Below are 144,179 nucleotides of genomic sequence, written 5' to 3'. Positions count from 1 at the left end.
GATATCTTTGTAACCAATGAATTGACCAACGATTACATTTTGACATTTTTATCAGTTCAGAGTTGTAGTACAGCACGCCTCAAAAGACTTCAAAGAGAAAGAGGAAAAGATTCAGGCTCCGATTATCTCCCACCTACCATGAAATCCTTGCCCACATCAAGCGCAGAATCATTTCCTACTCGCAAGGGGGATTAATCTTTTCACCTCGTCACTTTTCCCGATGCGATCGTCTCAAGTACTAGCCGACCAAGACCCTCAGGCCAGACCAATCCGTCCCGTGACCAATCCGAACTATGACAAACCGGTCCGCTGTTGGGTGTGCGTTCGCCAACCCCTCGACTACTGGCTATCGTAGGACGTGCAGCACCCAGGTGCGGGTCGTTTGGTGCTGCGAACACAAATGTTCCCATTCAAAAGGAACTCTTTTCATACCTATACACATTAAATATTCCTTTATGCTTTTTAAACCAGGTCGACAGTCTGGACGTCTGACTGCAGGTCACGCCAGAAGGGATCTTATCCTTTATTCAATTTGACGACAGGCGAGTGCAGACAACTGAATCGTCATTTTAGGGGTACATCAAATTTGTGTGCGAGCTTCTGAACTCTGATGAGCACAATTCATTAATATCATGCATCGATGATACCCATGACGGAGTTTTGCATGGAATAATAAATCAAAGGACGGATGGAAAGATAAATAAATCTTATTGGTAAAGTTTTAGTTGCTGTTGAGTAGATGATTTAGCATATTAGTCTTCTTCTACGTTAGAGTATATTTGACTGTTATGTTGGTATTCGACTCTCATTTACATCTATGGGAGCAAAATAATTTTTTTAACAGGTCTACTTTACAGTAATCAGAATAGATAGCCCAAAGGTCGAGTCATGCATCGAAGTTATATAGTTACTGACTGAGTTATGACGAGAACATATTCACACCACTAAATGGTGGCTTGTATGGTCCTACGTAGGTGTGGATGATATGTAAACCATTACAAAGAAACAAAGAATCATTTGCGCCGAGTCCAGGGTAAATATTCATTCAATTGCGTGAGCTCTCGTGGAGACTTTTAGCCCCTCTCCCCGGATCGGTCGTGATAACACTTTTTTAAAAATAAAATCTGGCGCTGGGCAATATCCAACCTGGGACGAATGAAAAGTGGAAATAATTCAGATATTTTGTCTAAAAATTTCGAGCCCACAAAAATCTACGAATTGGACGATGCTTTGCCTTGTACCTTAGTTAATGGTATCGCGACTGGATTCCATCTTGACCTCCTCTCAAAAATTCCTTCCATGCCCTCTTCCCAAAACGACGAACCAGTGTCCACTGCCCACCGCCCACGCCGTTACGGTAGACTTATAAAGCCTCGTCTTGACCAGAAAGAAATACCAGGGAAAACATTCCATCGGTGTGTGAAGGAATGGCGGTATACGACGACTGAGGACCGCCTTGTCCTCCACGTGTTTTTAATGGAGTCGCACGTAAAGTCGACAGTAATGAGAACATGCGGGGAAAGAAAATCTGTATCTCTTTCTCTCTCCTCCGGCGTAGGATACGATGCATTAATGACTGAAAAAGTAGCACATCCTCCGTGTGGCCTAATTAAAATAAATATAGCTACATTAAGTCCGCAAGCATTACAATTCTAGTGGTTAAATTCAACCCCAAACAAATGAACATTACTGAATACAGTCAAACTTACGTGTCGCACGTAACTTTTAGATAAATTCAATATAGCAGCGGTAATTATAATATAAAATAAGCACGTAAGTGATTATTCATCAGTTGAGGTAAGGAATGTATACTCGTATAATGACATATACGTATAAGGGGAATTGATGATTCGTGAGTAGGTATGCTGATGCCAACAAGGAATGGTGTACACGAACTACAAATAAAAGAAAGGAATAATTTGCATTTGATGAAGACTCCACTGAAAATTAAAGCAGAAGGTGGTGTGTGTGAGTATACACATATGAAAACACACGCGCGCGCACGAACACACACACACACATATATACCTGTAAATGTATGTATATATATATACGTATATAAATATATATTATTTATATATATAAATTATTAAAATATATATACATATATATATATTTTATTAAAAAAAACTATGAACGCAGTAATCAACCCTAAGGTCGGTCGGTTTGGTAGGTGATGATAAAGTTCATCCAGTACTAAGCCCGACGGCGTGTGAAATTCACCTTGCAATGCAGTTGTAAACCTGTAAACACGTAAGAAATATGTCGGAGAGAATTTATAGTCACAAAGCCAAGGAATAAAGTGATTTAACGGAAACCCAAATATAATATTAAGAGTAAGAAAAAAAGGTTGACCGGGCGTCTTGGAAGTGAAGGTTTTTTGGCAACTACCGGAAGAGGATTTTAAACAAGGTTGAGGGGTTACAATGTAAGTCTTGGAGAAGGAAATATCGGTAAAGATATTTCAGAATAAAAAAATCGAAATTGATTTACTTATAATGTTGCAACATTTTTACAGAATCACAGTTAAATAGCCACAATCGGGTTTCAAATGCATTAGGATTATCTTAGAGTGAGTATTTATGAGGAGGGAATCTGGCCGGAAGACTTTGTGAGATCAGTTTTAGTTCCTATTCCGAAAAAGGTAAAGGCCACGTCACGTGAGGACTATAGGACAATTAGTTTGATATCCCACGCAGCTAAAGTTGTTCTCAGGATCATAAACAAAAGGATAGAGAGTAGGGCAAATGATTACTTAGGGGATGATCAGTTTGGGTTTAGGGAGGGAAGAGGTACGCGTGATGCCATTGCAGTAATGAGATTATTAATCGAGAGGAATATAGAGTACAACCAGGAGATATTTGCCTGTTTCGTAGATTTTGAAAAAGCATTTGATAGAGTGCATTGGAAAAATGTAACGAGTATTTTGAAGAAAATAGGGATAGATTGGAGGGAAAGGAGGCTAATCCGCAACCTGTACATGTCTCAGACTGCTCAGGTGCGGGTGGGAAACGGGGAGTCAGAATGGGCAGTGTTAGGAAGGGGTGTAAGGCAGGGTTGCCCATTATCACCGTTGCTGTTCCACCTGTGTGCAGAGGAAATGATCAAAGAGGCATGGGAAGAACTCGAGGTAGGAATGAAAGTGGGCGGGGAATTCGTAAAATCAACACACTGATGATGTAGTAACATTGAAACCGGTCGCATTAAATTTTATTTTTGTGGAAAATTGCTAATTTTAATTAATCATGATATTCCACCATATCACGCCTGAAACGTCTCTTTTTATTCGTAAAATCAGTTAGGTTTGCTGATGACCAAGCTTTAGTTTGTCAGTCAGCCAAGGGGCTGCAAGCATTGCTGAGTAAATTGGAAATTCAGTGCGACAGGTATGGGATGAGAATCAATATTTATAAAACAAAGGTTATGCGATTTTCTAGAAAGAAAAAGGCCAAGCTTAACATTAAAATAGGAGGGCAAAAACTAGAGCAGGTAGAACAGTTTACGTATCTCGGTAGTGTTTTGGACCAACACGGTCAAAGTAGTAGGGACGTAAGGAGAAGAATTGCGCTAGTCAAAGAGGCTTTCACAAGGAGGAGGGAGTTGATGACAGGGACTTTGAGTAAGGATGTTAAGAAAAGACTCGTAAAAACTTTGATATGGAGCGTAGCTATGTACGGTGCGGAAACGTGGTCATTGAAGCAGGAGGATAGACGTAGATTGGAGGCTTTTGAAATGTGGGTGTGGAGAAGAATGGAGAAGGTGAAATGGAGAGAGAAGAAAACAAATGAGGAAGTACTTGGTATGGTGGGTGAAGAGAGGGGTTTGTTGGGAGAAATCCTATGGAGGCAGGAAAAGTGGATGAAGGGGGTGTTGACCGGCAATGGGATGTTGAAGACTGTGATAGAGGGTAGAATGTTGGGCAAAAGAGGAAAGGGAAGGAACAGGATAGGGATGTTGGACGGGATGAAGGGAGGAAGAAAGTACTCAAGAGATGAAGAGGGACCTGATATAGAGTAGGATGATGGATTTTGTGTTTTGTTAGGAGTAATAAAATATTTGTTTGGTAGTCGTGTCCATCCAAAAACCTACCTTAACCGGTAGATTACCTTAAAAAATTATGAGTGACTCTAGATGATGCCGAAAATGCACTGAATCTGAGATCGTGTGACTAATTATAACTATGGTCCCGTAAACATTTTCAAATAATGAAATATAATGCAATATAAGTTAATGTCAAATAAGCGAGTATTAATCAATTTAAATTGGATTGAAAACTTGGTCGACGATAACCTTTCCCCCAAAACATGAAAGATCATTTGGATTTACCTCAATTATGAGTTAAGCCGAATTAAAGGAAAACTTAAGAGACTTAGGAATGATATTTTTTCTGATTAATGATTCTGCGGCAGGTGATTAAGGTCCAGTCAAGAACTGTAATCATGATTGCCAGGCACAAGAACTCGCAATAAATACGTCGATAAAAAGAATGTATTTTTGGGGTTGCAGCCGTAAAAAAATTATGCTATCTTCTTTTAAGATGGATGGTTAAGGAGAGCATTCGGGTTTAATGGTTTACAGGACTAAATGGATTATAGGGAATGGAAGATTTAAAGGAATAATTAGTTGGGATATACGTAATGTCCTCAGTACTCGCGAGGAAGTCTTCTTGAAGTAAATATAGGTAAAACGTGGGAGTTTTGGGGGCATAATTACTCGTTCTAATCAAAATTTTTACGACAGGAAAATATTATTGGTAAATGAATAGGTATATTGTGGTAAATATTTCTGCACTTCACTGACCGGTAGATGACTAGTTTAGGGGATAATGGAGTTAGGAAAAATAACGTGGTTGCAGCCTGAGTTATATGAGGTTCAAATATAATAACCTGGGAAGAGAACTCTTGAACAAAAGAAAGAATAATTTTGCTGCTTTGGAAGCGGGATCTTCACAGAAGGGAAGGAATAGGAGGAAGAACAGGTGGAATCACTAACGCTGGCGGAGAACGTTTCCTATCAAGACATTATTACTAACAGCAAAAAATCACGACCATGGACAAGAGGAAACCGTTCATTAAAACTCGTGTACAGTCTCCTTTTCTGTGAATTCGAGGCTTGCATTGTAGAGGCAACCGTTGAAGGCTTGGGAAGCGATAAAAAGGTAGTGATATAGAAGATGTATAAAGAATATATCGACAGACCGCCATGTGATTAATACAGACGCCATTCGAAAAATGTGTGAAGAGATGGGCTTAAGATAAATAGCAATGGGCAGAAGAAAGCCAGTGAGATATTCACAGGTTACCATCTGGTTGGCACCTATGGATACACTCCGCAGAACACAGATGAAATATTCTGGGCATTTGCAGAATTCACCGGGGATACCATATCCGGATAATGGTAAACAAATCACCCCATCAGTCACGCATGCGCAATTTCACGTTACCTTGGATTGTGCACAGTTTTACATTTGCCACTAAATCCCGAAAGGAAAGTTGATGGTGACCAGATGAATGTGGCATCATAAAACTCTTTAAAATAAGTTTGTGGCGGCATGGCGTTTCAAATAAGCATTTTTTAACGTCCACGTGGGCAGAAAGTATATCAGTTAATGTGAGAGAAGCAAGAGTGACGAGGTTGTTTTCAACCGTGGTGTTACACAGATAACTATCTTTAGGGAAGGAACAATTAAAACGAGTTAGAGAGGAATTCGATGTAGGAATGTTCCACAGCCAAATGTTACACGAACGGTGATTCACAAAGTACCTTAAATCTCTTATATAAATTGACGGAAATTAAACCGGAAAAATTCTCCACGTGACTCTCAGGCTGGGAAGTGGAAACTTTTCCCGACCCACGGAATGAAATCAGGGTTCTTGGCGTAGAAAGGCAGTGCGCGGTTCATTGCGCCGAACCCTTTGCTTCGACAAATTCCATGATTGAGTCATCTATCATGAATGATTGTAATAACTATAAAAAAAAGGAACGCTGAAATGTGTACCTTTCACGGGACAAAAGTCGTACTGATGAACGAGCAAACATATTTTTTCCAAGCTGGTCCAAGCAGTTACTTCCGTGCCGTAATACTCTGAACCCGTCGGGTGAAAGCAAATATTGTCAGGAAGTCAAGGTCTACAGCGACAGGTGATCCTCTTCGCCCGCAGTATTTGACAAAAGAATACATTAAATACGTGAATGCAGCTTTCCCTGAAACGGGAGATGCGCAAGCGGTCTGTGTTTGCTCAAAAAAATATTTCCGCAACGGACGTTTGTCGCAGAACGTTGCACGTCATACATCCAACGTTTGTCCTCGTATTTTTAAAATGGGAGATTTTTAATTTTTTCTAAAACTCATTGAAATTAAAGCTGTTAACTATGGATAAATTTCCGTAACTATTTGATTACCTAGACCATATTCAACTGAATGCCCCACATAAGCGAGAAATTAACCTCTATAGCGTGCTTGCAAATCGTTTTCATTCATACTGCATGGCTATTTTTGTACCTTATGCTTCTTATAGATTACAGAATTGTAATAAAAATATTGATTCATAAATCTTTATGGAAACTGCAATGAAATCAATCGATTGCAATGTATAACATAATGGCGATTAAGAAATAGGGTTGGGAGATGGCATGAGAAAAATATATAGCACCAAAATAAGAATTGGTTTCATTAGATGATAACAACAAACTAACTGGATTTGAGGATATCATCATTTTAAGATATTTTTAAGAAGAACATCTAAGTCCCGAGAGATATCGAACGGAAAAGAGGCTGACTATATAACTGAGGAAATTTTATTGGACACCGGAATATGTAAATTGTAAAATTCAAAATGACACCGAACAACTACAGTACGACGAAACTTTCTTTGAATCTTTATGAAAAATCTTTAGTATATGATGTGGTAGACATGTATCTGTGCAAATTAAAATGCTATAGTAACTAGTTGATACGCTGATGCATAAGTTGTGATGACATTAATGCAGCAATGGATTATACACATAATAGTAGACAATCAGTTATGAAAAGATGAAGACAATTTCGCAACAGAAACCCACAGAGTTTTAAAGGAGGAAAAATCAAATTATGCATCTCATATATGCACTTTTGAGAGCAAAATGTATTTTGAATATTTAGCGGAGATCTCAAAATTATTCCGGTTAGACGTTGAAGATATATTACAGCGCGGCATGCTATAGACGTTTTAATTGAAAAAAAAACAATGAAATCGCTATCAAAAAGCGTTAAAAAGAGTTGAATGTCTAAACCAAGTTTTCAAAGCGTCCGCAAAAAAATTCGTTCGCCAAACGAAACCTATTAAATATTTGAAGTGTCCCTGGGCGACACGAAAACTTCATAAAAAGGGATATCGAAGTACCTACAAAACATCAAAATCCTCAGTTCCGGAAGGAATAACCTGCTTGGTTGCCTAAGGATCTTCTTGCAGACATTGAACCTCAATTCGGAATCGCATTCCTCCAGTTCACAGAAGGCTCATTACCCCGCGGTTGGAAGGTAGTTCATACCGATTCCACAGACGTAACGTTCATAAAGACCTGGGATTAATTGAGAAATTAATTTTTTCTTCGACATCTTGTAAAATTGTTGCGATTGCAGTGATATAACGCCTTTTCTCTACATTAATAAAAAATTCTAGGGAGGCGTGGATGGAGAAAGTAGATCACGTGAAACAGCGCTTTTTCAAGCCACCATTCCATTCTCATACCTTAAAACGAAATTATATCAGAACTTAATATTATGGAACACAAAGGAATGTTTTTCCCTAAATTAAGGTATTCATATCTCACGGTTAACAGAAACTAATCAGTGCTACGCAATAGAGGTAGAAATGGCTAACTGCGAGTCACAAGAAGCTCTGAAGAACATCTTCTACAGCTCATGTACATTGAAGACTGCCTAGAAAGCAGTTGCTTCAGAGCCTGGCATCGACGCGAAAATACACAAATAAATAACGTTTTGCACGTGGCGGTTTGTTGCTCCCGCGAGATACACCTGTAGATATACTGGGCTTAAGAATGGGGATTAGAATGAAATGTTAACAAATGCAAAGCAGTGAAACTTGGGGTTGAAAAAATGGAAACACGATATTAATCTAAAATAGATGGGTTTGAACTATGTTAGCAACAGCAATTCGGAACAAATAAAAACTTACAAGTTAATTTTAAGTCCAACCTTCCATGGGGAGCAACACATTTTTATCAATATGTAGGTCAGCTCTTAAAAAACTCGACTTTTTTGCAGGCGAATACAATGACAAAGTAAGGAGGGCTGTTATTTCACATTCGCACGGCACTTCAGGATAGGCGTGAAACATTTGGTAGCCAATGGACTAAGTGTTTATCCAATACTTTAAGGAATCAGCTACTAGAATTCAAATGTGATTAATCAAAACTTGGTAAAAGATGGCAAAAGTTTTTACAAGAAGCTTCAGTCGTCTATTGCTCCTAGAGTACCTAACAATCACAAGCTACGTCCCTAATTTAGACTGTGACCGACTAAGGTTTCCTCAAAGGTACTTTCTGAAAGCTAACAAGACTTTCTAGTTTACTTCTGAAGACACACTACGAGCACTAAGAACACAACAATACTCGTATTTCACCAAATTAGACGATTCCTGTATAATACGAGGAATCAGGTCTAAAATGTATTCGTTGAATTTTACTGAATTCGCTCTTACGCTGGCTACCAACCTGTTGACTCGCAGGGCGTGATGCAGAAACGACAATGCTGCACCAAAATGCACACCGGTGCTGTTTCTGAAGGAATTGCTGGAAATCGAACGCAACTCAAACGATGGTTCGATCGTGGGAGCCAATGAATGTTTAACTTCAGGGAATATTGAACCTACACGCTAAATCGTACAGCCGTCTAGACCTCGGTACAAAGGAAATACATAGGCGAATATAAGAATAATAAAATCTAGTTGAATCCGCCCTCATATATAATTGATAATTAACGTTGGTTGTCATTTTATTTTCAGCAACTTCGACTTATCGCACGTGATATTTTTAATTGCTATGGTCACAAGTGTGCGAGGGAAAAGGGATTACTTACATCGGTCAGCAGTCAATTAATTTCTCTGACATCCTCGCAGCGATCTCGTCTGCCGAACCAATGCGAGACTAAACTTGATCTCACCTCAAACCTAAATTATTTGCATCCGCCCGATAGTTTCAGCCGTGGATTTTATTATTGCATTTCCAAAGGCCCCCTAACTAGAATAAAAAAGGATGATTATTTGTTTTAGTTTCGTTCGTATAGGGCGGTCGTTATCAAGATATTACAAAAATTATCTACTTTTTCCAGGTTTAATAAGCTGTTCTATTGTTGGCACAAAAATTTTCAGAATGTAAGCCCCGATTGCATGACCGCACTATGACAAGTACAGAGAGTATTGAAGAGTTAACTGCAAATTACAGCATTCAAACATCCCAGCTCATTATAATTCTGCTAAATCGATTTTGATTCTGTTTGTATAGTTACGATATGGTTCCCTTCCCTTCGCTCGAAGGATTGGATTCCGTACTGTTTAGAGCTAGTGTGAGGGTTTGAAAGAAGGAATTTAAAAGCGCTAGTCTTTTCCAAATTGCTGGTTACCCTTTCGCCCTTATCATTTTAGAGCGAATTAACTGTTGACTTATTTACCTGAACCTCTCTGGCGTACGACCAAAATTCTTTCGAAATTTCTTACAAATGTCTTGCTGATCTTTTCCTTTTGAATCCGCTTAACGCTTTCCGGAATTCCCTCTAGGGGTTCACACTATATACCTTGTCACCATTAGTGATTACTTTTGTCGCTAAGGATATCATCCCTAATATTTTGTATCTTGGCTTGACAGAGCCTTTGACATCGCAATGCTTTTCTTACTTCCGCGTTATACCATCTAAATTCCGAGTTATCTTTTTTGAATTTACTGGGAATGAACTTGTTGACTGCTGAGCGCTTGATCTCAAGGAAGTGATTCCACGTATCCTCAGTATTTCGGTGATTACTATATTTCTTAAAATCAGCAAATTGATACTAAAGCACTCACTTTAGATCATTATGCTGCCCTTATTTAAATAAGTAAATGAGTTTTAGGCTTCTTATTTCTTTCGAGTTTGTCAGTCAGCCAAGGGGTTGCAAGCATTGCTGAGTGAATCGGAAAATCATAGCGAGAGGTATGGGATGAGAATCAATATTTATAAAACAAAGGTTATGCGATTTTCTAGAAAGAAAAAGGCTAAGCTAAACATTAAAATAGGAGGGCAAAAAATAGAGCAGGTAGAACAGTTTACGTATCTCGGTAGTGTTTTGGACCAACACGGTCAAAGTAGTAGGGACGTAAGGAGAAGAATTGAGCTAGGCCAAGAGGCTTTCACAAGGAGGCGGGAGTTGATGACAGGGACGCTGAGTAAGGATATTAAGAAAAGACTCGTAAAAACTTGTATATGGAGCGTAGCTATGCACGGCGCGGAAACGTGGGCATTGGAGGCTTTTGAAATGTAGGCTGGAGGCTTTTGAAATGTGGGTGCGGAGAAGAATGGAGAAGGTGAAATGGACAGAGAAGAAAACAAATGAGAAAGTACTTGGTATGGTGGGCGAAGAGAGGGGTTTGTTGGGAGAAATCCTATGGAGGCAGGAAAATTGGATGAAGGGGGTATTGACCGGCAGTGGGATGTTGAAGACTGTGATAGAGGGGAGAATGTTAGGCAAACGAGGAAAGGGAAGGAACAGGATAGGGATGTTGGACGGGATTAAGGGAGGAAAGAAGTAGTCAAAGATGAAGAGGGACTTGATATAGAGTAGGATGCTGGATTTTGTATTTCGTTAGGAGTCACAAAATGTTTTATTTAATAGCTGTGTCCATCCATAAACCTACCTTAACCGGTAGATTACCTAATAATAATTTCTTTCGAAAACTTAGAATTTACTGGCCTGTGGTCCCTAAGTCCTTTTTAAAGTTTCTATAGTTAAGACTTTTTCGGGAATATACGTTGCTAACAAATGAAGAATATTATCGTCCCTAGTTGGTGAAGTGACGAGTTGATGCAAGGAGTTAGACGTAAAAGAATCAAATATCGAATCGCTGATATCTTTGTCTTTACCACCCGTTTTAAAACTACATGCGCTCCCGTCAATAGATGGGACATTGAAATCGCCACCTCATCATTAAGAAACCTTTGTTTTGCTGATCAAATTCTATTATTGAATTATCTTTGTCGTCCGGCGGTCTGTAAAATGCGCACACATAAATTCTTTTGGATTCAGGACTTTTTACTGAGCACCATGCGCTTTCCAAATAATTACTCGGAATTACGAGGGTAGTCCCAGAAGTACCCGGTCTGACCTAGAGATGGCGGTAGTTGTTTGAAAAATATCACTGTATTAGGAAGTACACAATCTATATAGCATATATTTCAAGTTTGAACACGCCACGTTATTAAGTATTTGTTGGGCCGCCGTCAATAGCCAACGTTTTCAGGGAATTTGTGAAAATGGAGAAAATTGGTCATCGTTATGTGATACAGTACTTTCATTGGAAAGGCCTCAGCCCAACCAATATAAAAGCTGAACTGGATTCTTCTCTGGGTGAGTCTGCTCCTTCGTTTACAACAGTAAAATAATGGGTAGCAGTTTAAACGAGGCCGTGCGAGCCCTGCTGACGTAATTTTTTAAAATTGCAATTAAGACACCTACACCGATTCTATTTGTTCTGCAACTTCATAGCATATTTTTGAATTTTTTATGAGGATCGTTTTTTTATTAATATTAAACCCTTATAAAATTTTCCGTCTGATTATATCTGTTTGAGGTTAAATATTGTGTGAGTAATTTCTAGCACTGACTCTCACCTCACTAGAACACTAACCAAAAATGTTTGAGTTTTTACTCAGTTATCCAGAAGAGCGATATGTCCTGAGTGTTCCTGGTTGGTGGGCACCTTTCTCACATCGAATTTTTCTACGAAACGTCCAAGCACTCTTATTTATCCTGCTTAGTTTCAAAATGAAATCCTCATGTGCAGGGCACTACGTATTTGATACTTATCTAAGGAGAGTTCAAACTAACTTATTGAAAACACCAATCTCCCTAACTATTTCACTGGAATTTTGCCTCACTATTCGTTTGGCGAAACCAAGTTTTATACCCAGGTGTTCCGGCCGTGTTTCCCGTTTTGGATACGACGGTACTGTGTCACCCGAGGATGCAAGTTACTTGATCCGCTACGCTTATCCACTCGGAGTTGTGAGGGAGAATGGGATTTATCCCGGAAATACAAGGCAATCGCCCAACACGGGAATTCTTGTACACAGCTAAGAATCGAGTAAAAAAGGTCCTGCTGAGCGGTAACTTTTAAATAATCATAACCTTTTATTTATATTAATAAAGTGAATAAAGGAAACAGTTCGAATAGAAGCGAGTCAATGTGAGAGAGATGACATTAATTAATGAAAAAGTGCATAAGAAACCGAGAAATTAATGAAATAGGGAGAGTTGGAGAAGAGGGCATTGGGTCGAATAAGTAAGGATTGATTCGTTCTCCCAGCTGCAATATTTCGGGGACCATTTTACCTTTCTGTTGCTGAGTGAGATATTGAAAATCGATTACGATCGGGAGGGATTTTCCGTGTCGATATAAAATGTTTGATATCCATGGAGGGAGGATAGTACATTGCCATGAACTCGGAGCTAAGCAAAACGCAAGCACACATATAACGGTGGAAGTTGTAACATAGCAAGTATCCCCTTGCTACAAGACCACGTGACCGTTACAGAGAGCAAACTCTCCATGTGGGATCAATGGATCATGACATTTAGAGCAAGATGAAGTTAACCAAAATTTATAATTTTCATCAAGGTAAAAACTTAATTACGACCTAAAGGGTTTCGATTCATTGCATTGAGCTCAACTGATGCTGAAGTTCCTAATCTCAGACTTAACTTTGTGAAAATTCACGATTATTAAAACGCGAAAACTCTATATTTTCATGGTATTTTATTTAGGGAGGACCTGTTCCATCGTTGAGGCAAAATCATCAGGATACCGGATAATGTCGCCTCAGCGATGAAACCAGTCGTCTGCTAATAAAATACCGCGAAAATATACAAAGCTATAGTGTTTTAATGATGATAACTTACTAAATTGAAACATCTGCCATGATTAAAAATCTCTCAAATGGAAAATTGTTTTATTTGTTGTTAATTACGTTTACGTTACAACTCGTCTGACCCTTCCTCCTCCACGGTAGGTGAAACAACGAATTTCATTGTCTGCAGCTAGATAGTCACCGTGAGTATTTAAAGGTAAGGATATTCAAATGCTTTTAATGGAATAAGGGTAATAGATATCGTATCGATCTTAGTTAAATCTTAAGTGGTGAATTTACAAAGCTGAAGACGAATTTGTTTCCTATTGTGGGCTACACTCAGTAATCAGTGGGACGAAGACCACAAAGAGGCAACTCAGTTGGAAGATAAATTTATTTGAGCAGAAACTTAACGCAGCCGCGATTGGTAATTGAGAGTCTTCAATGGACTACATTATATCTGAATTTGGCGCAATTTACATTTTGATTTGTTCTCTCGCTTATGCAACAGCGTAATAAAAGATCTGACTTCTCAAATCGCACCAAATTGCCTAACGTAGTTTATGGACAGCCGTGTATAGCTCATTATATTCACATTCTTCCCGCAATAGCCCGAATGTGCGCAATAAAACTATATTCAGTCAATATTTACACTTCATTATGTTTGTAAAAATAAAACAATAATGTAAACGAACAAAATCTCGAGTTCGTTAGGACTCCATTGTAAAATTGAAATTCAAGTACAATTATATATTTTTATCCGCGCCATAAATGTGATATAATGCTAAATGGAGCATATATTCTCGAAATCAGCAGCATCAGGGAAGTATAATAGGGCCGCTTCTATTCTTATTATACATTAAGGACTATATTCACTCGTTAGTATCAATCTCAGGTTAATTGCTGATGACACGGTGGTATACAGGGGAATAAGCAGTCAACTAGATCGCGAGCTACTCTCTAGAGACCTAGACAATATCTCGGAATGGTGCAATAAATGGGGATTAACACTTAATAAAAATAAATGCGCAGTTTTGAAATTTTGGAATAAAGGAAGCGACGAACAGGATATAAACTACAAAATAGAGGGTTCAGTATTGACTACGGCCAATCAAGTTAAATATTTGGGGGTTGTTCTAACACCACATCTTTCATGGGGAGCACATATCAGGACAATATGCGGATCAGCTTTAAAGAAACTTGGCTTCATTAAACGGGTGGTGGGGAAATGTAATGAAAAAGTTAAAGAGAGGTGTTATTTTGCTCTAGTTAGACCTCATTTGGAATATGCCGCAAGTATTTGGGATCCGTGGGAGAAAATTTGGCAAAAAGAATTAGATAAAGTCCAGAGAAAAACCGCTAGATTCGTTAAAAATTGTTATGATAAGAACACAAGTGTGATAGGTCTCTTAGGGGATTTAGGCTGGGAACCACTTGAAGTGCGGAGAGAACAAGCGAGGCTGAGACTTTTAGAAAGGTTCAGAACAATCGACTTTAACTATGACACCGAAGGAATAAAAATGGCCCCACACTATTTAGGTAGATCAGACCACAAAGATAAAATAAGGGAGATAGACTCCAGTACAGATAGGTTCAAATACTCATTCTCTCCCCGAACAATCAGGAGTCATAATAGTAAGAAACCGAAGTCATTTCAGAAACATTAAAAGCATCGAATTTACAAGTCGGAACACAATTAAACATTACAAAGACCTCAGGTATATTTGGGTGCATGTGTATGTTTGTTGATAGTGTGTTTGCATATGTTGGGGTGTAAGGGTTCTTGCATGAATACCTACAATTTTTTGTACATGGATTGTATGCGATTTTATTTTTCTATTTATGGGTGGTGCCCTAACACCCCCGGCCTTTCACCCTTGCGGCGGCTGGCGTGGTATTAAGTAGATGTAGATGTATCTTCAAGGCCAATACCAATTCCTGGCCAACACTATAATTTCACATTAGGTAAGAGTTGTAATTAAAAATTACGCAAGAATGAGTAAAATAATTCAATTCACAAAAACGCGCACACAATTTAGGGATCTCAATGTTCAACAAAAGTGGGCATTCTGAAATACTATACACCTTGGAAGACCTTTGACGTAATAAATCACTGAAATTTACTTTGAAAAGCTTGAACTAATGCATCTAAAAGACTCAGACTCAAATTAATCACCTCTTAAGTTGTCGAGAATCTTCATATAAAAGCAGTAAGTCTTAACATTTCCAAAGGATCATTTAGCCCGACAGAAAAAAATTGCTGTTTTCTCAGCGGTGGAAGAGTCACTTTAGGAGTTCAAATCTGCGATGGCAAGGTTAACAAGCATATGATAATAGATAATACCGCAATATAGATTGCGGTATATATGACTACGAAGATACAAAAGAGGAAACATTAAGAAGAACCTGTAAGAAGAACCATTTTTGAGTAGTGAAAAATATGATATATCCCCGACAAAAATTTCCATCAGATTAAAATAACAAAGCAGTTCCGGTTGCTTGACGGACAGGAACGCTTTCACCCCCGCAAAATATTTTGAGGAAACGCACTTCCTCGGTCCATTGGCATTTTTTAATCCCTTACTTCCCTTTGACCCCACCGCCAAAACAAAAGCTGACACGTGTATTGTCGTTAATTTGCAAGTCTCCGAATATGCGTCATTTTCGATGTCATTCAATTCTTAAAACTGAATAATAAGAGATCGCAGTCTATCGAGTACAGCAGTTTTGATAACCGCGAGTTGGGGAATAAGAGGAAGCTTGAGTGAAGGTCACCACATCGCTGACCATATTTCCGAGGCGATGGATCCTTCACTCTCGCATTAAAAATGATAGAACATAAAAATGTTTTAAAGGTTTGTTACTCATACCACCCACATTCGTGGCAGAGTGAATATATTCGTAGATTCTGAAATCTGCATGCATGAACTAAATGGACAGTATTAAATTATTCATGTAAGTTTTACAATAATTTCTTGAAAGAAGAAAAAAACGCGGAAAACGGCCGTAAATGCGGGTTTGGTCAACTACCGCCTTCGCCCAACCAAATTTTGTCTTTTAATTTTACATGAACGTCGAAAATCATTTTAGAAAACACATTACCGGAGAGAAAATTGCATGAGAGTGTCTAAAACCTTAATTTTTATTGTTTTTAAATATTCCGCAGCGCACCAAAAACGGTAGCCTTTCATCAAGACCAGGTTAATAAGACCATTCGACTGCGACCGAGAGTGAACACGAAATATGTGCCATGAATTGGCCAGTAGTCAGCCACAGTCAAATGTTCCTATTCTCCTCGCCTCCTTAAAGGGGTGTCGTTTTTTTTACCGTGATGCGCAATATCCCCCAGCAAGTGCGTATTCGGTGCTGCCTTCAGAATCTTTACAATACTTTCGCTCGACGATAAAAGTGACCATATTACGTACCACCTTTTCAAACCCGACTGCTCTCTCATTTTGAACCCGAAAGGGAGTTACAGAACCCTGGAACTTGAGGGTCCAGGTCATAGAATTCGGTCAATGCCGTTGGATATAACTAATTTTTATCTAAGTGGTGCGACTTTCTAAATGCCATAACGTTATGGTCATTCGACTAATTTGCAGACGGGAAGGAACTGCGCCCTGAATTCGTGGATTTCACATGGCATTAGGATTAGTTCGAGACGAGCTGATGTACCCTCAGTTGAAGGAACTAGTTTATAGTTGACTACTGTCTTTTTAATAACTAATTTTTATTTAGTTAGTCAACCGACTAAAAGATGAAGTGTACAACAAAATTATGCATTCAAATGAGGACATACTCCGGTTTTGCCGCAATTAACAGCAAGAAATCGACCCTTTGTGGCGATTCATCAGTGAAAATAAATACTGTTTTCTCGTTATTTGTTTCGCTTTAAATTATCCTGCGGAAGAAGGATCCTCACCAAGCAGCAAAAACGAAAATCCCGCGACAAAAACTGTTAGTTTTAGGGTCTTAATTGAAAACCACATTCTTATCCTTTTATGGCATACAGAAAAATTTCATTTGCGTTACAAGCAGGTCATTAAACAGCCTACGGAAGTTATGAATGACTACACGATATATATATAGATCATGACTTCCAGGTCTTGAAGATAACCCAACACGGAATTTGAAGGTCTTGCTGCCAGGTAGCCAAGGGACCTTAACGAGACGGACACCGATCGGCATACCCGGAAATTAAAACTTTTTTTCTGGCTGCTCCAACCGGGAAAACATAGGATGAGCTCATGCTTGAAACCCTAACATTCGCTAAGGGATAGAAACCCACGGGTTGCTCCATCTCAACCCTCCCTCCTCTCAGTTCCTTCCAGAACCATTTCCGCCCCTTTCTACCCCTCCACTCATCCCCCTCCCACAGTCATCGCAAGCCACTGCAGGTAATTTTTTTTGGCGATTTCGGCGTTCACTTTTCCGATCCCAATTTGAAGATCGAAGGTGAGGAGGAATAGATGAAAACCAAACAGAAAGGAAATGAACGACAATGAGCAAAAATCAAACGTCGCTTCCCGAATACCTTTCGCCAATCCCGATCTTTCCGCTAACCGCTCCATTACGTCACGGGATTCGAGACGTTAGCCTCAAGACAGCGCCATGCGGAAAACTTCGAACTGACCAATCGGAGTCTCCCGGCGGGCAGAAGTGGAGGAATTTATAAGAGGTGGCGCGCGTGCGAGGGCTTCGGCAGTTGGGTCGTCGGCGGCGACGAGGGAAGAAGGAGATTGAGGTGGGGCGAGGACATCGAGGAGGAGAGAGGGAGAGAGCATGGCTGAGCTGGAGGAGAAGAAGAAGGGGGGGATCCCAAGGGAAGAGGAGGAGGATATTCAGTTCGGTGTTTGGTTGCTTGTGTGGTGTGTGGAACTCAGAGGCGGTCCAGCGAAAATGGAGAGAGGAGCTGCTGCGGGATTTTTGGCGCGCCGAGGAAAAGAAGCATGAGCGTGGAACCTCCTTCCATGGGGTCAACGAGTATTGACCTCACTAGGTAGGTGTTGAACAAAAGGTTGGGGGGGGGGGGGGGAGGTGGTTGTAAGAGTGCAACGCCTGCGCCTTCCATGTCCCGCCATTGGTGAAATGTGCCGTGCGAGGGCAGGAGGCCACGTGGAAGGAAAAGTTGAAGGGAGGAAAAAATCACGTACGTGAAAACCTCATTCATCAACCTGATTGCCTTATTGTTTGTCTCACCCATTCAGGTGTTTTCAGCAATTTTTTTCCTTTAACACGGCCATAGTTCCCCCACGATCTTCAGATCCCTCAACCTGCGGCGTTTCGTTTTATAGTTTGCCGATGTGTGGTGACTGTTGCATTGGAGATTCTTTCCTTGCTTTCCTTCGCGGTTTGAAGGTCGAGTCGTGTGCTTTGTTGAATTAAGAAAAAAAATTCTGATTGGTTCCTTCGGACTTTCAATAGAAGACATCCCGCCGTTAGGTTTCTGCCAATGGCGTATGGTTACATTTTCGTTGAATCATTCCCATGAGCTCGGCCAAATGTTTCTCTTTATTCTCGTGTGATAGAGACAGTTGCGACTTTTAACTTCTCACAGGTGGTGACGCGCTTAAATCGTAGGTCCCAATTATAGACAATGATTCGAGAGTGTGGAAATTCCGCGTCCAAGTCGTTGCCGTCCCCCCCATTGTGGAGAGAGTTGGTAATGGGACATCGATGAACGATGAGAACGTCACACTTCAGGCTTCATACTTGACGATGCGGGATCGTCGCTCTATTAGATGTCACGTGACACATTGTGTGCACATCATAGGGCATGAATGGCAGAGAGACCGCGTGAACACGGTTATGATTCGAACACGTGGTTACGTTTTCGTGGAGAAATCAAATTTATTTGACCGCGGGAAATGTTTTATTTGACCATACAAAACAATGCACTTGCTCTTTGGTGCTAAACGCCAATTTTGTTTGGCGCCATATTTCATCAGTTCCGCCGGCATAGAATGAATGTATGTAGCCAAGTAAAAGTAAGCCATATTTCATTGCAACTCTGGACCTTCCATTAGCTTTCGGAGAGCGCTATATTTTTAATGGATTGATTTACACATCATTGCCTTTTCTCATTTTTGTTAAGAGTCAACAAGATTGAAATGCACAAGGAAGAGGACGCGAACGACATAATTTCTCTACGCATCTTTTAAAAGCAATACAATCAAATTATCAATCTCTCAAATTGCATCTTCATGAACAGTCCAAAGAATCGTCGTAGATAATTTTCTAGAGTGAAATTGTTAATCTCCAGCCGGAGCCTAGGGCTTGGCCAGGCGTGGTGCGTGTCTTGGAGCTTGAAGAATAAGTGTTTATGACCTCTTCGAACTTCCCTTGAGGGTAATGAGTAATGGATAATTTTTTCCGCGGTATAGTGGACGGCATATCAAGGCATTAATCTCCCATTCTTACTGGTGAAAGATGAATTGAGATTTCAGTGTAGATATCAGCGTTAGGTAATGATGAAATTTATTTTTCATCAAATTATACTGTAAAAAAAATGCCCGGTTTCATTTTTGAGTATCAGATAACCGCTGGCCTGAATTTAAATGTTCGAAATTTTTCATGTGTAGATAAAATTCGTGTTCGACCATATTCTTTTATGTTCAACCTTGGGTACGGAATCGGTTAATTTCTTTATGGGTGTTGCCCTGGGTTATTTATTCAACGCATTAATACATTTTAAGTTTTCACAATATGACTCAAAAGCAATATGCTTAGTAATTCCAGCCATAAGTTTTCAAATTCAGTTTTAGCTCGTATATTAACGACTACTACGTCAATCATGACGGAAAATGAAAACATTGCATTTGTGGGCAATAACCCGGATCCAGCGTCGTCTCCTATAGCAATTCACTTGGTCTTATTTAATGCATACAACTGTGCCTGATACCATAGGGTATCTGTTTCAGGTTCTTGCATCCTACAAATTTTAACGGAGCAACTTGAAACGAAAAATTGTCAGGCTCTATAAGTTTGAAATGTTAATATTTCAACATGGAATAATTTCTCAATATCTTGTAAAATATTTAAACCAGGATTGTTCATTTTCGAAGTGTTCCTAGGATTCTGGTTAACGTTATCTAGTTGTAGTTCTCTGGTCATTAGCCTTATGAAATCGGAGGACATTTGTACAGGATATTCCTCCTATCCTGACTCGACCTTAATTTCAAAACTATAAATAACCCCAATTTTCTAATTGGGACCACGTTTTTATACAGGCCCTTGGTTCACTGAGCCAATTTTCCGTACGTAAAGGGTATGAATTTATTTGTATATTTTAAGTATATCCCCAAACGCCCGAAACTTTCCCACTAAATTAATACACCGAAAAATGCATGGGAGTTCACACGCCTGGATTTCGGTGACCGCCAAAATTATTTTTCTTGGTATTTGGTTGGCCGTTTTTTATCATGAATATTAATCGCAAGGACATCTGCACTTGGGAATCTACATATTAGTATATGTTCGTGAAAGAGCGCATATGAATTTCCTCTTGGGTTAACGCGTTTTAATCCGTAATGGTCCTACGGGGGAGGAGTCAAAATACCACTTTTTTACCATTCAGAGCCATTTTTCTCCAATTTAAGATCTAAATTTAGATTTCAATGTGGAAGATAAATTTCTTTTGTCTGGTAATATCGGCCGTCGTTTGTTAGCTACATCGTTGTGTGGAATGCTTCTATTCACACAGACTCGGTGAGCACCCGAATCGAAGCCGCGTTTCCCACGTAGAGAGCGGAGGCAGAAATGCTTCGCAGGCCATTGCCCTTCGATGACGCACCTACGACATCGTGGTCGACACCTTGCTTTGTGCTAAGGCGTCAGTTACTGTTGTCGCACCGGGAAGTGAATTACCGCCCAGCTTCCCATTCGGGTCGTTCTGGCGTAGGACCGCGGCCGAAAACGTATCGCGCCGTCTCCCTCTGAGACAGTTGGCAATTCATTTCTCGGCTCGGGAAGTTCGAGACTTAAATAAAATCTGCAAATCTAGATTAGATTGTCAATAGGGATGTCGATGAGAGACAGGGCACTCGCCTCGCAAGGATGTTCCGCCTTCTTATTGCTCTCCCGAACCGCAAAAACTGCCTCGCCTCGTGGCATGGTGTGTAACCCCCCGCCACACGCCCTTGCGGCGGCTTGCGGGGTATTATGTAGATGTAGATGTAACCAAACTAACAATTTATTCCACCGAGGGATGTTGTGCTCATTTCATTTATCATCCGATCTTAAATGAGGCGAAAAAGAGACCTGTGCCCCCAACTTTGAAGTTAGTCACGAAAACCGCTCTCTAGAGAATAATTTTAGGCGAGTCAAATGTCATCTCAATTCTGAGCACCACGAAAATAGCTGCCCACGGATGACTGTCAAGTTCACCCCAGTTTGAACCTGCAGCTTCATTTAAGTGTGAGGTGATTAAGTTTAATATGCTGGAAGTCTTTCTCTTAACTCATCAAATAGATCTTCTAGGGTTTTCCACTTCTGGGATTCAAGACTGGCAGATTCGTAATTTAAAGGGATGTTAATTAACAGGTGGATCATAGTAAGGGTGAAAATAGAGAGAAAATTAAATCGGGGAACAGTTAGCTTGTTTTTTTAAATTCCCGGTTTAAAAAAAGGCGACTGATTAGCATCAGGTTTCTGAGGACAGCCCTGATCATCGTCATGAAATAAATTCACCTCCTAACCTCGGCCATGGCGCCGGGTGTGAGAAATCTCGATGGCGCAGGAGAGGGTTCGACGACCTGTCCGCATGTCAGGGGCCGCGGGATAATGGAGAGGGACATCCACGACCGCTCATCCCCTCCCCCGCGATAACCATCCCTTGGCCGCCGGGAGGCTGCGGCCAACTTCCGACATAATCCCATCGGCGTCTCACGTGGAGAACGAGAGAGGAAAAGGGACGCATTTCGGCCAACGATTGGCTTTCACCCGCGGAGGAGGGTAGAAGCAGTGGGGGGGGGAGAGAGAGAGATGGCGTAGAGGAGAGGGGTATTCGGGAGGGGGTGGTGGTGAGGGAAGAGACGAAAAAATAAAAACTAGTTTTGCACGCATGCCAGACTGCCCCGTACAAAATACGGTGGTGGCCTCGCTCACGCGAGAAAGCGCCAGACTCGTTCGCCGACCCTACTCCCCCTCCCTCCTCCCACCATAACGAAAAGAGACCCCTCCCCTTTCTCCAGCACCGCCCTGCACCCCAAAGGCGTTCGGTGGGGAGAGGTGATTTGCCCGCCACGCTCGCCACCAACGCCAGAGCAGTGCGCGGTCGCGGGGACCCACCGCACCCCCTCGTGGGTACCGATGCTCACCTTCTACCCCCTCCCCATCAGCTACCCCCGCCGGTTCGGGTGGAGACGGCGGTCGGAAAGCCGGGAAAAGAGAGAGAGAGAGAGGCGACGGGGGAAGAGCGGACAATAAAAGCGGGCAGACCGCTCCTTGTCTCCGGGGAAAAAAACCTGTTCCTCCCGCTCCCCCTCGGGAACTAAGAAATGGGACTTTCTCTAAACCTTTCTGTCGGCTTTACACCACAACCCTCCCCGTCTTTCTTCTTCTTCCCCCCTCGATTTCCCGAATTCTCGCTCTGCCGCGCCCACAAAGGTGTAAGAGGGGATGGCTGGGGGGGGGGGGGGTCGAGGGAACCTTTCCTCGTCCGTCCGCAGCGAACCCGGGCTCACCGGCGTCCCTTCCCTCTTCCCCTTCCCGTTCTTCCGATCTCCTCCCCCTGGGGAATTCTGCAAGAGCCTTTCTTCTCTCTCATCCCGACACACACCCCCTCCCCCCCCCCCCTCCCCCGACCCGCCCTTCCTCAATCTCTCCTCAACCTCCTCCTCTGGTTTTTGCATCCCTCCCGTTCCAACCCCTCCGGTCGCCCCGACTAAAAAAAATCGCAACTCTCCGAACGAGCGCATCCAGGTCCCACGATGCTGCTTCTTCCCACCTCTCACTCCTCCTCCCCCTTCTTCGCCTTGCTAGGGGAGTTCGGGCCGGCACACGTGGTGTCGGGTCCCGATTCGGACGTCGCCGCCGCTTCGGTTGGGGAAAAATTGAATAAAACACGCCGACGCCGAAAACGAGATCAGGGACTCACGAAGATGCGTGATTCGAGACTGTTTCGAATCAGGTCAGGTCGTTCGTTGATTCGCAGTCTCAATCCTACTTCTTTTTTTGTAGTTGAACCCCGGATTTCCCCGAATGGGGGATCGAGGCACAGAATACTTCCCTCTGGCTCATCGGTTTTTGCTTTGGGTATGGGGTTCAGTGTTGAGGTGTTGCCTTAGCACGTTCGACCATGTTGCCCCGCTGTGAGTTTAGGCGGTACGAATATCACAGCCGCTGCGCACGTATGTTCCCTTATGCCGACTTTGCGACTTCTGCCGGTATTTGGCGAAGAGTGGCAGTTATTCTTTGTGAATCCTCTGGTTGTTTATCCCTATGAATCAATATATCGTCGGAGTGAGGGGATCACCTTTGATAGATTTTCCTCATTAATTACCAAGAGTCTAACACTTAACGATGATTATAACTTTTTTGTTGCTGGAATGAGTGCATGGACGTCCACAAACGCCTTACTTTCACCATCAGAGGAATGGAGATAACCCCAATATTTAGTCTGAAATTAAATAGAAACTTGAATCGATGCTGATCCCTTTAAAGTTAATTTGGTTGTTAGGTACTCGAAAGTTTATAGATATTACAATTCTGGTAATATCTCGGCACATTCTCAAAAATTTTCAATGCTCAGTTTTTCGCAAAAAGGGGTTAAATTCTTACATTTTATATCGCATATGGATAGTTAGTTAGGTTCTGATCTTAGGATATGCAGAATTAGTTTACCGACCTTTATAAATGCCCATTTTAGAAAGGTTTTCCCGTTTCACAGTTGTTCGCCATATGTAAATGAAAGCTTGTATCAATTTAACTAGATATAGTCTGCAAAATACATTTGTGAAGATAAGTGATAAGATGGATATTTTATGGAACGTAAACCAAAGTGTTTTTGGATGACATCGTGAGAAGTCTAATGGGATAAATGCATTTTATCACGTTAAATGGTTCAATGAAAAAGCATTCGTACAGCAAATGTATTACCTGTGCCATTTTTTGAATATTTGATGGGAATGAGGAGTACGAGTAAATGGGATAATAATGGTGTGGAATGAGAAAAGAGGACTTGACAGGGTCGTGGATGACTTCGATGAAACCTCTTGCTGGTAAGCGAAGCTTTGGTTATATCACACAGTACAACGGGTATGGTGTTAACGCCATCTGAATCGCTCGGTAACAAGAACTCGAATAGAATAAATTTACGCAAATAAGGATGAAATGTGAAGGAAGAAGTACGATATATACATAATATAATATGGGCTGCAGAAAAACCATATATCCTCATGCTTGTATGAACTTGTAAATCTCCTGGGCTGGCGCCCTCCATAGCCAGACGCCCTTGCGCTAATGTAGTTTGGTTGTGTAGATAGGTTTGGGTAAGATGTAAATTTTCCTCAAGTTTCGAAATGGGTAAAACCTGGAGGATATTGGGGTCATAAACCAGGAAATTGTGAATAATATTTCATAATTGTTGTCGCATTTTGTCATGGTCTCGAAGTAAATAACGAAAGAAAAACGTCATCCCTGCCAAAAATAAAAATAATTGTATTCGGTGTATCTGGAGACGAGATGAAGAGGATATAAACATTAAATAGTGTGTTCAACGAACAAAACCTGTTTCAAGGGTGATATAACTTTTTAATTCGCCTTACGTGTTAATATCATTTACAGGTGTAATACTGTGGAGATCCCACGATATATCTCCTGCGATGTGAATTCCGGGCTCTTACGGAGGTAGCTTAAAAGATCTTGGGAATCCTAAGGAATTATTTCGGTTTTATTCCTTCTTCACACCAATAGATGTGTTTAATACATTAACTTGGGACAGTGAGGCTATTATGAACGTAACAGGTAAGCAACATAGAAGTTATGCCAGTGTACATGAAATTTAGATAATGCTTGTTATTCCACTCTCCGTAGTTGTTGATATGTCACAATGCATTTAACAAAATAAGGGTTTCGTAAACGTTTTTAAGATAGCAACAACGTCCCCCCGCCCCGCAACAAGCTATCGCGATTGTTTGAGGGTTATTATGTAGCTGGAGGATATGTACCGCAGAAAATAGCAGTAAGATCCTACTCTTATAATAAACATCAAATACGAAACAGCAGTCGCGAGTAAGCGAACGTTCAGCGTACATCAAGATACATTATATATACAAGATATATTACACGATATGCTAAAAGTTGACTTAACATCTATACTTAAATCAGCTGGACACTCGGCTTGAGGCAAGATTATTATCCAAGTGGAAGATCTCGACGACCGAGCCAGGTGAGGCAGTTTGTTCTCCTGCGCTCGTGGAGAAAACTGTTAATGTTAGGTTTTCGGTCCCTCGGCCCACTACACCATCCCACGAACTAAAGCTGTTAATTACGACCATTTTTGTCATTCCGCTGACATCCCACGTGTTTAGACGTAATCTCGGCGCGTGAAGCGTTAATGCCAGGCAGTTGACTCCTCACGCACCTCCCTCTGGGACACGATACGCGTTGAGAACTTGCATGGAGGTTATGATCGCCGCTTACGTCACAGCGCGTAATATATGCTAATGTGCGATGCTCCGAGTAGCGGGGGAGGGGGCCTGCACCTCGTCGTGTGACCGCAAGCCGGGGGGCGGGGAGATTTTGTTTCCACGTGCTAATGAAAATATATATAATTTTCCACCTTGGCGTCCGTCGCGAAAAGGCGTTCAGTCGTCTGTTCAATTCGCGTTAGCAACGCAATATTTAAAGCCACGCGAACGCACCAATTGGAGCCGGCGGTGTTTCTTAGCCAGACGTTTTTGTGAAAGTTGACGAGAGTTGAATGAGTGGAGGCGGTGTGAGGCGTGTTTGGGGGGGGGGATGAGGATGGCGTCGGTAGATTGTGCACGAACAGGCGATTGGGGGGATGGGGGTGGTGGCGGTGAAAATTTCGCCTCTGGGACACCCGTTTTGCCGTTCGAAAAGTGGACGCGTTTTGTCAGATTTAACTCGTGGAATTAATCCTCGCTGTGTCTTAAGATATCGTTTTCACGGGTTGTGATCAAGGGCGTCTCGCCGAAAGAGTAATAAACTCCTCCCCCGAGGGGAAAAGTGGTTTTTCCGTCCGTCGGGGATTTTGTTGTGGTCACGAGAAGACTCAATTCGTTTAATTTGACGACGAAAATCACTTGAGACTTCGTAATAATCAAAACGGTGATTTTACAACGTATTTGATGGTCGGATTTTCATTCTAGTATTTGAATAAAGCAGTTGGGAGTGCAGAATCGAAAATCTTGGGCACGAGACGTGTGCTCGTTCGACAGTTTTGCTTGTAAAAAGACAATAGTGCCGATTGCGAGATGTTGATTGAATAACACTAAACTAATAGTTGACAGGTGTCGAGGAGAGTTTCTCCGCGTGTGAAGCAGTTTTTGTTGCCGTTGGCTACCAAAAATCGCCCGCCAAGGCACTGCAAATAAAGTAGCAATCGCAAAATGCTTCACACGCTGCGGAACTCAAAAGTTCATCTCTGCATCAATACATCGCTGGGGGAAAGTCAGAGAGTAGCGATCATCGGGGTTTTTTTTTTTAGTCCATTGCATCCCGGCATGTGCAAACCCTCCCGTTTCTGATTCCTTCGTCAGGAGTTGCTCATGCCATGTGACAGTTTTCGCGACCGCTGCTGAACTGTTATGCGAAATCTTCGCAGCCGCCCTCGTCTGCAATCCTGATTAGATTCAGTATTTTTTTTAGGTAATCCCTATATGATTTACGTGTTGTGTGGAGGACACTACTCCTCGAACCACTTGTTCGGCTAGACGTGGTGTTAAATCGCGGATCATTTAGTGCCTGCCAGTATGGACCATGCTGTATTTCCGTACGCTCGTCCTCTTTTTATTTGCGTGTCGCGAAAATCCTTGGGATTTGTCCTTAGTCTTGTATTAGTTTGCAGAAAACCGATGAATCTGCCTTTGTTTTCTGCGGTGAGAGTGCAAGGTGCATCCTTCGCGTATCCCAAAACTTTGATAATTATTTAACCGCAAGTTCAAGCATGGGCAGGTAGAAAAAAAAATTTGCATGGACGATGATTAATTTTAAAATAAAATGTTGATTGATCAGGACTCCATATTAAAAGCGTTTCTGAATAGTTTTTTCTGCTTATAGTGTAATAGCTCTTAAATATTTACCCAATTATCGTCAGGGTCAAGAAAGTTGTTAAACTGAAGGGGAAAACACACGTGACCACCCGCGTCTGTAATGAAGAGGCAATAATAGGTTTATACGTGGGAGTTATAAAAAGTAGGTACTCTTTTTTGCAGTCAAAATACGGGTTTTTCACGATTCAAAGGTGAGGTCTCTCTTAACCTCCCAGCTTTCTTGAGGTATATTTGGTTGTGGTTTAACGTGAACATAAATGGCAGACGAGAAGATATAGGGGAACAAAAATATTTTACTCGGCGGTTAAAATGTGCTATAAAACATAATGGTTGTTTTCGATTTTAAGTATACGACGAAAAGGGTTTCCAAGAAATTCGTTTTTAGGGCTCCTACTTGGTTCGTTGTGAGTAATAAAAGTTAGTATGACAAACAATTCTCGGCCAAGTTCAAAGTTTTCGGGCCCGGTGACTAAAATGACTAATTACAGTTCTCACCGGCTGATAAACTCTTGTAATTCCAGTTGGCGACTGGAAATAAGTAAAAATGTTGTCGACGTTGACGGTACTCTTTCAATTAGAATAGGGTGGCCATTTTGTATGCACTCTTAGCTGCAGAAGTGTTTTATGCACGTCTCCATTCTGAGGAAAGCGAAAGGTTTGTTATGAATAAGTAATATTTCTATTTTATTTCACAACTTCCATGTAGACTTGACGGACAGTTCCGTAAATCCTTCAGTGGGAACGGTGAATTATAAATATGGGTGGGTTGGTTGGTGGCTGTGATGATGCAATCTTCCCACTATAATATTCATTTTTATTGTTCTCTATGGTCGGAGCCCTTAACCTTCGCGCGGAAATTAGTTCACTCATTTGAATTTTATTTAGGGGGTGTTTGTATATTTTTTAAGATAACTTACTGCTCATTTGGCCTGGCACGGGAAATAAATCCCACACTTTAACGGATTCGAATGTCAACAGCGACGTAGCTAGATCGTGGTCCTACTTTTGGTATTGGACCTCTAAAACTATAGTAACTAACTACCTGCCGGTTCTAAAGGCATGGAGATAGGGGGCAGGATCATTGCCCCGGGACTGTTGACAGAGCTCTCTCTCTCTCGCTGTGCGATGGTTGTCGTTGCGTCTACGAGATGTATTAGCGTTTAAAGAGTCATTTGATGGATGGCAGTAATGTGCTCTCAAAGACAAATGTTTTTCCATTTTTAAATCTTTCACTAAAATTAAGAAATTTGCACGAGGTTAACACTTATCTTGGAGTACTCAACACGTCACTCCACGGTCGCTCCGTGGTTTCTCTCGAAGGGCATCGGCGTTGCGCAGAGACGGAACATCATGTTGATTTAATAGATCATTGCACGAGCAGCAGATGCTGAGTTACGCTGATTTCATTGCTGAAAAAGTCTTGAAAACATATGATATAACGTGATTTCAGTGGTGAAATTGTTTTCTAAGTTTTTCTAAAACTGTACTTATGAATAGTGTAGTTAAATGCAATAATTGATCTTATATTCATCCAAAATCGACCGCATCCAAGAAGAACGGGCGACAGCCTAAATTATATCACGTTTAGAATAATTTGATTATAGTCAAATAAAGTAGACAGCCTTCACACTGATAGTACGAGAAAGTGTCGCGGTACTGCGGCGACGTTAGTCGACGTGGCCAATCCATTGTCTTGAATGCTGGAGACGTTTCAAAGATTTCCTCAAATTTTTTGTACCCGGATTATATACTTATTGCTTTATTTGTGCTGGGTTACATGATAGAGAAAGTTTTTAGTTCGCTGGGTTAGAGCACAGTACGTCCCGATTTATCGCGTTTGAATTATTTGACTTGTCCACTCTTGAATTCGATCCGTAACTTTACATATGCCCGCGCAGGGAGTTTCTAAGGTAGTATTATCTATCGCAATTGCGTGCAGCAACCCGGCAGGCATTTCTAAGCTGGAAGTAGTTCATATAGTATAATGTCTTCGGACAACCCTGCGCAACGCGTTTGGAGCTCGCCTAAGTTCTGCGGAGCGTGTAATTGCGAACTTGGGGGAAGAGCTGTTTTCCGTGGCTGCCTATTGTTTTCTGGATAAAACTGATTATCATGAGTTCGCAGTCTTGGCATGACTAGTGTGTCTGAAGGTAACAGTAGCTAAGTATTCCCTCACGAGGCGATGACCGTCGGTTGATTTTTTTCCAATTTGTAGATACCTGAAGGGAAACGATATTTCAGTGAATGGAACAGGATTATTAATTACCTACCATTAGTATTTTTAACAGTGTGGAAATGCAGTTCTGGAATTTCCTGTTGTGCAAGTTACCAACGTCATAGCATTCAATCTTTTAAGCATCTTGGACAAATACTTAAAAATAACCACGGACTCCAGCACAAGGGTCTTCCCGATAATAGGATCGTGTTTCACATGCACACGAGTTGTTTACACAGTAATTTTTCGATTTATTTAATCCACATGCAATATAGTAATTTTCGAGTTACGCCAGGTTAATTCGCCGCTGAAAAACAAATATTCATTCCATAATGCCGTTAATGTGAATGACTGCCGTTAAAGTAAATGATGAATGTTCAACGAAGTTTCTTCTTCGATTGATTCTGAACTACTTAAAGAGTAAATGGTTTTACTACCGTGCCTTTCAACGCAGCAAATTAGTGAAATAAATCATGATTGGGTACTTTTTATTATGATATGCATAGAATTAAAAACGCTCTGTTTCAGAATATGGTATTCGTATATAAATGATAACGAAATCTTACTTTGCGTTCTCTGAACTAGGTTTTTGGGCGTTCTGTTCTCTCTTCCATTGCACTTATCAGAGTGAATGCCAACAAGCTGCGACTGCATCCTACCCCTTTTAATAATCCCATGATAGGAGAAAATGTAAGCGTAAATTTATCTTGAATCCAGCAATTTGTAACGCGAGACCGACTGGTTTATTTTTTAATACTTTGCCAGCTATGGAAAATGTAGCCTCTTTTAGGGGTCCGCAACGTAAAGAGTTGACGTTCACATTTTGAACCGCATTACATTACCTATCCTCATGCGCTTACGTCGAATTACGCTGATGCCTCTTAATAATACGTCGAAAATTGCGATAACCCCATCACACCGTTTAAAAAGTTCTTTTCATACCTGTCCAATCTTTTTCGGGGAAAAATTATCGGGATTCTTCTCTTCCCACTCAAATTTAGTGGCGGATTTGGAGACCACGGGTCATTATTTAATAATGTGATGTAATCGGTGAGAAAACCGAGCTAAGTTCAACACCTGAGAGTTCTTCGTTTGAGCCCGAAATTATTAAAAATGTTCTTTTAAATGCCTAAAGGAAGTGTAGAAAAAACCCTCAGATTCCTGTACCCTACTAATTAAAGTTTTCATTGTCGGAAGTAAAGAGGCCCCTCGGTCTTTCTCGATCTTCTCTTCCGCCCGTCTTCATGGGCAAATCTTCCCGTTTATTGTATTCATTTTTGGGGAAGTCCCTAATTTGAAATTACCCGCCGCATGAAAGGTTACGTTAACGTGGGTAGTGAATTCTTCGGCTTTAATTCTCCGGATGTAGACTGACATTCATTTACAGGCCTTGAATTAAAGCCACCATGATTAATACAAAAACCTATGTTGCCCACAAATTATGACTAAGCGGCCGCATTTTTACCCCCCCCCCATTCCAATCCTGCGACAGCAAGCCATTTTTTTCGCCACCATTTAATGATGAACAGTATCCCTCAAAAGTAGTTCTGCATGCATGTTGTAGAGAACATAGCCCCACAGCTGGGACCCCTGTACTTGTCCCCAACCGAAACGAATTAAGAAAAACTAAACTGCCAAATAGCTCTCGGGCCATCTCACCTACAACAGATTGCCGAAAAGCTAGTTGGAAATCAAGATAAAACAATAGTGATAGAAGCAAGGAGGAGGAGAGGACCCATGATTTAGATCGTAGTGGGTGCATGGAAATGAAATTATTTGGGAATGAACAAGGTTAATACTCTCTATACGAAATCCCAAAAACTCTTTTCATATTAAACACGTGATCAGACGACTGAATTCGTAAATGTATCAATTTTGCAGGTATTTCCTTAAACTAAATTCATAGTCGCACTATTAAACGTGAAGCTCCTGTGTAATGTATGGATATTTGAATTGAGCATCCCTGATTTCATGAAGCTTCATGAACTAGTCTTGTTTGATCTAAATCCTTTTTCCAGGGGTGTTATTCCATCTGAAAACTGTCTCATCACACACATCATCTGGCAGGAAGAGTTTAAAAAAAACTCAAGCCCTTATTGGGACTTATTTAGGTTGGATAGTTGGTTAATTTATTTTTGAAATACCTGCTCCGGTAAGATGTTAGCTAGGTAACCAATTAGGTTGTGCCAAAAGGCTTTTGAGTTTTGGAAGCACCACTTTTTAAATAGATTTCAATGAGCTATTTGGTTAGATTGTTACAGAGATTTTTTGCAGCCATATTATGTATGTAATTTCAAGATGAAATTTTGTGTGTTAGGTGGATTCAAGTGATAGGTACCTTTTTCCCCTATGAAAGTTCACTCATGCACCACTTAATTTACATAATAACCTTAAGTTTTGTGACAAAATTCATCTCTGAAATTAAACATTGCTCTGGCTTGTGAAACATTTGTATAACATCTTAGAAAACTGAATTGTGGTCAGATCATGGAAACTGGAGAGAGTAGGATTACCTGATTAAACTATTTTAGGCTCATTTGCTGGGCAGCACTAGCTGGGTAGCAAAAAGAGGATACAGCAGTTATATAACAAGATTGTTTGTAGGAGTGTTTGGCTTGCTTGTCTAATGCACAAGACACGTGCTAAGCCTGGGGTGTTCAATTTTCCATTGAGAATGAATGCTGTGCAAGTTGCATGATAATACTTTTTCATTGGACTTAAAAAAATTCAGTTTTTAAGTTCCCATAATGTAACTTCAACCTGTCAACTTGAAGGTGTAATACTTAAAAAGGTATAATAATAAATTGCCCCTACTTTCAAGAACTGAGTTAGCTTCAGGAAATGGAATGGATGCATGAAATTTAAATGCATTTCATCCTTTTTTTTTTAAAGATATATTGATATATATTATGTGAAGAAGAATGTATTTTTACTTGCATGTTTTTACATATCCATGTGAAAGCTGTGGGATTTTAAGTAATATCTTTCAGAAAGATCCCTCATGTTTCCTATGCAACAGATGCCTTTTACCTGATCTCACTCAGCCAATAATTTCAGCTGTTAAATAAGTAATACTTGACTCTGAACTTCATAGATACAATGTTTGTGGCTTATCACACCACACCAACCTGAATCCCAAGATTGAATTTCTGTGAAATTCAAGTGACTACATGATTTAAAAAAATTTTCACCGCAACTCCTCAGCTTCGAATTAAAACACATCCTTGGCTAGGTGGTCTGTTTCACTTAAAATGACATTTGTAACCAGTTCCATGTATTTGCAATATTGAATTCTAATGGAATCAGCCAAATATTTGTGATTTTTGTCTCCAGTTTTATGAATAAAGTGAAATAATTATTTGAAGAATGAATTATTTAGATATAAATAACAAGTTAATATCAACTGCAGGCACCAACTTGGCATTAGGGTGTGTTCAATTTGGTATTAGCCTTGAAAATATCTGCTGCCAATCTCATACCTGCCTACAGTAATCTATACATTCAGTACATATACCATTTGTGTGTAAGCAAATCAAAGACCATGGGTTTTCTGATTCACAATTAAAACAAAAAGATTGTATGAAATTAATTTAAATGTTTGCAGAGCGATAGCAATCAATTGATATATCAATAAAAAGTTTCATACCCATTTAATTTAATAATGAATTAACCTAAATTTGCCAGCCGCACATGGAATTTTAAAATCCAAACATTTTGTCACAAAGCTATTTCTTCTAATGTTCAAAGCTTTCAGTGAGCTGAAAAGATATGGAGTTCCTTATCCACGCACACAGATGCACTGAAGTTGAATCAAAGTGAAAGTTCATTAATCATGCATACGGCCGATGTGTTAAACCAGAGAAACCGAATAAGCTACCCTTAATAATGAAGTTAATTGATTGAAATTCACTATTTCAGATGGAAAAGTACACCTAACCGAGGAACTTTCTCAAATTAAATCTTGAATTAATAATTGACTTAATTTCTTACAGAATCGCAAATATATTTGATTAGAACACATTTGGCGAATGTAATTTTAAAAAAACATCAATTTCTAAGCTTTTATCAGGGAATCACTTAGCATGTAAATATATTGCAAATATAAAAATCATTACAAACTGATTGTCTATTTTCTCATAATTTAAAATTATTTTCTAGGATCTGGATTTTGTGCTACTGGAGAATGCAGTTCCCAACCAACAGCTGGTAGAAGATTTATTGAACCTGAATGACTTTGGAAATGGCGCTGATTTTTTCTTTGGTTATCTAGCTGTATGAGTGAAAATGACATCATAAAGCTAGGTTACCGAAGTTAATAACAGCACCCCATCATCATACAATGAATGAAATTAATGCTAAAACAATTCCAAATTGTGCAAGAAATAAAACTTTCTTCTGCATTCTGTAAAATGTTGATGCTTAACGACTGCCGTTGAAAATACCACCATGTGAAATTGTTTCCAGACGAAATGTTTGGATAGAAGAGGACTTATTCATCCTAAATCCCCAAATATTATAATATTACAAAATATTATCACAATGAAGATGGTGATTTTATGTAATATTATGACAGGGAATGATGGAAATGCTCTAGATGGGATAGTTGTGAATGCTGGAGTATTTTTTATGGTTCCCATGGCTTTCTTCAGGTGCTGAAGTCCATCCCTAAAGGACATTCTGCATAATTGAGAAATATTTTGTCACCACTTAATTTTAATATAATGTATGTACAACCATGTATGGACAGATGTTTAATGCTAGGGTGTTTGTAATCGTGTCCATTGTTATCACTCTTAATAGTCTGATGTAAAAGGCCAAAAAGTGCTGTTTTCGGATAAAGGCTAAATAAATGAATGAAAACTGATGGGCATAAGACTGAGAAGAAGTAGCAAGATGGGAATTAAGGGAGGAAAGAAAGGTCAAGTATCATTTTGGTGTGCCTTCTGCAAACTCAAGTTGGTATTCCTAACCCACATGAGACATGTGTTATCCAAACAATAACTTTTCCTCTATGTTTTCTAAGTTTGGCGGGAATATTAGGTCTTTTACAACTGAAGCAGCTTTGAAAAGAATTCTTGTGTATGTCTAGACTAAATATAGCAATATTTGGGCAGAAAATAATTGGTGGATATCGATCTGGTGGAGATATGGAGCCTACCCAGTGATTTTTCCAGGAAATGTAGGCCTTACAAGATCCATAAAATTGTAACATTAAATCATAAAAGCATCCATAAACACAGTAATCAACCCAAAGGTTGGTTTGGTAGGTGATGGTAGAGATCACCCAGTACTAAGCCCATGTGAAATTCACACATCAAGGTAGGTAGGCCAGTTCCTTTCCATGTGCCGCTTATGGTTTCCCAGTAAGATCTGGTAACCAAAAAATGACAAAGCTTGGTTGGAACTGCAGGTGCCCAGAGAGGCTTACCCGGCAATCGAACCTGGGCCCTCTGGTCAGTAGCCCAATGCTCTACCCCTGGACTGCAGTGACCCACCATAAAAGCTTAGTGATTGAAAATTAATAGAAGGAACAGGTCACTGAAATAATCAAGTGTTCCATATCTTTAATCAAACACACATGGTTACCAGAGAAATGTACTGATAGATTCCAAAATAGGTAAGTACATCATGTAACTCTAACTGAAATTTTTAAATTTCAGAATGGGTTGTATAAACTTGTCTTTAGTGCCTATTTACCTTGTATAAGCAATAAACTCAAAGTGAAAAATACGAATTAACTCAACCTGCTAATTTCCTAATTTATAGATTCAGAGAATTCTAGGTAAAACCCCTGACCAACTAAAAGAGGTTTTTTTGTATTTCATCAATTATTGGTTGCCATAATATTAGTTAACTCTCCAAGTGGAGAAACAAAATTTGAAGTAGGGATTACATTTATAATGGGAGTTCATCATAGATTCATGCGATTATTTACATGCTCATGCATGGCTAGAGAACCAGGGTTAACACTATGATTGCCTAAAATTGTGTTACTTTCAAAGCCAACAATCCTCATGCATGCCTGTTGAATTTACACTAGGGTCATTGTAACTCATATCCACTCTCACAACTTGGTGTAGGACCAGTATAGGAGGGCCTGCTAGTGACGGGCCAATTTAACAAAATTACAACTCTTACATGGCCAACATGCAATGCAATGCATGCCTCTTTGCGTACCAACTTAGAATGTGACTAAAGCAAGAGCGGCAAATAATCTTCATAACATGCAAACACTGATAATCAATAACTTAATTTCACATGCATAATCATATAAATATTAATGGGAAAATCTCCATTGATTAGATAGATAAATAGCACTGATAAGTAATATAATAGTACCTCTAGGTAATAGGATCATTGCATGTACTAAGCCATCTGCACTTCATGCATTCCAGTGTTTAAAACAGCCTTGAGTGATGCCAAAATTTGAAATGACAAAATTTCCCGAGCTTGAAGCAGCCGTATTGAGAACTGGAAAAGAAAGTCCTCATTAATTTTAGAAATGAACGACTACCCTACATACTTGTCGAAATTAAACAACATATATGAAGTGATCTGAAAATCATCTGGCCATGCAGTCACCAACGAAACTAGTTCTGCCATTTTACTGCATGCAATTAAATATTAGAAGTTTTAAATACAAGAATTTCTGGCCAACTACCATTATATTGAAAATGTCATTTCTCAAAACATTCATTACAAATAGCATGTGCAATAATAGAGCCTGTTTACCCACAGTTAAATTAATCATTATTATAGAAATCTCGTTGCAATTAGGCAATTGTCCGTATCCGTAATTGAACCTACTCTTCAATTTAATATACTGTTCAAAATCAGGCCCCGCTCTAACACATTGTTCAGTTTTGCAATAAAACTCCTCATGCCATCCACATCACAGAAACAATATTTTAGTAAGAAAAATAGTGTACTAATCACAGATCAACGAAGTTTATCACTTAGTGGCTGCTAGACACTTATTTTTTCCTAAAAAACTCCTAAAATTGGATGACAAGGGCTCAAACAAACCTCCAGGCAGCTAGTTCCATTCAACAATAGTTCTATTTAAAAGATTTTGCTTATTTGTTTCTTGTGCTCTAATTTTTATTTTAAAACTGTGGTCATTTTTTCCCTTAAAGTTTGGTTTTACTATCTCTCCTTAAACCTTCCCATGCTTCGTCCATTTTTAATAATTCCATGCATAGTGCCTAGCCTATGCCCTTATGTTCTATTTTTCAAACTCTCCCATTTCCAACTGTATCAACACTTTGTGACACTATCTGGTCTTTTGTACCTTAGGAGTACCTCTCTCGCTGCCTTTCTTTGAACTTTTTCTATACTGTGGATGAGTAATCTAGGATTGGGCTAACCAGCACTTTACATGCTTTTTCTTTTGTGGCTACAGTTCTTCCTTTTGAATTTCAAAGGAATTTACACTTCAATTCGTGGAAATTAATTTTCCCAATGCAATTAGGAACTTAAGCACAATTGGTTTACCTATATGATTATAATATTTCAAGATGCTGTTGCAATTTCAAATAGTTTTTCATTACAAATTTGCTGATGACATAGTTTCAAGGAAATAAGTTAATCCAGAGAGGGACACCATCTTGCTCTTCTTTCCCACTATGCACCCCGACAGAGCTCTGATAAGTGATGGTTGGATTAGTCCACCATAAACGTTAATAATAACCTGTCTATTACAATAATTTAAATTTCATCCCTTACTTAAAATTAGACATTATGTAGTACAATTAAGAGAATTAACATAATTAAGAGAAAGCATGTTATTTGCTGCAGAAATAATGACAAAACAACTTTTAGAATGCCATTGGTTAGTAAATAACTATAAAAAAATGTCTTGTGGTTATAAGTAAAGTTGACAATGACCTAAAGAAATTTTATGATTGTAGTTAGTAAAAATGAATTCAGTGCCAGCAGAGGGGATGATAATGTAATGCAGGAAGCAGGTTTAACACTTATGTAAGGGGCAGTAACATTTGGCCTACATAGGAATAAGCTTGGATCATGGTACATTCTGAGAAAATTTATAACAATTTTACAAAATTGATTGCATATTTTTCAGAAGCATTTTCCATTTGCTAATTGTCTAGTTGCAAAATATATCTTTAATTTGGCCAATGAGATCTTATCTATTACTAACTATGGCAACTAGTTATGAAGTGTGGTAGTCATAAGCTCGAACTAAGATAAATTATGAAAAATATGAGGGAGATTTTCAATAATGAAAGATGGTACATGTTGAAATAAAGTAATAACTGGATTTGTTTAATCATTAATATATTTAAAGTGTTAAAAGTGCATGCAACTAAATGTGAAGTAAATGAAATAACCAAATCGCAGCAAAAAATGGGGCTAGGTTTGGGTGGGTTGCAGTGAAGCTAGTCTTTCAGTAAAATATAAAACATCTCATTCACACAAAAATGTCATTTCCCTGTGGTTTCCCAATAAAATCTTAAATACAATTGTGTAAGTTGCAAGTATATAGACAACCAGATCTCCCAGTTGGTGGATACCCAAATGTTCTTAATACAAGGCAATTCTTGAACAAAAAATTAAGATTTAACAACGTCAAGTGCAATCACTATGCATAGATCTTTGCTAGATATACTATACGAAGGCCTACAACTCTGATAATAAAGACAATGGTGACAATATAATTTGCCTTGATGGCTAATGAAATGCTTTGACTAAATGAGAGGCAGGGCCTAAAGATAGGGGGGCATGAATAATTTTAGTAAGCTTTATTTGTCCCGCATCATACTGCTTTTGGCATCTCAGTATATCTGATGAACTAGTATTGATTATTGGGTTGGCTTTGCACGTAAGCCAGAAATACATCCGTGATATCCTAAAAGATAAATTGCCAGAAATTAAGGGGTACAGGCTTGAAAACCAATCTAGGCAAATTGCTTTTGCTAGGTGAATTTCTTTAGCCAGATGGCTGGAAACAATTTATACAGAATATTTTGAGGCATATCTGAAGATTCTCACAATTTCCTCGAGAGGCAATAAGGACACTGAACAATTTGACCATCCAATAACAACAAGTTGAATGCTTTTCATAATAATTTATCAAGTAGCCTTTATGCCGATGTTATGGTTTAAAATTATTTCTAGAAACTGTTTCCAAAAAGTAAATACTACATTATTAAATGCAAAAAATAATTGCCATTATGAATAAGCATTATGCCATGCATGTCCCAATCAATAGAGTAAAACCAATGGAAAATATATAGTAATGCAATCAAGTAAATAATTATAGACTTTACCATCACTAAAATTTACATGCTATATTTACTACAGTAAAACTCTCAATAGAAAATACCTCATAACAACTATCTTAGTGGTGCTTGAATTACATATGATAGCTTAACAAAGTTGAATTTCATGATGTTTGTTTCACTTGTGATAGAGGAAAGGGAATAGACACCTAAGAAGTCAACCTTTGATCACATCAACTCATTCAATCATAATACCAATCAAATATTTATTCTATAAATACTGCATCAACTTTACTCTGAAATACAGAGAACTGCTTCAACTGAGACCAATTAATGATTTATTATCATACAATGATTCTCAGGAATCTGGATATAACAACGAATATAAGGTTAGCAGTAGATATAGATGATTAACATGTGCAACAAATAATTGGACTTGGCCACTACATTATGAAGCCAAGACCCAAAATCGTCAATAAATGCACTTAAAAAATTAATATGTACATATACACCTAATAACAACTTCCAGCGATGCTTTAAATAACATTCACATGTACTGAGATATGAAACCCTGCTTTTCGAAGGAGAAAACCAGAATATCATGTCTCCTCTGGGTCACTTAAGCCTGCTATTTCATCTTCTTCCCCACCAAGGGCTCTCCAAAATGCCATTACCACTTTCTCAGCAGCAGCCTTTCTCTCTTCTGCAGGAAGGCCCTGAGCTCTCTCTTTCATATCATGAAGGTTTACCAAAAGCTCTCCATAACTGTCAGGAAGTTCATCACCTGAGATTTCCAAAGATTCGCAGACCATCCTATCTGTAAGTATTGAGAAAGAAATGGGATATGTACTGCATATGCATAACTGTATTTATTTCCGATTCCTTGTAGAAAAGAGTAATGCCCAAGTTCACCAAACTTTTTTGGACCCTCACCTTTCATTAATTAAATTAATTTTTATAGTTACCAGCACTCTTTGACTGCTGACTTAATGGATATTTATATAAATGTCACCAGTAAATCAGAGTTTCTTTGCATTAGTGAAAATCACAGACGATCATGAACAGGCTCTAATTATTGTTCATGAAACTGAACCAGAGGGTAACCTAAGGAATGGGCAACGGGCCACCATTATTTTCTGAATATCATGCTTTCTTATTTCCATTAAAATTATAAAAAGGTTGGGGTATGTATGTAACAAATGTGAATTGTTTTTCATGAGGTAATAGTACATACATATGGGAATGTTATATCTATCAGGAAAAAAGGAGAAATAGGACCATTCAAGTGGGGTGGTTGGTTTCCATTCCTGGAATGGTTTCAAATTGGAAAAGACAGCCAAGAGTTATGCCTAGTGATTCCACTTCCTTAGATAAGAAAATAAATTAGCAATTCAGAACATAAATGAGTATAGTCAACAGTACAAAGTCTGAAATAGAATGACCATCGGCAACTCTCTCTCTCTTGGATATGAGATTACATTAGGACTTTACTGGCCAAAAAAGCTTGAATACCAATTGAAGATGATACTAAAACATTGGCAACTGGGAAATTTACCTCTAAAGGCTAGGTTTATTTGTTAGATGAAAGATGACGACTAATAATAATATTATTGATCATATATACAATATTAATGAAAAGGGAATAATAAATCGTCTGAATGATAAGAAACGCATGCTCGCTAATCTTGTTGCGTTATTTTATGGGTAAACATCAGCTACCCTCATAAGGTTTCCTCTTCTAAATAATAGGTATCACATCTGCTCATGAGCAGCCACATAATTAAACTAATATCTTTTACCAGATTTAAATAAATTGAAATTACAAAACATAAATGTCTTCTGCCAGAGAGATCCTTGTGTTTCTCATTATTCTGCATTGTCAAACAAGATGGCCACATATGACATTTTACTGTTAGGTAAAATATGTATAAATTACTCCAATTACGACCTATCATGGGACCAGTCTAAGCTCTGGCTTTTCCATGAAACAACTGGCAGAGAAATCCTTTAAGCCTTGGGTATACAGCCTAACTTTTGACTATTCATTTTAATTAACTCTTATTAGCATACATCAATCCCTAACTCTTTATATGAAAGATAAAACAGCAGGAGAATCATGTCTGATGTTAAATTCACTGTATTGCCTAAAAATATTTCAAATGCATACAATATTATCAGCCATCAAACCCAATATATCACCATTTTAAGCCCAAAAATTAAAAAAAAATACGTTCAATAACAACTTAACAAGCATTTTTCTCAACTACTAATGAGATTAAAATGGCAATATCAACTTAAACTGTTGGTGTAATGTTTCTACAAACATAGCTATTAAATTTAATTTACACACAGAGTGGATGAACTACAAAGAGTGATGGCCAAAAAATAAAAAGCTAATGAGAAAAATGTCTACATTAAGAGCATGTTAGATCACAGAAATAATATCTAAGAACCAAAATAATACAGTGGAAAATACTTAACACAAAATAGGTTAGCATAAAGTATCACATAACATAAAATGGAGGCATGATCTATTCTGACTCCTTTAGTTTGCTGTGCATATCTATTTGTTTTAAATAAAACAATAGTTATAACTTAAAATACTTTCGGTTTTTCGATAGCAAATCTTTTTAAAATTCTTTCAAAAACATGCAATGGAAATTGTGGCTGTATTTTCTTATGCACCTGTTTCTCATTGGCAGGTTCCTTCAGGACCTAACAAGAAAATACCAGCATGAGGATTTTCTACTTGCACTTGCAGGAATTATCTCTGGATTTCACTCCCCCTTAAGTAAACATGGTCATTAGCAAGGCAGGGACCCCCAACTTGGTTTATTTCCTCACATGAAGAAATGTGCGCCCACATTCCTGTCCCCCCTCGGAAAGAAGGCCATGCAGATCCCTCGAGTTTACATATTTTCACTAAGCAAAAAGATTTGAAAGAGAAGAATGTTGCTGTTTGTTCGAGGGTTATCCAAATACCTCCTGACCCCTAGGTGTTGAAACCCCAATCACTCAGTTGATTTCAATCTTCAAACTGATAAGTTCTTCGGTATCAACATTACAATTATCTGCAAGCAAGGTGGTGATCATTTTTAGTGGTGAATCAGAAACTTTCTGGAAAAACAACAGTTCATCAGACAATGGGTAATAAACTATGTAAGCAATGTGCTATTCCACTAAAAGTGGAAATTTAGCTCTTGTACATGCACATGTACAAGAGCTAAATATTCCGCTAAGTATTCCGCTGCTCTTGCACAAGATAAAGATGAGGTTCCGACTGTCTGGATTCAACTAGCACAAATGCTCCAGTCATGTGCCCTTGGCAAAGGTAAGCACTTCTGGATTTAAGTTGAAAAGTGATTTCTAGTCTAACTCTTGTTGGCTTGAGTGGTTCAAGATGAGGAATGGAATTTCATTCAACTATGTTCATGGTGAGTCAGGTAATGTTTCCAGGATATGACATCAGGGTCAGGAACTTCAACTTTGCCTAAATTACTAATGGGTTTTTTGGTTTTTTCAGTAAAGGCCATTTTTAATGCTGATGAAATTGGCATTTTTTTTATCCCTGTCTCTCAAAAAAGACTTCATCATTTAAAAGTGAGCAGTGTTCTGGTGTAAAAAAACTAAAGAGCACATAACTGTTATGGCAGTTTGCAGAGCCGATGGCTAGAAAGTTTCTGCAATCAGTATATTTCTTAGTCCTAGATGCTTCTAAAATGTAAAGAAATTGCCGGTAGAATAAAAATCAAATAAGAAGGCTTTAATGATGGGAAGCATTTTTATGGACTGGGTTAAGGCATTGGACAGATATTTTCCACAGCAGAACCGCAAAATTGCTTTATTTGTGGACAATAGCCCAGCAAATAAAAATCTTAAGCGCCACTATTGAAAGTGGATAAACCAGCCGTGTCCATCCAAATTTGAAACAAATTATGAAAACAGGCCCATAACTCTTTCCGAATCCTCGCATTTGCTGTACGTTGCTTGAAGATCAGTAACCACAGACACAACAGAAAATTGTTTTTGCTACCCTGGATTTCTCCTCTGACAGTGAATGGCTATGAAAAAACTGTGAGTATTGGGAGGGTACACAGGAATATTTATATTGAAGATTAATGTCATTTAGTCAGTTGCGAGTCTGATGAGATGAAACTGATGGCAGAAATCATGCTCAGTGATTTTATCAACGTAGAAGATCACACTGTTACATTAATGTGAGAATGGAGATAATGGTGATGACTGGGATGCCATACCGCTGACCTACCCTTTTGCTATGGTAGGTCAGGGGAATGTTAGAAAGTGTACGCCAGTTTTCAGAAACTCAGGTCAATGGAGATCATTTGTATGAAATGGTTGATGATTTGGAACATTTCATGGGTTATTAATTAATTACAAATATCATTCAGAAAAAAATGATTGACTGAAAAATTACAGAATGACCCTTTTCAAAATGGAAATGCATTGAAATTTTAAATAAAAGTCGTCATAATTGATTTCACACTGTGACTTTGGCTAGTCATCTAGCTCATGAAAATGTTGTTCTGTCAAATAAAAGAGATATCTATTTGCCAAGGAAAAATGACATCCATTTTTACTCAGTATATTTCATTCAAATGGGCATAAAAAATTGGGATGGAACTCTGATAGCATGAAGTTCACTCAACATGTAACTCTTGGGTTGGTCCATAAGTTTTGTGCGAATCAGTGTCTACTGCATGTGATCAATCAAGTTTGCACTTCTTATTAAAAAAAATGATTTTTAAGTTTATGTGCAAAAATGAAAAAATAAACACTAAGTGGCATGATATCAATTTTATGTCATCAATAACATTCATGGTTGGATAAGTTTCAGCTATCTTACCCTAACTATAAAACAAATGAAAATCCTTGATGGTACATCCAATTAACTTGCATAGATAATAAAAAATGAAGTGAGTAGTTTTAGGGCAATAAACACCTCAAATGTTAAGAGTGATTAACACTCCATACCAATTATTTCCTGAGGAATGGGCTGGTGGCCATTTGCAGAGTTTGTCTCTGTGGATGCTCCACCGGTTCCCACTAAAGACTCTTCTTCCACCATATTTTCATGAGATGGCTCTCCAATTAGAAGACTTTGCATCTTTTTAGATAGCTGTTGTGATCCCTCTGAAATATTCAGGTTAAAAAAGAAAAACATAATCATCAATATGGGAAAAAAATCCAGGAAGGTTTCTTTCTAAGGTTTAATGATAGTTAAGTGACATTAACGTTGAAAGTCATCACCCCTTTTATTTTTTAGTGCACTCATCAATGAAATAGCAATCATATGTCTAAACAGTATATCATGATCTCTATTATCTCTTGGACAGTGCATTAGGATCTCTCATTAACTCAGGTCAGATTGGAATTACTACACTTGATTGTGGGGGTAAAAAGAAACTTAACCCTTACACAATAAAGATTTGATATTTCACGACCATGGTTTCGATGCTGCACCTCCTGATGATGATGCGCAGCATCGAAACCATGGTAATGAAATATTAAATTTTTATTGTGTAAGGGTTAAGTTTATTTTTTGCCCTCATAATGTTGGAATTCCACAAAGTTAAACCTGAAACTTTTATGCTTACTACACTTTAAATGAATGTAAAACAATACATTTAAAAATATTAAATATAAATTTCTGTTTAATCAGTTCAACCCCCCTTCTCCTCCCAAAGGATCCTGATGCCGTTCGTACTGCCTATATGTGATAGGCAAATCACCCAATTGGACCTATTAGACTTTGTGCATCTTTTTTCAACATGTTCCAAACTTTGTATTTCTTATCCTAATGGTTGGTTGGCCAACCTTCCCCTCTCCCCTGTCCCTCCTTTCCTCCCTCATCTAACCCTCCCCTGGAATGCAAAAATACATACAAGATGGCATTTGAATTCATTTTGTTACCTGAACATGATGTAATACATTGAAACACGGTCGTACAATCAAATATATCTAGTGGAAAATAGCTACTATCTGTTTTTTATTAAAACTGGTGGTGTCATAGTTATTTCAGAATTTTGCTGATGAGGTATAATTGTGTGCTAATCAGATTTTAAGTGAAGACTTTTTGAAGAAATATGCACATCCATAGAAGATAAATGAAATGTGGAAATGTGAAATTTCTGCATAAAAAAATAGGATGCACGGAAAACAGAGGGTCATAGCAGTCCAGGGGTGGAGCGATAGACTATTGACCAGAGGACCCAGTTTCGATTCCTGGACAAGTCTGTCTGGACACCCTCAGCTTTACCCAAGCTGTGTGATTTTTTGAGTACCAGAGATCTTCCTGTGAAACCAGAGAGAAAGGGGAAGGAACTGGCCCCCCTAACCTGATGTGTGAATTTCACATGAAGTTGGGTTTAGTATTGGGTGAACTCTACCATCACCGACCAAACCAACCTTCAGGCTGATTACGGTTTTCTTTATGATTTAACAAAAACAGAAATATAAAGTGGGCAGGACAGGAATTCTAAGGGTTAATAATGTTTAGGGGCTGGAAATAAAAGACTTCTAAAGATACAAAAAGAAATTTATACTTGGAGTTGAAAACAAATCAACTACATCTGACATCTTGAAAAAAGAAAAGCTAAATGTGTAGGATGATAGAAGAATCCAAATAATCAAATTAGGGAGATTTCTGCACATAGTCAGCACATATTGTGTGTGCTGACTGTAAGTTATATAAACCTCTTTTGATTACAGTGAAGAAGAATTGGCTGGAAACATGATTAAAGTTCCCAACAGATAACTTTGAAACTCAAAAAACGACAACCTTAACACTAAGTGCAGCTGGATTATGGTGGTAACAGAAAGCATTGAAGAAAGCACACTGTAATTTTTTAATTGGAAAAAGATATTCCAACGGAGAATTTTAAACAGTTGTGCAACAAGAGGAACATGGCAACAGCTAATCATATTTTGGTCTGTGCTTGCAAAGAATATGTGTAAATATGTTAGATGCATGGCAAAAATAAGGGAAATACCACATTTTTTTTTCCTTAGCATCAATTCATTTTGTGATTAACATGGCTTAATGTCATTATTGATGTTTGCAAGTAAACTGCTAACTTTGCTAAACAAAGAATACATATTATTAGGCAGTACGATCACATCATACAAAGAAAACAAGACAAACCTTTAAGCACCAGGTTGGGCCACATATGTGCATGCAGTGCCTGTATAACTCTCTTGATCCCAGTTGTTTCTTGAAAATCCATTTCATATTCCTCATCCTCAGATGCCACATGAGGATCTAATTCCACCAATTCAAACCCATTCTTCACACACCATTCCTGTGCTACAAGTAAATGAACGTAATTATTAACATCTTCATTCATCATTAAGTTTTCTGGTTTTGGATCATTTTGGTAATAGCACTATTAGAATGGATATTTATGAGGGGCACTCAAATGAAAAAGTAGCACCTGCCATAAAACAGTCTGCACGAAAGGTGGCAACACCATTGTTATGTATTGATACTGCCATTGCTGTAGTATCAGTACTGCATGGTGACAACACAGGCGTACGCACTTGTTGGGTTATGTATTTGTGTATGTGAAGACTGGTCTAGCATGTTTGTCCAGCTGTAGAAATGGAGGCAAGCAAAGAAGAGCAGAGAGGTGTGGTTCGTTTTCAGGTGGCTGAGAGTATTGGAGCATGTGAAATTGATCGTTGCATGCCTACTGTGCATGGTGAACACTGCATATCCCTGACAAATGTGCATGAGTGGCATAGGAGATTCCAAGAAGGTCTGAGCCCGAGAGCAAATGTAACAGCCCACTATGGAAACATCCTAATTCTTCCCCACCAAAGAAATCCAAAGCTGTTGTCACAAGTTCTGGGTAATTCATGATGACCTTCTTCTTTGACTGTATGGGCCCTCTGCTTGATGACTTCTTCAAGCATGGAACCACAATAAATTCATGGTGCTAAGAAGGCACTTTGCAGAAACTGTGACACACAATTAAGTCAAACCACCCCAGAATGCTGTTGGGCGAAATCATCCTGTTTCAGGGTAATGCTCGCCCCCTTACAACCAATATGACAAAGTCTATGCTTCAGCGATTTGGTTGGGAAACACTTCAACACCCTCTGTACAGCCTGGATCTTTCACGTTGTGATTTTCAAATCTTTGGCGACCTAAAGAAAGACTTATTCCAAGGAACTGCAAGAGATGCCGTGACAGTAACTTTTAATGGAGCCATTCGCTAAATGTACATCAAAATGCAACAATTGTAAATCATTCCCTTGCCAATGATTTTTACACTCAGAAATGGTTGCATTCTAATGGAAGACATTTGTAGACTTTGGTTTCATTCAAACAGAGCGCAGGAGTGGGTGTGGATCTGTCAGCAATCTACCTCTTGCTACAAAACTGGAATTGATCGTACAGTCTACCAGGGGTATTAATGTATCAACACTTTTGGTCATTACTTTTGAATTGAATTATTCCACAGTCACGTTTTAGCAGGTGTTCGATTTTCATTTGACTATCCCTCATAAATTAAAATAGTGGACACCCATAGAGAGGTAGAGGTCTTTATTTGGACAAAATTGAGACCAAATGGTCCCTGCTTCCATTTACCCATAAAGGGTAATTCACAACATACAGGCTAAACTAAGTGCATTTGAAAGTTGAATAAGATACCCTTATACCTGGTCACTAATGCTAAAGAAGTTGTGAGTATTATTGCAGATGCACACAAGGGTTGCAATTAACCCTATATATATTTCAAAGATTTGACTCCATTCATTTACTTTGAAAACAATTAATTATTATAAGTCAACAACTATGGAGGCACAGTCCCTTTAAATAATGAATGTGGTACTTCAGAACTTTAAAAAAAAATAAGGTTATTTGTGGTTGATGCCACAATTCTCTACAGATAGAAACTGTTTACGGATTTTTTCTAGCACATAAGGTTGTTTTATTAAAATCAACATTGTCAGAATCACGAGAACTTCAACCTTATTTTAATACCTCCACTTCAATCATATTTTAATACCTCCACTCTCATTACTTTAGTCAAATTTCCTCTTAAAACAACAATGAAATTCCACCTATGCATGCTTTAACAGAAAACTAACAGGATATGATGAATGTGACATTTTTCTTATTCGACACCTCTATATTAGTTTTCAATACAAGAACTCTGCAATGGATTCTCATTGACATGAATCAGATATGAATCATCACTACTTAATTACACATTGCATTCGTGAGGTAAAATCTTTCAAGGCATGCAAGTAGTATCATATTTTATGCACAGCCTCAAGAGTATATCACAATGCTTCACTACCTTTGACTTTGCTGATTCCTTGTGAAGTCTCTTCTTCACACCGTTCACATAATAGAATATTTATCTCCGATTCAAAAGTATTGGTAAATGGCATCCAGCTCTCTACTACTTCAAGGCCATTTGCCTACATTGGATAAACAATAAGACATTGAAAATTTTAATTACTTTAGTAATGAGAGATAATGTTACATATCAATTGAAGAATAAGATGCAATTGCCAATATCATTCTATCAACATATAAGGAATGCAGAACACTATCTAGATGTGTTGAGAGAGAGTGCTGAATTTATTATTTGGTGGAATGATTGTTTATTGATTAAGGAAACAAGACTAGTTTTCAAGTTCTTTTGATAGATTAGAGGATAACAAAAGTTTTAGACATGGAATATAAACCTGATTTGAAACATTTTACCTATTGGACAATTATAGAATGCACAACAGAATGTTATATTAAGCACCTAATGATGAGTACTTAAAATGATAGGAAAATTATAATATTACTAAAACAATTTGAATTTACCAGATTTTGAATCCTGTTACTTGCTATACAGAGGGTCAAACAATATACATCATGGAAGGTTATCACTCAAATTTGTGAAAACCATTAATTTTCAGCTCAAGTAACACAACAGAATTATATTCCATCAATCTGCATAAATAAGTGGAAGAGTTTCACTCTTTCGAGAGCATGATCACCAAATATTGGAGAAGCAATAGAGAAATAGCAATTAGAACATAATAGGCAAAGGAGGTTTCCTAGCATAAGAAAAACTAAATAATAAAACAGTACTAGCAGTAGTACTACATAAATAAATATTTGACTAGCCAGCCATTTACAGCGGACACACCGCACACATTTTGGGAAAGAACAAAGGAATATAAAATGAGTTCCCAAGGAGCTAATGACACTTCTGTATTTTACAGACATATCACCCTGAAACAAAGCACAAAGTAATTTTTGTCCATATATTTGACACCAAGAAGATTAGGGTTCATGCTTGCCTGTTTATTACAATACGAAATTAAAAAAATCCCTAGCGAAGAAGAAAATGGTACTTAATGAGGGTCCATACTCCTCCCACTCTCCATCCACAACGTTGGCATACAAATAGACCTCACGCAAGTCACCCACCACCTGTGGCCTCCCCTTCCCTTCATCTCCCATACACGCAGATTTATTCCACAAATCACTTTATTCCCTTGCATACAGATCCCCTTAAAATATATTACAAAATCAGATTAAATTTCAATACTATGAGGAGAAATGGATTATACGGTTGACGCCCATCAAAATCATGGATTAGGGATTTCAATCCTAAACATATCTAAAATTTTGGTCATGTGGATCTTTTCTTGTAATGCCTCTGATTTCGACATTCATTTTGTGGTTTTTCAGAAAATTAAACTTCTCTTTTACTGAGTGAAGAACTAAAAGAATGCTCTCGGAAGTTCAAAGAACTGCAGGAGAAGCCACGACAGTAAATTTTAGTGGAGTCATCCACTAATATGCATTAAAATGCAATTAACAGGATCCAGATTCGAATCCCGGTCAAGGCAAATGATTGTTACACTTTGAAATTTCTGCATTTATCAGAAGTTACTAGGTAGAACCACAGAATATTAAAGAGAACATTTTATAGCATTCCGCACAGATTTTAATTGTAGTGAAACAAGTTTCACCAATTACAGCATCACGAGGAAACATTTTAAAATGGAAAACAAACATATGAGAAAATCATCATTAATAGAGTATAAAAATCAACATTTTGCTAAGAGTCGACTCATTTACCAGTACACACACATACCCCAGGCTAAGTAAATTGATACACCAAATTTGAAGTTAAACGCAGCAGTAGACTTCAGGAAAAACTACAGGAAAAAGTACTAACGAATGCATCTCTGGCATAGGAATGGCATATATACATTAAATACTTCCAAGTATGATAAACTTGAACAATTAAGACTAGCTTCAATTATTGGAGCATACCAATTATTGGAGTTTTGTAAAAAGAAAATTTTATTCAAGAAAAACTTCTTGTTGCTGTAAGACTAGACATGAATGACTTCAAATGGCTGAACAGACTGTTTCAAGGTTGAATAGATTAGTCTACAAAACTATGCCTGATGATATGGATGAGACATTTTTAAAAATATACTGCCTCGCATGGTCCTTGATTCCAAAGGGGCTCCTTGTCATGAAGAAAACACAACAAACCTCACCTCAATGTTTCGTTATGAGCTAATGCAGATGGCAGAGGGAGAATGAACCCTGTTGTTGTTGGAAAATCCAGTAATTCATGTTGTTTTAAAAACATTTAAGACCTTGCCTACAACCTATGGAGCCAATGCAAAGGCATGGGTGACAACTGTGTTTGAAGGACAAATGCATTTGCTTGATTTTAGCCTGGGGATCAAAATAAAAAAAATGTCTTGTCATTGAATCAGTCCACGTAAACCCAGTTAAATTAAAAGTAAGGAAAATTAAGTTAGTATTAATGGAAGTCACTTAGACAAACCAGCTGCAGCCACTACATTTAGGTATCATTAATGCCTTTAAGACAAACTATCAACAGTCTTGTCAGAAAAGTATTTTTCATTGACAGTATGAGTGATCCAAAGGCTTATGAAATTGGTGTTTTATGAAATTTTATAACAACATCCTGGATGGATAAAATGAAATTAACTGATTCAAATTTTTTCTTTAATCTGGGTAATGGCAACAATGGTGATAGAAAGAAAAAGAGGAAGAGCAGGAGCATGAGGAACATAATTGTGAATAGGAGGAAACCAAATGGCAGCTTTGCCATTTGGACTCCACCTGGGAGAAAAAGTGAACTTAGGTGCTTTTGTTACCTTTTAATCATTTGATAATGAAGATACAGGTTGAAATGAGGATGGTGAAGGAGAAGTACCGACCCTATCAAGTCTTCAAACTATGTCAGCCTTAAATACTTTGTGAAATTTCTTTTTTACGAATGAATAAATTGAAAGTAATTATTATGTTCTCTTAAGACTGGAAAAGCATGCACAAAATACCATTCATTTAAGTCCATTCAAACCTATTACATTTTTTTCAACAAAGACAGTAAAACTAATGTGTGAGTGATGTAATATCAAAATTTTCCACAATTATAACTGTGGTGATGATCAAAACAGGGCTGGTTATTTTTACAACCTTGAAGTACATGGGTAACAAAATCAAGTAGTACATAGAATTTATTTTATTTAAAGAAATACAAATATCTTCTTTTAATTTGTGTGATAAGGACCTCTTTTTAAGTTGACTGGGTTGCTATAAGAGAACCCTTTTAGTTTTGCAATTAAATAGTTCACCATTTCCATGTGACCATGGAATAACTTTTAATGTCTGCAGCTTCCTGTTTTTGATGCTCGTATTTTATTCACTGAACTTAACATAACTATGTAATGAGATTATGATATATACTTATGTATTATACTTATATATTATGATACTTACTTATATATCCTATACGAATTAAACTTTCTCATTACGGCCCTAAGTTTATTACTTATCAGTTAAGCTAAAGAATCTATTTCTTCTGTCAAGAGTTGGTTTTCTACTAGGAACAATATTGCCTGTATTTATTCTTGAGCTATGGATGTGCCCATCTTTCTTATACTTTTCTTTCCACAATAATTTCATACGATGTATGAAAACTCATGTGTATCAAATGCACTTGCACAAATAGAAATATGGTGAATAATATGGAGCATGGATTTATTATGGTGTCTAATGTTAATTATGTTTCCTCCTTGATTTCTGTGACCCATCACTTGTCAGGTAAATAAAATTATGACGCCAGGCTATTTTTTTCCGCTTTCTGCAAATTATAGCTTCTCTTGATTTACATTGAATTTTTTTCCTTTGTCTCCCTTAAATGTATAAGAGGGGTTTCCCTGAATTATAACAAAATAAAACTTTCTTTGGATTCAACACAAACACTCGCCAAATTAATAAGAAGTGAAAGTGGGAATTTACTTCAAAGAATACCCTAAGAACAATTTTACCATCCAATTATTACAAGTTAGTATTTGATGATAATATGGGAGAAAATCATACGAGTAAACAGAGAAGGAATATATCAACCAAGGCTAACGAAAATGTGAATAATGAGATATTTATTGTGAACCTATTTATTTGAAATTAGAAAGTTTACCAGACAAAACAAGCATTACCATAATTTAATGCATTTCATAAGAGAACAAATATATTCTAGAGTAAAAATAATATACTAATTTACAACTAATAACCTGCCCTTTGAGAATAAAATGAAATTCCATATAAGTAATGAATCTTCCACTGGGTGCCATACTTACTGCACAGCTAACAACCAAAGTAGGGGCTACAAATTTGGCAATCTTTATGCGTCTGTTTAAAACAATCTTTAATAACGCCTCTTAAATGAGCCGTTATTAACGATTGTCAAGATATCAGTCAAAATTTCCTCAAACACGGTAAAACTCTTTCATCTCGCGGCGCATTTTATCCTAAAGGGATGAGGAAATGGTGTCAACTTATAGGAGGCCTTTATTGTAGAATGAATTTACTAACATAATTACCGAACATGAGTCGAAGTTAATAATGACCGCTTCAACGCTGGCTGCAAATTCTTGACTTTCAAGAGCCTTTCGTAGCATAGAACATAAATAAATATCGGTACTATAATACTTTGTATCAATGCTCCATTTGAAAGCCTTTATGTTGTCGCCTACCAGCTGAGGCCCTGGCATTTCATCTTCATTCAAAATCACTGTAAGATATCATCAAATTTGGATTATACACTACTCAGCTCTTCTCCTAACAGATGGGAAAATTTTTAATAGTTAAAACGATGTGGTATAGTAAAATTTCAAAAATTCAATTGCCTCTAAATTACATTTTATAATGTCATCAGGGTTCTTTCTTGTACAGCTAACGACAACAGCGGCAGGGAGGGTATCCATCTGAGCTACAAAATCTCAATACCTCGATTGATAAAAGTATTTCTATACAATTAGGCTAGTTCCGCGCTAACATATTAACCACCATTGTCCAAGCAACAAATAAAACGATACCTTCTCAGAGCCCCAACAACTGAACATACATTATTCATGCGCATTGGTTCATTCAGTTGTTTCCCTTAATCGCGGTAGATTATCGAGACAGCCATAATCGCAACAGTTGATCGAATTACTTATCGCATTATATTTCTTCTGGAAAATTCATGTCTAATCAAAACAAGCAGCATTGATTTTATAGGAATTTTGTAATCAAACCATAAAAGCGTCTCAGCGATGATGTAACTGTATCTCCACTTTTATCTGTGTTATTATTTTTTTAAAGAATTTCTGGTTATCAAAATTTCGCCCGTCCCGTCGTGGCTAAGGGCTTTTCATTGTTGTGTTGTGTCAATAAGTATGAATTGGATAAGGTTAATAATACCGCTTGACTTGTGAGCGGCAATATCGGTTGAAACACCTACTTTAATAATTGACAGGATTGAAAAAGATTTTTGTTTCATGTAGGTGTCGAAATAAGGTAATCGTATTTTACTGTTATTTTGAACTCGAATACTGAGTATCTATCATGTTGTAAATCTCGGTTGACTTAATAATTTTATTATCCCTAATTTTTAAGAGTGGCATTTCGTAGTTAATTAATCCACTGTTGTACTCGCGCGCATTTGTATTTAAGGTTGTGTGTTTATTCTTGTCATATAATAGCATGTAGCCCTAACAGTTAACAATGTAATCGCACTTACCTTTGCAACCAACCTGAATTTGAAAATAGTAATTTTTGTGAGGCATTGTTCTATTTGAAAATGTGATGATCAAAGTTCACATTCCTCAGTATCGTTTAGTGGAGAAATTAAGTAGAAAACCATTTTATGTGTACGTTGTCGAGATTGTGGATGGTGGTGACGTTTACCGGGTTGAGAAAAGATACAGTGCCTTCCACAGTCTTCATCGAGAAGTGAGTTTTCTCTGTGTTACAACTTAAATTTATTTATTTCAATATGGGCTCATCAAATCTTATTCGATTTTCCATGATTGTGACCGCAAATATTCTTTTCAGCTGCGTAAACAGTATGAAACGGCAGCTTTTCCTCCGAAACGGGTGCGCAATTCTAATCACAAGGTGTTAGAACAAAGAAAACAGGCGTTGGAATCATACCTCCAAGCCATGCTTAAGTACACCCCAACTCGAAGCAAAGTATTGTCTTTCCTTGGTATTCAGAAACCTTCACCTAGCGTGGAGTAAGTCTCATTAGTGGAAAGTTTCTGCACTCTTTCGAATACGTAAAATGTGTTCAGTTTTCGAGTAGGATTCTTACTCTACGTCACAGTGCCTTTATCTTTTAATTTCTTACTTCCAGATCCCTCAATGCTGTAGAAGAAGACTACACAATTGAGCATCAACCTATTTATGTGTACAAAAAGGATCCGTTCATTGACGCCGATAGAAATTGGCGGCTATCAAATTCTGCCGTAGAGGGAACATTTATGGCTATGTTTGGTGATTTTTACTGTGGAAGTTAATTTTTGTATTACGAGAAGTAAATTACTAAAATGTTGTCTCCTGCATCGAGGAAATTGAAACTATGCCAAACCACCATTGCCCTAATGGTTTGGATAACATATGCATCTACATATCTGAGTAGAAAACCACTAGGCGTTATTAAAAGTAGCATTAAAAATGAGCTCAAGTTTACTAACATGCAGCTTGGTTGGTTGGACAGTGCAATTCTTTTGCCCTATTCGGTTTTTCAAATTGTACTTGGACCTGTTGCGGACAGACTCGGACCAAAGATAACCATAAGCTCATGCCTGTTCCTGTCGGGTTCAGCCATGGTAACCTTTGGTTCTTGGAGCAATTATTACATGCTTTTCTTCCTTTTGTTTTTGAGTGGAACTGCCCAGGGTCCATGTTGGCCATCTTGCAGCAAGTTTCTCAGCTCATGGTTTGCAGATGCAAATTTGCACTCCATTTTTGGTGCAGTGTCCACTAGTGCTTTTGGTGGCAGTATAGTCGCTTCAGGTGTTGCAGTCTATCTAATGAAGAATTATGGCTGGAGGTTTGTTTATTTCCCAACTTCTCTTTACCTTTTGCTTTTGTCGTTTGTGGCGTTTTTTTCTTTTAAAACCCCCATGGAATATGGCATGGTAGTGCCGGGCAAAGAGATTTTGCCTGAGAAATCAAGAACTGGATCGAGCAGGCAACACCAACTGCGTGAACTTTGGCAAATACCAACAGTGGCCGAGTTGTCAGTAGCCATGGCCTGCATGAAATTAGTGCGTTACACTATGTACCTCTGGCTGCCAGTTTACCTTGTTCAATCCCTAAATTATTCTACAGCTGATGCTGGCATGTATTCAATAGTATTTGATATTGGTGGTGTGTTAGGGAGCATTATCCTTGGCATTGCAGCTGATCGTGTGGCAAGTACTGAATCTTATCGAGCTCTACTTCATATTTGGATGGCATCTGTTTCGGCAACCATCAGTTTCATCCTCTTTAGTTTGACAGCATCTTGGGGTGTTTCCTACAACACTATGTTTATGATGGCTGCAGGAGCTTTTATATGTGGCCCAGATGGGTTATTAGGTGGTTCAGTTGCGATATCTGTAGGAGAATCAGGTGGTAGAAATGCAGGAGCTGCTGTCACTGGGTTGATCAATGGATTTGGCTCATTTGGTGCTGTTATTGAGGGACCTTTGGTGGCATTTATTGCTGAAAAATTCAGTTGGGATGCTGTTTTCCTGTTGATGATCTTCTTATCATCTCTTGGCTCATTTGCAATAATGAGAGCATTTGCTATGCAGAGGAGAACGTCTCGTATAAATGCATTACTCGTAGAAGACTCTGTGTAAATATTTCAGGTGTTTAAACCATATCATTTTTCAAATGTTAAAATGTCTCCTATGATGTTAACTGTTTTTAGCATGTCAATAAATGTTTAAATCAAGAGTTAGTTTAATTGGCTCTGTTTATATGTACTATAAGTGTGTAGCCTTATATCTATTAAAATTCCAAGCCCATATACCGATACATTTGAACTAGTAACACATCTGTGAATGTTCATGCATATACCCATTAAATATCTCCAAGTTTACTGGATTTAATAAAGCTACCCCAATAAAAAAACATATAATTCAATGTGATTGGCAATTTTTTTTGTAGAAATGGGCTACCCTCAAAGCCATTATTCCTGAAATTATTGTTCATATGCGAATGTGTACTAAGATCTATCTTACATCTGTTCAGAAAGTCATTATCTAAATAAAGCTCAATGGTGACCTCCATAAAATTGCTGTTACTACTTGTACCTGATTTTTATAGGTTTTGTGACCTCAACATCCAACACCATGGCTGTATTAAAGTTCTAATGGATTTTCTTTATTTAATGCCATTTCTATATAATTGAAGAAGAAAAAAATCAGCACTGAATGTGAAGTAACAAATTGTAATGATTAAATCCTATGAAAATTATAATTAACCAGTTTCGTTGATGTGTACTTCTATAGAATAATGCCATCATATTCTTCCTGTTTTGGTCTTGTGAGTGGAACATATTTCCTTGTATGAACATATTCACATAAAATCTAATCTTCCCTAATAGTCACAAATGTTATAAGGGCTTTCAGTGATTACCACAGTATAATACAATCAAATTATTCTTATTTTACAGAAGGTTTCAAACAGTTTTCTGTGCTGAGAAATGCCGAAGTATGATTTTTATAATTATCTTTTGACTTATCATGTAACTTCTATGGCTGTGGGGAATATGTTCTGAAGTAAGTGATAACTAGGTAATCATATCATAATCCCATGCATTTTTAATAAATTAAATAGAATTTAGGTACTAGCAGTGAATTATCAGTACTCTCAGGGGAAATGAATAGCTATGAACCAGGCGAGATTGAGAGCAACCATTAAGTCTGTCATTTTTTATTTTAACATTCAAATAAAATTACCCCGTTATAATTTGCTAGATATCATTTATAACGGTAAACTTCATGTTATTTATTTTTATTTATTGTTTGAAGTTTGTGAGCATTCACCTAACAAAATTATTATGTTGACTTTCTTGAATTGGATGATATTGCGTCTACATATGTACTCAATTCTTTTCCATATCTTCAGGATGACTTGAATAAATAAAACTGATATTTCTTTGGGTCTTTTATGTTTCCTGAACCCACATTAATTTTGTTGTAATGCAGGCTATAAATACACTGCATAGTTTTTTGTTGCTGGTTTTAATTGGCTGCTGATCCGAAGATTAAAAAAACAATAAATACAGTAATTAACCGAAAGGTCGGTTTGGTAGGTGATGATAGTACTAAGCCCGACAGCATGTGAAATCCACATATCAGGGTAGGGGGGCCAGTTCCTTTCCCTGTGCCGGTTATGGTTTCCCAGGAAGATCTGGTACCCGAAAAATCACGTAGCTTGGGTGGAGCTGCAGGTGCCCGGGAATCGAACACAGGACCCTCAGGTCAGTAGTCCAATGCTCTACCCCCTGGACTACCGCGACCCTCACATATATATATATTCACATGATTTTTTTCCTTTGCCATAACATATAAACCATAAACATGGTAATCAACCCGAAGGTCAGTTTGGTAGGTGATGATAGAGTTCACCCATTACTACGCCCGATGGCTTGGGAAATTCACACATTAGGGTAGTAGGGCCAGTTCCCTTCCCTATGCCGGTAATGGTTTCCCAGAGAGATCTGGTACCCAAAAAATAACAGCTAGGGTGGAGCTGCAGGTGCCCAGAGAGGCTTGCCCGGGCCCTATGGTTAGTTGTCCAACACTCTAACCCTAGACTACCCCGATCCTCAATCTGAAGATACTGGGTCCAAACCTACTCTATATAACCTCAAGTTAAACCTACAGGATTTTTGGGGTAGCAGAATTTATTGGGAAAATACACTGGCTCAGGACCTGAATGTAGATCGAATATGTGAATTTATTTTGTACAGAAGTTAGTGTGAAATCAGCAGTCTCATCTGTCTCACCAAGCTTTGAGTTGCTGTCTGCCATTTTTATTATTACTAATAGTTCAAACGTTTTCTAATCACATACCAATGCTTACAGATAGACTAGTTCAATGTGCTTCTCAGAGTAGTGCAATGTCTAATGCCATTCTTTTCTGTGCCCTTGGCTGGTATTTCTTTTGGGACTGGAAATTATTTAAGTTATTTAATGGAATGTAGTTCCTCAGTTGTTGCTTGAATTATTATTGATAATATCCATTAATAATGGGAAGTCTCTCAAATTATTACTCATATCAACATCTCAGACTTAGTGGGTACTCTTCTTGAGAAAGAATATAATGGGGCAAAATATTTCAGTGCGAAAATCATTTGGGTAGTAGTAGTAGTTTTTAGGGGAGGCGACCGACAGCTAAGGTCATTTGCCATAGGGGATGGACAGGAAAGGATGAAGGGTGGAGAGAAACCCGGCGTCGGCATTAGCCTACTCTTTACGAAAGGCGCCAAGGGGTCCGCGGCTTAACGTCCCATCCGACGGACGCCGTACTCACTCAAAGTGCCCTCCACAAAGCACCTCAAGTAGGGATCGAGATACCTCTGAAAAATATTCAACACCACCGGGATTTGAACCCGCGCCCTCAGGGTGGGAAAAATCATTTGGTTTATTAGGGTTTGAACCTTGATTCTTTGATATGCCTTTGATGAGTTAAGTGCTTTAAGCAGTTACTCGACGGCATTTCTTTGAATTTACATTTTTAATGCCAATCATAGAAATCTGGTAAAGAGCCAGTATTTTTTTAAGACAATTGCTACAGTCCAGGACAAATCTATGATGATATTATTTTTGGATTGCTAAAAAATAATCTTAAGCATATTAATTTTCCAGATTTATTAGCATACATGTATACAACGCTTGCATAGAACTACTCAATTCCATGTATATGGATATCAGTGACTTCAACAATCTATGATCACTAAAATGGTGCCATTTCTATAAGCATCTACTTCATAATGGTGTTCATCTAAAAGTTCTGACTAACTTGAAGTGGGTCACCTAATTACTTTAATGTTGGAATAGAAAGGGTCATATTTGACAGCCATAAATTAAATATTGAAAGTAGAAACAATTGTAAATACGAACCTAATGACCATTGTTTATTGCAAGGGAACATTTTAGAGAGCTTTCATAAAAGGGTCTAGTCTTTGGAAAAATATGGTCGAGGTTATTCTGCAACACTACTTTGCAAAATTCAACAGGGTTGTTACAGTTAATTCACAACTCTTTGACTTTTTCAGGGAGAATCGAGATTTTTTGGTAAAATTCATCCTGAATTATATGTAAAAAATTAAACTATGTACTAATTGAACAGGGGTGGTAAACACCATCATAGTCTCCCAGCGATCTTGGGCATAAAAGTAACATACATCATCTGGTATGGGAAAATTAAAATCAGATGTTGGCAAAAGTATATTTTTTACCAGCGCAATCGGAGAAAAAAATAATTGGTAAGACATAACTGTAGACTGACTATTCTACAATAATTGAACAGGAGCTACGATATACAAGATTAATTTTTCAGACAACCCTGCTAAATGGGATTTGACAGCGGTACAATTTCCTTCAATGAAATTTGATTCATAATATTTATTAATTTTAACTGAGGCAATAGATTCAAGACCTTATCCCCTAATATCCCCCCAGGTTATCAGTCTGGTAACAACCCTGTTCAATCAATATGTACAACAAGAGTTCACTATTAACAAAGAAATACAAATTGCTACAGCACTGTGAGTTTATTTGCAGAGATAATACATACAATTGCCAGGGTGATACATTTCCAAGAACTAATGCCATTTATGCATTCAAACCTACTTCTTCCTTTTGACTGGTGCTTGTACAGCAGGTTGAGGAGCCGCATATTTTGCTTGAGAGATCCGAGTTATGTAGTACAGAGCAACCATGGAGAAAACTAGGCTGCATAAAGAAATATGATTTTCATATTAGAAGTTAGCAAAACTAAAGGCACAACACTTTTCAATTTAGAATAGACACATTAAACTCATGAGTGGAGAAAATCAAAAATGGACATGCAACGTGAGTCAAGTTTTTTTTAATTAAAATAATTATGTAGTTATTGAAATTTTACGGGTGCAAATAGAAGAAAGTTCTGAGAAACTTCACCATGCATTTTAAAATAATTAACTTTGCCAAATTTGTAGTGGTATTAAAAATGCCAACATATTACATTTAATCATTTCAATTTTATGCAGGATCAATGCTATGCAGCACTGATTTATTTTATACATTATTTAATAATTTAGTAGCATTGTTAATAATTGGAAAACCCTCAAATAATTTAAGCTCTCCTTGGTACAGAAAGTGACAATTGAGTGATAGCTACGTTAAATATTTAGGCTGAGTTTTTCCTTAGGCTGTTTCATATTAAGGTATATTCTGCAGCACTTTTATACAATTGATGAAATTAAAATAGACATTACTTAATCAACAATATTGGAACAAAATAATTCTCAGCTGGCCAATGTCTATTTCTTCCAAAATCTTCATGCACATAATAATCACAGTGTTTCAGTCATTATGTGCATGACTTAAGATTCTACTACTAAGATTTCTTATTAATTACTGATGATTATTCATGCTACCTATGATTTCTAGATGTTAGAAGATTTCCCTTACCATGTTGTACTACTAACACGGTGCACCATTCCTGCAGCCAACAGGGACAGGATAAGACAAACTACAACTGGAAAATAGAAAATAACAAAATAATGAAGCAGGTAGCAATTAATGTGAGTAAATAAAACCATAAACACAGTAATCAACCTGAATGTTGGTTTAGTAGGTGATGGTAGAGTTCACCCAGTACTAAGCCCAAGGGCATGTGAAATTCACACACTTAGGGTAAGGGGGGCGAGTTCCTTTCCCTGTGCCGTTAGAGTTTCCCAGAAAGATCAGGCATCCAAAAAATCACACAGCTTAGGTGGAGCTTAATAGATGCTCAGAGATGCATGCCAAGGAAATGAACCCAGGCCCTCTGATCAGTAGTTCACTGCTCTATCCCTGGCCTACCCACCCATGTTCCCTCACCCCACCATCATTGTCCCAGTCAAGGAAATATTTTTCCACTTGTGATTTGCTCAATTCCGCCTTTCCCACCTCTCCTGTTTGTCCTTAACAAAGAATCGGGGCACTTGATTGCATAAAACCCCCAGCAGATTTCAGTGTAAATTACGTTTCCTTGATAGCTCAAGAGGTAACAGCATCAAGGTTACAGCAACAAGTTGAAAGATCTATGGTTCAAATATCGGTCAGGGAAATATTTTTGTACATGTGATCTGCTTGAAAATTTGAAAACATGTTAGTTTCTTTTCTTTTTTGTGTGTTTCTGTGTTTTCGTTTGCTAGTGCTAACTTCATGTACATTATCAACATATATAAATATACTCAGGCCGATACTTTGCCATTTTAGCTATCGATGAAATGTAATTAGTATTGAAAAAATATACATGTGTATATACAAACACACATATATGATTTCAACGCACTGGGATAAATTGAACACATTGTTTACCCATTGTAATTACACAGTTTTCATTACAAATCGAAACTGAAGGAACCAAAATGCCTTTAATAGGCCGATAAGTTGATGTGCACAATCTCAACTACTTGGGAGAAAGAAAACCAGCCCTTCACATCTACTCTTCTCTTTCCTATTTGGATTGCTGTTTTTGCGTGTCCCCTTAGATCTGATTGGGATTGTTTTATGTCCATATCAAATGAGTTGGTAATTTTCCACAGAATTTTTGCAAGTTGGTGAAATGCATAATGTACCGTAAAATAGTCTGTAGAAAATTATTAACTCATTTAATATGGATATCACATAGGTATCACAAACATAAGGCTGAACAGGTGTTGAAGAAAGAAAGCAGTGTTCTGAACAGATGAAACACACATGAGAGGTACTCATGTTTACTTTAACTACTTAACGAAATACAACAGAGGTCTATAGTCTAACTAAAATACCTCTAAATAGCATAAAAGTTTTATAAGTGAGATGAGAAGTAAGGGGTTCAAAAATGGAAAAATGAGTCAACTATTAATGAACAATCCATAACTCTTTTTAATTAATCCTCTGAATAACACATTTTTTAGCATTTCAATCTGAAAATAGCCAAGAGAAGAAAAACTTTGAGAGAGGGTTGAATTTTTCTTCCTGTTAAATTAAACAGTGTCAGTGAATAAGAACAATTGAAACTTACCTTCAGGGAAAAGCTTAGTCTGAAAGCCTTTTCCAAAAAGTGCAGCCTCCATATTTCCTACAGCCTGTATTTGATACTGGTTAAGGATACTAACTGCATCACAAAACTAAATTACATATTTAAAAAAATATAGACTAAAGGAGTAGAAATATAGCTGCTAATGAATTCAAGCAAGCTTATGTAAAATATTAGCTCTTTACTTGATATTAATATGCAACAATAAAAGCTTCCAGCATGCAGCCACTGTGATATGAGCAAAACAATAGAGGGGAAAAATAATGAAGAATGTTCCTTGTCCCCAAGGAAGGTGCAAAAAGTGACCATGCACAAACAGGTGAGGAGTTCCTCAGTTGGGATGAAAGTTTCAAAACTTTGATTGGTTACTTATCTAAGTATTATACATTTATAATAATTAGTCAAATTGTGTAATAAGGATACAGTTAAAAACAGTATGAAGAGAACAGATCCAAGGTAACCACCAACTATGGTAAGTAGCTGAGTAGACGCCAACCACTGACGATACATTTGCATCCCGGAGAAGAGTAGGATGGTGAGGATGGATGACAGTATGAATGAAGTCCCACTGGATACAGCTGAAAATTTATATTAAATTCAGCATTAGTATAGATGCAACATAAGTAGGGTGTCAAGGGCAGTTTTATCATCCCTATTTTTCTTTGCAAAAAATAAATGTGATTAACCAGATTTTAATTACCCCATTCATGAAAACAATTTCCCAACCACTTATACCAAGCTGAGCAATTTTTAAAGACTGCACTGTCACATTCTTTGGTATTCATACATGAATTCCAAACATATTGGTAATTAATTTCTTCTGCATACAAGCTGTTGTATTTGTGAAGGAAAATAATAAACTTCCCATTACTTCTCTTACAATTCCAATTTTTAACTAGCATTATTCATATTTAATAATTGCTTTCATTGGGGTGAGATTGAGATGGAAATATTTACCCCATTCTTCCGCCTAACCAACATAGAAACCATCCTATTAATATTGTTACTGTTTATCAAAAGAACATTGTTGTTAACAGAGTGAGCTAAATGCAAGTGTCATGCTATAAAATGGTTTTCAATTCCGTTAATGTGGGCATTTGGGGAAAAGATGCATACTTGGCATAAATACATGGACGCTATGTACACATGCTGCAGCCATGTGTTTGACGTTGTGAAGAGGATGATGTTGGCATACCAATGTAGAACAATAAAATATAATGCAACCAGTTCCAAGAAACTACAGGAGATGCCTCAACAGTAACTTTTGACAGAGTCATCCACTAATATACATACAATGCAACAATTTCAGAGAGTAAAAATCATTCGCCTAGCCCAGGATCCCGGTCAAGCCGAATGATTTCTACACTCTGAAATTGTTGCATTGAAATGTAACCAGTATTTTACTGATTCTACTAATATTTTCCATTCAATTCTCCATTGATTTTCAAATTCCACACTTTCCCCTGTTTTCACACAAATTATGCAAATATCAACTACATTTCTGCAAGAAATGATTACAGGCATCATAAAAATAATTTAGTTTAGAATGCAAGATACCCAAAAAAAATAAATTAAATAGATGGAGTAAACCAAGGATAACTGTTGGGAGGAAATTAAAGGTGCTATTTATCATATCGTGTTATGTGTATCTACTGCTCACCTAACAATAAGACTACAGACATTAATGATTTTATTCTTGCCATGTCCAAAGCATTGGTAGCAGTTACTCCTAGAAATTGCTCGTGCATCATTGTTTTTTGGAAATCTAATTTAGACTTTCTGAAGTCCACAAAACTGGAACATAGGGCTTTATTAACCAGCTTACTTCTTTTAGTCTCACTGTGATGAATGATAAAAACTATAATATTTCCTCATTCCTCCACCCTGCTTACCGAAGTCATTACTGATACAGCTGTAAACATTATTTTTTTGCGTAAAGCAATATACTCGGGTTTGTTGATTCATTCTCCTTGAGTGCCAAATTTAAATAAAATCCCCCTTGCCTTAATTCATCCAATATACTTTCTCCAGCATGCCTGGACAGTCCATCTCTGCCCTTGAGTACTTCTGCCAATCACTATCTATATAATCTTGACATGATGTTCTTGACTCATTTCCTGTTGACTCGGCCTATGAATCTTTCATGAATTCTTTCATTCGAGATTTCAATTCTGCCTTTCCAACAAATCAAGTCTAATGGAAGGCAAAATTGTCAGAGTCAATACTTTTCTGAGGAGTTGATAAATGCAAAAAAAAATGTATGTACACCATGAATTATCAGTCTAAATGAAATTTGAAACCTATGTCCTCACAGAAGACTGAGGAGTTCAAAATGGAAGTCTCTTGCGAATGAACACAGATGTAAGATAATATTCCCAAACCATCCATACATACTGTGACAGTTGCCTGGAGCTCATTAAACTTCAATATATGAAAGCTGGCAAGGCCACCAAAGAGTGGGAGACATAACTTTTAATTGTCTTTCCATTTCTCATCTTGTATGCTAACAATTTCAATGATCAGTGCAACTCTTCCAATGTCTGTATTGATCTGTCTTCTCTTTGATTTTTGAGACTGCAGTAGACTGCATGATCACAAATTTTCCTGAACATAAACAGTTAATTCAACACACTCAACATGACTTCAGAAAACTCAGATCCACTACCACTGCACTCTTCCAACTTGTTAATGAGCTGAAATTATGTTTCAACGAGAAACGGCATTCACTATAGGTATATTCTGTGACCTTACAAAAGCTTTTGACAGCAACGAACACAGCATTTTGCTGGACAAACTCATAAGCCTGGGTATTTAAGAAAACCCTTTAACCAGATTATGTTCTACTTCACTTGTATAAAATAGATGGTAAAATATCTTCATCATCCCATAATTGGTGTTATCTAAACAGACTGCTTCTTCGGAAATCATACGTGGAGCCCCAAAAGGGTCATTTCTATGTCCTTCACTTTTTTTTACTTTCATGAATGATCGATGCTTTTCTATGGTTAACTGTAAACCACTTCTCTATGTTGATGACATTTTCTATCTAGTATTTACTATTAACTTACACTCATGAAATCACCTTACTCCATAGTTGAGGACATAAGCACCAATAATTTACATTTAACTAGTAATCAAACTACATATCTGATTTTTCACCCAAAAAAGCCTCAGCCAACTTCTAGCTCTTTGCAAACTTTAAATGGAATTGGTATAAAATTTTTAAAAACAACTTTTTTCATGGGTTTCATCACCAGTGATAATATCTTACGGAAAGAGCTCAATAATTATGTTGGCAGTAAAGGGCAACTGGTCTTTTTATTCCGTTATAGAAGGCTCACTTCAGTGATTTCTCTGGAGAAGCTTAAGTTTTTGTAATTTGCCAAAATTCATTCCTTTGCAACAGTTCATGAAAGTGTAAAATGCTTTGGCACTTTGAAAAACGATTGCATTGCAATGTGCATTCAGCGAATGACTCCGTTAAAAGTTATTGTAGTGGCATCCCCCACAGTTTACCAGAATTCATTCCTTTCTCATGTATAGCATTATCACCTGGGGCAACTCTTCCTAAGGTAAAAGAGTATCTCTGCAGAAACAAGCTGTCAATGCATTTGCATGGGGTTTCAATATGAAAACTTGGCAAACCCTTTTTTAGATATTTACTTTAACCTGCATCTATATTTTGCAATACTTCTCCTTTGCCTAGGAAAATCCTAATATCTTCCCACCTAGCAGCTCTTTCCACTCCCATTACACTCCAGATAATAGCGATGTACACCTCAAAATGTTTTGCTTCAGTCTCTCCAAAAATGGCTCACCCTTTACTTAGGTTCATAGTTACCAACAGCTTCCACCATAACTGAAAGACATTTATGTTGCCAAGAAATTCAAAAGACAATTGAAGGTTTTCCTTCTTGAGAATGCCTTTTACAGTGCCTCAGAATATCTTAACCCTAAATTTTAGGCATGACTGTTTTATGAGTTTAATTTATTTCACAAATTCCATTGTATGCATGACCTGATGGAATAAATAATATATTATCATTGAAAAAGGTAGAAAATAATTGGCAGGGAGTCAGGAAAGCAGTGTGTGGTTGAAACTGAATGGCTAAGAAATGGGAAAAGATATGACAGAGAAACAGAGAATGAATTGTGCATAAGGATATCTTACCCCGGAATTAAAAAAGTGAAGAGGGAAATTAAAACAACAAAGCATTTGGAATTAATATTTAGCATGTAGAATAATTTCAAGGGAGTGGAAAATATAAAGTATTTTTATGTAGGTGGCACAAGAAGATTAATAAGAAGTGTTTGGCTGCAGTTACAGGGTTAAAATTGGGCCATTCTTATATTCTGCTCTGAAATAAATCAAAAGTTGAATGTGAGGACTACAAGATCATAAGTTTATTTTCAAACAAGACAGTGATTATGAGAATGACATAAATCACTAATCAACGGTACTATGACGATCACCTGGTTTTGAGGAATGGGGAGGCAATGCGTAATGTAAGTATAAAAAAATGGAATAGCATTTTTGCTTTGAGAAATTAGAGTTCTTCTACCTAACAGCATGGACAACATTAGTACATAAGACTGAAGAATATAGACGTACATGGCGCCAGGCGCGTTGTTAAAAACCTGAACGTGAATCATATTGCCCGAATCAATGCAGGCTTAATGAGAACTTGGATGGAGAGATGGTCGCGCCCAGGTCTAGGTAATCTTGTCAGTCCCATTCTAAAGCGAAGGATGGCTATAAACAGAATGGAAAATTGATAACTGTTTCGCAGAGTATAGACATAAGCTTCTGGGGTTTTGTTAACAACCTGAACGTGAATCATAGAGCACAAATTAACGAGGGCTTAAGTTGAATTGGGATGGGGGGACGGACGCGCCCATCTCTGGGAAAATCTGGCCAGTACCCTTACCTCGCAAGGGAAGGCACAATTAATACATGCAATACAAATATATAGACATATATCAGCATTTGGTGAATTGTTAAATTCCTGAACGTGAATCATAGAGCACGAATTAATGGGAAGTATGGAGAATTGGGCTCCCTATCGCTGAGACAGAGAAAAATTCCGTCTGTTCCCTTGCAATTTTGCAAAATTAAGACGGTGACGTATATCATATCGACTATGCGATTCTCTAAGATACATTACAAAGACGGTGATGTTGATCATATCGATCCTGCGATTCCCTAAGATGTGGATTCTTACAAAACCCAACCAAAACTTCTACCTAATAACTTCGAATTCCAAATATGCATTTGAGAATAAAAGGAAACGACCATTCACATGCCTCGACAAATCATAAAAAATTACATTCTTTATACTCATTTTCGATATGAGCTGACATATTACTCTCATATTCAAGTAAAGCGCACGGAAAGCACGAAGGAAAACAAATACAATGGGAATGGACACCTGTGGAACTTATTTATGGTTGTAATTTGAAGTTTGTATCTTCACAAACGGTTAGAGGCACGGTCTAGGGTGTCATTGTAACAGACATTTGCAAAAGAGGATGTAAATCACTCTTGAATAATACCTAAAACAAATTTTAATGTTCGTAATTAGAAATATTGAGGTTTTACTTACACATTATTGTAGGAATGTAGCCTCTCTTCACGAAAGAGAATCACGCCAAATATTGTTGCGTCCTTATTGATTGGTCTGCCTGCAAGTGAACCAAATTACAGCTTATCAGGCTCAAGATGACTTTTTCTATTTTCCTAACTCCACGCCGGGCAGACGAATTTGTCAATAACTTCCAACCCTTCCAACGCTCCGATTTGGCGAGTCTGCGTATTCTGCATACGTGTTGAAGTCAAAGGACGCCATATTTCTTCCGACTCTTCGGTAAATTCTATAAGAATTTAAATCAGTACATAGATCGGGATATATACGGGTTACAACAGCAGAAAAATGTTCATTTTGACATTAATATTTCCTTATAACCAATTTATTAGCTACCGATCAAATTAAAACAGTGCCCACTATTTTAACAAAAGTTGCATTCGCGGGATCGTAAAAATATTTACTGTTATTTCATCTGAAGATACGTGGATATGATAGATTCTGAAACAAATAATTTACCAAAAGCGTGTACAAATAAATTAGTTCATACCATTCTTGAAGTCAGCAATTGTTTCTGTAATGCATAATACGCACTAGCCGGTACACATTAACCCTCAGAACAGTCCAACTTATGCGGCGTATTAAGGACTTGAGAGACTATTCCATATAATTATTCACACTGGTCATAAAAATAGATTCCCAGAGGTATCTTTTGTTAGAATTTGCCTGCTCACATCATCACTGCTATTTATCCCCAAAGTGGGTACTGACTACATTTCAACACGGTAATAATTTGCAGAATCATTACCAATTAAAACTGGCACTCGTATGTTAGGGTGATACATAACAGCGTGGGGAAATAAGTAACCTAGGGCATAGGGAAAACTAAGTACCGATGGCATATCAGGCATTGTCAGTCAGTGGACACATTCCTTTCTAACCGGCAGATCCATCCATAAAATATCCATCTACTCGTCAATTACTCGTTCCTTTGTGGCTGTTACCCCTTTCTCAGCTACTAAATTTCCCGTCTGGATCCCTTTCTTTTGCTTTATACATTAACTACCTTCCCTCTTACTTCAATAGTGGAACCCTGTTCATGTATGCAGATGATGTAACACCTTAATTTCGCTAGTCTTTAAAACAACGAAGGTTAAGGAAATATTGACTCCATGGTTACATGGTACAATGAAAACCTGATTTTCATGGACATCAATAAAGTAATTTTTGTACAGTGCTTCATGACTCATCACTGACAACAGCTAAGAACATTCATAAGTACCCACCTAAGCCCAGATACATTAATACCAAGTAACTGATTTTGTTTCCATATGTTAGGCTTATTCCATAATACCTAAGAAAATATATTTCATGCCTGTACTTTGCTTTTAATCCCTAGTCCCTGATGCGCAGTTATCCATTTTTACTCCTTCAGTACCAACTTCTTTGGAATATACTTTCTGTTCTATTTCTAATATTATCTCCTTCAAGCATCGAACTATAAGTATATCCTGATAGCGCTTCTCTTAAGAATTTGCATTTGTATCGGAAGACAACCCTAATTTTATCTCATCAGTTTCTGGGATCAGTATCTCATCGAAACAGACCAAAATGTAAAGTTTCTTCTTAGCCACACGTTTGCATATACATAAAGCATTTCTTGAGAAGTTCTTTCAGCATTACTACCATTTTAACTCCAGTTTTCAGATGCCTTTAGACCATGTACAGACTAAGGTAACAAGTTTGAGCACCTAATTTTCCATCTACTTTCATTCCTTCAATTTCTTTGATGCTGACAAGAAGGAAATTCCTTTTTACACTTAATGGGTACCTAGACATCTTTGATTTATGACCAACAGCCAAAAAAATCTTGACAGAGTGACAAGTTTACCTGCTTTAAATCGATGAGATAGATTATCCTCGACACGTGACCAACTTGGACGACCCATTGTCTTCTCAATGAATAGTCCAATGTTTCATAATCTGTGCAATCCAAAACCAAACCACGATAATTATCCTAAAGGTTGGTTTCATAGGTGTGGGTAAAGTTCTCATCTAGTACCTAGCCCAACTTCTTATTGAATTCACACATCAGGACAGTGAGGGTCAGTTCCTTTCCCTGTGCTGCTTGTAGTTTCCCAAGAAGATCTGGTACCTGACAAATCACTGAGCTTGGCTGAAGCTCAGGGTGCTAAGAAATTGAAAATGGGCCCTCCAGTCAGTGGCCCAGCGCTCCAAACATTTAACTACCATGTCCCCTTAATCTAGCAATAAATTAGGTATATTTCTGGAGGTTAGCATATTCCATGCAAAAATGTTACATTCTAGCACAGCATTAGCTTAAAAATAGTCATTCTTGAGTTACTTACCATCTCACTTTGGACACTAAGATTTATTTATTTAACGACTAAGATGGATGATATGAAAATATAATTAGCAATTGAGATCATGTGAAACAATTTATTATATTACTATAGATATGAATTGGCAATGATTCACAGAAAAATTATGTCATAAATTTAGGCATAATAATTGAGATTAGCTTTCTTCTTTGCTTGCACTTCCATTATGGCATCCATAAAATCTTCATGAGTTACAGCTGCTGCTCCTCTTCGAAGTGCTATCATACCCTGAAAAATAAAACAAGCAGTATTCCTATATAAGCAGTGGAAAACACCAAATGAACTGAACAATGAAACATGACAATGAAGACAAAATATTTATGAATAGGTACAGATAAGCTTTAGGTAAACGAGCAGTCATTAAATTACAACTTATACAACATTTAATAGAACATTAGTAGAAAGAGCCTGAAACAAACTTTTTTACATCCTTAAACATTTAAGTCCCTTTTCAGGGTATGTCCACATAGAACAATGCCTATACTACTGTAGGCAATACAAATTATGAATAAACTTACTGATTCTACACAGACAGCTTTGCACTGTGCTCCATTGAAGTCATCTGTGGACCTAGACAACTCTTCGAAATTAACATCTGGGCTGATGTTCATCTTTCTTGAATGAATTTGCATAATTCTTGCCCTAGCTTCTTCATTTGGATGTGGAAACTCAATTTTACGATCTAACCGACCAGATCTAAGAAGGGCTGGATCAAGAATATCTACTCTGTTAGTTGCTGCAATCACCTATGTAAACAATATTAATCACCATTAGATACATGAATAAATAAAAGAAATCCTAAAAAGAATACTATGGACAGGCTTCTATTTTCAATTTTTCCACTGAAATGTTATTTAAAATCAATGTAATAAGAATTATAGCTAAAAAAAATAAATCTTGTTACAAGAACAAAAAATTGAACCATTTATTATTTTGAAATGCTTTGGAGATAATTCTCTATAAAAAGGGACTTTTTATTAATTCAATGCCCCTAATTTTGTGGGTAACTCATTTCCATATCATTAATAAAGTATAATGGGCTTTAAAAGACATTTGTTCTTAAATTTTAAAACAATTCTGCTCCTAAAATTACGTACTCTTGAGGATAATTTGTTTAACCTCTGTGGGTTTAAAAAATAGAACTTCTCAATTGTTAAGAATTGAAATAGTGTAAATCCAATGAGAGACCTTTGGACAATGCTCAATAGTAATTTGGCAAAACATTAAAAGCCAATAGAGCACCTGACAATCGATGAGCAACTTTTTGCATACCGAAGTCGAACTAAATTCACTTAATATACTACATCAAAGCCAGCCTAGTATGGAATCAAAGTATGGTGGATATAGGATGCTGAAAATTAGTATCCCCTTGCTGTACAGGTTTACACAGGAAAATCTAGTGCCGGGCGTGAGAAAAACGTTGATGAGGAAATTATCAAAGACTTGGTGGCAGCGTACAAAGGATTTGATAGGAATATTACAATGGATAATTACTTCAGTACTCAGCCATTGGCAAAATTTTTACTATCATGGGATTCAACAATTGTTGGCACTTTGAAGAAAGATAAGCCGTGTATTCCACCGGCACTTAGAGAAGGAGAATTAGAATGAACATGGAGATAAATGAACTACTAGAAGGGAAGGACATAGTTAGATTTGCCAAGTCACTGCAGCTGGCATGGTTGGGCCAAGTAGGAAGGATAGCAAATGACAGAATGCCCAAATTGATGCTTAATGGCAAGGTAGGCAAACCTGTAGGTACACACACAATATTTATTTATTTATTTTATTTATTTAGTAAAAAATTGTGCACATACAGCAGGATTGCCAATTTACAGTGACACATATAACAGGAACATATAAGGACACAAACATATGTGGGCATCATTTCAAGATGAGGAATGATTTCCAGAGGAAATGGGTAGGTGAATATTGTCCTTCCTTCTGCTATTCTACACCTTCACCAGCCAAATATTTGATATCTATTTAATATCACAACTTCCCTCTTAACCAAAGGTTTATTCTGGTTTTGTTGAAACGTTTTCACATTTATAAGGATTATTTACTGCAGGCCTTTGGGGTAGCAACAACTACAGCTTACCTTGATGTCTGAATTTGAACTGAATCCATCCAACTGATTTAGCAATTCCAACATAGTTCTCTGAACTTCTCGATCTCCTGCCTTTTCTGAGTCAAATCTCTTTGTGCCTGAAAGGGAATACTTGTTCAGTGCATTGGACCTGATGTACAATTATAAGTACGTTACCACATAATCAGTGTAGGAATGCATTTTATCAACAACAGACAGGAAGCTGAAACTCCTATGTCAACATTTTATCTACCTAATTGACCAATAAGTCTTAATTTCCCTGTTTATTTTCGGATAGAAGACCTTTCTATAATTATTAACAGTGACCCAGCTCAATTCATTACTACAAAAGAAAGCAAGCGAGAAGTACATATATGATTATGCGATTTACTTAAAACTTTATAAACACAATACAATAAGAATTTCTACAGTACTTTGGAATGCTTCCAATGATGAAATGTGCTTCGTGGACATTACCATAAACCCAAGATTAATTTAAGTTTGTGATTTTTTTGTGAAAGCGAATAAATGCTTCTAGTTTAATTATAGTTAACTAAAAAAGCTAATTTGAATATAATGTATAAATACATTGTTTTTAATGATATAAAAATCATAATACAGTAATCAACCCCAAAGTTTGGTTTGGTAGGCGATGGTAGAGTTCACCTAGTAATAAGCTCGACAGCATGTGAAATTTGCACATCATGGTAGGGGGGGCAGTTCCTTTCCCTGTGGTATTTACGGTTTCTCAGGAAGATCCGGTACACGAAAAATAACATAGCTTGGGTGGAGCTACAGGTACCCAGAAAGGCTTGCCCGGGAATCGAACCCGGGCCCGGCGGTCTGTAATCCAATGCTCTACTCATGGACTACTGCCACCCACCTTTAATGATATATGGTAATTATTCTGGAGAAGCTGTAAATTTTGCCTAAAGTATTCCTCAAATTCAATCATCCATTGTGAAAAATGTTCAAATTGTATTACATACTAAGAGCAGTAAGTTGAGAAGAATTAGGAAAAAAAGCTGACAACTATCTAAAATATCTAATCAAAAATGCAGTTTACAGGAATTATAACAGTAACACTGGTAATACATTCTGTGCTGTTAGATATTATTTAGATTAAATTCCCCCCCCATTCACTAATTCATGATAACACTTTTGCTTTTGCATGAGATGTCACTTTTAGAATTCTTTCCGAATGATTCTTGAAAATAGCACGTAAATTGATAACAAATTATGCAGTGAAATGAGATGGGCATATTTTTAGTTCACTGTTTTATTCATACTAAATTCGATCCCAACAGCCTTCTATCCAAGATAACACAGTTAAAAAAATACTGAATTGGGGTAATGAGCAAAATTCCTATCTATTAAAAAAATTCACAACTTTTAAAAATGTAATTATTCTTATATTTCAATGTATATACCAACCAATTGCATCCAGTTCATCAATGAATATGATGGCAGGGGCCTTTTCTTTTGCAAGTGCAAAAGCATCACGGACTAATTTTGCACCATCACCAATGAACATCTGTACTAACTGAGGACCAGCAAGTTTCAAAAATGTCGACTTTGTCTGGGCAGCACATGCTCTGGCCAATAATGTTTTACCTGATAATAAAGAAAATGAATTACATGAAAGAAGAGCTTGAAAAATGTGGCAGGATGATTGATTGGATATCTCAAGATTTGATTTTATAGACAACACAAAGAGAAAAATAATTATCTAAAGCGTAAAAGCTTCACAAAGATAAACATATTAGATCATTCTATGAAATGCATAATCGAAAAATTAAACAAAACTTACCAGTACCAGGAGGGCCATACAAAAGGACTCCCTTCGGAGGTTGGATCCCAAGATTTTCAAACTTTTCCTTATGAGTCATTGGAAGGACAACTGCTTCAATCAACTAAAATGCAATTGAGATAAAAATAATGACATGTGCACAATGTATGGCTTACAAAGTTGATTAAAAAGAGTGATATTATCGTAAACATGAACATTCTTTTGATCTAATTACTTCCTTAACTCATCCCAACCTGGAAAATTATGAACTTTCCTTAATAACCTCAATATGAAATGAGCTTCCAACTACATTTTATTGGTTATCTCTGAGTCTTGCATTTTCACTGAAATGGGTATTTTCTATCTGCTCTGTATAACCATCTCCTTTTCTATTCTATTTATGTAGTTGAACACAAAAATTATACATTGCAAATGAACCAAACAATCCTTTAAACTAATGCCAACATCTCTTAACTATATTCTGTTTGATCCAATCAGTGCTTAACCATAAACACCGGGCCGACCCCGGTGGCGGCGGGGTAACGTCCTCGTCTGCCATTCCAAGGGTCGCGGGTTCGATTCCCGCCTGGGTGAGTTTTTCTCCACCTAGGGCTTGGGTGTTTGTAAATGTTATAATTGTTATCGTTGTTAATAGTTCAATGTAAAGGCCAGAATGCGCTGTTTTCGGACTTATACTGAATAAATAAATAAATAAATAAAATAAATTAATAAATAAGATATGATATGAAAACAACTGAGAGAAATGAATGGTGATTACGAGGCAAGAAGGACATCAAGCCTGTTCTATATGCATCATACACTAAGTATTTTCCATGATATTTATTCATATACTAATTATGCCAGCTGAATGCAACTAATGCTGCTTCCAATTATACTTACTTACTTATCCAATTGTACTTTTTACAAACACTCAAGAGATCATCTTAAGGTTATTTTAGTTTTCCCAATTTCCTCTCTTAGCAAATGTGGTTTCAAATCAATCTGCCACTAAGCCAGTGAATTTTCCTCTTCCTCCCTGGCTGCAGTCAACATACTTGGTGCTTCCACCATGCACTTTTTCTGCTATAACTCTCAGGTGATATTCAAATAAATCCAGTTCTCAATAACATGTTTTTTCAACTGTAAAACACTCTACAGTTTAAAAAACAAGTTTTGTTATTGACTTGTTTATAAAAAAACTGTAATGTTAAAATGTGTAACCCTTCACAGAGATGTGACTAAATGACAATGCAGGTACGTGATTGTGTGAAATATCAATTTCAAAATCTACAGAAATATTTAGATGAACTGATTGGAAAAACATTGTGTTGCTGTATTTTCAGCAGCATCCATACTCATCTGACAAAGAAAAATTACTGCAAACAAGAAGTAAGCTTTCTTAATTCTTCAAACTCCAATGAAAAAGTGTTTGCTGGTTTAAAACAATTCAACATGCTCAAAACTTGATTTTGTTTCATGCTTATTAGAGGTGGATACCCCCACATAAGTGACCTTTCGTACTCAGACCATCCATCCTTGGACATTTCTGACAAGCCCAGCAGCAAATGGTCATCCACCACTCCCCAGCCAAAATCCCTTCCTACCTCAAGTCCACCAACTCCCGCTTGGAATAGGATTGACTTGGGCCACATTAATGACACTATCAACTGTCTCCTATGGGAGTCTTTTAGGAGAGGATTATGTGGAAAATGCAATCAATCTCCTTCATGGCTGAGTATTGACTCGTGTAATGGACTACCTTCCTCATCACAAGCCCCGATAGAGACAGTAACTCCTCTAGGAAGCATGAGATATTATTAGTTCTAAAAACATTCAAAATTCCTGGAGTTTGTACAAATACTTTCCTTAACCCTGACATTTGAAGCTTGCTGACACCAGGCAAAACAACTCCACCAAATTGAATTTCAGCAAAATGTAGCAAGAATTTACCCTTAATGGGTTACTAACTCCCAAATACTTCTGGCTTTTGATTAATTCCCAAAACTCAGACAATAAAAAAAAATTTCCGCTTTAAATAAATTGGCAGAGCTAGAAGGAAAGGCCCCAAAAAGAAGACCAAGGGATAAATACATAAACTAAGAGGTATACAGTACAAAAGATCAAGGCAAAAGGGAATTTTCAATGGACAGATTGAATAGATGGCATGAAGTCAAGTTTTGAATTAGAAAATTAAAGAATTGATGAATGAATCTTTGCCATGCTCCATTAGAATACGGAAACCATTTTCAATATGCTTACATCTAGCATTTTAATCATTCAAGTATGATGCATTGAAAGTTGAAAATATAATAAATTAAAGCGGGGCACTATTCACACAGGACAAAATGAAACTAATTGTGTCACCTCCCAATTAGCTAAAACAATATATATGAACAAAAGGAAAACTCAAATTCTCATGTTATAATTAATTGATTAACTGCTTATAGATTTCAAAATTCAACACTTAGGGTTCAAAAATAAAGCATTAATGGACTTAAACATAGGTACCTGATACTTTTCATTAAGGGATATGCTTTCCTAATGTACACAGATATTATTGAAAATGGAGTGTGAGGGCAACAAGGTATAAGACAACAGGGTTATCTATCCATAACTCTGCACCATGAATAGTGTGGATTTCACATGTGTCAGAGTTCAAGTTGTCATTGCTTCAACAGCATGCAATGTAGGCAATTTAGGATAAACACATATACTTTTGGGTATCAACCAACAACTCATACACATAAGAATAAATTTAATTGTGATCAAAACCTTTTATAAGGTACTAGTATGGGTATTAATGTCACTTGAGCATAAATTATTCACTCATGCAGTTTTAAAACCAAACAATATTAAGTTTAATGCACTAAAAAAACGCTTGATTACTTACTTCCTGAATCTGCTTGTCTAACCCTCCTATATCTGAATACTGCTCAGTAGGCCTTTCATCAACTTCCATAGCTTTTACACGAGCATCATATTCTGCAGGTAATGTTTCCAGAATTAGATATGAATCTTTATTTACTCCAACTAAATCACCAGCCTTCAAACGTTCAGGATCAACCAGACCAATAACAGGTAAGAAATAAGTCTGAAAAAAAACAAACGAAGACAAATAACGCAATAATTAAACCACTGTTTCACTCCTGTCTATCTTCCACAAAATCATCACCCCCCCCCCCCCCCATTTAAATCCTCTTGCACCCCTTTCTTTTTCTTATGATTATTTCTAAAAGACTTCAAAATTTTCAGGTATCATACCTGGATTGTGTATCTATATACATTTATATTCTTTGACACATCCTATTCATTATGAATACGTTGATGCAGGACAATTAAATACTGCTATTATTATAATATCTTTCATAAAGAGAGAAATTAGCATTTTTGGAAATTATCATTGTTACTCTTTCATATATCTGCACTTTTTTACCCCAAGGTCAAGGGGATGGCGCAGTGGCAAATATTTCCATTTATCTAGGTAATGCCAGCTTATAATTGCACTGATTAATTAATAGCATTTTGGGAATATGTACCTGTCGAGTAGATGTTTTGATAACAGCACACTTTCCTTTCCTTTGTGAGTCTAAATCAACAACAGCACCATCCTCTTCACCAGTATCTTGAGGGTCCACATCTAATAGCTTTGAAAAAACACAAAGAAAGAATGTCATTAGCGGATTATGTGAGAAATTTTGATGACCACCACAGATATATTACAGACAATGCATTGCCAGGATAGTCATTATGAATATAGATATCATTCATGTGTGCCCATAATCCACTCTAAAATTTTCGTATATCACAAAATACTGATACACTCGGCAAAAGAGCAGACTACATTTTTTACATGTTGCTAGGATTATCACACAGCTGTGCCTCAGTTTACAGCATTTACAATTACATTTAGAAAATAAAATAATAAAAATTATGGTAAAAATATTCCGATGTTGACTATGTTACATGAAGACATAATTAACCAATCTATGGTTATGTCATCGTCGACTTTCAATGAAATTTGATAATGTCATACCAATAAAACACTACTGTGAAATTTTCCTGTCATAATAAAACCACACACGCACTTGATAAGGAATTATACAGTCAAGGCCTCTACAATCAACTGTAGGACTTGTATAATTAGTAATTTTTATCAGAAGACGGAATAAATCCTGTAGGATTAAAATCATAATATTGGATTAAATATCAAGCAGAAACACATTCTAAGTGGTGGTCTCCTGTCACGTCTGGGGTTTCCCAGGGCAGTGTCCTTGGGCCATATCTTTTCAATTTATTCGTTAATGATCTTCCTTCCCAACTCCTTTCCTCCCAGTTCCATACACTTCTCTACGCTGATGATTGCAAAATCTACAAGCAAATTAATAACATTTCTGACTGTACTCACCTTCAACTTGCCTTACATAAAATTTCCCTATGGTGTGATACCTGGAGGCTTAACTTAAACCCTGGAAAATGCAACATCATGACTCTTGCTCTGAAAAAAAACCCCTTAATGTTTAAATACTCAATTAATTCAACTCCCTTAAATCGAGTAATAACCATTAAAGACCTTGGCGTTTTAATTGACCAGAAACTAAATTACTCCGGCCACATACAGACTTTAAAAAATAAAGCAATGTCCCTACTAGGCCTTCTTTACCGCTTCACAGAAATTAAAGATCCAATTGCACTCCATTCGTACTTCTCATTAATTGTCCTTCCCATCATATTGCTCCCCCATTTGGTCCACATCATCCCCAACTAACCTTAAATCCCTTGATTGCATCTCTCACTTCTTTACCAAAATAGTCAAACACCGAGTCCCACATTACCGCAATATGTCCTCAAATGCTGTTCTGTCTTCCCTATCCATTTCTAGTCCCCAAAGCTGCAGACTTAAAGCTGATTTAAAACTCCTCTACAAGACCCTAAACTCGGCTATTGATTGCCCTGAACTGCTATCTTTCTTTAACTTCAGAATACCTACCCGATCCACCCGCACCCACTCCCTACTCCATCTTCCTATTCCTAGATATATCTCTCTATATATTATCATCTTCATATTCCTAGATATATCTATCTATAATAACTCTCACCAAGCGCTCACTGTTATTTCGCCTCTCCTCCCTTCTAAATTCACTCCCTCACACTGTCGACCCCTTTAAACTATCATGCAAAAACTTCACCACCCAAGCTTTATCCCACCTTTCAGTAAATTAAAATTTTCCCCGGTCCATGCTTGGTTCTCGTTGTTATTGTTATACTGTTATTGTCTTTTGTCCTCTTTTATGTTTGTTATATTTTTCACTGTAAATTGGCGCCACTGCTGTATGTGAACAATGTTTTAAAATAAAATAAAATAAATACTACTAAACCAGGAAAACTGCGCAATACGATCTATTATTCCCACAGGAGCATTTATCCAAGAGGTGAAAATGTCAAACCAAAAAAGAATCCGAAGTTAGCATTGGATTTTATTTGATTGATGACTTCGAGTATTTTATATCTTGCCATATATGGCAAAAAATATCAATATACGATTTCTCTCCAGGTTTTGAACCACTGAGTACAAGAACAAGTATTTTCTTCTAAATATTTGTCACAATCTTTACGAAGCGCACATTTGTGGCTCTGCATGGCTTGATAATAACAAATCCATAAAGAGTATGGTCTTTTTTAATGCACAGTGGAGTAAAACGCACGCAAATCGTTTCGTTGAGAAGAGCTGCACATTTCAATAATTGCACATTATCTTATATGCTGGGAGGGTTTCAAATATTTCCGAATAGATTTATGGGAATCGGGTCGCCACGAAAATTTGGTATTACACATCATGTCACGACATACGCTGACGAGTTATTTAAAAAAAATATATACATCCATTAAGTGCCCTCGAAATTTCAATTCATTTGCCATGCATTTTCTCTTAGCCATAAATATGAATTTTTTTTAGAAAAACAGGCTTTCAAAATCCTAGTTTATGTAGAAAATGAAGAATGTAAACAAATGCAAATGAAGCCAATCACGTAGAGTAAATAAGATTGGTGAAAACGTCCATTTACTCACACTAAAATCAATACTTGTATAAGTGATGAGAAAAATTCTGAAATACCTCTATGACATTAGAAACCAAATACGGCAGTGTTTGATTGACTTTGATTTTTTCATTATTTTCTTTAATTTTTTCACTTTGTGCCTGCAGCTCGTGCGAAATCCTCATTACTTCACTTTTCATTATTTTTATTTCGTTATCTAGCAGCCTCGTACGGCTAACAATTTCATCTGTTGACATTCGGAGCACTTCTTCTCCAAGGGCCTCCTGGAAGAAAAATACACCAAAATTGGTAACAATGTATGAATTCCAGAATTTTACCACTATAAGTAATAAACGTAAAACAAAAACACTTACTTCAGCATCCTCCCAAATAGATTTGTCCTCTAAAGTCCCCAGAGCCATGGCTAAACAAAAATATTCAAGTTCTATTACAGTACCTAGTGAATATGCAAATTTGAACGATTTATGAAGATTGAGAGATCCAATCTCTCTTAGACGGCCCACATTCACTATATTTAACAAGCTTTAAACAGATGATTGAAATCTTCAATCGTAAGTAGACAACTCAAGGTAATGACAACAGACGATGACTATCCAAATACGAATTTTCTATACACCCACTAATAAGCACCGATGAAATTGATCAAGGCACCATCTCACGGGAGAATAGATGAAGAACGGAAAGTTATTAGGGATTCAACTGCTTTACTGAACCGGTCTTAATATTCATGGTGATCTGATTAGTTGGGCAACTTCCTGTGGGACTATGTAATTTAGCAGTTGATATCGTGATTATGTACTGATCTAGATTGTAAGATGTTATTGGAATTGGCGAAAACTAACCTAACCTTTACTGTCTCAGTATCTATTTGTATTTTTACTGAAAATAGCTTTGTTTGTCAATGGGCGGTTTTCTGTTTCGAATGCTAATCCGATGCAACATAACACCATCATTTCTAGCAAATATGCCTATTTACGTGTAGCGAGTAAAAATCACATCAATATCAAATGAAAATAATTTAATATTTTGCAAATGATATTATTTGATTCCTTTGGGATATGAATTCATGTAACGTTTCATTTCCTCCCTACTCGATTTCCTCAGTGATTAGAACAATGAAGTTACTCATTTAGAGAACGAATCATTTTTTACTGATCTCTGTCCTTAATCTGGCCCATACCATCTGGTCATACCATCTAGCCTTAAGATCTACCACCTCTGAAAGAGTTTTAAAACTAGGAGAAGCCGTACTTCCAATTTCAACTTCGATAAATAGTGGGATCCAAAGTGAATTTTGGAAGCATTTTAATTTTCTGCGGATAAAATCGTGAAATTTGTGGGTATCTAGACAATTTTACGTGTTAAACGGTGAAACAGTTTTAATTTCCGATGGGAGTCAAGGGGTTAATAAACTACCTAATTAAATTAATACGCACTTATTGCCAATAAATTACTCTTTTGGCTTTGATTAACAAGAATGTGATTCGTAGGTGAATGCCGATTAATGAAAAATAGTTTCTACTTGCCTCGTTACTGGTGGCTCCGAAATTTTTGTGATGTGTACAAAAATATTGTAGTGTCATTGCACCTGAATATATAATTTATTGATAATTAATTGATTTTTTTACGGTTGAAATTTTTAAAATATATTTTGAAGGCCAAGCAGGTGTATGGCAGTCAATACGTCCCCAGAAAAAGTATTTCGCATTTTGAATGCCTGAAATTCCGACTTTGGTGTTAATATTATTGTTAGGCCTTAATATTGATCATAACTTTATCTATATTAACTGGCATATGTACCTACATACATTCTCCCTTTAAGTCCGTTTTTCGGTAAGTAATTTCGGCATGTTAGTAATGTGTCAATTTCTGCGATAATCATCCGGCATGTATTCTGGTGTATTGTAAATATATAACCAACAATAATCGTTCTCTAATAATTCGCAACTATTTCTAAATAGGGAAATGTGTTCATGATGGTCCAAGGAAGTGGAAGCAACCTGTGGCATACTATTTAAGACTTGGTAGCGTAAAATCAGACATTCTTCCTAAACCGACTAAGAAAGTTCTTAGAGCACTGAAAGGAACTTTCAAAATCACTGTCGCTACTGTATGCGATATTGTACTCCTTTAGGAGTCGGAACTCAGAAAAGGAAAAGAGCTACTTTCTCGGATTCTTTCATTGTTTTTTAACCAGGCGGAATATTCTGAGTGTTTTCGTTCCTCCTCTTACTGTAACATGTTCCTGAAATCGTTTCTTTAAGTGTGATGCAAGGATTCCTTTGGTTTCTTCATTGGTGGCGACCCTCTCAATCGCGGCATATGTAATGAAATATTTGACTTACCACATGATAATAAGCAGGAATAACTCCTATAGTAAGAAACATCAGCAAGAGAAATTAGAATGGTTTGATCCAGTATTGAGCTATCTCCGTAGAATCAATCAACTGCCGAAGTTTGAAAAACGATTATAAGTACGGAAGTCAATATTTATTGTAGGAACTATGAGGTGGTCATCGCAAGCCATTGCAACAGAGGAGGTTTCTTCTAAAGGCTTTAGAATTTTCAGACAGGACGGAGAAAATAGGGCTGGGGGGATGATAATAGCTGATAAAGATATTCACGAAAAAAGAAAAGAGCCTTTCCCTAATATCAACATAGAAAGCGTTTGGTGTTCCATAAAAGACTTTAAATGCCATTCAAAAGTGGTGCGAACATGGGAACTAAAATCAGAATTGAATGAATGTGTCTTGATAAATTTAGAAGGAAAAGTATTTCACCTAAAAACACACTATACAGGGATCCAACATAACACACGTGGAATCGGTGAAATACTTGGGCGTGACGATAACTCAGGATATGTGCTGGGGAAAGCATATTCGTGAAGTTGGCGTAATAGCAAATAAACAGTTAGGATTCATAATATTTGGGAATTGTAATGAAACGGTCAAAGAGCTTTGAAATACACATTAGTTAGGCGCCACTTTGACGATGATGTGGAATGAGTGTAGGATCCGCATGGAGCAGGCTTAATATTGGCACTAGACCGAGTGCAACGTAGTACAGCTAGGTTTGTGAGAAGTTGTTTTGGACAAGGTAGTAGTGTCAAGACAATATTGGAAGAATTGGAATTGGAGCCACTAGTTGAACGTAGGTTTAAATACAGGTTAAATTTACTGGGTAAATTTGAAGCAGGTTGCTTATCTGAGGATGTTAAAGACATATTACACGCCCGCACGCCACGTTGTTCCTAATTTATCGCAGAATACAGATGACGAGAAACGTAGTTCTTAAGATACTGCTACTGACCTAGGGCTCACTATGGGTGAATTAACTCGTTCCTAGCTGGAAAATTTGTCCTTAATATTTTCTAGAGGCTATTTTGAAAATTTCCAAGTGTCATGAACATGATTTTGGGATATTTTTCTTTATTGTATCCCTAAGGTATCAATTAAACTGTACTGCGTAGAGGTGAAGAGAATGCACGAATTATATTAATTTTACAATACCTTTCGTTGAAATTAATGAAAGTGTGGAAGTTAATTGGGAAAAATTTAGAGCGTCCTACCAAAAAGTTTGCATTACTTGTGTGAAAAATATTGTCATATTATGAATTTATATGTAAGGTCCAATGTTTAAGTTAGTTATTTGTTCTGTGTTATTGATTTAATTTGTTTTTACCATAACGTTTAGTAAATGTGTCATTACTAATGTAGATGTTTTTATTTACTCCATCATCAAGTGATCTCTATGCCATAGTCATGGGTATATTAAAGAATAAATAATTTCGAGGTCTCAACAAACGAAGGTATTGAAGTGGCGCGGCAGTACTGCGACGCCATCTGTCAACTCTGGTCGCTAAGGCAACTAAGTTTCCTTTTAAAACAGCGCTACCAGTACTCTTTTGAAATGGTTCAAGATCCTAACAATAGAGTTCGCGATATATAGTGTCTACGAGTCAGTTGGTAACGGCTAAATTTGGAAAAGGGGCGTCGAATGTTTGACGAGGCAAAAGAAAGCCGGCTTTACAAATTTATAATACACTTTCTAATGCTGAATTATTTGAAATAGACGAATGCCTGAATATCTGTACGCCATACGAAGGTAGCGTATGTATTTCACACGAGTTATGAATAAAGGTAATATCTTCTTTTAGTTGGCGGCTGTTTGTATTTTGCCGCCAGTATGCCATTGGCTTTTTTTTTAAATAATAAGAAAATGTTATTTGACAAATGTATGTTTATTATAGCGTTTTGACGGGATATCTATATGATTTTGACGATAAATATGGTGTCCAAGTGTTAATTCAGGATTTAAAGTGAGCGGTAACCACTCCACTCATAGAATACGACAGAAGTATTGCAGTGAGTAGCGTCCAGCGGTAATAGTTTTCAACATGGCTGGTAGTGAAGGGCTCATGGCCACGACTACTCAGCCGAAGTTGTCTAAACAGGATTTGTCGACCCTCGTAAGTGTTTAATGTGAGAGTATTGAGAGACAGAAATTATTTTTTGTCCACAATTTTATTTTCTTTTGGTTATTATTTGTACATTCAGTGGAAATAATTCGCCGCTTTCTCGTGTGGATGTGCATAATTCCTACTAATGCCCCAATTATTTTATAAATCGAATGAATTTACTCTGTAGTTTTCTAAATTTTAAGTTTTCTGAGTATATGGGTCGACGGCAAATGCCGGTTGTGTAACTAATATTGTAATTTCATCACCATGTGGTAACGTTTGTGGAAATGGTTTTAAGAATTACTTTTAATAAAAACTCTGTTTTGCAGGACGTTACCAAGCTCACGCCATTGTCTGCGGAGGTCATCAGCAATCAAGCCACTATTAACATAGGTAGGCGCATTTTCCTGGATGAAATTCATGTAATATATGAAGCATGAGCGTATATTTGGGTGAAAATCTGTTACCTGTCGGCTATATATCGTGCGCCTTAATGGCATCTGTTTCCTCTAAAATCCTCGATTCAATACGAGCTTCTTACCAAATTAAAAACGGATGGGAGATGAAGGTATTGGTTGAATACGTCTTAAGTGTCCTCTGGGATTGATATTTCGGTGATAACTTAAGTTTGAAGTCTATTTGCGTAAAATGTAGGCGAGCGTGACAGTTTCCTTCTCTTCAAAGTTACTCATGCAGACTATTTGCGTGTTATGAATATTAATCCCTTCACATGTAATTGCAATGAGCCAGTTATGAAACCCATTCGCGAAGCATGATTTCGATTGTACTTGCCTGTTAGTATAATTGAAGTAGAATTATATTTTGTTAGTATTGCAAACTTTTGAGGTTAAATAACTTTTTGTATAATTCTGGATTGTTTTGTTATAAAATGCTTCAATTCAATCATGTTGCCATATGTTATTCTTGGTTGGCCAGTCATCTTAAAATCTTTTATGTAAAACCCAGAAAATTCGGAATTGTTTATAACCACGAATTAAAAGTCAATTGAAGGTACATTACCTTTACAATACTTTGCGCGTCTAGTTTAAAATCCATTAAATAAATAAATATATATATATATATAAACATTACATTAATTATTGTGTGGAATTGTGTTGATGCAATGGTTTGTGTGCCTACAGCCCATTAGTGTACCTAAAGCCATTATTTTAATTCCATCAGTGGCTGTTATTTTTAGGGATATTCAATTCTCTCTAGGGTTCTATGTGGAGAATATGATACATTCTGGACTACTCTTGATTTTTTGTTGCGAAAAGGCAAATGCAGATGTCAGGTTTCTTTCCACCATTCCCTGAAAATCCTACCTTTGGGAAGTCACTCACCAATTCCTTGTGCAAATGGCTTATTTCTAGATATTAACATATTAACCAAGGGCATACATGCTTTGGGAGGCATGTGATTACTGTAATTGGAGACATTTTGATAACCATTTTTGCTGCTGTAGTGACAAGAACTGTTATGTAGGAGAGAAAAAGGAAATACTTCCTCCTGATGAATAGAATAGGAATGCTTCTGAGTATGGGCAGGGTTCTAGTGATAAGGGGAGTAAGTGTTCTTGATAAGGAACATGTTGTTCAATGGATAAGTACCACGTGATGTTTGTTTTTGGGATAGGCTTGGTGTTTGTATAAGAGGTCCAACTCCCTCACCTAATGCTTTAAACTCTTTGATTAGAATTTGCGCTTTAGGAGCACATTCAGCTATTAGGAAATATTACAGCTGAGAACCTAAACTTGGTACAAAAGAGGACAAAACATTGTGGATTTGAGTTTCAAAAGTGGACTATTTGCATTATTCTTGTTTTAGTGTTGTATCTGGATACATAGAATAAATGCTTTCTCATTTATAGTTTTGATGTTGTGACAAAGTTGATAGTGGTTGATTGTTTATTGCACACAGGCATCTAATTAGTCATTTAACATCATTGTCACTGGAATGTTATGCTAAAAGATTACTCCATTTCATTCCTTAAATTAATGTGATGGCAAATTTGAAGTTTTGTGTAAGAGTCAATTTGAAAACCTAAAATACTCACTTTTCATCATCTTTAATATACCTAAGTGAGCTATTGATTGACTGCTCCTTCAGCAATGTTCACTATATGAGTTTTTAAGTATGAAAACTGGGTTATTCCACACAAACTTTATTTGCATAATTGGTTTTGATGTAAAATCTTATCATCAGGGGAAAGATATCAAAGACTTTTTCCTACAGTTTAACTCTCAGATTTGTGATAGGTTGAACTTCAACCTTTGGAATCTGAAAGTTGTGTGACCAGTGAGAGGAGTTCAATAAAGGAAGTTTCATGTGTGTACAAATTTTCAAACCAATTTTGCAGTTTGTGGATGCTTTTCATGAATCTGTATCTGTTCCATTGTCATATGTCAGACCCATTCCAATTATGTAGGATTTCAGGATCAATATCATGTAACGGCTATTTTCTAGTATAAAATAATAGTGCTATGATTTGTATCCAGATGTGCTCTGTATGTTCAGATCATGATAAATTCCAAATAATGGATAGTGCGGAGGCTATTTATATAATGACCTGAGGGTGGCAAACAAAATTGGGGTGAGATAGAGACTTCATAGTCCCTTCTTCCACCTAGCATACAGATATAGGGGAACTGATGAACAATTATATTGATGGTTTAGGGCATGACTTAATGGCATCGATTCGTATTGGAAATGAATAAATATTAACTTTGTGTGTCCACCGAAAATGTATTTCGGTATGACCTGGGTTTTGACATTCAATATTATCTTGTGTTCATTTTTTTTAGATTTATTTTTTAATTTCCAAAACGAGCACCTATCATAGCCAGGAAGTTACATAAACAGAGAAAAAATATTTAAAAAAATGGCTTATTTAACGAGCCGCTTTTTACAGAAGGAGTGTCGAGAGGAAATTCGTTTTGTGAAATGGAATGATTGTGCACCTGCTGCTTCACTTTCTGTCAACCACATATTCTGTGATCTCACTTAGTAGTAGTATTTAGGGGAGGCGACCGACCGCCGAGGTCATTTGCGGTATAGGGGCATTGCGACAGCAAAGGATGAAGGGTGGAGAGAAACCTGGTGTCTGCATTAGCCTACTCTTTATGAAAGGCACCAAGGGGTCTGCAGCTTAATGTCCCATCTGAAGGACGGCGTACTCACCCAATGTGCCCTCCACTAAGCACCTTACAAGTACGAATCGCGATACCTCTGAAAAATATTCAACACCGCTGGGATTTGAACCCGGGGCCCTCTGGGTGGGAGGCCAGTACGTTAGCCCCCGCACCATCTTGATTCCCGTGGTCACACTTTTGTTTAGACATTTTATATAGGTTTTTTATGTCAGGTTTGTTATTTTTTGCATGGTTTTTAAAATTTCCTCAAAAAAGGCTGCAAGAAGACTGCCATAAGAGAGTAAAATTAACGGTATAAATGAAAAGTAAAATAATTGAAAAGCAAGAATGAGGTTGAGCATGTCTAATATGTACATATATATACACATACAATCAGGGAATATTACAATTTGCAATATTCTCAAGAGAGATTACAGGATCAAGGAGATAATTGCTTCAAAGGAAGTGACAAGGAGGTCTATGGAATGGTTGCATATTCTTGAGGATGTTTAAAGGTTGCTTCTCATATGGATGAACGAAATACAATGCAAGGCGACCTTAATAACAAGAGCATCATTCGTGAGGAGATAGAAGTGATTTTTGCTGACCTTATTAAGAAGATGCCAGGATCATCATTTGCCAAAGAAGTATTTGAGGAAGGCATAGATAATTTGTGAGGTTTAAGAGCAAGCAAACAGATGGGAAGAAGCAAGCTCCGGCACAAAGGCAACCAGAGAACTAACCACTTAAAGACCATCTAGCGCACCAATTTTGTGCCAAAGTAATCAGCAATGTGAAAATTAAACTACTGCTTGTTTTCCATTCTGAAATCCTGAGCTTAAGTGGAGTGTATAATCTGATAAGCAGTCCTAAGTGTGATTTGTTTTCTGCAAATTTGATTTGCATTCCAGGTTTTTTCATTCTGTGATAGGAGAAACAATGAAGATGTTTCACGATCCTGAATAATGTATTTACAATTTTCCATGAATAAACATCAAATTTTTTTAGCATGGAACTTATCATATTTTGCTTTCCATTGTACAGGGAACTTTGTTTTGGTTTAGTAGGAGGATTCCCAAAACCAATTATACTCATTTTGTAAATTTTCACTTCAGTTTCCCAGAAACTTGGATATCCCAAGTCATGGTTATTTATTGAATATTTGAATATTAACCATTAAAGTTGCCAATAAACTGTGGGTTTATTGGCTTGTTAAAAGTTTGGTTATTAATTTATTCGGTACTTGCATTGTTGATGACATTGACCCTTTGACCATTGGGTTACCATTGGGTCTTCTATTGTTAAGGCCATTGTGATTCCCTTCCTAGTGTTTTATGTTTAAGAAATTAAGACTTGGGCATTAAAAATTAAAGCCATAGAGTGATTTGCTCATCCATATTTTGGTTCTGATACAGAATCTTTCTAATGATTTTGAAAACTTAAATTGAGAATACTTTGAATTTTGACATATTCAAAAAGAGTGAAAACACAGATTCAATCAATTTTGCATTTAGAGGGAATAAACTTCAATTGGGTTTATCTGCAAGATTTTATCTTTTTCAAAAGTTCAGGTTTAGATACAGTCCATGACATGTACCAAATACATACTATGCGCAATTTTATTCTGTATTTATAAGGTAGGCAAATATTGTAAGTAAGACTCAACAAGTTTGAAAACTGCTGCAAAGTAATTAATGAAACTTTAACACATATAAAGAAGCTTAAAGAGAATGTGGAAAATATGGTGAAGACAAATATACCAATATGCATTGATCAGGAGGCGAATTACACAATTGGACTTAATCACTTGATATTGGATTATAAATAATGAAAAATATTCCACTGTATGACCATTTTCTGTTATGATAGAAGCAATTGTGCATGCTTGGAAATTATTAATGTATAATTGTGACCATTAACCATACATTCTAGGGGTAAGAGAGGGGTGTCAGTTCAATTTACTTATAGAGGACATGAATAAGGAACCCTGGAAAGAACTGGATATAGAAATGAAAGGGGGAAATTCATAAAATTAGTTAGGTAATTGGATGATCAAGCTGTAGTTTATCAGTCAGCCAAGGGGTTGCAAGCATTGCTGAGCACTATGGAGAGTCAGTGTTGTAGGAATGGGATGAGAATCGTTGTAAGCAAAACAAAGTTTTAAGTGATTAAAAATAGTTATTTCGATAGAGCTAGCATATAGGTATCAAATTGTAACAATTTCAGTGTAAAAATCATTTGCCTTGACCAGATTCCCGGTCAAGGCAAATATCCCTGATCCCGAAACTGCTGTAATTTCTTCTCAAATTTCATTTTTTATATTTTTCTAGGAACCATTGGACATGTGGCTCATGGAAAGTCAACTGTTGTAAAAGCATTATCTGGGGTTCAGACTGTTCGTTTCAAAAATGAGTTGGAGCGGAACATCACAATCAAGCTTGGTAAGGATTTTTTTAAATTTTCATATCCATATTTTATGAAATGGTTTGCTTGGTAGATCAGTGCTATCTTTTTTTTGACTAAAGAAAGTATTTTAAAATTCCTGCACGATCCACAAAAGTGATAAAGAGCTTGCAAAATCCAAAAAAGATCCACTGGTGTAATAATAAATTATGGTAGTGTGTTTGGGATTTGAGCAAGTGTCTGTGGCTCCTGTGGAGTGAAGAGAACATGAAGCTATTTCACATTGCAGGGAAGCGTGATTCAGGGAGGCTGTCAGCAGAGGAAGAGGCTGAAAGACCAGTCGAGGGGGAGGTTGCAATGCCATTTGATGGTTTCCCAACAGCTGGGGCAAGGGGAAATGGAGAAAGTATGGTTGAAGTGCCAAAAAAGAGTCTGCGACGGTTGAGGAATAGAAGACTGAAGGGAGCTGATAGAGGAAAAAATGATAGCATACCCAAAGATGAGTATGAAGTGGAAAGAATAGTGGATTATGATTATGATTATGGTCAGCATTGGTACTTCATAAAGTGGAAAGGTTGGAAGTCAAAGTATAATACCTGGGAGCCATTGAGGAACTTGAGAAACAGTCAGGATTTGGTTGAAATGTTCCACGAACACGCAGATAGGCAATTGGCTTCCATGAAAATGAAAAAAGAGGCATTATATCGTGAAGCTGAGACAATAATGGCTCTGCATGCTGAAATCAATTGTACTCGATTGGAAATGGAGAAATTACTGAAGAAACTTGGAAGTTATCCCCAGTTGCCCCCTCAAGATGATGTGGTGCATTGCGCTAAAATATTGAAGAAGAAGCCATTGGAGAAGATGAAACGAATGTGTCCCATTTTGATTCAGTGGGCTTTAGCAAAAGCTAGGGAAAAACAATTGATTGAACTTCAACTGTGGGAAAAAGAAATAAATGAGAAATGCACTGATCCTGCTCCCATATATGTTGTCAATGAGTTTGATTTGGAAAGTGCCCCGAAGCAGTTTAATTATATCAACTCTTACGTGCCTTCGTCTGCTGTCCAAATTCCATCTGAACCCATTTTGGGATGTTCTTGTGAGAATGAGTGTACCCCACTCAAGGGTTGCTGTGCTGACCAAGCAGGTGCCGATTTTGCCTACAATTCTGATAGGAAGTTAAGATTAAGTTATGGAGAACCGATTTACGAGTGCAATTCCTGCTGTCCTTGCCCATCCACCTGTACTAATAGAGTTGTTCAGTCAGGAAGAAAATATCCCTTGTGCATATTTCGTACCAGTACAGGTTGTGGTTGGGGAGTTCGAGCTGTAACTCACATATCAAAGGGATCATTTATATGTGAATATGTTGGTGAAGTTCTCACTACTGATGAGGCTGAAAAACGTGGTAGAGAGTATGATATGGAAGGTAGAACTTATCTGTTTGATTTAGATTATCATCAGAATGAAGAAACTGATGATTGTCTGTATACTGTTGATGCTGCAAAGTACGGCAACATTTCACATTTTATAAATCATTCTTGTCACCCTAATCTTCAAGTGTTCGCAGTTTGGATAGATTGCTTGGACCCTAATTTGCCAAGGCTAGGATTGTTTTCTTGTAGGGACATCAATCCTGGTGACGAAGTGACTTTTGATTACTGTCCTCATCAGGGATGTGGCAAAGCAAACAAATTGTCTCGGTCATTTGCTACTAAGTGTAAATGTGGGGCTAAGTCCTGCAGAAAAACCTTCATGTGATGGTAATATTTTTATTAACAATGTGTGTGTATTCCAGTGCATTTAGTAAGAACTATAAAACTGTGAAGTGGTGTAATTATGAAAACAATTATAAAACATTTTTTAGTTTAGTAGATATATTTTTCAAAAAAAAATATGCTAAGCTAATTTAATGCCCTAGGGGCATTGTTTTAATTTTTTCTGGTGTCTGTGTTGGTGTCATATTTAATAGTAATTTGGCTCATCTTCGTTATAAGATTCCACTCGACTGATTTAAATATTGAGAAATTGTTTTTAATCTTAAACATTTTATGTTATGATCACTGCTGTTTATTATGTTATTACATGTTTTGATTGCATAGTAAATGATGCTGACTTATCAATTTTTTGTCACCCTGTATGTCACCCCCAGTAATTCCACATCAGTCAGTTCATATGATTCACTCTGCTTTGTTGCAAAGCTTAACATGCTTCAAAGGTGTGGACGTTATTTAAATTGATCCAAAAATTCTTGGCTGATTACAATCCCTTGATGTCCAGACAGAGGAATAGATACGAAATGGATACAAAATGGTGATTAAGTGTAAAATGAATTTTATGTTTAAAAAACACTTGCTGATTTGCATTTCCATTTTTATAATTCCATTTCTCTGTTTTAAAATTTAAAATGTTTTGCGTAGTTCAGTATTCATCTAAAATTTCAACATTTTATGTATTGTTTCATGTGTTGCTCGTTAAGTACCATCCTGCAAGTTTTTCCACAAGTTAGCAATTGCAGAATTTTCAGAAAAATTATTAATTGCCTCATCATCTGCCATTTATAATACATGTATATAACAATTATATGGTTACTTTAATGGTGATAATTCGTGAAAGGTCTTTGCAATTTCTAATTGTGCATCTGCCAAGTGATTAATTATGCCCTTTTGCATTATTTGCAATCAACCTCAAGATGGTGACAGGAAGCACCAATTATTGTGACTGATATCTAAGATTACAACCTCTTGTATTTCAGTCGGATATTAATGTGAATGATGACAGATTGATATTTTCACATCTATTATGGGTAATGTGTGATTCATTCAACAGTGTGTGACTGATGTAATATAATATATTTTTTGTCTTTGGTCATTTTATATTAAATGGTTTATGTAGATGAAATGTGTGTATTATAAATTCTAATAGATTCATTAGAACTGGATGTTTAGAAGCAATTAGTAAAAGATCGAGTAATCTTTATAGAATAGGTTTAAAATATTGAAATGCAAGGAATATGAATATGGAGAGGGGGGGGGGATGGAATGCCCTCATTTTGGGATTATCATCGTGGATTCATGGGGATAAATATGTTTGAAGAAAATCCCTCAATTTGTTTTTAAGGTGGGAACATGTTTTGTTAAGTGTAGTGAGTTTATTTTATAAAGCCAAAGTTGTTTGATATGATATAAAAGTAGGACTTGTTCAAATAACTCTGGGGGTTGCTGACAGTTACTTTGGAGTCATCTGCTGATGTGCACAGAAATCATACTGTGTGAAAAGCGTTCGCCTTGGCTTGGACTTAAACTTGGATCATGGTTTCCTGGCGACTGCTTTTAACCAATTGAGTTACAGGGGCATCCTATTTACATTTTGAATTCCTGAGAATTTTAAAGGGACAAGACAGGATGATGAACTCCAGGGATTTTTGGTCTGAGCCCCAGTCAAGGAGAATGATTTTTGCACTTTTGAATTGATGTGTTTTCCAAGTATTGTATTGCCCGGCCAATAAAGATGCACCTTGATTTTTCATGTCAGAATTTATGAAAAAATACTTGTCAAGCAGAAAAGATTAAATTATTTATATGTTTACGCTGTTGCTGACTCCCAACTCAAAACTGTGATATTATCAATGTTTGTAATAATGGCTACCATTTTCCATGCCTGATGCAGGAAAAAATTAGTTATTGTATTTTTCATGCAAATCTGCTTGCGCTTGTAGGCTGAAATCATACCATGTACTCCCTGTCCAAAGAAATGCAGGTTGATTTAAGGATTGCAGTCTTGTGGGCCGGCAAATGCAATATGTAGGAGTCGTGGAATTAGGATTATTTTCAATTTAACTTGGTTTTTAGCAAATTGCAAACATAAGTTGCATAAAAGTACAATCCAATTCTGAAACCACAATTATGGAATAACCATGGTTTTTCAATCGGTTGCTTAATTTAGTTTTAGGACAGAGTATATGGAAGTTGGTAAGGAAGCAGTACATACTTAGAATTTTACGCAACAGAAAAAACATTTTGACTGAATTTTTCTATGGTACGGCATTGCAAGATGATACTCTTTGTATTTTGTGTGTATGTGCACTTGTCATGATCATCATCAAAGATAGCCTACAGCACGAGGAATTTTTTGCAGGATTACTGAAAACCAAATGTAGGCTGTGGCTTTTAAAATGCATCCTGATAGTTTAAATTACATCTCAAAATACCTTCAAAATTATTTTATATTTTGACGAAGGATTTCTGTGTCAAGGAGAATACTCTCCCAGGTAGTTACTTCTCGTATACAATATGCTGTTGAGTGTCTTCATAGTCCCATACTACTTACTTTATTAAATATTTAAGCATTTTTCTTGTTTTCACCTTATTTGTTTTCTTTTGAATCATGTTTTTTGTTAGCATTCAGTATCAATGGTGGAAAATTTTGAAGAGGTAATAAAAATTGTTATTTCCATTGAAAGTTTTTGATTTCATTTCCTAATAGATCAGATTAGGCTGATTGACTGATGGAAGAATTTATTCCAATCATGAGGAAGTTCACCTTTGAAAGATCATGATACCTTCACATCCTAATCTTAAAATTGGATTTAATGGATGTAATAGAGGATGTTTTTCCTGGGGGATATCAACCCTCCTACCGAGTTTGGATATTCCTCAACATTGTGGTCTGGAGAAAGGCTTTGATAAAACTCTTGTAAACCATATTAATTATGTAGGTTTTTTCTGTATAAACCATTATATGCAGTTCTCCATTTTATAATTTGTGAAGTAATTGCATAGTTACCATTAATTTTCTGATGAAATCTTTTCATTCTCTATTCCTTAAGATACTATAAAGAAGTTAAGCCTACTGGAGCGTGTTTTATCAGAGAAATTTCCAATACTGTTAGTTGACACAGGGTAGTTTGCATGTACCGCTCTCATTTCATTACCTAATGGTCTCACTTCCTTTATTGATTCCTAATGTGTGTGGAGTCCAAATACATTCACACATATAAGGAAGGGGTTATTCTTAGATATCTCCCATGATTTTCATTGATTCTTGACAGCTGTGGGAATACAGCCTACTGAGCTGTGGGTAATCCAGCTGCAGAGACTGCAACGCCACCTCGTTTCAGGCAAAATTCTGTCATTCAAATTAATTGCTGCAGAAAAGACACTGAAGAAGGACACCAAGTGGGAAATATGGTCTTGGAATGTTAGAACAATACTGAGGAAAGGGAAGGTTGAAAATATCAAATGAGCGAGGTGGAGAGGTTAAATATAGACTTATAAATGAAAGAGTAGTAACTTTGCGATTCCAATGAAAATATTTCCAGTGGAATCGCAAAGTTACTATTTTTTCATTTCCAATATGAATCAATTCCATGGTTATACCGGAAACCATAAATTTAATATAGACTTGAAAGGACTGCAAGATTAGTTGAGAAGATAACATTAATTATTAGAGGGAAAGTTAAGAGTAATATATGAAAGAAATTCAGAGTGGGTTAGCCATAATACTGAATGGGAAACGAGAAGGGTTGTGAATATGGAATATGTGAATGGCATATTTGGTAGAAATTTAGGCGGACATTTGTCAATGCAGGAATACATGCCAACAATCAGTTGTAGAAGATGTAGATGTATACAGTTTACAATAAATTAGCCGAAATAATTATTTATGGACCTGTGAGAAAATACACAATATGGTGCTAAGTAAAAAAGATTTTAAAGGAAATTAAATTGAAAAGGCTGTGGGAATGGATAACATCTCTGTGGAAGTAGCCAAGAATTTAGAAAAACAAGGAAGGAAAAGTTTATATGGGTTCATTTGCAGAATTTATGGGGGAGGAATTTGGTGGGAAGACATCTGTATTGATTACATCGACAAAAAATGGATAAATGGCAATATATGAGGACTATAAGTTAGATTGCACTCCTTTGAAAGGTAGTTCATTGAATCATCAACTAAAGGATTGAGATTAGTGCTACCCAGTACATGGGAGTACATAAAGAAAGCTTGGAGGAGAATGGGTACAACTGATGCCGTAGCAATAGTAAGGTTTATTGTTGAAAGGAACATAGGATAGGGTACCGCCAGGATGTATTTGCATGCTTGTGGGTTTTGAAATGGTATTTGACAAAGTAAACAAAAAAGGGCACAAATAATGAACATTTTGCTGAAGATTGGAAGAAATTATCAGGAACTTCTACATGCCTTAAATTGCACACGAGAAGAGTGAATGGAGAGTTAGGATAGACAGTGAAATGGAGGGGATTAAGATATTGATTATCATCAGTTCTTTTCTGTATGCTCGGAAAAAATGGCACGAGATGCATGGATATATTTGGAGGCCTAAGTAAAAGTAGGTGGAAGGTTGAGCAACTAATGCAATTGTTATATTTGTGGATGATCAATCAGCCAAAGGGTTACATTCCAAATTTGATTCTCGTGAAATATGAAGTATGAAGAAATATTAGCATTATTATTAACATTAAAGTTGGGGGACATAAACTGAACAGAAATTGAGCTTTTTAAGGAAGTGTTTTGGAGAAGGGAGTTCAGAGGAGTAGGGACATTAAGTAAGGGCATACAAGACCAATGAAAACCTCAATTAGTGTGGTTTGGTATGGCTCAGAAACTTGCCATTTAGGCAATAGAATAAACATGCATTGGAGGCTTTTGAGATGTGGGTGTGGAAAAGATCAAAGAAAGTAAAAATGGGTGGAGAGGAAAGTAAGCAATTAGTAAGTTCTAGTCATGGAAGTGGAGGAGATTACTGTTTGAAGACATTCAAAGAGAAGATGTGGTTTCTGAAGATACATATTGTGTGCTGAAGACTGGAATAGAGGGACTGATGCTGGAGAGATGAAGTAGAGAGAGGAAAAGAACAGGTTTTTAGCTGAAATTAAGGGAGGTAGGAAGTATGAATGATTGTAATATGTAGTAAGGGATTTAAGGAATATTGTGTCTAGTCAGGGCGTGTGAGGATATCAATGTTTAATGACATTGCTCATCAAAAACCTAACCCATTAGATTACAGCGAATGATTATATTTAAATTATGCTTTGTCAAAATGTTAAAATCATGCATTATGGGGACAATGGATGCGGTAAATGCAATTTTTCTCCATCTCCCTAGGGATCTCAAGCTTCGAGTACACTCTTCCATTCCACAAAGTATAAAGGTTTAAATGCTTCCTTTTTTCACAAAACTATGTCAAAATCATTGTTTGCCAAAAGTATGAACTTTGAGAAACTTTGCTTGAAGCTCTCTTTGTAGTAAATTACTGAGTAGTTTTCATTTTCATGGAAAGTAAGCCAGACTGATCTTGCAAATTCCCTCACAGCTCTCTGTCATCAATAGCATATTTATTATTCAAATGATATGAATGAAATAAGGATTAAGGTTAGATTTGAAAATATAGTATTCATACCTTTCGTTCATTCACCAAAATTTGAATTTTCTGATACAGACCTTTAATTGTGGCCTCTATAGTCTCAACTATGTAGTACAATTAATTTCAATAATCATGTTGTACCAATACTGTCCTTTGATTTGTGAGTTGAACCTAATTTCCTTTTTTTTCATTCATGTTATTTTAGTGTTCCTTCCTCTTTGCCAATATGATGAAATATAATCAATTTCAAAATGCCTTGGCGTGGTTTGTAATATATTTTACCCAGTTAGTTATTAAATGTGAGCAAGTATGCAATTGGAGATAATGTTCCAGAGATTTGAATTTGAGACAGCAGGTTAACATGTATCTGAGTACTTAGTTATTGGTACGGAAGACCTGAGTGAATAGTGATGCTCTTGATATGCTGAACTTGGGTTAGGTGTAGAGAATGGAAGGGAGATTACCATCAACAAGGAGAAGTAGTAGTGTCTCCAAAAGGATTTATTGACCTTACCATTCACTCAAGTGGTGTCAACAAATTGCCCTATTAGTCCCAAAGACCCATTCAATTTTAAAATCAAATATTTTATCAGCCAATATCATTTGTCCTTCCAGTTCTTCTTGGGGTACAGTTCATATAGAACTTTAATATGTTTATCATGCTCAATTGTTTTATCAATGACATAATTTTAACTACCAATTAAATATATATGTATACCTTCCACTAGGAAGTTTGCTTCTACGAGGACCACCTGATGATGACATTCAAAGCTGAAACCTAGGTTGTGTTTTTTTTTTAAATAAAGTGTGTGGAATTACAAAGTCAATAATTTCATATCAATACGTTATGCAAATTCCATAAAGTTAGGTCGGGGACAACAAATTAAGTAAAATTCTTTGTTTGCATCTGTGAAGATGATACCTAAGAAATAAGCCCACGTTTTCCATGGATAAAATTTGCCTGTATTTATGCCAGTTTATCTCTCCAAACTAAATAGTTAGACCCCAATTAATTCTATTGTAATTATTTTTTTTATATTAGGTAGTCTATCATTGAAAGTAGGTTTTGGATGAACACACTGGATAATGATACAGGTCTTTACCTCTTCTAATGAAACACCACCCGACATTTCTATAAATCCTTAAATTTTGCATACATCATTCCAAAATTTCATTCCGCCCAACATGTCTATTTTATGCCTTCCCCTTACTTGCTTGCCTAACATTTTCTCCTCTATCCCATTCTTCAACATCCCATCGCCAATACTTTGCACCTGTCTCTCCTGCCTACTTAAGATCTATACCAACAATTCTGTCTCCTTCCTATCATGCCTAGCTCTTCATTGTTTGTTTTCTGTTCTGTCCATTTCACCTTTCTATCTACTTCACCCACATTTCATCTTGTTTCAACCACCATTTTTCTGCTCCATATATAAGTTTTCCCAAAACTTTTCTGAGCATCCTTCCTCAGTGTCCCTGTCATCAAATCCCTCCTCTTCATGAAAGCTTCTTTACGTAACACAATTCTTCTTCAAATGCTTTATTATTTAATGTAGTTATCCTCTTTCTCAAAAATCTCTTAACCTTTGTTTTGTTTACATTGATTCTCATCCTATTCCTATTGCACTGACTTTTCAATGCACTCACCAATGCTTGTAACTCCTTGGCTTACTGGTTAAGTAAAGCTTGGTCATCGGAAAACCTAACTGATTTTATGAATTCTCCACTGACTTTCATTCCTATCTCCAGTACTTCCTTTGCCTCTTGAACCATTTCTTCCACGTATACCTTGAAAATAATAGGTGATAATGGACAACCTTGTATTACCCCTCTTCCCCCACCACTCGCACCTGAGCAGTCTCTGACATGTACTAATTCCATGAGGGCAGAGAGCATCAAGGCCAAACCTAGACTGTGGCCTTCCCCATCCACTTCCTCCCTCTCTTTTTTAGAGGCAAGGAAATCAAGCTGTGTAATATATGCATTAGATGTTCAATGATGCACATATCCATGAGCCAAATCATATAGAAGCATCATCATCAAGCAGCATCATTGCCTTTTGTATCATTAAAATCATGACCGCCATCTAGGAAAAACTGAAACCTGCACTTGTGGTTTATAAATACAAGGTCTGTCAAAAAAATAAGTAGAATAAATCCAGGAAAAAAATTCATTGCAGATTAAAGTACAAGTATCTGAAATTCTTCTAAAAAGCACCCTTGTGTATTTTATGCACATAGATTCCAGTCTCAGTGTGCTTCCTGTTAGGTTTCAACAGGAACCTTGTTCAGGTATCTTGTCGTGAACCCTTTGACATCCAGCATTCGAAAATGGTTGCCTTTCAAGCTCCTTTTATTCTTGAAAACAAGAAGTTCGGTGGTACTAAATCAGAGTTGTAGGACGGCTGGGGCAGCATTGCCAACTTATGCTTGGTCAGGTACTCAAGTGGCAAGGAAGATGTTGTGGGTTGATGAGTTGTCGTGGTGCGGCCTCCAGTTGGCAAAGATCTCCTTCTTGACATGTTGCACTCTCTTTTTCCTTAGCCTTTCGAGGATGTACACATAAAACTTACTGTTCACTGTTTGTTCCTGAGGCACAAACTCAAAGTGGATAATGCCTTTAAAGTCAAAAAAGACTATGGAAGTGACTATTTTTGGAACAGACCCTGTATGGTAGAAAACCAACAGGATTATCACAAAAACAAATATTCCCATAATTATCAGCTATCTGGAGATGTTTGTTTAAGTTTGCATATTACCTGGAGAACTGCAAAAAATGTATCAATAATATCAGTAGACAACTTGAAATAAGAAGGCCTGGAAAGTGTATGTCCTAAAAATTCCATGGATATCAGGGAACCCTCACTTTTATCCTTTGCCCAAAAATCATTTGTTGTTGCTTCTGCTAAATATCCATGAAAGTAAAGACTTACTGATATTAATAGCTAGCAGGCACAATGACTACATTTAGCATGATCACATTCATTCATGAGCAGTTAGAAACATTTAGGAAATACGTCTCTAAGCTTGACATTAAGTAAATGTCCCTGTTATCTAATTATAAGATTTAATAAGAAATTACATTTATATATTCTCTTTATATTTAATCTCAATATTGGATAGGTCTTAGAAATTAGGAAAAATGACCAAAGCTGTGGGTGCATATTAAAATTTAAGTAAAGTGTAGATGTGCGTTATAAATGTATGCCGATAATTTACTTTCAAGAAAAATATGTGTTAAATATTATGAAATCACTTCTAAATATGTGCCATTAAGCTGTATGATTTTATTTATTGACAGGTTATGCCAATGCCAAGATCTACCAGTGTGATTGTGAGCAGTGCCCACGACCTGCATGCTACGTGTCAGGTGGCTCATCGAGAGAGGACTCACTCCCTTGCACTCGACCAGGATGCCCTGGGCGTTTCCAACTGGTCCGTCATGTTTCATTTGTGGACTGCCCCGGCCACGACATTCTTATGGCCACCATGCTTAATGGAGCTGCTGTGATGGATGCTGCATTGCTCCTAATAGGTACTGTTTCACCATTTGCATTCTGGTTCTGAGGGTGAATTGCTAAACTTCTCAAATTCATTATGTATTTTTTTTATATTTGCCATTCAATGTCATAGTCTTCCTCAAGTTGTTGGTTGGTTTTAGACAACTCACCTTGGAATATTTCTATGCAATAATAATATTATATTGTGGGTAGTGGCAGCTGATATTGAATGTGTGGAAGGCTCAAAGTGAGATTATGGTAAATTTAAAACAGTAGCATTATGGCAGGTTAGAAGACAATGGGGGTAAATGAGCCTTGGATGCTTTATTTGGTTCATTAAATTTTTACTGCTTTTTTCTTGGCGTAAATAAGTGATACCAATTGTCATTGGTTTTGAAGTAAACTAAAGGTAATTTTAAATGTGGCCCTAACCCATGGTTTTTAAGAAAAGCTTAGTAGTACATTGATGTCATAGAATTATAGATCATAGATGAAGCCAATAAATAAAAAGTTATGCATGCATATGATGACAAAATTAATAATTAAATGATTTAAGTTGTTTTAATGAGACTAAACAAACCATTAGTTAGAATAATTATTAACAAGAATTTCTGTCTTGCAGCGTTTGTAATCCAGTAGGGAAATCATATAAAGACTGGAACATAATATTTAAATTGGAAGTATAGAAAATATAGGAATCAGAATGATGTTCCTTTTAAGTTGTTAGGTAGGTTTCCTGTTTGCCAAGGACCATTATACGTGTAGGGCTTATCAAAACCTGAAATTTGACTTAATTGGGTACCATTGGCAAGCAAAAATACCTAATTAGATTCCAAAAATTTAGGAGCACAATTTAGAAAAAGGAAGGCATGTTTGCAAGGAAAATGGCTTATTATTGAGAATGGGAATCCGTTAAATAAGTAGTCACTCAGTCTTAAATAAAAAATGTTTATCATTATTAGACTCCTAGGGTCTCCAAAGAGTTGTGCTGAAGGCTAAATTTCAACATTTTCAGTTTCATTAATGTTTAAAATAAAATGGCACATGATATAGGATAGTTAATGTTTCTGATTTGGATACTTTCAAGTGAGTAGTTTCAGACACAAAACTGGAAATAATAATGATGATGTTCTTGATCCATTTAAACTCCATACATATATAATGTATATAATTTGCTAGAGAGTAACTGTTAATTTACTATTTTTTTCTTTTCAAGCTGGAAATGAATCGTGTCCACAGCCGCAAACTTCCGAGCATTTGGCTGCGATTGAAATCATGAAGTTGAAGCATATCCTTATCTTGCAAAATAAAATAGATTTAGTTAAAGAAGGCCAGGCCAAGGAACAGTATGGACAGATATTGAAGTTTGTACAAGGTATGCATTCATTTATTTTTATTCAATAGTAGCCTGGATTTTCTTAAAGAATATACAGACAGATATTCATCACTGTTTCTCTCTCAACAGGAACGGTTGCAGAGGGTGCTCCTGTTGTGCCCATATCGGCTCAATTGAAATATAACATTGAAGTGATATGCGAGTACATTGTAAAGAAGATACCAGTGCCATTGAGGGATTTCTCTTCTCCTCCACGCCTTATTGTAATTCGTTCCTTTGACGTAAACAAGCCTGGCTGTGAAGTTGATGATCTGAAGGGAGGTGTTGCCGGTGGTAGCATTTTGTGTGGGGTTCTCAAGGTAAATAAAAGTTATTTTCATCAGTTTTCATTGTACACATTTCATTCTATGATTTTTTTCTTATTTTAAGCCAGCCTAAAAATTGTGTTGAGTGATTTGCTCTCAAAATTCAAAGAAATATTCAAATATACATTAAACAAAAAGATGACAAAATTACAAAATCAAAGATTTGAAGATTTAGGACCATATTGTTGAAATTTCATTGTTAAGTTTTATATATTTTAACATTGATTTTTAGATGAGCACCATAATTTTGCTTTTTTCTAGTCAAAAATAGTCACCTGCCTTGAGCCAGTATTTTTTCTTTAATTAGGACTTGATGTTTTGCAGTCTCATTCCAGATTAAAAATTAGCTTGCTAAACCTTAGGTGAACAATGCATGTGAACGCATTCATCTGCTTTGCATTGAGTGCATGCATTACTTTTGACTTACTTGAAAAAAGATGAAATTTTTCAAAAAAAAAGCTTCTGTTATAGTCTTTGACCCGCAAAACCGCAAAAAAGGGAGTACATAATTATAAATGAGTAGCTTAATTAACAATATCAATTAAGATCCTAGTCATTACTAATTAAGGTGTTTAGTTTTGTGCCTGGTAACATTTCTCTGAAAGATACTTACAGAAAAACAACAGGTTTCTGTAGCTAAATCCTTGTAGTATCAATTTGCCCCTGCATAAATGCATGGCTCATGTGCTCTCTCTGTTATGATACAATCTAATATTTATCAACTTAATTAACCCTAGCAATTATGCATACAAGGGATGATGAGAGTCGTTAAAATATTTTAAATAAATACTGTTAACTTTATCTTCGTTCTGCGAGGTTTTTGGTTGACTTCTGAAATATTGCCATCTGTGTATTACTACATTAAATATATGTTTTGTCAGTATTGTAAAGCAAAATAAATACTGTGCACATAAATTGATTTGGGTAAATAAGTAAAGCGCTGCATCAAGCAGGAATTTGAAATTTTATTCATTGATAAAAATATTTTCATTTTTCATTGGGAGATGAATTGATGTACTCCATGGTAATTGCATCATTGCATATAAATACAAGAAAAGAGAATGTATGAATTAATATTTTGAGGAAATAAATATAACTAAGGAAAGTTGTAAGTATGTTGTTTCATGTTTTGGTATTCTATTTGTATGATTCAGGTGGGAATGGAAATTGAAGTTCGCCCCGGATTGGTTTCTAAAGATTCAGAAGGAAAGCTCACCTGCCGACCAATATTTTCCCGAATTGTGTCTCTGTTTGCTGAACAAAATGAACTTCAGTTTGCCGTACCAGGAGGATTAATTGGTAAGTGTTCTTAAGTAAGTCATCTGTCTTGATAAAGAAAAAAAAATATTTTGTGTCTCCCACAACTTTTATTATTATTTACAGATTGAATTAGGTCTGAATGATCACTTTTTTCTTGGCAGTATGTATGATAGGTGTGCTTCATGAATTCTAACTGGATGGTAATTAAATAAACTACAAATAAGACCATGATGTTCAAAACCACTTTTCTGTTCTAATAATTTCAAGTGAACAATTGCCAGTTAAGGGAGCAATATTCATTCTTGGGAACATTTCATTAGTTTACAAATGTGACATGTGTCTACTATTTGCATAGGTTAATTTTGACTTAACAATCTTCATTAATATTATTTAATTTTTTTAGTTTAGCTGAAACAGCAGTCATTAAGAAGTGAATGAAGTGCGTTCATTGTGCAACCTCAGCAAAATCTTTTGTTTTTACTTTGTGAATTTGAAGTTTTATACCCAAGCATATGCCTAAAGCTGAGAATTTTATTTTCCCTAGGTGTTGGTACCAAAATAGAGCCTACATTGTGCCGTGCTGATCGACTGGTTGGCCAAGTTCTTGGTGCTGTTGGGGCTCTTCCAAAAATATTTATTGAATTAGAGTTTTCTTATTACCTCTTGAAGCGCCTTCTAGGAGTTCGCACGGAAGGAGATAAAAAGGCAGCTAAGGTTGGTAGCGAGATTGTTTCTGTATTTTTGAATTTTTTTTTTAGGGTTAATTCATCTATAATGAATAGCAATTAATTATATACATATTTAGCTTCAATTACTCGTTGTAAAAGAACTTATCCAATCCCATTCTATGTGTTTCCTACGTGGAATAATATTTACCAGCAGTTAATGTATACCATTCCAATAGTCATCGGCATCAGCCGTATTTTCTTTAAATAACCACTTCTACATAGGTGTCACTTAGGCACAAAATTATCTGATTTTAAGGTCTTCCCTACTCATTTTATTTGTATACGTATGAATGTATATTTCTTTTGGGCGTCTACAGTTTGATCTGATAATGTGTGTGGAATATAAAACCTAAGATACCTGTATTTCACATAATGATTTTTTATATTTTAGAGCATTGGGTACTAGAAATACTGTCTTATTACTAATTATTGAGTCCATCTTGATCTCATTCTTCAAATATCAAGTAATCATGAGATGAAATAATATTTGCCCAAACATGGAACCTGCAATCATTTGTTGAATATATTTCAACTGTATTGAATAATACAAGTATCCTTTGGAATATCCTTTTTTTGTATCATTTGATTCCCTTTTGACTTATCATATTTTACATTCTACTCGTATTTCTTAGCTTTATCTCTGTATCTTTTTCCAAGCCCCCAATTGTTGATCTTGATAGTTTATGCAAAATAAAGGTAGCATTCTTCAGAGTGCCAACAATTTTAGCTGAACCAGATGTTTTTGTACATGTCTTGAATTTGATGCACTCGCCGTATTTTTAGTAAATGTTTTAAGTGGATCTCCTGACATTTTCAATTTGTTTGAAATATTACTCATCAGTCTCTGAGTTCATTTGGTTAAAGATGTATTTCTTAGTGTTCTCAAATACCTAACTTATTTTTACAGTTTTGTTTGTTTAACCGATTACTTAAATGTAAAGAGTTCATGATGAAAATCAATCCATTCTAATAATTTAATTAAGTTCATGTTTCAAGTTATGCATTTTCCTTGAAAATTACATTATATTAGGGATGGTATGGAAAGAATAGCTTATCCATCAGCTGTTAAAGAATTCAGTGGTCTGCTAGGTATTCTAGTAATCATAGAAATAGTTGATTATTAGGCAATTTTAAATAGAGAAATATTTCAATATTTTTCTTGAAAAATGTTAAGGAAACTTCCCCATGATTTTGACTTAGGTGTTCATCTTCTATCCTTACATTTGTTTCAACTTTATTTTCCAATTTAGTGGTCTGTCTAAATATTTAGTCCTCGGGTAGTTTTCCATAAAAACCTCAAGAGCAATACATTCATGAGAAATGCGATTGGGAAGGAATTGAAGGCTTCAGAGAGCAGTATTTTATAAGAGTATGTCAGATTCAACTATACATTTTGCTACTCAAATGCTGAATATACAGCTTAAAGCACCTGTAGTGCATTTTTAGGTGCATGTACTTTTATTATTTAGCAGACTTTTCCCTGTGGTATCCCATCATATAAATTATATTTTTCCTTCAATCATATCAATGGTCATCTGTGAAAACTTGACATTAAGTAAATTTTTTGGGGGGCAAAATTCATTTGGAATCTCTTGTCAATGACATTAAATCCTGCCCAGCCTCTCGACTAGCATAGGATATTAAGACTTGACAAAATATCTTATGTACTGCCCAATGTTGACTAATTGATTTTTGGATTTCAGGTACAAAAATTGGTTAGAGGGGAAGTTCTTCTTGTCAATATAGGCTCCTTATCTACTGGAGGCAAGGTAATTGCAACAAAAGCAGATTTGGCAAAAATAAGTCTTACAAATCCAGTTTGCACCGAAATAAATGAAAAGATTGCTCTCAGTCGGCGTGTGGAAAAACATTGGAGGTCAGTAAAAAAATGGATGCTAAATTACTTTTCAAAGTTACTTTCTCAAGTGTGCATGTTATTTTTTTTCATAATAAATGATTTGTTTTTGTCTTTTTTCCACAGATTAATTGGATGGGGGCAAATATTTGGTGGTGAAACAATAGAGCCAATTATAGACCATTGACCTGAATGATGGGTTGTTATGGAAAGGGCCTACATTACATGGCTTTTTCAAGCCTTTGTTTTGTGTCTCGAGGGGAAGGTTGTTTTGTGTTTTGTTATATGATGGATGATGGCATGGATGAAGGCTTATTAAGGTCATTGAAAATTTTCAATTTTAAGCTAAAAGTAAAGGTCTTCATAAGATTGGTACATTTTGGCTTCTTTATTTTCCGCTTAAATGGTTTCCATTCCTCCCAAACATAAACCTCATAAGTGACTTAATGGTGAAACACCTTAAAGCTCAAGCCCATGGTATATATTAAATAGTGAATTTCATATCTAAGATAAGGTACGGTGGTTTGGTGTAAAATGAAAAAAAGTATAATTAATAATACAATAATTAAAAAAAAATAATATCCTAGGCCATGGAAGATCAAAAAGATTTCAGAATCACATACACTGCTAAGTAATAATTTTCAGTTCTATGTGTTTTTTGTACCACCACTATCAAAATTGATGGTCGTAAATTAAATAAATAGCATTTTTTGTACGGTGATTTAATAAACTGAAAAAAATCCATTTGGAATTGGAAGGCAACAATACAATCCCTGCAATGTGTTTCTTACAATTTCATCAGATTATGTGGAAGCTCTTAACTACAATTATTAAATCTGTGATAAATGTGAATGAAGGCATCATTCCACAGATATTCAACAGATTCAAGTGAGATATAGTGGAAGTTTGTCATGAGATATATTTGTAACGTACAACGCGCTTTAGTTCATTGAACCATCTTCAGGTACCAGATAAGATTCAACTTGTGAATCATCATATTTATACCTATTTGAGGAAGGTGGGATGAAAAGAGTGAGGAGTACGAGGGTAATCCCAGAAGTACCCGACCCAACAAAGAAAACAAACATTTTGGAAAAAATGTATTTATTTTTCAACATAATCTCTGTCCAGCTCTATGCACTTTTCCCAGCGATGTTCAATAAGTTCGTTAACCTTTTTATAATAAGAACTGTCTTGCTCTTCAAAATAACCGTTAACTGCCGACATCGCTTCTTCACGGTTGGAAAATCTTTGACCACCGAGCCATTTTTTCAACTTGGCTACATGAAATAATCCGAGGGGGCAAAATCTGACGTATAGGGTCCATAAGGTAGCAATTCAAACTTTAATTAATGAATTTTGGGAGGACTGCACGGACCTTGTTGTTATTGAATGACAAATGGGGTCGGTACAATAAGTATCATGATTGGTTCACTGTAGCCTCGATGGAGTGGTGGATGGGGGTCTGACCGGTCGGCTCGGTAGAGGGGTCCCCCACCACTCAGGTGCACTTAAGCTCAGTCGCCTCTAGGCATGCGTTGAGACAGGAGGTGCATTTTTGTGACATGTGATTGTGGTGTCGTTGCACCGGCATGGAGCGCGCCGTCGAGCAACGCTATGCCGTGAAGTTTTGCGTTAAACTTGGGAAATCCACTCGGGAGACCCTTGAACTCATTAAGCAGGCTAATGGGGATGATGCCTTAAGCCGCACCAGAGTTTGTGAGTGGCACAAAATATTTTAGTAAGGCCAGGAGCTCGTCAAAGACGCACCACATTGGACGCCTGATGATTTAGAAACAATTATCATCATAAAAAAATATTCTCTCCCCTTAAATCTGACATTTTGGGATTCAGTACCAATGTCTACCTTTATTATTTCTTCTCTCTCTGGCTAATTGGTGACTTGATAACTTATTCATCATTCTTGATGACAATTATGACCTAGCACCCATCTGGGATCTTTGATAATTGATACTTTATTAAAATACCTTTATTTGGATTATGATATGGTACACATTTTTTATTTGGATTTATTTTCTAGAAGATTGCTACAGTATTACATTTAGATTTCATGGAGTGGGATGAGGACATGTTCCAGTGTGAACATCCCACATTGTTGCAGGTAATTCTTATCATATACAACACAAGTTTGGGACGTGCCAAACTAAGAGAGTTTCTGGAAGGCATTGGTGACCAAACACTTAATATCAAGGATAGGAGGTATATGCTTCACTGCTTCAGTCTATTTACTGCTATAGTTAGGGGTCTGTTAATTGGGATGTTGTATTAGTTTTTGTGCGGATATGTAACAACTTGGTCATCTACTGTACCAATTAGATGGCCACTGCTAGTACTATGCACAAAATCGCTAAAATTCCATTGGTAAAAATATACCCTTAAAAACTCAATTTGGTATGTTAACATACATACAATGTTATCCCTATCTATTATAAAAACATGGATGCAGTGACTTATGTTATTTGAAATTATCACAATTATTTCCATTTATCTAGGCCATTTATTTATGCAAATTATACATTCTTTTTCTATTTTTCTTTAAAAATATTTATAAATTTCATATTAACAAAAATATACATATGTACATATTTAATCATCTTTAAAAGTTAAAAATTAAACGGGTAAAATATTAATGCTTTGGGACGCTTTAAATGACAGCCTCATGATCACACATTACATAATCCTTAATGCACACACATATAATACAAGTAACCAGAACAAAATCTAGGAACTGTTTCAGTTTTCGTTATGAGAGTTGGTTAAGAGCATCACGTAAAGTGACAGCTTGCTCCATTTCAACAATAGCTTGATGCCTCCGGTAAAGAACTGGGCAGTCTAATGAGATGCACTCTATAGGTTCTGATCTTTGACAGCAACTCTGGCAAAGCTGAAAACAAAATGTTTAAAATTTGTAATTTACCTTAAAGGCAATGGAAATAGAAGAAACAAATTACCAGAAATAACTTGATTTTTAATTTAGAACTAATTTTAAATTGCACCAATATTTTCACTAAAAAATGTCTAAGATACATTGGAATTAAATTTCATCTCATGCGTATGTATTACATATTTTGCTCTCCCGATCTTATTTTTTGCAGATTCTATTTAAGCTTTCTATGCAAATTGGGAAGAATACCATTGTACAGTGAGTTACAGATGGCATCTTTGGGAGTGAAAATGACCACTGTATATATATAACCCAAGAAGAATTAAACAAAAAACATTCTCCACAAGCCGCCAGCCATAGCTTCTATGAATTGATGCAAAACCTATGATTCACAACAATATCTATGAGGTCAGGAAAGGATTGCACCTTGCAATATTTTGAATATGCCTTATCTTTTATCTGGTCTATATTCAGAATTATGGTGCAGTTGCAGGGGACTTATTCAAAGCTGCGAATGATGACCCAGGTTTACTCAAAAAGATCATAACTGGAGATGAGTTATGGGTCTATGGCTTTGACTCTGAAACAAAAGCTTAATCTCCCCAACAATCGGTTGATGAAATAAAAGAGAATATAATGAGGCAGCTGTTGACCATTTAAAAAAAGGGCTTTGCCAATTGTTTGGAAAAGGAGAAGAGGCTGGAAAAAGTGTGTGAGGTTCTCAAGGGGAGTACTACAAATGGAACCAAGGCCTCATTGTCCTAGGTAGGCTATTTTTCTCAAAATATTGTATGGTTGGATAGTTTCCCGACAGACCTCATATTACTATATCATAGCCTCCCATAAGTATTTCTAGAACTCTTGTGTTTTGTCATGTACAATTTCCACTTCCAGCTGGTAACAATAGCTTTGGAGGCCTAGTTGATTAGGTTAGAGGTAACTCAAGACAGGAGCATGACAATCTTTTTATGAGTTGACCACTCCAGGAAAATAATGTCAAAAGGTCTCATCTATTCACCAATACATTAGTATTTACCAAAAGAATAAACATAAAATGAAAAATATGATTTTTATCTGCAATCTGCAAGTACTTTTGACAATTTATTTAGAAACATAGTATGCCTTGTTCAAATGAACTTAGATATGTAAGCAGAGAAAAATCAGGATTATTCTGGTCCTTGGGCATTTCAAATTTCAAGGTTTTACTGTACACAACTTTTAAAGATGTAGTATGAGTGTTTAACATCGAACGACTTTAATTTAAGAACATACCTTTGTGAGACTTGAAAATGCTCGTTCCCAAGAATTACATCTGCCAGTTATGTTAAGCACTGCACTTTGGGGATTAGAAAAGCATGCTTTGCACAGTGTGGCACGATTTTTCACCTCTAACTGCATCCCACATGACAGACAATCAGATGTTACAAAGTATTCTGCTATTGTACTTCGCTTTGATCCCATCAATGCCGGATTTGATGTCTTCATACTATCTGGTTCGATCGCATCTACATTTCCAAACCCTCCAATGCCGGTAGGTTGTAATAAGGATCGGTGCTTACGAGGCATATCTGCATACCTAAAAAAACAGGAGAAAATATATCCTGCATAAAATACTAGAGCAGGATGCACAGTTATGGTGGAATACAATCATGTATCATACAGGAGACATCAGCCATCATATTTCCTCATGATTTTCAATAAATGTTTTAATTATACCGCTTGAGTTGAAGTTTTATATTTTCTTGCTGGGAAAAAAATCCTCATTTTTAAGGATGCCTGGCTTTGAAAACAGTGATAGAAATCCACACAAAATTGATTGATTACTTATATTTTTCAATGAATTTCAAATTTTGAGTGGATTTACTTTCTTTAATTAATCATAACCATGAAAACCGGAATATTCACTATTTTAATCACTTGACTGGAATATTCATGCTCAAAATAAAATGAAACCCTAAGCACATAGTAGGGTAGTTCTCCAGCTCACCAATATTATCCCTTCCATTCTGCAGTTGAAGCCACAGAGCTTCCATGAACGTAGATACATGTTTAATTTCAGCACTTACCTCGCCTATGTGCATGGGATGAGGGGAAGAGAAAAACTGAATGATAATTTAATAAAATTATCCTAAGTAACAACTTAAGCAATGCTCAAACCAGGCAAAAATGCTGAAATTGAAGTGTTAGAGGTCAAGAAAAAAACAAGAGAGCAAAACAAAGAGAAATGTATGCTTCCTAAGGAGCTGTCAAAGACTTATTTTCTAAAACTGGAAATTTACTTGTTTAGCGTTTTACCATGCCCCAGTAAAAATCCTTACTTTATTCTTAGAGTACGTGGGCAAATTCTAATTTTTTTGGGATGGATAAATTTCTCGATGGCATTTCATCATGTACTCAACACAACTATATCTCAAAAACATTGTTGTAAAGAGTGGGTCATATGCTGCACATAAGTCCTGTAGTTAGCCCACTTTTTAACCAAAATATCATTACAGTACCTACATACTATAATAATTCAACTTCCCCTAAGGTGGCAACCAGGTGAATAGTTAGGTTTTATGGCTCATTGGAGATTGAAAAAAAAAACTGCCCTCATATATAACTATATCTCAAATGCTTGTTTTCTTTCTTTTTGTTACTCCAACTAATATAAATGTATAATCAGAAAAATTGATGAGTTCTTTACCATGGTTCAATATCAACCCCAATGAGTGAGAAGCAGCGTTGCAGAGGTGGAACCAAAACTTTTGTAATGTAGTAATGGGCATTGACTTGCAGCTGGGTGTGAACGGACAACTTTGATGTGGAGGCATTATTGCCAAGGCTGAGCAGCTCATTTGGTGAACGAACAAGATGAAAGAGAGGCAAGCCAGGGGGCCCGTTAACAATCACATATGGAACCCTTTCTCCTGCTCGAGGCTCTGCCCTCGGGTCTACACTCAGCCAGCGCCTGAAATAAAAATAATGGTAAATTACTTCCTGGATATTCATAATCCACAACACAACCAAATCATAGAAATTCTCTTGAACACAGAACACACGCAAATTTAATGTTCTGGATTTCAATAACGGGTGAGCAAGCCTGCAAGAATGAGGATCATCACACACCACTGATATGCTTTCTTTTGCAAGACCAAAATTCCATATGGCATTTGGCAAATTATTTTCACAAATTGAAGATAGGTTTTTCTGATGTGTCTTGGTTTTTGTGCCAGATCAAATACTCCTTTCATCAATTCATCACCTTGCCAACTGAAGAGCAGGAACACATGCACCTGGTCTGTACCCTGCTGCTCCTCTATATTCTCTTGCAAATGTCAGCTCTTGCAAACTTAACCTCCCACTTAAGAGTTTTCCCAGTTGTCGCTGAACATGTAATTTCACCAAACTCACATCCCTGGTGTCAAACAATAAACGCAGTGACTTCTCTAGTATCTAAAAAGAAACAATATGCAGTCAGTTGAATAACAAAATCTATTTCAGTGTTTCAAGTTTATCACTAATTAATATTTCAATAAATATTATCAGCAGGATAGCCAAATATTGCACTAGGATAATTTATTCAGAATAGTTCACCTTAGCAACAGCTGGACATCCATCCCTTCTCACAGTTTCAATTCCCTTGGCATCAAATATAGGTTTCTCTTGATCAGGAGTTTCATATGCATAGCCAACATACCTCTTTTTTGTCTTCATATTAAAGAAAATATATTCAGAAATGTAGTTATACTACAGGAAGCAGAAATTATGCTATATAGGAAATTTGATTTTTACATACCTGTAAAAGGCAAGGTTGATAGACCTTTTCCAATTTGAGTTTAACTGGTTTTGGGTTATTTTCTGTGACTGCCTCAGCAATCTGACTTCCCAACTTGAATGCTTCTGATTTACTGAACCCCTTAGCCAAAACAAATAAGGAATCTGTATCACCATACACAACTTTCACCCCCTGACTTCCCCATTTCTCATGGACAAGAGCTATTGCCCTTTCTAAAGTTTCTCTTCCCTTACTCACAACACTATCTGCAACCTGTAGCAAGAAAGTTTTAGAAATTATAAAAATATTTTAACTCGATAAATGTTTCTAATGGGGTCAAAGCTTAGATTACAAATGCCCTCATTCCATGAAGTTTTATTCAGAGTTATACATAAAGATTGAGTACTAGAATTATGTGGGATGCATTAATCACATAAGTCACACGACTGAGATTATAGCAGGAACTTTACTTTTGTAGGAAAAGTAAAAAAAGGCAGGACTTTCTTTTATGGCATCTCAGTGTATAGCCTAAGGAGAATAAGATTTGATAAGGGTTGTCATCAATGGCCAACAATTGTGAAGTCAGGAGAGACAAAGGAATATTATTAGGAAAAAGCAGGGGTCAGAAAGGAATGGTAACACTTGGCAAGGCATTATTATGAAATTACACAAGTGATTTTGGACAAGTAAAACAGAAAGGGACGAAAGGAAATAGGAGGAAGGGAGGTGGTTGCGAGAATCTTGATTGTGTGAGCATAATTGGGAGAGGGGGGGAGACCATGGACGGCAAGCACTCAACTTCTCTTGAGTTGTAATTTGAAAAAAGACAAGGAAATAATTACTGAAGACAAAAATAAATACTACTGCTGAAAACTGAATAAGTTAAATCCTAATTAACTAATTTCATCATGAACATTTTATGGCATAGGGTAGTCATAAATTAAAAGTAATTATAAATGCACTTCTTATGTGAATTTTGACATTGTTATGTCATATTATTTATTTCCAATTCCTTTAACTAAAGACCTTGAGATTAATTAATTTGGATCCTTAATTTATAGGGTATGACTCTTTTCATGATTTGTTACATACTTTGGCAAACTCCAACATGTGAAAATTCATGCCAACTGAAAATAGATAGAGCATATTTCCTCCAAATACTTTGATAACCTTATCCAAATTACTACCAAATACCACGGATATATTTTATGTAATACTTAAGTACAAGTGAGTCTACAAGGTGAAGCAATTCTTGAGATAAGAATTATATTGGGCAAAAAGGGAAGATTTGAACAGATAGACTTGATATATATGCCACAGATGTAGGTGTGCTGTAAAGATGGGCACGAACACAATGCCACTTTTATTCCAGAAATCTTATATCTGGAGTCAAAAGACAAATGGTTAGATGAATTAGAACACTTTGACATTGTCCAACAATATAAGAAATGAAACTTACTGCATGATTAGACTTAATTCAACCATTTGCCTCTGTTGAACCTGACCTTTTAAAACCTCCCTTTCTCACAGAAATACCTGTGCTCCACTTATGATTACACTAATTTCCCTTGAAATAAAAACAATTCCCCTATCCCCACAACTTGGGGGGGTTCCTATATATACTTGGACCAAGGTAATCTAAAGTTGTATCTGAATATGAAGTTATGAGTGTCATGCCACATTGTAGAAATAAAAAGAATAGGTTGTGGGCAACGAAATCTCTATCTTAATTTCATGATTTTTCCATTTTTTTTACAAATATTTTCCTTCCATAATTACCATATAGTTTTAGCTATATGTTTTCATTTCAAAAGTAAAATTACTAATGATAGCCTGGGTACCATCCTGATAAAATCTTAAAATGCCCATTTTAGCAAAAATTTAAAATATTTCCATTTGATTCAATTGGAAACAACCAATAATTATGATTTAATATCATTTGAACCTTAAAAGGAAAGGTGAATCACTCTTATGGTAGACAAATGTATCGCTGGAAGTGTTCTTTTTTAATCCTAGGATGTTCTTAATTTTATAAATGACAAATTTCAACACAATTCCACAGCACAAATAAAATAAGGCAAATAACCAAAATATTGATCATGAGTTCCAATTGAATAAATGCCTAACCCTATAATATTTAATTGAAAAACAAAAACATTATTCATTCTTACTTCAACACAAGGCATTCTTCCAGAGAAGTTTGCTGCTGTATACCCATAGGTGACATTGGCTATCAACTTCAGCCCTAACTGCCGGGAATTCAAGACTCTCTCAACAACACGATTTCCTTTGCTCTTTTTCAATGCCTTCTTGACCTAAAATCACATAAAATTACATTATGGTCAGAACATTTGACAAATATATCTTGAAAATCTTATGATCTGTAAATAAAGCTCTTTTATTAATCGTTTTCCTAGCCTGGTGTATTCATTACCGATAAAAATTCAAAACTCAATGCAATATAGGTTTCATGGTGGTCCAAATGAGTGGTTAAACACTTGGATAAAGCAGGGTGAGACACTGTAGTGGACACTTGAAATAATCACCATGTAATAGCAATGGTCACTGGACATGTCAGGAGAAAATTTCAGGAGACACCTGTGACCATCAGAGTATGGGGGAAATCTACTAGTGGATATGCATTCACCAGCACAGTAAACATGTTAATGTTAACAAGGAAAAACCATAGCCATACTCAATATTTCAGCTTTTAACATGTGATCACTGCGGCATCCAAGCTAGAGAATGCGTGATTAATTTTCATTTTTTTATTATTCTAAATTTTATTTTATTATGTGCGTTTGAGTGCTTGAGACTAGCATGGATCAATGCTGTATAGTATATCCAAGCTAGATAGTACGTGATTTATTTGCAGTCTTCCATTTCATTGTTCTAACCGTTTGCGGTATCTAATTATTTCAATTATTTTTAGTTTTTTACTATATTTATTATTGGTCTTATTTTCAGTTAATTATTTATTTTTATAATTTTATTGATTTACTGCTTGTATCTTCTCCAATTTCCCTCACCCATCTTTTGCCCATTTATAAGAGTACGGCTGGGGTGGACTCTTCCCGTTACATGTGATGTAATTCAGCCTTGCCTATGATTGATTAGAAATCCAGTATTTGAATACTCAATAATCAAGATACTCCAGGCATTTTATTATAATAATAATACCATATTTTCCCATTGATAACGCATGCATTATCTATACAAAAATGTCCAGATGATTGAAAAAATGACGATGCACGTTATGTAATGAAAATTGAAAAAATCCAAACATAGACGTATTTTTACACACACACACACATCCGATATAGATGTATTTTTACACACACTATACATAATTTTTACGGTCATATATCTATGTATATACAGATATGTGGTATCTTTACATGTTCAAGATAACTATGAAGCCCCGGGCTTGCGGTATCTATACAAATTCCTGATTACTACAAAATTCTGGGAGTGCATTATTTCCAGGTGCATGTTATCAATGATAAAATACGGTAATTATTATTGGACATTTATTGTCCAGCAGACATACTGTAGAGTATATAGAATACATGACAAACGTATAGGACATGTCAATGGAATAAAGATCACATTATTCCCAAATAGTAATACAAATACAGTTATGACGGGAAACTAATATACACTTACGTTTTACATACGCATTCATTTACACTATAATAATACTCACCAACCAGACATAAGCCACCATTGTTGGTATTTTGTACTTCACTGTTAGGCTATTTGACCATTTAAATCAGCCACTTTTCACATTGAGATAACCTTATCAATAATATGCGGTGTACTTTTCATTGTACTCAACTTAAGCTATAATTCTGGCAAAACCACTACTTTTATGAAAGACAAAATGAAGATGTAGAACTACGGTATTACTTCATTTATCTTGGTCAGCTCAGCATTGGCTCATTTGAACTCAAATTGAGAATTTGAACAATTCTTAAAATATCTTTAATCTTTAAGACTTCAGATGCATGGAATCAATGTGACATTGAAGGCTGGGTATTCAGAAGAGGATGCGAGGAAGAAAGGAGTTACCAAATAGATACATACTTATCACTGTGGTATAGGTGGTCTAATTATAAAATGGAGGATGAGTGTAGCTAGAATGTGCTTACCATCAGGCGGGTCTCTAATATCTCAGAAAGCATCTTTGGAAGGACACCATGCCTCACTTCCTTCCCAACAAAAGCTACACCGCAAGGAGAAAAGCTTATCATTGATCTCAAGTTGGATGAGTCTTCATTTTTGTTTAGTAATTTAGAAATTGTATTGGGAGCCACCATCAAATTGGTACATCCAAATTGAAATGGACCTGGTCTAAAAAAAATGATAAATTTAAATCCTGATCAGTAATATGTAGATATTGTAATTTTGTTAATTTGCTCTGTACATGCATCGCATTGTGCAGGTTGTGGCAACATAACTTCCTTTTTTCAAACACAAAACGCTTTCAAAAAAGTAAGTTATGCTGCCGCACCCTGAATAAACATACTGTTTATTATAAAGAACCACATAATTAATTTATAGAACACATAAATGGCAATTTTCATGAAATTTCCTGTAGCACACCTTAGTGATATTATTTATGTTCCAGCAAGCTCTTATGTACAATCTTAAAGACTCTTACTTGAAGCCGATTTGAAAAATAATTATGGAAAGATCAAGTTCAACTTTGTTAATACCACTCAATGCCACATTAAGTGAAATTCACAAAGCTGCATTTTTTCCTTTCCGTAATGGATAAGTTTCACAAAGTCAAGTCTAAAATTATGAATTTTAAAACATGATTGTTCATAAAATGTTTTTTTATGAATTTCACAATTTTATCTCACTCATTCCAATGAATATGTCTAATGCGATAAGATTTGACTCTTAACCCAATACTCCAAGCTTTATCGAAGTGCTTCCTGTAAACATTTTAAAATGCTGGGTTATGCACCAAAATGCCATGCAGTATCAATAATCTTTTTTTGATGACAAAATCTCATTCAGAGCACTTCTAATCTAGAGGAAATGATCAGCATGAATAAGGGTTCTAGAAATCCTATTCAATTAATTAAATCATGGCCATATTAACGAACAGGAGCATCATGGCAGTGCTAACAAATGTTATTAAAAATAAATGATTTTACTCTAATGTTTTTAACATATATATCACTTAAACTAGATTTTGCAAGTACACTGTTTCATGATTTAAAATTTTTGGAGAGTTTTGTCCCTCAGTCATGACTGCAATCAGCATCATTGGGGAGTCCACATTTTTCAAAGCCACAGGGAGAACCAAAAGTCAAACACAGCAGAAAACACCTTATCTTAAAGCATTTGTTGATTGTGGAAAAACTGTGCGTAATATTCAGCAAAACTTATACATAGTTGAAAGAATTCAATTATTTGTGAATAGTTTGATTATTATTGCAGACAACAAATATGCAGCTCAAAACCAGAGGATTAGGGAATGATATTCTTGTAACTTTTGGTCCAAGCAAGAATCAATCTAGACTAATTAGTTGATACTGTGCATATTGTAGATTTTCTGAATACATGTATCTTATCTCAGTAAGCAAAATAGTTGAAAAAGGGTTTGTGAGATTATTCTGTGAGGAAGAATAAATCTCCATACCTTATTTAATCTGCTGTACTCAAGTACTTATTATAATTTTTTTGTTGGTGCATATATACAGTTATGCATGGAAATAAGTAAATCTTTCAGCTACAAAAAAAATAACGAATAAAATCCCAAATTCAAGTTAAACAGAGAAATAGCATGCACGACTTGTATGTGACAAAGACCTAGACAATTTATACACCCCAATTTCTCTAACAATTAAGATTTCAAGGCAAAACTGAATTAAGACTTACTGGCCTAAATGCTTCACTCTTCCCAGACATGTAGAAAAACAGTAGTTGTATGCTATGATCATAGATGGATACAAACTTTGAAAGTCTAGAACAATCACTGGATCAGCATAAAACCTATGAGAAATTTGTACAAAATATTAGATTAAATAGTAATCAGTCCATGATGTGCACTTATCCATTTGCAAAGCATCACAAACAAGGTAAACTCATCACTGATAATCATCCAAGTACCATAGTGCTTTTGCACTTTATTTTAAACATCAAACCTCTCATAAATGACCACAGTCTTTATGTATAATACAAAATAAGCATAATGAGACCTCTACAGGAAAAAGTAAGAGTTTTAAATGAAAATAAATAGAATCCCATGGATTATAGGATAGATGATTAGGGAAAGGGTATGAGGGAATGGAAAAATGTGAATAAAAGTTGGGAAGAAAATTGCACACAGAATTATAAAGGACTAATGAGCAAAAGTAATATAGTGAAGGAACTAAAATATTGAAAATAGTACCAATTGAGAAAAATTATATAAGGGAAGAATTCATAGAACAAACTAAAAGGGATTAAACAGGCATGGAAAAAAGAGTGTAATGGCTCTCTGGTAAAGGCATCAGGAGGATACAATTAGATAGTGAGAGAGAATTAGACGTACATGACATTTAAGAGTAGAATGGACAATGTATATGAAATATTTGAGAATGTAGGAGTAGAATGAAAATCTACATGTTTGTAAGAGGTAGAGGAAACCATTAAATAATTGGAATGGGCTATGGTAGACATGGGAGAAAGACTTCAATCACTTCCAGTGCTCTTTGACTTGTACACTAAAGTAAGTCACACATGATAAGAAGGACTGAGGAAGATTGGGGTAAGAATTAAAATGGGAGGGGAACGGATTAAACTATAAATTGCAGGTGATACAACTTCATTTAGCCAGTCAGTCAATGGATTGTAGTCATGGTTGAAAAAACATAATAGACACTAAAAACGAGAAGTTAAGGCAGTAATTTTGCTTATTCAATAAAAAGGCCTATTTCAGTAAAAATAACAGGATACATTCATAAAGTAAGGGGTAAAGATAAATCATGAGAAAAGTAAGTAATGAGAGTCTAAAGAAGGAGGAAGGCATCAATGAAGGAGGGTAGACATTAGAACAAGTGAAACAGTTTTTTGCACTCAGGTAAGACATACTAGGGTTATTCAATAACTCTTTAGAAAACCCAAGGGATGGCACTCGTAATATCAGAGAAGGTTTACTGATTTTAGTAAGCCTCATCTCTCACTAGAATGCTGTTAAAGTTTCAAGCATATCCATCATGTGGTTTCATTTTCATAGCTGATTTAGGGAAAAAATATTTTTGTTTATTTAGAAAAATGAAAAAAAAAATGAGTTTTGCGCGGTGATTGAACACTTCCATCTAAAAGGGTTAACACCGAAAGAGATCAAAGCCGATTTGGATGAAGTTCATGACACATCTGCTCCTGTGTTTGAACCTGTTTACTATTGGGTAAATAAGTTTAAATGTGGCTATACATCCACAATTGATGAGCATTGCTCTGGATGTTCCTTCCTTTGAAATTATAGACAAAATCCATGATATGGTTTTGAGTGATTGACAAATCAAAATTAGCAAAATAGATGAGGCCACAGGTATATCACAAGATACAGTGTTTTCAATTTTGTACAAAATTTTGGTGAGGATAAAGAAAAAAATTTTGCACTTCCATTTAGGCGGGAAAAAAATCTTGGCAAGATGCAACAAGGATTTGCTCTCAGTGGAGAATAACCACAATCATGTGGTCGAATCGGAGGCCAGTTTGGTGTTCTTCCATCGCAATGCTGACAAGTTTCTGTGTTGATACATAACCACGGGATGAAACATGGATGGAAACTACTACACTCCAGAGACAAAGGAACAGTCAAAACAGTGGGTTTTTAAAGGCAATTTCCAAAGAAGGTGAAGACAGTGAAATTGGCCGATGAGGTGATGGCCATGTTTTTTTAGGATGCACGCAAAATCATCTACATCAATTACTTGCAAAAAGGACAAATGATAATCAGAGAGAATAATGCATTGTTTTTGCACTGCTCCAGCAAAGAATGTCCTCATATAGTATTAAAAAAATTCTCTCCCATCAAGAAAATGCACAGGTGTACACCTAAGCAGTTTTTGTGGTAAATATTATGGAATTAATGTTTGAATTATTACAAAATCCACCCTATTCACCTGAATTGGCTCCCAGTAATTTTTTAACATCCAAACTTGAAAAAATGGCTCAGTAGAGGATGAATCACACAAAACAAGGAGGTCATCGCCAACACATATGCCTATGTTGAGGATCTTCTGAAATCTTACTTTTTGGACGGCTTAAAAAATTGGAGAATTTCTAGGATAAGTGCATTGAATGATCCATACATTTTTAGCAAATATGGCCTCTGCAATAAGTACACGAGGAGAATAACTGCTGACAAGAGAAGAATTCACATAGAGAAAGAACTGGTGGGACATTAACGTTTAAAAAGACAAAGTAATGAATATTTAATGGGATGCTGTGTTTCATGATTTCAAAGTCTGACCCCCAAGAAATAAATATGAGTATTAGAGGCTTTTGACGAGTGGATTTGAATGGCAATGGAAGAAATAAATGAAATAGAAAAAAAGTAAATGAATAAGCACCAGGTACATCAGGGGAAGAAAGAAAGTTGCTGTGGGAGATTTAAAGGAAGGAAAAGCAGATGGAAGAGGGATAGGCATTTTAGATGATATACATGGAGGATGGAATACAGAGGAGTTAATGAAGAAAGCTGTGATTAACATTTTATGCTGACTTCTCAGCACTATTTATGTCACTGATTAGAAGCCCACTTTACTATAGTTTATTAGTTTTCAAGGATCATCCAAAATCTGGCTCTGATTGGTAGATTACAAGTGGCAATAATTTAAAAACAGTTCTGGAGGTTAAATTACCATTTGTGACCTTAAGTTTGCCTTTAAATCTCAAGCACTCTAGATAGATTCCATGGTATTAGCATAAACATACACTATGATTAACTAACATATATACCTAAAGACATTTAAATTGGGGGCACTGGTCATCACAAGTGTTTAAACTTAATACACTCAAACGGGTATGTTAAAAACCTTCAATGGAAACAAAATAGATAAAAGTTTGATAATTCATTACATAAAATCATTTATTTCACAATACTCGGGGAAAGCTACCAATATTTCACAGGTTCTGTTGTCATTCCAAAAAAATTGAATCCCAACAATGGGTTTTCTAGTTCAACTAAAATAATCATGAAGCACTAAGTTCAAACCATAATGGTTTGACCCACAGATCAATAAAATGCAGAAAAATATCATTGCTTGGATAATTAAAATGAATAAGTTTTTCCATACCTTGACTCGGGCTCCATGATTAAGGGTAGTTGCTCAGGAGCTCTCATGCTGGCTCTTTGTTTGCTACTCGGAGATACACAAACATAATTCAGAGGTTTTGCAAGGCGAAGCATCATTGATTCCACACGGAACTGAAACATAACAAATTCAATCACCAAAGGGATTGGACATCATTTGATGGCATTCCAATTTTAATTCTTGTGCTGGAGCAAAAGACAACCCTATTTTATTCATGCTCCAAAATTAAGTAGTTACATAGCAACATGCCATAAAGAGAATATCCATAGGTTATAACATGGAAATATACCTGAGAGCCACGTGAAAACACTTCGTAGAACTGGATCCCAAAAAGACGTGCAAGCTCACTTGTACGTCCAACAATGTCCAATTGGACAAGAAGTCTCATCACTCCTTTTACTCTTATAATCCAGTGTTCAATAGTGATCCACCTAAAATAATTTAATTTAAATGAAATTATTTTGTATTTCTTTTGTTTTCATACAAACATGTATTGAAAATATAGATGAAAATTCTGAGCATATTAATATTATCAAATATTATAATGCAACAATTTCAGAGCGTAAAAATCATTCGCCTTGACTGGGACTCGAACCCAGATCCCTCAATATCCGGTCGAGCACTCGACCGGATATTGAGGGATCTGGGTTCGAGTCCCAGTCAAGGCGAATGATTTTTACGCTCTGAAATTGTTGCATTAAAATGCACATTAGCGGATGACTCCGTTAAAGTTACTGTTGCGGCATCTCCCGCAGTTTCTTTGGAATTATCAAATATCATTAAGTATTTTTAATTTGATTTAAAATAACATTAGCAAAAGCCAAGGCATCTAAACGTTCACATTAAAATGATGAAAATCCTTTTGGTAAAATATTTTGGAGGCAAAATAGCATAGTTACATTGCTTCATTGTTCATATCAATATTTTCAAATAAATTTTTTCTGGTCTGTTTCGAAATAAATTACAAAATTATGGAATTTTAATTGAGAAACTGTGACTATCAGTCATTTTCCTGATGTTAAGCATTCATTTCAATGAATGTCATGCATGGGCCTCAATATTATCAATTTATTTTACAAGTAAATCATAGGGCAAAGGACTAACTTAAGCTTCAGTTTCTATACAGACATTCTCGTTACATGCCATACTCATCACATCCAGATTTCATTGTTTATCTGATGATTGTGTAATCTGTTTGGTTTAGATGAAAAAAATATACATGCACATGATACCTTGATAATGATATATTAGGTATTACTTTCTTAAAACATATACTTTACCGGTATAAATTAGTACGATGCTCCCACCAGTCACTCAGTGACTTATATGAATGTGAAGGTATCCTTTCATGTAGAAGATGGTACATAACACTTTCAAATGTATAGCTCATCAGTGCTGCCTGGGTAAAAAAAAAAATTGTTACAAAATAATAATAATAATGATCTTAACACAACCTGAAAATAAATTACAACATCAAACCTATGGTATGATGTTAAATAGAAACTAGTGGGCCCACAGATGTTTTTGATGAAACTTATGTCTAGTCGGTGCTTTTCATCAGTTAATTCAAAATTTAGGAAAGGAACATTAACGTTTCTCCGTAATGAAGTTAAATGCACCCTGTAATTTTCCATTATACTATTATCAAATTTCAATAAGGTCCAATATTTTTTTCTGATATAATAATATAAATCTTTATTCATTTATGAAAAGGAGATTCATCAGGATGTAGATAACACTTTACATCTTACCAAGGTTTACATGAAATTCATTAAGTTATGTGGTCATCAGGATTCAGGTTTTGGTGAATACATACTCAACAACACAAAAAAAATCTAAATTTTATACAAAACCATTTTAGTGAATATTGGTATTGATGTATGTACTTAAGTGCTTAGATGGCTGTTGCTTGCTACATTGTTAATGCCAAACAAAAAGTGCATAAGATTAAAAATAATATGCACACAAGGTATCATAATTACTCTGGTAACTCTGACCATGAACAATAAGCAATGGAAACTAAGTTTTCTTGTAACTATTTCGCTCCTTTCCATAATTCTGACTGATATTAATCTCAATATTTCTTTCTGTTTCACAAACGGTCACATATGGCCATTAATGAGACACTCAACAGATTCAGACGAGATGTAATGGAAGTTCGCCATTATGAGAAAAAACAAATGTGCACTTTTCCACAGATTAATTGGTAATGTACAATGCCATTTGGTTCACAGAACCATCCTCAGGTACATGACTTCTTTTTCCTTATATTAATGAGACAGTGGAATGAAAACAACAGCACATGCACAAATATGAAAGTCCGCACACAACAGTTATGATTTCAAGAAAAAATCCTAACTACTAAGATCCATATCAGTCAAAATTAGAGGAAAACCTGCTCTTATTTTAGGCAACAGGCTTTTTTTTTTGCAATAAATGACTGGATATCAGTAAACATGACAAACTAAATTTGGGCCATTTACCTCTTTGTAACTGTAACTATTACAGTCTGTACAGTATATGGAAGGAAAATCTCAAAGAGAAATTTTATTCAATCTTAAGATATTAAAAATGACAGTAGGTGGTAACTGCATCATAATAAATTAGCATGAATGAAATTAAAATAAATGATAACAGACTAATCAGGCAACATGTTTGTCAGAACTTACCTCACTGCGCATTAACCGCCAAACATTCAAAACGATTCGCCCTGGAAGCTGTATTGGATCATAGTCTTCAGAATCTTTAATTCTTTTGGAATCCATCTCAAAAGGCGTATTTTTTTTATCTTTAAAAGTGGACCCTGCAGGGTTTTTATAGAATATTCTCGAAAGTAATGACTTAACATCCATTCCAAGGAAATTTCCTCGTGCTATTACATAACCCCAGGAGAGCATTTCTACCTGAAATATAAGCAGTGACTTTGTTATAAATAATTAGAAAACACCACCAAGTTAAATTATTTCTAACTTCTATGTCAAGCTTCACTTCAATTGAAATGCACTAGTCTCTAATAAAAATATCATTATTTCAATAGCATGACTCACACTTATTCCCAAAGTTTCAATGAAAATAATGCAGCATTTATTGGAGGGCAAAGCATTGCATTCAAGTCAGATTAATCTTTATATTGGAATAGAGTATTCATATTCTTTGGTGGCTAAAAATTCAAAATTAAAGTCCTAAACAATACAGTTTATGGGGCTGTCTGTAATTGAATTATGTCACATTCAACGTTGACCTTGATGTAACTTAATAATATGTATACCATGTAAAAATGATTGTTACAATGTACATGTATCTTTCCTCTAATTAATAGGGTTTTCACAGGTTTTTCACACCCCCCTTCTCTTCGTGGGTGTTTTTCCTGCGTGGGTTTTTACTAGTTGAGCAATGCCACGCTCTCCCTAGCTTTTCCCACAAACCTCATTCTTTGCTTAGACTTTCCTCATTTTATTGTTCTCTATCTTCACTGTCATTTAATTTGAGTATGCGTAGGTGTATTCTTAATTTATATATGTATATGTATGTATGTATGGGTGTATATGTGTGTAATTATGTATGTATTTATGTATGTGTATGCATGCATGTATGTATGTTTATGTGTGTATGTATGTGTGTGTGGATATGTATGTATATGTGTAGGTATGTGTATGCATATATGTATGTATGTGTGTGTATGTATGTGTCTGTGTGTGTGTATATATTTATATACTTTTTTCTTTTCGATGAGCAAATCTGCGCCGAATGAATTTATGTCTGTCTATATGTATTTATGTGTACATATGAATGTAACTATAAGTTTAATGCCTAATATAATATGTATACGACGATGGGTTAAATGGAAGAAGGGACCATTTGGTCTCAATTTTGCCCAAATAAAGACCTCTATCTATCTATCTATCTATCTATGTAGCCTTGTTAGGTGTCATAAGTAATGAAATCCTAATCATGTTCTATAATTATTAGACTGACCATCCTCAGTGCTTAGAAAGGGTTTTCATAGGGTTTACACCAAACTATCCTTTTTCAAAGTCTGAAACTCATTATTTATTCCAGAATTGATTAATTTTAACAGGAATATATATCTACATAATACCCTGCAAGCCACCACAAGGGTGAGTGGCGGAAGGTGTTAGGTCACCACCCTTAAAAAGGAATAAACCACATGCAAAATCAACACATACATACAAAACTATACCCACCTTGGTGTATACATTCATACAAAAATCCTTTCATTCTACATGCATGCAATTACATATACTATCATCTAACAAATAATTGCACCTTAGGATGCAGTAAGAAATTTATCCAATAACACGCAAGCTAGAATTTGAAAAGCGGGAATGCAAAATACCACTACCACATGGGCAGGCAACGGTCTCCTCCCCAAGGACACAGAATATTGAAACGTGATTGATATTTTTAAAAGTCTGAAGTCTTAACTAGCTTATAGCATTGAAATAAATCCTAATTTTTAAGAGGAAATAGCCTTACTTCATATCCTGCAAATATGTCTGGATCCCATTTTTGTACCAATTCTCCAAGAGTTTTAAAGAGCATTAGCTCATCAGTAACAACTTGTACAGCTTCTAATGAAATGTCACAACTCCCAATTAACTTGCTCTTTTTGATTGATGAAGATCCTATAATGAGCATTCCTATAAAAAAATCAAAGGAGGGAAATTAATAGCCAGGAAATGCAATGTACATGTAACTAAATGTGTCATGACCAAAGACATGCTCCAGTTTTGCAAATTCTTGGGAAATTAATGGCCGTATAGTGCTAAATATACTAATGTGATATCTTACCTGTTTCACGGAGTTCATTTGTCTCAATTTGCCTTGCACCATCCTCTATTACAGAGTAAAATATTCCTTGGATAACATCATATTCTGGATCTGGGCGCAAATTACCTCTTGTTTTTACTTGAACTTCCATTGTCATCACAGTAATGAATTGGGACTAAAAGTGTATAAATAGTACATACCGAATTAATAAAAACACATTACCCAACAGAATTACACATTCACTTTTCATTATCTTACCTGTTGAATAGCCTTTGCATCTTGGAAATTGTTTGGAGAATTCTGAAAGCCATAAGTATTGTTGGGAGACATTCCATCAATTTGGCAACTGCTATGACCACTTCCTCCAAGACCCACATGATGACTGCTTTTCTGAATTAATATTTTTTTTAAGTCTAGTTTTCTCCCATTTGAATCTTTAATGGTTGTAGGGTCACATGATTTGTTCTTGCTGCTTTCAGCAGGTTTTAATGGACAATGTACTTCTTCTGAATCTCCTTTGTGTGAAATATACTCCTTAATGAGTTTTCTCCTACTGAAAGAATGCAGTCTTGACATGAGCTTCCCTTCCCTTTTGCCACTTTGATCCTCTGAAGTCAATGGTGGAGGGGTACACAAAATCAAATCTTCCTCTTCATCATGTTCCTCAATAGGTGAATATATCATAGAATTTTCCAATGGACTGGCAAGCTTATCACTTAGTTTTACTGTTTTGTATGAGGAATGAGGGGTGCTCTGATATGGAAGACTTCTCTTGCCTGACATCACTTGATGGCTTGATAACTGACTGCCCATAGAACTGCAGGGCGACAACGAGAGCATATCCGAGTCGTCATCATCATCATTGTCTGGATCCAAAGGATGTCCAATACCAAGCCTTATCTTTTTCTTTGAAACACTTTGAGAAGTCTCATCAACCTTTTCCTGAGCCAACCCACAATTACCCTCATTCAACCACCACAGGACATCATCATACTTGGGCGGATCCCGACAAGGCTGGATGATCACTTCCCTTGCACCACCTTCAGGCAAAAGAGCAGATTTGGAAATTTTTTCAAATTGGATATCTTCGAGATCATCAGCCCCTCCGAAAGTGCTTTCCAGAGCTATTTTCCTATACTGCTCAAGCCCATGACATCCTAGGCAATTCTCAAACTGGGGAAGTTCTTTGGGTCTGTTAGAATGCAGACGCAAAACTAGCTGACCAACTTCCATTGGTTTGGGGGGAATGTCATTTGGATCACTGCAGAATGGCAAACCTTCCTGTTCTATGTCAAATTTATAATCTTCCACTTCCTTCCTTGATGGGGCTTTCAACAGAGGGGCAAACTCAAATCCATTTTCATCATACTTCTCAATGTACCATGTGGACTGATTCATTTCCTCCATCTTTCCTACGTCCGATGAATTGCCATCACTGGAAAGATATAAACTCATATGCGGATCTTCAGTTTCATGAGCAGTTTCTAAAGGTGATGGCAGCATTTCTTTTTCCTCAACCTCAACATCTTTAGACTCACCTTCACTCATTACATTCTGGCTTTCAATGAGTCTCCGAGATGACCGAAAAGACTTTCCATCAAAGGTTGGCGAAGGAAAACTACTATCAAAAACATCTTCCACACAGAAACTAACAATTCCCAGATCACCATCATCACATGACGACTCAGATTCGCTTTTCTTACTAAATGCCTCATGGTGATCATGTGAGCCTCTTGAAGATGAGTCTGAGGTTAACTCAAAATATTCTAGATCTGATACATCTTTGTTTTCAGATGATGTACCTGATAATTTCAGCGTATCCCTGTTTTCAGGCACTTCACCTGAGAGCTTCTGTTTTCTTCTGGTTAGGCTAATTATTTTTTCCTCTGTGCTGTTTGAAGAATCAGAATTATGAAGCGATATCTGCTTCAAGTTCTTCTCTTCAACCTCAAAATCTACAGTACCACAGGAGGATCGAAGTTCCATCACAGGACGGCTACAAGTTCCTTGGGCTATATTATCAAAACTACTTGACAATTCTGATTCGACATCATTCGATACAGCATTTTCAACCCTTTTCTTGGGAGTGTTCTCTAATTCCTCAGCAGCTATTTTTTCATCACCACTCTTTTCAATGTGAACTGATGTGCTAGAGGGAGATAAGGGGAGTGCATGACAAAGTGACTGTGAGGAGCATTTCAAATCAACTTTGGTTTTCACAGGAGATTTCTGAATTTTCACATCAAGTGGTCTATAGCCAGTTCTACCACTACTCAACCTATCTTTTTTGCTCTTAGGACTGCTTAATTTACTTTCACAACCAGAGGGCTTTCTATTACTGCGCCTTTCAAGAGGTATAGGCGAGCACAAATTGGAAAAAGAGTTATCTTTCATTGAACCTCGGTTAAAATTTGAGCATCCAGAAGGTGAAGAATCTTGAAAAGCTTCATCAATTACAAAGGATAACTGTCTTCTCAAGTTCCTTTTCTTAAAGCCTGGTTTATCACTTCTTTTTTGATTTTCACCTTTCTTTAGACTTTGTACATCACCAGGTAAGTCATTTTGTGCCAAAAAATGTGATAAGCTTTCACTTTGTACAAAGGTTTCTTTAAACATATTGGCAGTGTAAGATGATAAACTTACACCATACTTCTTACAGATTTCACCCAAAAGTACTTCATTAAGAAACTCCAGCCTTATTGTGCATGGCTTCACTGCTACGTGAGTTGGATTGATGGTAGTTGATGAGACTGCATCTGTATTCTTTTCATGATTTGAATGACTTTTGATCTCACGCTTTGCTTTTCCACTGTCAGCTGTATTACCCTTTGAAAGCCCTACAATCCTTGAGGCACGTGGTCTAATGGTATCATGTGACTGTTCCTTTGCTGGTTTGTCCTTGGTTACAGAAAGTGAAATTCTACTTTGCCTTTTCAGTTCATTGATACGCCTATGCTTTGCAATGGCAATCAGAGGTCGGAATCCATCATCAGTCTTACTAGTAGATTTTGAGCAGGATGTCTCATTTTTGGCATTGGTTGCGGATGATTTTGGAGGCAGTGCAAGAGTGGATGGTAAATGTTCAGAGCTTCCACTAGGGCCAGAAGGAGCCCCACTCATTCTAATTGCAAGCCCCACATCTAGAAGTGAGCTCTTTGTTCTTCCCCGGATTCCTAACCTCCGGCGGCTTGCAGTTAAATTTTTGCCTCCAGGCATTACATTTGGTTCCACAAGATTTGCATCATCAGTACCATCTAATTGAGCTATAGGTTCCATGTCAACATCTGCTTCATTTTCATCATCCCAGAAATCTTCCCATTCACAAATCCCATCACTTCTTTTCTCATCTTCAGACTGCACTTCACTCTTTCCATCATCACTAGAATAAGAAATCAGTGTTGTAAGTTGTCTTTATATTATGTTATAGGTCAGAATTAATCATTTTAACAACCTAAGTAATTGAAATTATTTACCCGGAAAAGTTTCCTTCAAACACATAATTACAACATTAACGATTACAAATTTCAAATTCAGTTTGCTATTAAGGAAATACAAGTACCTACCACTGGTTTAAATTTCCATCATTTGCATGAGTATTGGTGCTTTCATTTTCTTCATTTTCATTCAGCTTGTCTGAATTTTTCTCGTTAACCTGGACTGTATTTTCTTCCAAGCAGAAAACTTGACTCATTTCCAGCAAATGATTGTCTTCTACATCTTCTACAGTTTCTTCCAGCATGATATTTGGTTCTGCATTATTCTTAATTGGAGTTTGAGTGCTCAAAATGCTATCTTCAAAGTTTTCTTCAAGCATCTCACCCCAATCATTCATTAGAATTTCATCCTGGGTGTCAACTGAAAATATGTATACAACATGAAAATCATGAAATGTGTAAGCTCTTTCCTTGCATGTATGAACTTGATACACTTACTAAACATAGAGGAATATAAAAAACACACTATTAATGGACTGGAGCTATATATGAAATGGAGAAATTAGGCTAAAATTCTGATGGCCTAGTTCCTAGTTTCACCATTAACCTACCATGACTGGCAGGCTATTGTTAATAATAACTGGACAAAGGGAAGGTAGGGAAGAGGCAATTTCGATTAAATTAAGGAAGCAGGAAACCTTTTTGGGAATGAAAGAGGGCGGTGAGCATATTTTTATTTTATTACAGTTGAGAGATAGAATCAAAGCCCATCAAAGATCTACCCTAAATATAAAGAATGTCAAATTATGAAAGGATAGTAAAAATTTAAGTACTTAGTCATTAAACATGGTCTGAGCCCACAAATGGCAACCTTGGACAGCTTCTCAAAGGTTTTAAAACTTGGTACTTACAAAGCACAGAATTCTGAGAAGTACTCTTATTCATTTCCTCTTCAGAATGTATTGCATTGGCACTTGGAGGTCTTGTAGCACTCGGGGTTTGATTAACACAAGTTGGGAGATGAACTTCCACTAATGTTGCATTCTGCAGAAATTCATTTTCTGGAGTTTCCGAAGGATAGCCTGATGTGTCCAGTGATAGGGGAGCCATGTTCGTGTTTTCATTTGGAAGAGAAGAGCCCATCTGAAAAGGAGAAGTAGCTACAGATCACATATAAATATGTAAAATCTACATTATACAGAACTCTATGAGAACTCCAATGGAAATAGCAAAAATGCGAGTTCTCTTATAACCTAAGGTAGTTAAAGAGCTCTAATATCATGGTTGCCACATTTCAGTTGAAGAAACTTGGATTAAAAAAAAACCTAGGAGAAATTATTAAGAGAAAGCAAGATGCTAAGGGCTGTCAGGGAATATGTTTTTCATCAATGTGGGAACATGGGATTAAAATTTCCATAGGTAAACACATAAAAAATACTCTATGAGTGGCAATGGCAGAGAACTCTGAAATGATTACAATCCAATCAGGTGTGCATTAAGCTAAAATAAAATTACATACAAGTAAATAACCTATTGAGTACAAATATCAAAATTTTCAACTTTCCTCATGCACCATTTTAATGTAGATTTGGATCTAACGTATCTACAAAATGACGGTTCAATTATATACAATTGTTAATACTGCAAAATTTAATATATATCATTCAATCATACCTATTATTTCTCTTTCATTGAAGATATAGGATTTCAAATATAAATACACCATAACAGGAAAATGGAACAAAAAACCTCAATATTTCAAATACTCAATATCAGTATTTCTTTTGGCAATGGCTATGCAACTTCCGTATTCATATGAGGGAAAAATGGAAATATAAATAAACTTGGGAGTAGTACTTTTTAGGGGAGGCGACCGACAACTGAGGTCATTTGCACCATAGGGGATGGACAGGAAAGGATGAAGGGTCGAGAGAAACCCAGTGTCGGCATTAGCCTACTCTTTACAAAAGGCGTCAAGGGGTCCGCGGTTTAACGTCCCATCCGACGGACTCAAAGTGCCCCCCACAAAGCACCTCAAGTTGGGATCGAGATACCTCTGAAAAATATTCAACACTGCCAGGATTTGAACCCGCGCGCTCAGGGTGGGAAGCCAGTACGTTAGCCCCCACACCATCTCGATCCCTATAAATAAACTTAACCATACAGATACGAGAATCCTGAGAAAGTGAGAATGATTAATTAACTGAACCCTAGGTAACTCTATTCCACTACATAATCAAATAATTCCCTTGCATATTATCATATTTATTGAACTTCTCTTAAATATAAAATAAATAGAACAAGAAAAAGAGTGACAAATAAAAAAGTCAAGTTTTCCATGTTGAAAATGGGAATTTTGAGTGAATATGCATTACAAGAATATCATAAAAATATCCAAAATGGTTCAATTCTGAAAACACACTTGCTATAGTTCTTTAGCTATTAAACCCCCTAGAGTAATATTGCCATTTAGTTTAGTTTCTGAACCAACACACTCCTACACCTACCACCTGAGCCTAGGAAAAAATCATGAGTATGAGAAGAGTGCAGGAATAAGATCTGGCATTTCAAGATTGTAAACAACATTTGGCATCCTTCCTCCAATTGGTCAAGAGATTGTAAGTTCCATCCAACTCTTTCACTTCCCCTACAGACAAAGTCTTCCCATTCCAACCCAAAATGCCCACCTTTGACAAAAGCGATACATATCTGTTACTTGCTGAGTTACTCACAGTCAAGAGATCATAAATGGATTGAGAAGTTTACCACACGGCAGGGCATTCTCTTTTGCTCCCACAGTTTGAGATCTTCTTTCTGGGTGAAATTGGTTTGATTTCTTATTTGAATAATTCAGCTAACCCCCGTCTTCAAAACGTTCTCATTTAGTTGCAGTATTTTAGGGGAGGCAGCCAACAGCTGAGGTCATTTGTGCCATCAGGGATGGTCAGGAGAGATGAAGGGTGGAGAAAAATCTGATGTCAGCATTAGCCTATTTTTAATTAAATACACCAAAGGGTACGCAATTCAATGTCCCATCCGACAGACAGTGTACTCACTCAAAGTGCCATCCACAAAGCACCTCAAGTAGGGATTGGGATACCACTGAAAAATAGCTGCTACCTCTGGGACTCGAACCTAGGCCTCTGGGGGGGAAGCCAGTACATTAGCTACCACATCATCCAGATTCCCCAAAAGGTTCTCAGTCCTCCATTAAAACACCAAGATTGGATGCGGCCACTCATTACCACACAAATTTAGTAATAAACAAGACCCCCTCACCCCTGAAGCACATAGGTGTGAGATGTTGCCTTAAAATTTCATACAAGTTTAAAATAAACAGTATACATAATAGAAAGACCAGTATATTTTTATACCACTCAGATACCACATTTACATTTTTTTACGTTTCATCAGATTTAATTTTTTACACTTTTTGCATTCAATGAGTATATATCAATATTTATTTAAGTGTCTCTATATATTTTGAGTCTTATATAACCTCAGGTCTCCTCAGTCTCACCACCTTAGATAATCAACACTATTATGCACATGCATGAATTGATTTTAAATAATAGGTCATGATGAAATATTCCAGTACCTGATTACAATGAAGTTGATTTTGCAACTTTTCTAAGTAGAGCAATTCAGTCTTAGTATAAAAAGGATCATCTCTGACTTCAGAGGGAGCCAGACTGAGTTGGGATGAAAGACCCTTCATTCTTAGCCGCTCCCGCTCCTCTTCCCAAAGAGCAGCAAGACCAGGAATTACTGTGAGCCCATCTGTAACAGACACCAAAGTTCAAGGTATAGAAATGAAAAATCAATTATTGCCTACATTAAAGAATGCATGAGATACCCAAGTTAATATATTCTCAGTAGTAATTCCTAAATAGCAAGTTTAGTTCACCATAGTGAACTAAATTAGAACTTGTATTCGTGCTAGTTCATATGCACGCTGAGATTTTTGGTTACCAGATCTTAGTGGGAAACTACAGGTAACATTAATTGGGACCGGCCCCCCAGCCCTGATATGGCAATTCCACACTGCTGAGTTAGGTATTAAGTGAGCTCTTTATCTATCAAACAAAACTTTGGGTTGTATAATGTAGTTAGTGATATGGCATATAAAAAAATAATACATTGATCCCATAATTTGGTATTGACACCAGTAAAAATTCAACTTAATGTTTAACTACATTAAAATTTTACTTTATAGAATTGAGGAAAAAAATTAGGGTTAAAATATATCCTAAAATAAAATGATGGCTGGGCTTGGAGTTGGTTGGATGTATCTTCATCCCTTGTATCAAGGCACCTGATCAGGCCCTCTCATTCGTCAAAGTTTGTTCCCAAAATCTTACATAGTTAATCTAAAGGCTGAAGACGTGAAATCCTTGAATCATTGGGAATTGTGCAGCAAAATAGGATGGAAATTTTGAAATTGACTTCTCTTTTGTCAATCATTCTTCTCTCTTCGCGCTTTCCTTCAGTCTCCAACAACCACAATCTGAGCACTACCCATCCCTGCTCACACTACTTCCCCCCTCCAATCCATCCCTTAACTTACCCATGCCTATCCACCTAAATTTTGCAGTAAATACACCTAACTCTGAACTTTCAAAAACTGTACTGCTCCCAAGGATAATGAAAGAGCATTGTAAAAAATAAGTAACAGAGGTAACAGAATATTACAGTTTAATTTTTTTGAATCATACCACACCATACTATAAAATGTTATGCGTCATCCAAGGAAATATTAACTGTACTTAAACTTAGGTTCAGTGGCACTGCAAAAAGAATATCAACCATTATTATTGTATTTGCTAATCTTTTTCTAAAACTCTGGGAGCTAGCAATGAGATGAATTACATACCCGAAACAGTTTGTTTATTGGATATTGCAGTGGCTAAAGCATCAATTTCTATTTCACAGCAACTCATCCGCGGAATACTTTCTGGCAAATAAAACTCTTCAGGTGAACATTTATAATTCTTATGCAAAGCTGTATCACTGGAAATACTCCTGTTGATACATTCACTAGGTGTATTAATTCCGGTTTCTGTAATATGTACAAAAGCTTGCATTAATCAAAGCAGTTTACCAAAATGAATGACAATCTTTCACAACTGGCTCATGAAATCATTCACACAGGACTTACAAAATAATGTAGTTATCTCTTACCTATTACATTTTGGGGACGGCGATAAAATACTTTGGATAAATTAATGAAATTCATACCATATAAATTGAAGTCAATGAAAAACTGCAAAATAAAACTTAAGTGTGCTTCATGAGGCTGAAAACTTTTACCTAAAACAGCTCCACTCTGTGAAAATCATGTGAGATAAAAATTAGCACAATATTAATTTTTATAAAACTACATCATTATAACCAGAGAAAGTGCAGAAAATGTACCTGCAATAAATCTGCTGTTCTCTTTACCATAACTGGATTATATAAATATATTTTAAAGAACTGATGCTCTTTTTCATGAAATCCATAAAATGGCCTGAAAATGTTGAGCATAAAATTGAATATAAGCATCCAACAAGACAACATCATGAGCAGCATCACTAATTCCTTTGAAACAAAAGTTTTAAGCATTAACATCAAACACACACCTCCCTGATACCAGAGATATCTTGAATACATGCTGTGTAGTTGCACTGGATTTTCCCAATGAAACATTTAAAGCCTTATCCAAACCAGATGACAATCTGTAGGCCTCACGCTCGTGGGGTTCAAACCCATCGTATGGTACATATATATAAGGAAACACCCCGTGGACATGAAGACAAACCTTTTTCCCTACACAATTAGAGTAAACAATACTAGTAAATTTTCCAAATTTCAAGTCAGTAACAGAGACAAGTTCAAACGAAACTATTATACCTGTCGCATTGGAACCAAATATTCTTATTACAGGTACTTGCTTCACTTCACAGCCACGAAAATCAGAGTAGAAGACATCCAAATCTGGGGACGGTGCTGTCATATAATGATCAGCTGTTACAATTCTTACAGAAAGCATTGTTTAGGCATTCTGTTCCACCAGCAAAGTTGTCACACGAAGCTACTGTCACATAGAATGTGCATACATTTTCATAAAAGTGTGCCATTCCACAACTTTTGTACCGTAGAGTTTTTGAAAAGACATCATTCCATCAGATTTCGATCGTCTCGAATCCATCATATAGAATCGAAGATTGTTAACAAAAGAAAACCGAAAATAACAATCATACATGGTGGTGTTCAAACGGTTAGCATGCAGCCAAAACAGTAAAAGTACCTTTCTTTCCCCAGAATTTGAGCTTACGCTAATGATAGTGCATCGATATCACCCATTTAACTTGATTTAAGTTTTATCTTGGAAGAATAAGATCTGTATGATTGAATATATGGGAAGTTTTTGGTGATTTTATGCGATATCGGTTTTGTGGACAGCAGCATATGGAACCTGTGAAAGAATACTTCCAAACTCTATCTAACCTATTTAGGTTAGAAAAGTTTGGAAGTTGCTTATTGAAATTGGATGACCGTGCGGATGATGAGTGTTCTGAATCATCAAAATACCTCTATGAGAGAATACGTCGGAACAATCGACTAATTTGTGAATATTTGGTTAGAGCATTATTATATTTGAATCTTATGAATTCTACTTTAAAGAGTGGATTTGATCGCAATCTTTTCACTATAGGAAATCAACAGTAGTGGAAATGGTGATGATGACAAATCTGAAATCGTTATTTGTGCCTTCTATGATTTGTTGAAAGAAAGCATTTTCGCCTGCAGTGCTCCGGATGTGGATTTAGTTCTGATAAATAATGTCGTTCAGTGTTGTTTTTGCTCGAAGATCGGCCCCGGAAGCAACATCAGTAATTACGATTGCCTGTGTTTAGTCATAATTGCAATTAAAAAGGGTAAGTACCTATCATAGAGTGATGAAGTGTGTGCCTCTATGACTGTTTATGGAAAATAATACCTCGTAGATAAATATTATTTCTCATGCATACATTCCGATAGTAGTTGAATCCTTTCTTTTTTCGCCATTCATAACGGTATTATCATTGCTACTGTCACTACTCCTGCAAATATATGTAGACTGCAATAGACACATAGTAATCAGCTGATATATACAAAAGTAGTATGTCTTATACCTGTACATATAAAATATTAGTTAATTTTCAACTTGATGTGTAATCAAGAAGACTCGTGTTCCTGATTAAAATGAAGCCCAATGAATACGATGTCATTGTATTAATTTGAAATGAAAAACTTTTTTGTAAGTTGGTAGATAGTAGGATAGACAGTAAAAGTTGTCGTTTTGCTAGGTTAAGAAAGATGGGCCAGCAAAACACGGACAAAGTATTTACACATACTCTGCAGTGTTCTTTTAAGTTTGTTCAGTGCCTATAACATTGTGAAAAGTAACCTATGTAGTTCTGTGAGGTCTACAAAAGGATGATCAGGGTGGTGCATACCCAGTTTCTTGTTTTTGGCCTTCGGGAAGTCAATGTCAGTATTCACCAGGTCAAGATTCAGCTTCTCAACAAAATTAAAAACACCTGATCTGTATTTTCATCAAATTAATGGGAATGCCTTTTATTTCAGCAACATTATTAACATGAGTCTTCCATATATTCCACCTGAGATTCCAGTTTTTTAATATTAGATGAGAGGAGTTCATTTTCTTTCAGGGCTCTGTTTGATGATTTGAACATTTCCGAGCTCTCAATATTTTATGGATGGTAAAACTACCATGTCTTTAACTGCCCTATGCTCGATAATCATTTTCTTGATCAGTTCTTCTACACTCAAGCCCTCAAGGTCAGAATCATTAATGTTATATCATTCATTGTTTGCAGCTTTCACCCAAGAATATGCTCTGTTATCAGAGTTCACTCGTTTGTCAGTAGTTATATTTTCCTCTACACAAATTGGGCATAACCAATATTATATTTATGCTGAAATATCTGAACATTTTCTTACTGATGATGCACATCAATTATGCCAAAATATTTCAGCCATCATCATATTGCTAGTCATATCACTGTTGGACTCTACATTATCCCAGAAATGTCAAATGCAAGATTTGTGTAAAAAAAAAGATGAGACTGGTCTTTCTATGCACAAACTACTTGATGGATCACAGCGAGTGAGTGGTTGCCTTATAGTGGCATTTGTGACAAGTAAAGCGCCACCTTTCCTGTGGCCCTCTCGACTTGTCTCCACACAACAGTGATTCTTGTCTGAGCCTGCATATGCTTGCTGTGCTAAGTCTTGTGTCGGTGAGAATGAAGATCTTGCGTGTGGACATTGAATTTTGTTTTAACCAAGGGAAAAGTGCAACTGAAACTTTGCAATGATTCAAGAGGCATTGAGAAATGAATCTTTGTGTTGGGCAATTTGGGGGTAGAAGGCACCTCTTCCCCATGAACCCCAAAAAGCTTCGATGTCAGGAACGAATGTGAAGGTGATGTGATCGTTTCCTTTGATTTGGAAGGGATTATTCATTATGAATATGTCCCTAAAGGGCAAACAGTTAATGAGCAGCACTATATAATGGTTATGGGAAGGTTAAGACACGCCATGTTGCGGAAGAGACCACAAATGTGGAAAAACAAGTCTTGGTGCTTTCATCTTGACAACACACCAGCGCACACATCATTGATTGTTACTGAATATTTTGCCAAAAACATCACACAGGTGATCTCCTAGTCACCCTACTCTCTGGTTCTTGTCTAGTGGACTTTATCCTTTATCCTAAGTTGAAATCTAACTTGAAAAGATGCTGATTTGAAACTTTTGAAGAGCTCCAACAAATTTGTATCACAGACTTAAAGGCTATAACTGAAAGAAGCATTCCAGGCAGTATTTCAAAGCCCAAAAAAACGTGGGGGGTGCTGTATTGGCAGCCAAGGGATGTATTTTGAAGGCAATAAGCATGATTAAAGGGTTGCTAATAAAATCAAGTATTTATTCAAACAGTCTCATCTTATGTTGAACAGACCTTGTATTAGACATTCTTAGCCATAATTCCAAACTAAAATCAGTTAAATCACATAAAAAGGAACAAATAAATGAGGAATATAATCTGGCCACCATGATATGGAAGTTGCTTAATGTGCTTATTTAATGTCTTTTTTTGCAATAACTGTCTAATTATATTGAGCATATGATTCCCCTTGAAGGTTTAGACAGAAATAGCCTAAGACTAATATTCTTATTTTTATTATAAATAGGAAAATATTCTATGAAGTAATGTCTGAATCTAGTACATAATTATCTCCTTTAAGGTGTGAGATTACTTAAAGTGTACCAAGAACATTTGGCTGATGCGAGGGCGTGGGTTCAAATCTGAGTGACTTTGATAACCCTTAGCTTTTCTGAAGTTGTTTTATTTATTGGGTAACATCTCCTTCGAGAAATGCTTGTATTACAGGCAGACTACCTACCTGTCTGTGGGAATTCCATATGCCAAAGTGTTAAATGAACTTCACTCACTCTCTGAAACTTTTAAGTGTGTGTTTGAGTTTTTAATCTTCATTATATGATGCAACTCATCATTTTGTCGTTGGCACTTCAGGGCTTCTTAGAAGTAATGTTTTTAAAGTTCATATTGAAGGAGTTTGTAATTTTACACAGACTTTATATTACAATGCAAGATGCCATTCTACAATGTCCATAAGTTGAATTTCCTCTTCTCAGCCCTCAATCTCCAATTAAATATCCAATCACATTCCTACTTCACCCAAAGCCACCTTTTACCTACCCCTCATTCTCTCCAAATTCATAGATAATGACAGAGACAAACAGGAAACACTTTTTAAATCAGGCATCTATAAATTAAAATGCAATAATTGCAACACCTTTTATGTAAGTCAAACTGGGAGGAATTTCAAGACCCAAGCCGAAGAACATGCCAATTGTCACAAAAATCAAAACTCCTATTCCCTCTTGGCAAAACGCGTCATAAATTGCAAACACAATTGCAATTTTGTCCTCGAAATACTGCATATCCTCCTTAAAGGATTTAAAATGGATGCTCTCGAGCAAATCAAGATCAGAAGGCCCCCTGACTCCTCCCAAATCTACCTCATAACCAAGGCACCACAACCTTTTCCCTCCCCTTACACAAATAATCCCAACCCCCACCTTCAACTTCCCACCCTCCCTCTCCCACCAATATAGAACCCCCCCTCTCGAATGTCCTAAGCACATATTTTCAACCGCTGCATGTGAACGAAATTTGTATCTGTTGCTGCCACAAGTCAATGAAACTCATAGTATTGTAAAATAAAGTCTGTGGAAATTTACAAACTCCTTTAAGATAGCCATCACACAATGCCATGAACTGAAGCCTGAAAGTATAAAGTATTATGTTTTTGAGCCCTAAAATCCTATCCATCAATAATGTAGCTAACATATCTAAGATTTTCATTTAACATGACTGAAATAGTTCAAAATAGATTGAATTCATGAATGAATTGATGGCATGGGCATTGGGGTAAGGGAGAGTAGTTACCCCAACCTACCAAACTACAATTCTTTGAATTATCCTGAGAACCACTGACTTGCAGCATTAATTTCAGGGGGGATATTCATGGCCTAGTCAGTATGTAGAGGAATGACTACAGTGTCTCTATAACCTTGTTGCCTTATGTAGTGCATTGAGATTTTAGTCATGAAAATTTAGATATCGTAAACTATCACCGTGAAATTTTCTTCCTCACCAGCAAGGTCCGGTATTTTCATCACTACTCTTTTCATTTATTCTTCCCTTGAATGCTCCTTTCCCAAGAAATCAGAACTAGCTGTGCGACCTACCCTCCTCTCGTTTGCCATCTCCCCATCTACAAGCCCTCCCTTCTGAAGAGGCCATGAGCACCATTCTTCATGAACATCTCATCTACAAAATGTGTGCTAATATATATCCTATGTGAGGTAAACTGTCTTGCCAAACAAGTGCCTTGTTTGCTGAGGGGTATGCACAGAAACACTACATTGATGATAGAAAAACTATCTAATACTGTCATATTCCAATGATTTGGTATTATATACTGATTAAATGGCCTTTTAAAAAGATATTTAGTACAGAGTAACAGATGATAGACTTGTGAACATACTATTTTACAAGGGTAATTTGAAAAGTTCTTGAAATGGAATAGAAATAAACGACTTACCTGAGTGAAAATTTTTATTTTTCGATGTAGTCTCCCTGTACATTAATGCACTTGGTCTAACGATGTTCCAATGTCTTGATCCCATCTCGGAAGTTAGATTTCTTCTGGTCTGCAAAATCTTGGTATACTTCAGCTGTAATTTCTTTGTTTGAAGAGAATCTCCATCCACTGGGCAAAATTTTGATCTTGGGGAAGAGATGGAAATATGATGAAGTCAAATCAGTCGAATAAGGCGAGTGTGGTAAAAATTCATATCATAGTTCATGTATTTTTGCCATGGCAAAGCACTTGTGTGTGGACATGCATTGTCTTGATGAAAGATGACTTTCTTCCATGCCAAGCCTGGCCTTTTTGCAGGTATCTTTTGTTGCAGTTGGTCCAGGGGGTTAGCATAGTATTGTCCTGTAATTATTTGACCAGTGGGAAGATAGTCCATCAGCAGAATTCCTTTTGTATCCCAGAAAACTGGAGTCATCTCCTTTCTGGCTGAATTTATTGCCTATGCTTTCTTTGGTGGTGTTGAATTGACATGCTTTCTCTGCATTGACTGCTGTTTTGTCTCTGAGGTATAGCAGTGGACCCAAGTTTCATCTGTGTGTCACAAACCGGTGCAGAGAATCGTGTTGGCTCCTCTAGTCACAGCACCCATCTAGCAGATAATTTTCTCATGTACAATTCTACTGTTAAAATGTGACATGCCTGTGCAGATGACATCCCTACAGCTGTAGCAATTTCTTGCACTTTCAGTCAGCGATCCTCCATTAACATTTTATGCACTTTTACAGTAATTTCTGGAGTAGTGGCACATTTTGGCCGACCTCTGCATGGATCATCATCTAAGCTGTCCCAACCAAACTCCTTTGTTCACTTGGCAACAGTTGAATATGAAGGAGCAGTGTCACCCTGACTGTTCTGAAAGTCAGCATGAATTTCCTTTGCTTTCAAACCTTTCTTTATGAAGTATTTAATCATTGCTTGAATCTCAATTTTTACATCTTCACCAATCAGTACACAGAAACAACAACAGAAAGGTGTCCGCACTACAGATCTCTTCCCAGAGCACTGATGCGTTACATGTTTACTCTTAAAGTAGCGTATTTTCCCATCGATAACGTGCACCTTATGTATAACGCGCACCCAGAATTCTGTAGTTATAATGAATTTGTATAGATACCGCTCGCCCAGGGCTTCATAGTTATCTTGAAGGTGTATTGATGCCGCACATCTGTATATACATGTCCATATGTATAAAATGGAATGCAATCAGAAAGGCATGCTTCCAGACTAATTTATTTTTGCGAGACTCTTCTTTAAATTATTGTGTGCTTATAAGTATGTAAATGTTTGAATTTTTTCAATTTTCATTGCATGCGCATCGTCATTTTTTCCATCATCTGAACATTTTTGTATAGATAACGCACACGTTACCAATGGGGTAAATATGGTATTACCTATTACTACACGGGAAACTCGTTGACTTAGCCCTGACATCTTGTGATAATTCTGAGAACCTTTTAACTAACCCTCATAGCATACAAACTCTTTACTCTATAGCTGTACATGAAGTAATATGAGCGATGTGAACTTCAATCAAGAAGTGTTGCTTATGTTAATACTAAAATAATTATTAATGTTATATTCAGTGATTATGTGATATTTAACTTAATATTACTGAAATTCTATTAGATTCTTTTCTTTCATTTCTACTATTGTAGTAAGATTGTGTATGCATAGCTGTGACCTATCACACCCCCCCCCCCCGAACACCCTTGCGGCAGCTTGTGGGGTATTATGTTGAGGTATATGTATTGTATTTATTTTTGGATAATGATGAGAATGATTATTAAAAGTTGATTAATTTTCATTTAAACTATGGTTCCCTTTTTTAAACTAGTGGAATTCTATGGAACCACTCCTTAAAAAATTGTCATCCATTTAATCATTTAGTACAATTTATAGAGAGGAATTTTTGACAGGAGATAGTTCTAGTACAGGTACTGTTGGTGTTAGTAATTATAATTCAAGAGTTGCCTGA

General features: G+C 36.5%; 9 protein-coding genes across 9 annotated transcripts; 4 read left to right on the top strand and 5 right to left on the bottom strand.

Annotated features, from left to right (window-relative positions):
- Positions 1-38,818: 38,818 nt before the first annotated feature.
- On the bottom strand, positions 38,819-53,223 carry LOC139694510 (alpha- and gamma-adaptin-binding protein p34-like). Its single transcript, XM_071593053.1, has 6 exons — positions 53,016-53,223; positions 52,699-52,889; positions 48,117-48,240; positions 45,953-46,114; positions 43,783-43,941; positions 38,819-39,607 (listed from the first exon to the last, which is right to left on the bottom strand). Exons 1-6 carry the CDS (start codon positions 53,080-53,082, stop codon positions 39,390-39,392), a joined length of 921 nt encoding a protein of 306 aa, XP_071449154.1. The 5' UTR covers positions 53,083-53,223; the 3' UTR covers positions 38,819-39,389.
- Positions 53,224-53,291: 68 nt separating this feature from the next.
- Positions 53,292-54,657, top strand: LOC139694494 (sorting nexin-24-like). Its single transcript, XM_071593052.1, has 3 exons — positions 53,292-54,091; positions 54,194-54,375; positions 54,495-54,657. Exons 1-3 carry the CDS (start codon positions 53,945-53,947, stop codon positions 54,655-54,657), a joined length of 492 nt encoding a protein of 163 aa, XP_071449153.1. The 5' UTR covers positions 53,292-53,944.
- A 30-nt stretch (positions 54,658-54,687) lies between these two features.
- LOC139694478 (uncharacterized) lies at positions 54,688-56,084 on the top strand. The gene has a single exon (XM_071593051.1). The coding sequence runs from the start codon at positions 54,688-54,690 to the stop codon at positions 55,987-55,989; it is 1,302 nt and encodes a 433-aa protein (XP_071449152.1). The 3' UTR covers positions 55,990-56,084.
- A 3,816-nt stretch (positions 56,085-59,900) lies between these two features.
- Positions 59,901-68,284, bottom strand: LOC139686550 (protein KRTCAP2 homolog). Its single transcript, XM_071583662.1, has 5 exons — positions 68,017-68,284; positions 62,837-62,991; positions 62,399-62,462; positions 60,817-60,883; positions 59,901-60,096 (listed from the first exon to the last, which is right to left on the bottom strand). The coding sequence occupies exons 1-5, from the start codon at positions 68,018-68,020 to the stop codon at positions 59,991-59,993; spliced, it is 396 nt and encodes a 131-aa protein (XP_071439763.1). The 5' UTR covers positions 68,021-68,284; the 3' UTR covers positions 59,901-59,990.
- Positions 68,285-70,441: 2,157 nt separating this feature from the next.
- Positions 70,442-80,984, bottom strand: Rpt5 (26S proteasome regulatory subunit Rpt5). The gene is made up of 9 exons (XM_071583661.1): positions 80,685-80,984; positions 80,388-80,594; positions 77,812-77,919; positions 77,166-77,366; positions 74,297-74,399; positions 73,921-74,100; positions 72,499-72,605; positions 70,916-71,143; positions 70,442-70,625 (listed from the first exon to the last, which is right to left on the bottom strand). Exons 1-9 carry the CDS (start codon positions 80,730-80,732, stop codon positions 70,515-70,517), a joined length of 1,293 nt encoding a protein of 430 aa, XP_071439762.1. The 5' UTR covers positions 80,733-80,984; the 3' UTR covers positions 70,442-70,514.
- A 3,269-nt stretch (positions 80,985-84,253) lies between these two features.
- On the top strand, positions 84,254-107,454 carry eIF2gamma (eukaryotic translation initiation factor 2 subunit gamma). The gene is made up of 11 exons (XM_071593050.1): positions 84,254-84,470; positions 84,581-84,799; positions 85,120-85,183; positions 90,252-90,362; positions 101,012-101,245; positions 102,427-102,585; positions 102,676-102,905; positions 104,066-104,210; positions 104,716-104,885; positions 106,603-106,775; positions 106,881-107,454. The coding sequence occupies exons 2-11, from the start codon at positions 84,728-84,730 to the stop codon at positions 106,939-106,941; spliced, it is 1,419 nt and encodes a 472-aa protein (XP_071449151.1). The 5' UTR covers positions 84,254-84,470; positions 84,581-84,727; the 3' UTR covers positions 106,942-107,454.
- On the top strand, positions 90,592-92,164 carry Su(var)3-9 (Suppressor of variegation 3-9). Its single transcript, XM_071586919.1, has one exon. The coding sequence runs from the start codon at positions 90,592-90,594 to the stop codon at positions 92,086-92,088; it is 1,497 nt and encodes a 498-aa protein (XP_071443020.1). The 3' UTR covers positions 92,089-92,164.
- Positions 107,455-109,275: 1,821 nt separating the features above from the next.
- Positions 109,276-135,532, bottom strand: LOC139691001 (DNA polymerase zeta catalytic subunit-like). The gene is made up of 20 exons (XM_071588742.1): positions 135,529-135,532; positions 134,560-134,741; positions 131,873-132,104; positions 131,091-131,382; positions 127,786-130,906; positions 127,549-127,702; positions 127,234-127,397; positions 125,406-125,639; positions 124,017-124,135; positions 123,026-123,167; positions 122,719-122,849; positions 119,312-119,425; positions 117,568-117,769; positions 115,588-115,731; positions 113,438-113,689; positions 113,236-113,349; positions 112,904-113,094; positions 112,346-112,609; positions 110,932-111,235; positions 109,276-109,659 (listed from the first exon to the last, which is right to left on the bottom strand). The coding sequence occupies exons 1-20, from the start codon at positions 135,530-135,532 to the stop codon at positions 109,519-109,521; spliced, it is 6,501 nt and encodes a 2,166-aa protein (XP_071444843.1). The 3' UTR covers positions 109,276-109,518.
- A 163-nt stretch (positions 135,533-135,695) lies between these two features.
- On the bottom strand, positions 135,696-137,032 carry LOC139690935 (DNA polymerase zeta catalytic subunit-like). The gene is made up of 5 exons (XM_071588618.1): positions 136,854-137,032; positions 136,583-136,769; positions 136,377-136,470; positions 136,143-136,287; positions 135,696-135,748 (listed from the first exon to the last, which is right to left on the bottom strand). The coding sequence occupies exons 1-5, from the start codon at positions 136,990-136,992 to the stop codon at positions 135,696-135,698; spliced, it is 618 nt and encodes a 205-aa protein (XP_071444719.1). The 5' UTR covers positions 136,993-137,032.
- Positions 137,033-144,179: the final 7,147 nt, after the last annotated feature.

The sequence above is a fragment of the Hetaerina americana genome, unplaced genomic scaffold (genome assembly GCF_022747635.1).
Source record: "Hetaerina americana unplaced genomic scaffold, ioHetAmer1.1.p SCAF_1, whole genome shotgun sequence".
NCBI lineage: Eukaryota > Metazoa > Arthropoda > Insecta > Odonata > Calopterygidae > Hetaerina > Hetaerina americana.
The sequence above is the reverse complement of the archived record's forward strand: the minus strand, read 5'-3'. Positions and strand labels throughout refer to the sequence as shown.

What these genes read in the sequence shown, in the direction of transcription:
- LOC139694510 (XM_071593053.1), bottom strand. Translation starts at nt 53,082, where the DNA reads ATGGATACCCTCCCTGCCGCTGTTGTCGTTAGCTGTACAAGAAAGAAC. An exon ending in TTAACTTCGACTCATGTTCG is followed by an intron (nt 48,241 to 52,698) that starts GTAATTATGTTA and finishes TATCCAATGTAG; the next exon opens with GCAAATGGCCTTGAAGTAGT. An exon ending in CATTCCTCAGGAAATAATTG is followed by an intron (nt 39,608 to 43,782) that starts GTATGGAGTGTT and finishes CAATACTTACAG; the next exon opens with ATAGGATGGTCTGCGAATCT.
- LOC139691001 (XM_071588742.1), bottom strand. An exon ending in ACATATTTGCAGGATATGAA is followed by an intron (nt 125,640 to 127,233) that starts GTAAGGCTATTT and finishes CTTATATTTCAG; the next exon opens with GTAGAAATGCTCTCCTGGGG. An exon ending in ATCAACCTTGCCTTTTACAG is followed by an intron (nt 113,350 to 113,437) that starts GTATGTAAAAAT and finishes TTTAATATGAAG; the next exon opens with ACAAAAAAGAGGTATGTTGG.
- Rpt5 (XM_071583661.1), bottom strand. Translation starts at nt 80,732, where the DNA reads ATGGCTCTGGGGACTTTAGAGGACAAATCTATTTGGGAGGATGCTGAA. An exon ending in GTTCAAATTCAGACATCAAG is followed by an intron (nt 71,144 to 72,498) that starts GTAAGCTGTAGT and finishes TTGTTTACATAG; the next exon opens with GTGATTGCAGCAACTAACAG. An exon ending in AAGCTGTCTGTGTAGAATCA is followed by an intron (nt 70,626 to 70,915) that starts GTAAGTTTATTC and finishes TTTATTTTTCAG; the next exon opens with GGTATGATAGCACTTCGAAG.
- LOC139690935 (XM_071588618.1), bottom strand. Translation starts at nt 136,992, where the DNA reads ATGCTTTCTGTAAGAATTGTAACAGCTGATCATTATATGACAGCACCG. An exon ending in ATTTGGTTCCAATGCGACAG is followed by an intron (nt 136,770 to 136,853) that starts GTATAATAGTTT and finishes CTAATTGTGTAG; the next exon opens with GGAAAAAGGTTTGTCTTCAT. An exon ending in ATATCTCTGGTATCAGGGAG is followed by an intron (nt 136,471 to 136,582) that starts GTGTGTGTTTGA and finishes CAACATTTTCAG; the next exon opens with GCCATTTTATGGATTTCATG.
- eIF2gamma (XM_071593050.1), top strand. Translation starts at nt 84,728, where the DNA reads ATGGCTGGTAGTGAAGGGCTCATGGCCACGACTACTCAGCCGAAGTTG. An exon ending in GAACATCACAATCAAGCTTG is followed by an intron (nt 90,363 to 101,011) that starts GTAAGGATTTTT and finishes ATTTATTGACAG; the next exon opens with GTTATGCCAATGCCAAGATC. An exon ending in GATATTGAAGTTTGTACAAG is followed by an intron (nt 102,586 to 102,675) that starts GTATGCATTCAT and finishes CTCTCTCAACAG; the next exon opens with GAACGGTTGCAGAGGGTGCT.
- LOC139686550 (XM_071583662.1), bottom strand. An exon ending in TCTTCATACTGTTTTTAACT is followed by an intron (nt 62,463 to 62,836) that starts GTATCCTTATTA and finishes TATCAAATACAG; the next exon opens with GCTGTAGGAAATATGGAGGC. An exon ending in CGTGTTAGTAGTACAACATG is followed by an intron (nt 60,097 to 60,816) that starts GTAAGGGAAATC and finishes TTCTTTATGCAG; the next exon opens with CCTAGTTTTCTCCATGGTTG.
- LOC139694478 (XM_071593051.1), top strand. Translation starts at nt 54,688, where the DNA reads ATGTTGTCTCCTGCATCGAGGAAATTGAAACTATGCCAAACCACCATT.
- LOC139694494 (XM_071593052.1), top strand. Translation starts at nt 53,945, where the DNA reads ATGATCAAAGTTCACATTCCTCAGTATCGTTTAGTGGAGAAATTAAGT. An exon ending in TCCACAGTCTTCATCGAGAA is followed by an intron (nt 54,092 to 54,193) that starts GTGAGTTTTCTC and finishes TATTCTTTTCAG; the next exon opens with CTGCGTAAACAGTATGAAAC. An exon ending in AAACCTTCACCTAGCGTGGA is followed by an intron (nt 54,376 to 54,494) that starts GTAAGTCTCATT and finishes TCTTACTTCCAG; the next exon opens with ATCCCTCAATGCTGTAGAAG.